We start from the raw sequence: 119467 nt of genomic DNA, 5'->3' as shown, positions 1-119467 counted from the left end.
CAAATTTCATTTTGCTAGCATCCTCTGAAAAATCCTGATGCTATATCTGTAGCAAAACTCAGTTGTATTTTATGAAACTGATGCATGAAATTCATAATAATAAATGCTGCTCTTCTTGGTCCCCATCTCCTGAAACTTGGGAGCTGATGTAGCTGTCCTCAGCACCACCGCCCCTATCTATCCTACATGTCTTCAGTGTTCATATTGCTCAACATGGCTTTATGTGATACTTTACTCTTTTCTACCATCAAACTGCAAATTTCTTGGCTTGACATTTCAGAATCTCTCTTCAGGATGGCTCCTAGTCTTCTTTCTGATTATCATCTCATAACTTTGCTCTTCAGGGTAAAGTAACTTCCCTCAACTACACTGAGCTTTTACTGTTTCCCAGTAAGCCATAAACATTCCCCAGGCTCACTCTTGCTTTATGCCTGCTCTTCTAGCTCCTCTCCTTCCTCCCTCCCTCCCTTCCTTCCTTCCTCTTCCTCCTCCTCCTCCTCCTCTTCTTCTTCCTCCTCCTCTTTCTCCTCCGCCTTTTTTTCTTTCTTTCTCTTTTCTCTTCCTTTTTCCTTCTTTCTTTTTCCTTTCTCTTTTTCTCTTTCTTTTCCTTCTTTTTCTTTCTTCTTTTTTCTTCCTTTTCTTTCTTTCTTCTTTTTAATCTTCTTCCTCTTCCTCTTCTTCTTCCCCTTCCTCTTCTTCCTCTTCCTTTATTTGCTGGTCCTGGGGCTTGAACTCTGGAGCTTCTTTTTCTCAAAGTGAGTGCTCTACCACTTGAGCCACAGTGCTACTTTGGCTTTTTTGAGTAGTTTATTGGAGATAAGAGTCGCATAGAGTTTCCTGTCCAGGCTAGCTTTGAACCATGATCCTCAGATCTCGGCCTCCCAAGTAGCTAGGACTATAGGTATGAACCACAAGTGCCTGGCCTCTCTCCTTTTTGTGATCTCTTTTGATATGATTAGTTTATCTTTCGATGCTTATCTTCCCGATAACCAAGTCTTCTCAAGAGCCAGCACTATGCCATCTTTTAAAAATTCTCTTACATTTCTAGAAGAGTATATTGGTATGTGCTCAATAAGTGTTTGACACCAACCTTAATGATGGTTCTGTAATAGGTACAGGGATCCAGAAAATAATTTTTACTCTTAGTTTGAAAAAGTGTTTCAGGCTTATCACTTTATCGTCAGCATTTTACGGAAAAATATCACAAAGGAAATAAAAGAGTTGCTTTCAGAAAACAGTTCACTGTGATCCCATTGCTACCTCCACAGTACTGAGCACTAGCAAACTCTAGTTAAGCAGAACCCAGTTGCTAGGTTGCTGTCCTGCCTTGGTTTACTATCTTTCTAGGTAGTACCATAATTCAATGGAGGATACAGGATCCTCAGTGACAGCAGCGATATTTAATGTAATGTTGCACTAGGGATGTATTCAGAGTGGGAATTTGACAACCTGTGTATCTGAGATCTCTGGCCATCTTGAGAGTTGCACTTTACACAAGAGACCAAGGATATCTTCAGAAAGTGTTTGGTTTGATAAGCAGAAAGAAAAACTCTACCAAAAGATGGTGGTTTTTGCATAGGCAGGAGGTTATAACACGTATGTTTTGAAGGATCTACATGAAAACTTAAACAAGAACGCTCTGATTTTCCCAACCAGAATTGGAAGCTTTGAGTACTAGGGGTTTTGGAACAAAACTCTAGGGTTCTCCTAGTGGACTGTTTCATCATATAGATAGTTTAATCTAATCTGAGACTTGAAACTGGATTGCCTGTGAAATCCTTTGAATGATGTTTTCTAAAATATTTCACATCTCACCCTTCACTTCCTCCAAGAGTTTACTCATGGTATCTTCTCCATGAGGACTTGTAAAAATGTAGAATACTGGACATTATTTCAATCCCACTGAATTGATGATTTATATATAGTTGAGGAATCTACATTTTAAACATGTAGATCACTTTCTTTGGTCTACTGAAATTTTACAGCCATTATTTCCTTAGATCAATAATGGATGATCTAGTCTATAAATTTCAGAAGATTCTTTTAATAAATTGAATTTAGGCAGAATAGAGAATTGATTAGCTTTACCTCGAGATACAGAAAATTAATAGTTAACTGAAACCTAGGCTAATATTTTTATATTCTTTGTGACTTTTATCATAGTTAAGATTTTGATTAAAAGTATACATATGGGGCTGGGAAGGTGGCTCAGTGGTAGAGTGCTTGTCTCACATGCATGAGGCCCTGGGTTTGATTCCTCAGCACCTCATAAACAGAAAAAAGCCGGAAGAGGCACTGTGTCTCAAGTGATAGGGCCCTAGCCTTGAGTTGAAGAGCTGAGGGACAGTGCCCAGTTCAGCCTCCATGACTGAGAATATATAAATGCATACATACATACATATGCACATGCCGGGTGCCCGTGGCTCATGCCTGTAATCCTACCTACTAAGGAGGCTGAGATCTGAGGATCACAGTTCAAAGCCAGCCCACGCAGGAAAGTCTGTAAGACTTTTATCTCGAATTAACCACCAGAAAACTGGAAGTGGTGCTGTGGCTCAAGTGGTAGAGCTCTCGCCTTGAGCTGAAGAACTGAGGGACAGTGCCCAGGTCCAGGCCCAGAGTTCAAAAAAGATATACATAGATGGGCACTGGTGGCTCACACTTATGATCCTTGCTACTCAGGAGGTTGAGATCTGAGGGTCATGCCTTGAAGCCACTCCAGGCAGGAGAGTACATGAGACTTGTATCTCCATTAGTCACCACAAAAGCAGAAGTGGAACTGGCTCAAGTGGTATAGCCTTGAGCAAACAAAAGATCAGGGACAGCACCCAGGCCCTGAGTTCAAGCCCCAGTACTGGCGTGCACGTGCGCACACACACACACACACACACACACACACACACACAAGTATATATATATATATATATATATATATATATATATATATATATATATACACACACACACACATGACAAATATATTTCATAAAGTGGTCAAATTAATGGCATATTCCAGAAAATCAATTATTTGCACTTAATGAGACTATATAAATGTTTTACATTAAGCTACAAAATAAAATTAGTTTTCAGACTAAGATATTTTTCTTGAAATGTGTCATGAATAAGTTTCCTACCAAGCCCAAAACAACAATGTTGGGATTTTCATCTCCTAAAGATTGACTTAAAGATATACATATAGCCAAATGCCAGTGGCTTACAACTGTAATCCTAGCTACTCAGGAGGCTGAGATCTGAGGATCATGGTTCAAAGCAGCTCAGGCAGGAAAGTCTGTGTGAGACTCTTAGCTCCAGTAAACCACCAGAAAACTGGAAGTGGTGCTGTGGCTCAAGTGGTAGAGTGCTTGCTGTGAGCTGAATAGCTGAGGGACAGTGACCAGGCCCAGAGTTCAAGCCTCATGACTGACCCCCCCCCCCAAATATATACATACAATACTCTTGGCCACTAAGCATCTTAATCTTTATGGTATAAGGACAGCAAGTCTCATATGGTGGGGAGGGAGTTATCTTTCAAGATGACTTAAACATGTGGTTGTACAATAAATAGATCACGTATCTTGAGAAAAATAAAGCAACAAATGCTTTGTGGCATGGCTCAAATGGTAAAGAGCTTGTCTGAGTCTTAATCCCCCAGTACCACCAATGCCCTTCCCCAAAAAAACCCCAAATCCAATTATTTGGATTTGGCGATGTTAAAATGCCTTTTTGAGAAGTTGTTGAATGTTCAAATTAGTCAACATTTTTATCCTCAAATAACTTGTGTTCCAAAGTCTTTTATTTCCCAAGAGCTTTGTACATAATATTAAATCATCTAAATTTTTCCCTTATCTATACAATAGTTATTTTTCATCATCTTGCCTCATTCCTTTCAGACATAATTAATACTCTTTATTTCTTAGCAGGGGAATGGAATGTATTGTTTCTTTCTCAAGCATATAAATGCCTAGTTAATCTGAAGGATCTACTGTAAAGGTCTGTTGCTAGATACATCTGTGCTTCTAAGTGGGTTGTTTCAACTTACACTAATTCTCATTTCCTCTCCTTATCACATTTTCCTTCCTACTTGGGACAAACAATTCAGCATACAAACATCCTTTTTTTTTTTTTTTTTGGTTGGTGGTGGGGCCTGAACTCTGGGCCTGAACGCTATCCCTCAGCTCTTCAGCTCAAGGCTAGTGCCCTACCACTTGAGCCACAAACACCACTTCTGGCTTTTTTTTTTCTGCTTATGTGGTGCTGAGGAATTGAACCCAGAGCCTCATGCACGCAAGGCAAGCGCTCTACCACTGAGCCACCTTCCCAGCCCAAACATGCTCTTATTTCCTCCCATCATTAAGGCAAAGTAAATCCTCTCTTGACACTTGTAAGAGGAAACCAATTCCTCCCTCTTTCTGCTTTATAGGGTCTCATGTCTTATACTCCCTCTACTCTTACAGCCTTGGACTACAGTCCTACTTATGCCTCCCTTGTAGCTGGGACTATAGGAATGAACCAACAGTTCTTAAATCCACTAGGCTATTTATTGTCCCTATCACTTCCCTCACTAACTCCCCCTCCCCTAACCCTGACTCCTTGGGTCTAGATCACTAAGGCAATGCACATTGCTAAACACATGGTCCACTCTCAGTTATCTTACTCTATCAAGAAGTATTGGGTCCCTTTTTCCTTCTGAAATAGTTTACTGTATCCTAAGGATACAGCATGTTTTTGGTTGTCATCTTTCTTCTCTGACAGTTCCTTCTTAGTCTGTTACTTCTGCTCCCTTATTCCTTTGATGTTAGAGTGCCCAGAGTCTCTTAGGCGATCTCATTCAGTCTGCTGGCTTTATGGGCTAAGAATGTAGCTCAGTGGTAGAGTGTGTGCCAGACATGCCCTGAGTTTGATCTGCATTATCATACAAAAAGTGGCTATGAAAATGACTACTAATTTTATTATCTTTGGTCTAGACTCCTTCCCAAACTAGATGAACATCTCCAACTGCCTCTTTGATCTCTTTTAAGATATCTGATCTACTTGTGTTCAAGTCATAACTTTCCCTTTTCAGTTAATCATAACCATAGCCTTCAATTTGTTCAAACCTAGTCTTGAAACCACCCTTGACAATTCTTACCCCATATCCAGTCCATCAGTAAACTGTTTTGACTTGAACTCTTCTAACCACCTCCACTACCTGTTGCATTGGCCTTTCTGTTCCTTCTATTAACCTCTTATTATTCTCAAGAGTAGTCAGAAAGTAAATTAGGTCACATCACTTCTCTGCTCAAATCTCTAAAGGATCTCTTCTTTTCAAACAGAAGCCAGAATCATTATCACAGCATTTGGTGCTTTGAGCTAGATGTTATACCTGATCATGCCCACTTTTAGTCTACTTACATGCATTCTTCTACCCAAACAAGCAGCCTCATTATTACTGATACACTAGTTATGCTCCTGCCTTGCTTCTGAACTAGTTTTTCTCTGACTTGGCATATTCTTACCTCAGATACTTGCATGTCTCATGCCTTTACTTCCTACAGCCTTTATTTATATGTTGCCTTTTTAAGGCAGACTCTGCCCATTCCATTTAAACTTCACTTTCCCATATCCCCATGCTGTCACTTGTAGTTTTTCTGTTCATAGCAGTTACAACATTCTAATGTATAATATCCTATTTATTGTGCTTATTACTTGTCTACATCTCACTAGATTATAAATCCCATGATGAGATGGGTATTTGTTCATTGTTGTATTTCTTAAACCAGAACTGTACTTGGAGTAATAAATATTTGTTGATAGATGAGTCCTTATCAAATGCTTACAATGCAAGGTCATGCAAAATCAATTTAAGTGATGATAAATGGCAAAGAATACCCTAAAAACAAAACAAAAACAAAAACAAGTCAACACCAGGCACTGATTGCTCATGCCTATAATCTTAGCTAGTCAGAAGGCTGAGGATCATGATTCAGAGCCAGTCCAGGCAGGGAAGTCTGTGAGACTCTTATCTCCAATTAACCCCCAGAAAACCAGAAGTGGAGCCATGGCTCAAGGTGGTAGAGTGCCAGCCTTGAGCAAAAGAGCTCAGGAATAGTATCCAGGCCCTGAGTTCAAGCCCTACAACCAAATATACAAATAAAGTCAGGATAACCTACCTCTTAAAAGCTTTAAAAATCAGGCAAACCTTGAAAACATATCCCTCATAACTTTATCATCTGTTAAAAGCATCTATGCTGTGAAAGGAATTATGTTTTCCAGATATTTACCTTTAAATGTCATAGAAGTCCTAGGTAGGTATGTCATCCTTCTTGTATAGATGAAAACCAGACCACTCATGTGAACAGCTCCAATTCCAAAGCACCTTATTCTGCCATACGATTCTTCCCTTTCTTGATGAGTTATTGATGTAGAGAAATTAGCTTCTAAATAGACTGTAAATTTTTCCTTGTCTCCAATAAGTTCAGGAGTCTTAAAGTGTTAGAATGGATATAACTGTCTTTGGGGAATTATATTCTATCAAATCTGCAAAAAGTCTGTCTCAACTGTGGGACTGGCTCCCATATTCTTGCTCTCGAAACTTAACTGCCCACAATCTATGATGACCTAACATAGTTAAAACAAGTAGAAAAAAAGGTCATCTGGTTAAAGATGTTTTAAGAGCAAATTCAGAATTAAATCAGATTAATATTAATTAACACTGTTAAATTGATTACCTACAGTAATGTATCAGTAACACATGCCTGGATTTCACAGTGGCAAGCTAAAAGCATCTTACAAAACAAAAATTTTTATTAAACTAGAAAAAAAAACACAACAGGAAGCAGCATTGTCAGGGAATCACCAATTCATTTTAGGCATCCTTGAAAGCAGTCCTGCAAATAGCAGAGATGAACACTGTCAGTGGCCTCAATCCAGACAAGTCCACGGGCTACATGATGCCAGTCAGGTTACTTCTCCAGGCTCACCAGCATCTATTTTTAAGAAGGTAGCTTGGATCTGTAAGGATTCTTCGATTTCTATGTTATATAGTCCATTCTGAATGACTTCATATTTACCTAATTGGTTAGCTGACACCAGTTCTTATCTGTGCAAGCCTAGCCTAGGAACAGTTTTGAAGTCAAACTGTCTCGTTCTTTCCAGCAAGTCTCAGCAAACTGCCTGCCAAAAAACCTAATTGGGTATTCTAAAACTTCTTTTGAAAATGTAAATTGCTCTCTGAAACTTCATTCAGGTACACACAAGCCACCTTACTAGTTTGTTTCTTTTCTTTTTTGCTAGTCCTGAGGCTTGACATCCGGACCTGGGTGCTATCCCTGAGCTCCCTTTGCTCAAGGCTAGCACTTTTGGCTTTTTCTGTGATTTAATTGGAGATAAATCTCACAGACTTTCCTGTCCCAGATGGCTTCAACCTCAATCCTCAGATCTCAGCCTCCTAAATAGCTAGGCTTACAGGTATGAGCCAATGACATCCAACTCACTTTACTAATTTTTTTTGGGGGGGGTGGGGGTTGGTTGTGGGGCTTGAACTCTGGGCCTGAGCACTGTCCCTCAGCTCTTCAGCTCAAGGTAAGCACTCTACCACTTGAGCCACAGCACAACTTCCAGTTTTCTGGTGGTTAACTGGAGATGAGAGTCTCACAGACTTTCCTGCCCTGGCTGGCTTTGACCCATGATCCTCAGATCTCAGCCTCCTTATTAGCTAGGATTACAGGCGTGAGCCACCGGTACCCAGCTCACTTTACTAATTTCTAACCCAAGGACTTGTCACTCAAGACAGTAATAGCATGTGACACATTAGAAAATACTGAACTTCTTTTATCCTTTTACACTGACTTTAGAGAAAAAAAGTATCCTCAAAGTAAGACCATAAAGAAATGCAAAATATTTCTCCATGGCAAGTTTAAGCTAAATAACAATCACTAATGACTTAAAAAATACTGCACTTTCAAATAAACACATGCAAAAATAATACACTTGTGGGCTATGTAAGGCATTTTTCTTTATTATTTTTCAGTTTATCTTAGTAATGCCAGAAAAATAACAGCCATTATTTTCACTTTAAACGCAAACCAAATACTGCTGCACACAGAGTACAAAGATTACCTACAAACATGGTTAGGTACAAAGGCCATAGTAGATGTATAGACCACACTTTGTTCTTACATCAAAGTAAGACAGAGCATTTTTTGACAATTATCTTAGCAAATAACCGTGCTACTAAACAAAGGCAAGTACACATATAAACAGACACATCTCAACTAAAATTATACATGTCACTTTGACAAACAAATTGTCTGGTGGTCTCACCAGGTATTTGCACCCCAAAGTCCCCTGCCCTAATCCCGCCCCCAAATGCTGACTTGATCTGAAGAAAAAAATTAAGAGATGTTCTTAATTAAAGGCACATTTGGCAGCTACTGAAAGTGGCATGCATCTGGCACAGGTGCGCGCGCTCTAAGCCACACCACACGTAACTTCCATCTTTATGAATCTTGATTCTTTGAGTGGCAGTCCAATGTGACCCACCTTTAGCTAGCTTGCTTTATAATTGCAGCAATTGGCTATTTAATGCACTATTTTCATTAAAGGCAAAAGGGAAATTTGCTCACAGTTGACAGAAAATGCACTTTACGGTGTCATAAATGGAAAATAAGGCATGAAATTTATAAGAGAAGATACAAGTACTTTTGTTGTTTACATTTATCATAGACTTCATGCTTTTTTTTCTTAATTCAAACTCAGAATATTTCATGGGCTCATGTATAGGGGATTTTGAAATGATTTTAAAAGTAGTGAATGTTTCTAAAGAGAAAATACTGAACAAAGTCATCATTTTCCCTTACAACTTTACTCCATAATTCTTTCAGCCAAACCAACATTAACCTTGTATTGTGTAATTAATGGTAAAGATTAATGTTCAATACACTTATAATCCTCAATAGTCACACAATATAGGTCAAAAGAATAGGTAAACCTATCCACAGCAGCAGAATACCAAGAAATAACTGTTTCTGAATCTGAAAAAGAAAAAAAGCTTCCTCAGTATGTACAATACTAGAAAATTGAGACAACTCTCCTCCATTTATATTGCTGAGCCACTAAATAATCTGAATTTAAGTCATCATATTGAGACAGTGAAATTAAAGATTGAAGTGAGCTAAACTTGAGAATTACAAAGGATTATGATCAATAAATACCCATGAATTTTTGTTTTGTATAAACTGATTTTTGATGACATTAAGAAAGAATTCAGAACCATAATATAGCCTCCCATTGAAATAGTACTTGCTGCTAGACTGTTTTGCTGATTGTGTGTGTGTATACTCTCAACGCACTCATTAAAATACATCCATGAGTTATAGAAACCTACTTACATATACTTTGATGCCCAACAATCTTTAGTTAAGCAAACTTTCAATTGTTTAAGACTCATTTATAGTCTTACATTTGGAGGACTGAGAAATATATGACCTCAGGTTTTGAATGTTTGAAAACATTAGCTGTTCTTGTTTTAGAAAGTGCTTACGATGTGAAAAGCTTCCCTTCGTATTATATTGGTTATAAGCCCACTAAGTTAAGTTCAGCCTTGAAATATCCCTTTCATTTTGTGATCCAAAGATAATGCAATATTCCACATTTTGGAATGTGGGTAATAAAAGATCATGCTGCACTGATTACCTTATGTCTTGGATTCAAAAAGCCAAATTTTGTAATGATGCATTTATTTTTTTTCTGCCACTGCTTGTCCCTGATTAAGTTCATTTTAGTTACTACTAAGGAGAAACTTATTAGCTACATAATGTTTCACATAAGAAAAAGAATACAGTTTTTCACCTCCACATAAGGGCATTCAACTGGCATTTTTCTACTCAGTTACCACTACAACAGAAAATATTTTTATCCAAATGCCACACTTCAGAATAAAAATATCCTCTATTCACAATGCATATAAAACTGTTGCACAGTGAAGTGGTCTCCTAGAACCACGGGGTAAAAGAATGATTCCCTTTGGGAGAAATAGAATTAGAATTCCAATCCAGTTTTTCTTTATAGGATGAGGTGGTCATCACCTTACTGAAGGTTAACACACTCGCCAGTGATACTGAATGTGACTCCAATGTGACTTTTCTCAGGTTCTCGTTTGGAGTAAGGATGGGATAGCCAAAAAACAGTAAGTCATAAAAAGGATAATCCTATAGACAGTTAGGCTGGCCCAATAAAAAGCCATGGGAGATTCTGAAATGTGTATCACAATTAACTGTAGCAGCAATACTAAGTAGGCATAGATAATATTCATTAAATGAATGCTCATATGAACACTTTGCATCCAAGAGGGGATTTGAAATCAACATCTTAGGACACTTTTTAAAGAGGAGACATTATTACAAAGAAAAAATGGCTACTATTTTAGGAATGGCAGGGATACTAAACAAAAAAGACTCAACTCTAACAAATAAATAAGAAAGGATATGATAGGATGGACTGCTTAATGATGCAATTAACATACTTTCTGGTCTTATAGGACTATACATTGTACTATCATGATGTACATTTAATGCTCTAATAAATATGACAAAAAATTATTAAAGTACTAAGTGTCCACCATGATGTGGCACTTCTAACCACATGGTTAACAGAAATGCTGAAATGTTGCTTCATTATTCAGCGGACACATGCAGATACTGATGATGCTCTAAGGATGGAATACTTCACATTTCACAGACATTATAGTTGAGAATAATAAAACATTTTTCTCTTCAACAAGTTGCATGCATTTCAGTCACAGTATTTGTTAGACTTAGAAGAGCAGTACATAGGCTTAATGAATAATCCACATTAAGATTTCAATGATGTAGGTAGATGTTCTAGAATGAAGAGTTTTGATAGAGCAGAAGACCTGAAGCAAGGTAGAATGTTCAATATAAACCTGAAAACTGTATACATGTTGCTTAGGAAAAAAACAAAACAAAAACTGTAAAGTTCTGCTTTAAAGAGATCCATCCTATTCTAATCAAGTATTTTCCTACACGTCAAACTGCAACTTTAGGTCATTCTTTAAAGATTAATACATATATCCAAAAATAGTAACCAGGGCGTACCACAATACGTGCTTCTATGCTTAGTGCTCGTGTGTGTGTTTCAACTGAATGAAAAAAGAATCAACCATTTTCTCCATATAATAATTTAATATATGCCAGCCAAACAAGGTATTTGTATTTTTATTCAATTAAATTAAAACAGACCTGCCAGGTATATTATATAACATTCATTATATACACATGATCTAGGCAATGCAAGAAGGTAAGTCTAGGTATGCTGACTACTCGACTACAAGTAAAATATGAATGGTGTCAGTGATGCCCAGCAAGTGCTCCATTTCACATTGGGTGCCTACATTTCCATAGTATGGTTAGAGGGACAGCTACGAGCCAGGACATGTCTTACCAGTAAACCTTTGTGGGAAAAGGGGGAGGGGGGACAATCTAGTGTAGGTTAACAGTCTCCTAAATGTTAAGTAGTATACTTGACGGTAACAATTCTTCAAAAGTTCTTCCATTGTGTCAATGACACAAAACTTCTCCTTTGAAGGCAACACCACCACGTTTTGTTTGTGTGGGGGGACAGATGGGGAATGTTCTTAAAATCGGTATAATTATTTTTAAAACAACAACAACAACAAAAAGTACCTCTTTGGTGAAGCCTCGGTACCCATTCAATTCACTGTAATAATCTGTAAACAGGACTGCTGTACAGTGCTGGGCCTTGATATCAACAAGGTCAGGTACCACAGCCTTTCCTCACAGTCCTTTGTATGATTTTTTATGAAAATATTCTAAAGTAGAAGAGTAAAGCAAAGGAAAACAAAGGATGATAGTAAAATCCCTGTTTAAGAATTTTTTAAAAGTGCATAATATTTTGAATTATAAAAACTGTCATCATGTGGGCCTGCTGGACACTAGACTATGTTCCCGTCCCTTTAACGGTAAAGATCACTTCACAAAGTAAGGACTTGCTTATTGGCAATGAGAAGTCCCTTCAATTGGCTTTCAGGTGCAATCAGTTGTCCAATTCCTCTGCATCAGTCTTTCCATAAACTAAAATTGGAATACCATTTCATTTCATAATTAAAACTACTTTAAAATTCACTGTCTTATACTGCATCTTGAAGTAGAGTCATTAGTGTTTGGAGTTCTCATTTAACTCCTCAGTGCTGGCACATTCAGTGCATCCATTGCCAGCAATGGATTTGGGGCCAGGAAACTGGACCTCCCAGTTCAGAGGAATTCAGGAAGAATGGGCATTCTCCAACAGTGGCGGTCCATCTCTGTGCATGGATGGGTGTGTATGCTCCCTTTTGTAAGTTTTTGGAGGGAGTTTAGGGATATGTTGAGAAGTGCTTTGACGTGGAGGAACGGGCGGCCCAGCAATGGAATGGAGGTCCACTTCTTGTGTCAATGGTGGTGATGGCAGATGCCTTCTCGTGCCATGAGGAGAAGGGGTCTGGGGAGGTGGTGGTGTAAAGGGAGAAGGACTGTTTGGAAAGAAGGCATTGCCATGGTCACTCTTTTTGCCCAAAGGGGGAGGTTGGAGATGTAGTGGTGAGCTTGAAAAGACATCGGGTGTCCTCACAGGTTCTCGTGGTGGTAATAAGGGAGGGCTTTCGGGAGGGTCTGAGAGAGAGGTCCGGTCTGATACTGAATATCGTGGTGAATAGACTTTGGATGTGGGTTGCCTAGGAGGAATGGCTGGGGGGCTGTCCAAGTGCTTAGACATAATCTAACAAAAAAGAATAAAACACATTTATTAATAATTTGTGTAGTACATAAATATATTAATAAAATTGGGTTTTCAAACACACTAGTTATTGGCAGAACACTAGGTGTGGAACAGGGAGTTTGTCAGCTATTCTAAATGAGAAGTTCTACCAATTCACATAAAAATAATTTCCCACTGTTCATTTTCTATTAGTTCTTTCTTAAAACTTTGTTGGTTTTTTATACTGCTTGCCTACCATGATATAATTTCTGATTTCGAATAAATTGCCCATTAATTTTCAATTTTAAAGTTACTATACTAATATGCATGAAATCCTATGAAGTGTTTTGACTCTTGAGGTTCTCTGATTTCTGGACAGCTTAAGAACAAATGAGTTAACAGATGACAAAATAGTAATACTTGGGAGGCTAAGATCAGGAGGATCACAGTTCAAAGCCAACCTGGACAAACCATTGTCTCCATCTTAACCAATAACAAAGCTGGCTATGGTGGTACATGCATATCATTCTAGCTACATGAGAAGTATAAATAGGATTGTGGTGCAGGCCAACCTTGGCAGAAAACAAGACCCTATTCAAAAAGTAATGAAAGTAAAACAGCTGAAGTCATGGCTCAAGTGGTAGAGCACCATCTAAGCAAGTGCAAGACCTTGAATTCAAACCCATGTATTTAAAAAGCATACACCTGGCAAAATAAATGAAAGAAAAAAATTAAAATGGGTAGACTAAAGTATGAATTTTCATGAAAGCCCCATTTAGAAGCACACCAGATCCCCTAAAGGTTCAACAAAGACCCTTTCTATGCCAAGGTTCAACAAGTTTCATTCACTTATTATGTATCTTCACACAAAGCTTCAGACTTTCCTCTGAAATGTTACCTTGTCTCAGTGAGAAATAGAATAGATGTACACAACTGACTATAATGTAAGTAATGATTCCAATTTCCAGATAACAAGCTTTTCTACTTTACCTTAGATGGCGAAGATTCCGCTGGGGCAGATTCTGGTCGTCTTCGGGGAGGAACAGGCGGGGGGACAGGCACTTCCTCAGTGCCCTTGGTTAAACTGATAGAGGATACTGAAGCAGATCCTGTGGGAGGTTAAATTTTTTTAACTTGATAAGAATTTTATTTTACTCATTAATCTTGAGAAGGCTTAGCTGGAAATATACTTATTAAAAGAAATGTCTAGAGGTACCAAAAGCATTTTAGTAAACTAATACCCAGTAGTATTTCATTAAAGCAAATTGCTATAAAACATGCAGAAATCCCTTTAAAAAGTACTGCCTAAGGCACTGTTATTTTGCTTCTGGAACAAAATAACATGCCCACTGTTAGCCTATTACTGGAATTTTTAATTGGGTATAATTCTTAGATATCCATTGGAATTGGAATTTGAAAAATCTTCGGAATGATAATTTTTGTCAACCTTAATGATGAGCTCATTTTTTTTTCTCTGCCTTTATCAGTATACACTTCCTTTGCTCTTACTAGAGAATCCTTGGAGCAACTTCTATCTTAAAGGGTAGTCTTGCTGTCTAGCAATTCTGCTGAAGGATGGAGGGGAGAGAATCTGGTGCTGGGGAGGGAGGGCCTTGGGTACAGGCACGTAAGCTTCAATTGGTGATGGAGCCAATTTAAGATGAGTGGGGAGTCCTGACAATAAAAACAGAAATTACTCTTAAAATCTAGTGAACCTGATTTAGGAATAAGTTGGTAAACTGGCACAAAAAGATAAGTAAAACTTCTAAGCAGATTCTTTCTTTATGGTGACATGGCATAAAATAGGCATATAAATAATTACATTTTGAAAGACAACACTTTTATAAGTGTTAGCTAGTTTATAAACATTAAAAAGTTATAAAAACAAGCTGGGCACCGTTGGCTCATGCCTGTAATCCTAGCTACTCAGGAGGCTGAGATCTGAGGATCATGGTTCAAAGCCAGGCCAGCCGGAAAGTCCATGAAACTCTATCTCCAATAAACCACCAGAAAACCGGAGGTGGCACTGTAGCTCAAGAGGTAGAGAGCTAGCCTTGAGCTGAAGAGCTGAGGGACAGTGCTCAGGCCCCAAGTTTAAGTCCCACGACCAAAAAAAAAAAAAAAAAAAAAAAGAGTTAGAAAACATACTTAAGCATTCAAAATTGTGATAGGTTCATTTTATGTCTTTAAACATTAGGCTTTAAGAGTACTTTATATACTGATATTATTCAAATGATCAACATTTTGGTCATCTATTTCATTGAATGGCTGATTACACCATGAGGGATTGAACTCAGGGATTCTGGCAAGCTAGGTGTCAGACACTTTACCTCTTGAGCTCTGCCCCCAGCTCTGATCACTTACTTTTAATAAAAGCTTAATTAGCTTTAATTTAGATTATAAGTAACATTTTTATTGTACACATTTTGAAATTATTTATCTGAAAGGACAGCAATACTACTAATCTATAAGCTTAAAATAATGGATTCAGTAAATTGTTAGTTGACTTTAAAAAGAGTAAAATAGCTACAATGCCATTTTCTTTATCTATGATGATTGTTTAGGTCTTGTAAGTTAAATAGTTACAACTGTAAGACAACCCTTCTAAAGCCTAAAGCAGTTACTGCCCAGAAGCTGTGCATCGTGGCGCTGTGGCTGGGCTCTGTGCATCCTGTGATCTGAGCACGCATGCAGCCGCCAGCATTCCCATATGCGCATGCATGCTCTTGCTTTTTCAAGTTGAACATAAAAATGTATTTCGATTCTATGCTTAGAAAAGAGACAAGGTTAAGTGTGGAAGCCACTCATTTCATATGTTCTTTTAAAAGAGAAAAAGGTTTTATAAAAAGCATGAAAAGAATAACTTTAAGCAAATCATTTCTGATCAAAGGATAGCACAAGTGAAGACCTCACTTTTAACATGGTGCAAGCAGGTGCTAAATGCTGCCAGACCCAAGGAGAATTTTAGCAGGAAAGTTGACAATTGGTTTGATTTTTAAAGCTGAAGCAAGAATTAGGAGTCTGAAACCAAATATACTAACTTGGGCCATGGGGCAGTGTAACCGGGATAAAGACGGTATCGCTGCCTGTGAAAGGAAACAAGAAAAAATAGATTTTTTTTTCTTCCATCAACACATTCAACTCATCTGTAAAACTTATCTCAAAAATGTTATTCTTGTCATTCTAATTTTAAAGAGTGCTGTAATGATTTCTAGAAAAGTTCATTACTATCTACTTTTGAGAAAAAACAATAAAGTCAAGTTAACAAACTGAGAAATTTGAAGATTCCTTTTAGAGTTACTACTTGATGTCTTGATAATTAAGTGAAAATAGAAAATTGAACTATGCTATGCTATTGGAAGACTTTAAAAGGTATTCACTCAATTCAAGTGAAAAATTTAGCTGAATTCATGTCATTTCCTAATGACTAAAAAGAGCATGAAACAGTATTATATATCTTTGAAAATGTCTTTGGGCAGCATACATTTCACTAAAACACCAGGAACTTTGGATATTAAAAAAGCTACAAAGTAAGTTTTCTCTGAATCAACACTTGATGCTTACACACTTTATAAATGTCTGATAAATTTAAATTGCCTAATTCCAACAGTATATTTTTCAAGGGAAAAAAAACCTGAAAATAAACCAAAGCCCCAAGAATATCAAGTAGGAAAACCAAGACAGAGGCCAGATGACCTATACTGATGTGTAACATATTTGGATTCCAATGCCTCATGTCACTAACACATGGAACTAAGACCAAAAAGCTAAAGTATGTTTCTATAACACTATAGATTAAGCTGAATTTTTAATTCAAACAATTTGGAACATTTTTTATTCAAGCGTATACAGTCAGAATGACGATAACTTTACACTGCAGGTTTAGTTAACTTGATTAATTCTTGTTAACTTGATTGCTTTCAAAGACATAGTGGTCATACTTCCTTGGCAATTCCAAATCCAAATAATCTATGACATTATTTTCTTTCCATATGTACAGATATTTATTTGGAACCTGACTACTGTTGCAGTCCAGCTCATTCTAATATGTTATCTCTCAGATGATTAAAATTCATTTTTATACCCTAAAATTACTTGAAACTGTTGCTGTATCAACAATTTTCTTCACAACTGGGCACTAATAATATTACAGGTAATAATGATATTATAGTATTTACCTTATACATTTCTCAGTTTTCTTCAAAAGGAAATAAATACACCTTTTGAAGCTAGGCTTCCAGAATGTGGTAATATATTTAATATAGGAATAAAGCAAACAGAAAGCTCCTAACTACTACGAACTGCAAGTTTTGGCAGGATTATGACTATGCATACACACTTGTGGACACACACATAAAAGTCAACTTTCATAGTTATATATAGCACAGGCTTACAGTCATGCTTTGGTAAATCTAAGAACTTCTCTAATTTCTTACTTTAATTGCTTGGCCAGGAAAATACTATCAAAATTCTTTCACAGTTTTACATTTTCTAATCAATAAATATCTGGTTATCTGCTATAATATGAACAAATTTATGATAAATAACTTACAAGTTAAATCCAATTTCAAAACAGATTAAATTTTTAAGGACCAATCCTGGGTAACAGACGACGGTTCTTAATTTTGGCAGCACAATAGGCAACCCTGAAGAGGTTTTTTGTTTGTTTGTCTGAAGTCCTGGAGCTTGAATTCAGGGTCTGGGAGCTTCTTTTGCTCAAGGCTACCACTTGAGCCACAGCTCCCCTTCAGGCTATTTTTGTAGTTTATTGGATAGAAGAAGCTCAGAGACTCTTCTGCCCAGGCTGGCTTTGAACTGTGATCCTAAGATCTCAAGCCTCTTGACAAGCTAGGAATACAGGAGTGAGCAACCAGTGCCTGGCGGGGGCACTTTTGAAATAGGAAGGTAATAAGGTCCGTGTATCGTTCTCTCTTTTCTGCTGTAGAAGCAGAAAGAAAGCTAGAAACACCTGTTCTTTCCTTTCTCATCCATCCACTATCAAAATCTCTTCTAAGGAAAAACTGGTGATGCCAAACTGTAGAGTAGGGCTATAATTGTATATCGGGTGGCACTAAGTAGGTAAAAGTTTTCTTCCTGTCTTTTCCACAAAGCTTTCAATGACCATTCCTGCCCACTATAAGGTCACCTTTCTGTAGATATCCATAGTATTTATGTTTGCATCACTCACTGGGTATTTAACTGTCATTTTCTTGATGTTTACATTGTCTTTCTTGTTTATTATTTTATTTTCAAATTAGCAGGCATTTTTAATGAGGTTTCAATGGTATTTCTCTAGATGAACACAACACACCTTCTCCACAATATTTTCATTTCTCTTCCTCGTCCTTGTTTGGAGGGTTTCTGTGTGTGTGTGTGTGTGTGTGTTCCTTGGATTCTTATCAACCCTCATGTCCTTGGATTTTTGGAGGGTTTCAGAGTGTGTGTGTGTGTGTGTGTGTATGTGTGTGTGTGTGTGTGTTCCTTGGATTCTTATCAACCCTCATGTCCTTGGATTTTTATCAACCCTCATTTTTTCAGTGTGTGTGTGTGTGTGTGTGTGTGTGTGTGTGTGTGTGTGTGTGTGTGTTCCTTGGATTCTTACAACCCTCATGTCCTTGGATTTTTGGAGGGTTTCAGTGTGTGTGTGTGTGTGTGTGTGTGTGTGTGTGTGTGTGTGTGTGTGTGTGTGTGTGTTCCTTGGATTCTTATCAACCCTCATGTCCTTGGATTTTTGGAGGGTTTCAGAGTGTGTGTGTGTGTGTGTGTGTGTGTGTGTTTGTGTGTGTGTTCCTTGGATTCTTATCAACCCTCATGTCCTTGGATTTTTGGAGGGTTTCAGTGTGTGTGTGTGTGTGTGTGTGTTCCTTGGATTCTTATCAACCCTCATGTCCTTGGATTTTTGGAGGGTTTCAGTGTGTGTGTGTGTGTGTGTGTGTGTGTGTGTGTGTGTGTGTGTGTGTGTGTGTGTGTGTGTGTGTGTGTGTGTGTGTGTGTGTGTGTGTGTGTGTGTGTGTGTGTGTGTTCCTTGGATTCTTATCAACCCTCATGTCCTTGGATTTTTATCAACCCTCATTTTTTTCAGTGTGTGTGTGTGTGTTCCTTGGATTCTTATCAACCCTCATGTCCTTGGATTTCTGGAGGGTTTCAGTGTGTGTGTATGTGTGTGTGTGTGTGTTCCTTGGATTCTTATCAACCCTCATGTCCTTGGATTTTTATCAATCCTCATTTTCCCTTCCATCATCATTTTGTATCTCTTAGTAGAACTAAGCTTTCCCAAAGATGTGTAAGTAAAACTTAGCAACGAATAAGACATTCAAGACACTGGCTGGAAGAAAAGCAGAATGAAAAAAAGGTACATTAACCAGGTACTGGTGGCCTGTGATCTTACTCAGGAGGCTGAGATCTGAGGATTATGGTTCAAAGCCAGCCTGTGCATGAAAGTCTGTTACAGTCTTATCTCTAACTACCAAAAAAGGTCAGAAGTGGAGCTGTGGCTCAAGTAGTAGTAGAGTGCTAGCCTTGAGCAAAGAAGCTCAGTGAGGGGCTGGGAAGGTGGCTCAGTGGTAGAGTGTTTGCCTTGAATGCATGCATGAGGCCCTGGGTTCAATTCCTCAGCACCACATAAGAAAAAAACCAAGTGGTAGAGCACTAGCCTTGAGCTAAAGAGCTGAAGGACAGCGCCCAGGCCCAGAGTTCAGGCCCCATGACTGGACCGCCCCCCCACCCCCAAAAAAAAAGAAGCTCAGTGACAATGTCCAGGCCCTGAGTTCAAGCTTCAAAGCTCAGGACCAGCAAGTGTACACACATGTATACAAACACACACACACAAGGTAGCATTTTAACTTATTTTAAAAAACCATTTGTTTTAGAAGTGGAATTTCCTGCTGGTTTGTTTGTTTGTTTGTTACCGGTTGTGGGGCCTGAACTCTGGGCCTGGGCACTGTTCCTCAGCTCTTCAGCTCAAGGCTAGCGCTCTACCACTTGGAGCCACAGCGCCACTTCCAGCTTTTTCTGCTTATGTGGTGCTGAGGAATCGAACCCAGGGCCTCATGCATGCAAGGCAAGCACTCTACCACTTAGCCACTTTCCCAGCCCTTTTCCTGCTAGTTTGTACTGAGTACAGTGTGTTCAAGTGACAGAAGAGTATAGTGTAAGGCAGCTCTTTTCTGCCAGAGAAACAGAAAGAAGGTACTTAGTCTGGTGGCAGCACAGTGCAGTGAAAGTAGGAAGCTCTGGCCATCTCATAGCAGTAAGAGATCTGTTAAGTAGAGTGGAATCAAAGGGAGGTGAATACTTTTAACACACATACAGACTATTGGCAAATTAAAAGTAAGATTAACCAAACATGTGGATGGTTTTCTAATATGCTAGATTATTTAATTTCAAAATTAGTTCTTTTCAGAATAGTAGCAACAGAAGTTTGTTATTAAAAAGAGAGAGAGAAACTGAAAAAATAATTAAGCCTAAGGTTACAAAGCTTAACTCCTAGAACATTTTTCTACTTGTCCATGTGTTTGAGTTAGTGCTGTTCCACTGCTACATTTAACAAAGCACCGGTCCAGAGCCCTCATTACAAAACCAGTTCTTCCATTTGACTCATACTTGAAGATTTAACACTAGCAGAGAAACATCATGTGCTTATGCCCTATTTTTCCATCTCTTCCATTTTTAGTGGCTTAAAGTAGGACTGATAGATAACTTAGGGAAGCCACATAAAAGCCTATTTTGGAACCATGTAATATGTTCTTTAGCTGTAGGAAACAGTATGTAACAGTATATAACACTATAACTAAATAGGTCCAACAGATAGTTATTTTTAGACCAGGAATATTAAAAAAATCCAATTGTGTTTTATTATTTAATTGAGGTGGAGAAAATGGGATTTTTTTTTACCTTTCTATTTGAACTTATTAAAATATGTATCTAACAGCATATGTGTATAACATGACTATGATCTTCAGTCATCAAACAAAGCAAAATAATTCTCAAATAAATGCACTTTAGATAGTGCAAAGATTAGATAGATTGTTGGGTAACTGTAACTTTATGTAAACTACAGGATAAATAGGATTTTGGACCAAATCTCAAAATAATACACTTCCAAAGAATTATTTATAGTAGATTTTTACTTAGATTCTTAGTTGAAAGAAATCTTAAGAGTCTAGAAGGCACAAAAAAGAACTATATGGAATCAGAATCCTTAATTACTATAACAGACTGGGATGACAAACCAAAATCCTAATTCAAAGCTTAGTGCTTCTCACCCTCTGCCATGATTATGTCATACTGCCTCTGGTACTGGTATTACATCATTCCTAGGGTGGAGTTTGGTCAGTACATTGAGGTATGTGGAGAGTATGTGGAAGAGTTACAAGAATATTACCGGTAACTAGATTTATATTTTGAACAAATAAAACAATTTACATAATGAACAACTGAAAAAGATGTGCTCTTGGAAGAGCTTTAAAACACATGACAGATGAGAAAATTAATGGCAATGTAGATTTAAGAGGTGGCTCTTTAAAAGGCTACCCCTGAGCTGTATACTTCAGAAGTCACATGTCATTACTGAAATCTGACTGTGCTTGTAAGAAATGAGATGTACTATTAAATATGAAATTCACACTGGACATTAAAGATTTAGAATGACAGCAAAAGATTGTAAAATATTTAGATAAGCTGAATATGGTGATACATGCCTGTAATCATAGCACTCTGAAAGCTCAATTAGAATATTTTGAATTCTAACCAAACCTGGGCATTGTCTTATGCTTATAATCCTAGCTACTCAGGAGGTTGAGGTCTGGAGGATTGCAGTTCAAAACCAGCCTGAACTGAGAGATGTATGGCTGTGCTGAAAAGCATAATAGCAGTAGGCACTACCATATCATCAGAGCCCAGGAGTAGGCTGAGGAAGGGTTAACTAAGATTTTGAATTTCAGATATTTATTTATTTTTTTTTGGGTCCGGTCGTGGGGCCTGAACTCTGGGGCTGGGTGCTGTCCCTCAGCTCTTCAGCTCAAGGTTAGCGCTCTACCACTTGAGCCACAGCGCCACTTCCAGCTTTTTTCTTTTTGCTTATGTGGTGCTGAGAAATGGAACCCAGGGCCTCAAGCATGCAAGGCAAGCGCTCTACCACTGAGCCACCTTCCCAGCCCCATTTTGAATTTCATAAACTGAAAATTAGAAGCTATTTAAGAATTTGTTAAGTAGGGGATAGTGTATCCTGAATAGGTTTAAGTACATTCATTAAAGAGAAAGTACTGTGTATTGAAGGTTTTTAAGAATGGTATTTGTTATGAGAGATGCATACAGATGTTCAAATGAAATTCAATTGCCAATTTTTACCACTAGGCCTTTATAGTCACCGATAATGAACTTAATGAGAGTTATTCCAACCAATTTTTAAAAATTACAAGTTGCTGGAATTTTGAGTTTATTTTTATCATGATGTTTCCTGGAATGGGATCTGACTTATATATAAGCACGCATGCACATGCACACACACACACAATTAGAGAGATTATTTTTCTCCTCTTGTACATGTAATACTAACAATTGATCTAAAGCACTTAAAATTTTAGCACTTACTTGAGTGAAAAGGGCTTGAATGATCAGAATCAAACACGCTGCAAACATCTGTGGTACTGGAAGCACCAGAAGCAGGAGGAGGTGTGAGCGGTGTTCTTGGAGAATTTGGTGCAGATGCTGTACTTTCTGTTTCACTTTCAGGAATCCTACTGTAACTAATCTTCCTTGGTTCTTGTTGCAGAGGTGTGGGATGCCTCATTGTACCTGGTCTTGGGTTTGATGGACGAACACCAGGAGATTTTAGTGGATAGCTATACTTTTTTGGCTGTAAACATAATTAAAAGAAACACAATATTTAAAACACCATGTTAGAAAGGAAGGTAAATATGACTCATAAAATTCAACTAATAATAAACTATGTATCATCAATAAGGCAGTCACATAATGGTTCAGATTAAACTGCTCAGGTAAAAGCATTACATTCTACTTTGCTGAAGATTTGGCTATCTAAATTGTTAGAAAATCTTTTTAAGTAAAGTAGGTTTTAGTCCTAGAAATACCAGAAATTTATTTTACTATTTGGAAGGGTAGACATTTTTAAAATTCAGAATAATTTTAGAAATAATTATACAAATAATTGTACACAGAAATAAAAAGAAATGCTTAATATACACATTGTATTAGACCCTGACTTCTAAACAGGGTGTTTTGAACAAATTTAATGCTGTTGGGAAAGCTTAGATCATCATCATGAATGACCATACCTTACCATGCCATAAATATAGTGTTCCTGTTAGGACCATGTGAACTATTTACAAGTGCATTAAATCATCTCGGTTTTCATCTGTATGTTAATTTTGTGGCATTCTCCTTTAAGAGAGATCACTTGTCAATTAGTGTGCTGAGCTCTCTAGAGCAGACTAGATTTGTATCTCCAATTTGTTGTTTTTAATTCATGTATTAAAAATTGTTATAAGGCTTGAAAAATTTGTCTGAGACAACTGCATACAATCTAATTCATAGACAAGTTATTTTGATGACTTAAAGAGTTATTCATGTTTATCTCATAATTCTTTATTTTCTTCTGAATAAGAGAACATTCTCAAATTAGTGAGGTGAAGATACTAAACATAAATCTGGCCAGGCACTAACAAATATAACAAAACTACAAAACTATTGATAGTATATTAGCTAAACCTGGTATTTCTAGGGCTCATGATTCATGGTTCCAAGCTACAATAAATCAGTAATTTTAAAAAGTCCCAAGTAAATATATTTATGTGATTTAATATAAATTCATTATATTTTCTCCCTTCTGAATAATTCAAAATAACTTATTCTTTTTTTTAAATGCCAGTCCTAGAGCTTGAATTCAGGGCTTGGGTGCTGTCCCTGAGCTATTGTGCTCAAGGCTAGCACTCTACCACTTGAACCACAGCTCCACTTCTAGCTTTTAACTGTATTATCATTTTTTTGGCTTTTCTTTTTTGGTATTGGGGATCGAACCCAGGACATTGCACTTGCTAGGCAAGCACTTTGCCACTGAGCTACATCTCAGCCCCCAGCTTTTAATAGCTAATTGGAGAAAAAGTCTCATGGAATTTCCTTCCCCAGGCTGATTTTTAACCATAATCTTCAGATCTCTGCCTTCTGAGGAGCTAGGATTACAGGCGTGAACTACCAGTGCCCGGCTTAAGTAACATTTTTGATAAAGTCAAAAATTATTTTTAAAAAATCAAAAACTTACATATTGGTTCAACTTCATCATATCATGTCAGAATTAATTCAAATTAATATTAATGCTCATTTATTTGAACCAAGCAGGATATTCCTGGGTATATTGTTAAACACTTTTTATTACTATGCCTTCATAGAAAAATAATCTACATTAATCTACATTACAGATAAGGTAAAGATGGCATCACCAGACATGGATGACAACTGCAGGAAGCATATAAATATAAATGTAAATATATGAGTGCTTACGAATCTTGGGAGAGGTTTAGGATTCCGTGGTTCTATTTCTAGGGATTTGTTAAAAAGATAATCTGTAAATTCTTTCTCCATGCTACTTCCCATTGGATTCAAGTTTTCAAAGAACCTCTAGAATAAATACAAAGAATTATTAATGTAAAATATTTTTAATATTTGGAACTCATAAAAATAATTTAGGAAAACATTTAACATAAAAATAGGATTTATTTCTTTATTGTGCTGGTCCTGTGGCTTGAACTTTGGGCCTGGGCACTGTCCCTGAGCTTTTTGCTCAAAGCTAGCACTCTACCACTTGAGCCACAGCACCAGACACTTCTGTCTTTTTTGGTAGTTATTTGGAACTTTCTTGCCTAGGCTGGCTTTGAAACACAGTCCTAAGATCTCAGCCCCCTGAGTAGGTAGGATTACAGGTATGAGCCTTAGCACCCAGCAGGAATTATTTATTTTTAATTTTATTTTTCTCCTCTATAAAATCAACTTGCCTTTATAAGGCATTTCACTAACTTAATCAAAAATATGAACCCTCACAAAATTCCACTTACTTTGATATCTGATTCTACTCGTAAACAGTAAGGCTGGTTTTGGTACTGCTGGATTTCTCCTGTTATTTCTGCTACTTTCCTCCTTTTGCTAAAGTTTATGAGCTCTTTTCCATGTCTTTTTAGGACCTCAGGGTTGCCTTCTTCTGTTTTCAAGATATTAGTGAGATAAATTCCTAAAAGACATATAATGAAATTATTCAAAGGGTAAGGAGGGAAAAGCAAGTTTTCTTTCTTTCTCACTGAATGTGAGTCTATAAACTAGCCAGTCATCATAACCAAAGAATGAAATCTCAGCTCTCATGCTATGAAAAATAAGCTCAGGAAATATTAAGATAAAGACTTTTAAGTATCAAATTCTTCTATGAAAGACTTAAATCTTACAAATAATTAGGAAAAGGGAACCTAAGTTTAAGAAAGTAGTAGATTTTTCAGGTAGAGAGATCAATTTTCTACACTCTCCAAATCACTGTTACTTGATTTAAATCACAGGTTTGCACTGATGATGCATATTTTTGGCAAAAAAAAAATCAGTTAAATTCATTTTTTTCTTATTCAATTCTTAATCTCAAGAGGTTATTAAGATTTGCAATTCAGAAGTAGTTCCATTTGTATATGCTTACTCGTGGAAGTGAGAGAAGATTTGCAAACCTATCTAACACAGGACTATAAATATTTTATGTATATTCTGGTCTCAATACTTCTAGATTTAGTGGCAACCTGATAATTGAATTCCTGTTCCTCCATTACTATAAGTAGGGCACTAGAAGAGGAGAAGAATGAACAAAATATCAGGCATTTTAGCTCTTTATCCAGCACTCTGGTACCGGAGCACTTTAGTTCCTTTCCTTCCTAGCACAAATATTCTGGAGCCAAACTATACACTCTACTTGTGTGATGTGTGCAAATTGCTTTGTTTCTCTGTGCCTCAGTTATTTATATGCAAAACAAAAGGAGAGTTGCCATGAGAAATGAATTAATACAGGTTTAGAATAGGGACTAACAAATACAAGCATTAATTAGCTATTGTTGCAACTGTTAACACTTTTATTTTATCTTTTCCCATTCTCTGCTTTTTCCTCCTAAAGTACTGACTACTTCTTTGGAGAAAACCAAGGTGTGGAAACCTAAGTTCATTCACTAATACAAATGTACTGAGTTTTTGTTGTATGTCAAGTACTGCATTAGGTACTGCAGATACAAAGATGAACAACAACAACAAAAATCCACAATACAGTCCCTGACCTCAAGGAGTCCAGAGCTTTGAACATGGGCCACTATGGTACAATTTGGTAAGTGCTGTATTAGGAGATACCATATTAGCAGCAATGCATAAGATGCTATGAGAGTACAAAGGAGGTGGGCCATATCCTGTCTTCAGCTGAGAGGATTGAAAAAGCAACACAAATGAGATGATGCTTAGATCTTTTATTCACTCAAAAAGTGAATACAGACTTAATGTATAGAGTAAGATAGAATGTTCTCTATCAAGCAAAGCAGAAATGTAGCAATAATTTGTGATAAAATCTGAAAGGCATACTTAGAGATAGCATGTTGTTTGGTAGGGCTAGACTATAGAGGTTTAGTAATAGAGTGGCAGGATATGAGAACAGACATCCGCAGGAGGATCAATGGTTCTAAATACTTCTGTGGGAGAGCATACTCCTAAATAATAGAATTTTTGGCACATCCTTGAAAACATTACATAATCCAAATCAATGGTAAAATGTGATTAATACCAATGCCTATTGGACTTTAAAAGCATCCAGTTGGTTTATTAATTATTTGTCTGATTCTCAGGACTGAGATCATTTTTTATTGGTAAATTCTTAGGACAATCACTGTATATTCTAGTAAGTCACAGGCCTTTTTACTTTCCTCTAGTTATAGTTTCCTCTGCACAAATTGCTGAGTTGGGGATCAGCCTGCCAGACGTGCCCTTAAAAGTGTGCATATTTAACGGCAGCCAATGTTAACTTTCGATATAAGTTACAAACTGATGGCTCCTCCATGAAGAGTAGAAGCACCTGGACTGGGTCTTGAAATGTCTTTTGTAAAAGAAGCTTACTTTGACCCAGTAGACAAATAGAGGAGTAGAAACATCTTTGCATTCTAGCATCACCAGCTGTACTGAAAGCCAAAGAAGAGCAGTTAAGCAGGCTAGCAAGAGTCACTAGGCTAGCTATGAGATGACAAAGGCTGCCAGTGGTAATGGAGATAGAGTGGTGGGTATCTGAGGTAGAACTCAAGAACTTAATTGGTTTGGGCACAAAGTATAGACAACAGGGAGGAAGATTTTAGGATTTGTGCTTTAGTGAATGGGTCATGCACAGAGAAGAAACTTGAAGCACAAATTTTTCCTTAGAGGAAATGTTAGATTGCCCACAGAAGTCTGGTAGAACATGGGAAGAAAAAAAATTGCCCTGTTTTCCCTAAGTGGTAGCAATACCAGTAAAAGAATAATTCTAGTGAGAGGAAGAGGAATTAAGCATAAACAGTAAGACAGTATCTAGAATTAAGGACACAAATATGGAAAGTGTTTTTATAAACTACCATATATAGACAAAATGGAATTTAGAAGCAACAATAACATTTCATATTCTGCCTCCTGGGTCAGAACCATAAAAAGCCACCTGGTCAATTCTGGGAACTGAAAAGCTTTACCTTGAGAACAGCAAACATCTTCCTAGAATAGCAGGACAAACCAGGGACAGTTTCAGAAAAACTAGCTAAGAGGAACAGAGGATTAATAACGAGGAAGATGAGCAAAAAGGATTAAGGGTACTATCACACTACCTACACATGTTTGTATTTACTTACTAAATCACACAGCTCACCTTAAAATGCTTTAATGAGTCATGCTCTCAATTTAGGTCTGAAATTTCTTTTTTATGTAACATGTATAGAAATGGATTATGTTGGTTCATAAAGATCTGAGAGACAGTATTTTTAGTTCAGCTGATAAGAACTAATTATCCACCAGTCTGGGAGACCAGTAGTAGGGGCTGAACAGTGAATCCCACCAAAAGATCCTCAGGTTTCTTTTCTTTTCTTTTTTGTTGTCAGTCTTGGGGCTTGAACTCTGGGCCTGGGTACTGTTCCTCAGCCCTTCAGCTCAAGGCAAATGCTCTACCACTTGAGCCACAGCGCCACTTCCCATTTTCTGGTGATTTATTGGAGATAAGAGTCTCACAGACTTTCCTGCCTGGGCTTGCTTTGAACCCTGATCCTCAGATCTCAGCCTCCTGAGTAGCTAGGATTACAAGTGTAAGCCACCAGCGCCCAGCTCTCAGGTTTCTCTTCATCTCTGCATAACAGAGATTATTGGAAGAATATACTGAGAAGCGACTGTAAGCTTTTCACTTTTCTAAGCATGTGACATGGCTTCTGGTACTTAGTAGGTATTTAGGAAATATTTACTCGCAGATGGGAAGAAATGAACATGCAACTCCTTCCCCACTGGAACCCTTCTCAGATCTTTTGTATGAATGGGCATTAGTAACTACTCTGAAGACTAATAGGTATTTAGTCAAATTTACTAAATGTAACTTTTAGCAGAAAAAGAAATGAACTCATTGTGGTGGTAAGTGCCTATAATCCTAGCACCTAAGAGGCTGAGGTAGGAGAATCTCAACTTTGAAGCTAGCCTGGGCTGGGCACAAAGACAGAAAAAAAAGAAAGACAAAGAGAAAGAGAGGGGGAGGGGAGGAAGAGGAAAACAGTAGGAAACAACTTAAAAGTGACATTAAAAAATACATTAAAAAATCAGTCAGAAGGAAAGGCACAGGAAGTGGAAGGACAAAGGGTGAACAAATGTAGCAATGGTGCTAACTGGACACCGTGTTGAAAATGAACTATACAATTTCTGGGTGGGTAGGAGGGAAAAATGGAGCAAGGGAAAGTATGACATTATACAAAAAAAGTACTCTTTACTTATGTAGCTGTAACCCCACTGTATATCACTTTTATAATGAAAAACAAAATCACGTCAGAAGTCAAGTGCCAGTGGCTCACAGCTGTAATCCTAGCTACTCAGGAGGCTGAAATCTGAGTTCAAAGCCAACTTGGACATCAAAGTCTATGAGATGCTTATCTCCAATGACCCACCAAAAAGCTGGAAGTAGAAGTGTAGCTCACGTGGTAGAGTGTTAGCCTTGAGCAAAAGAAGCTCAGGGACAGCGCTCAAGCCCTGAGTTCAAAGGTTAGAACCAAACCAAACCGAACCAAAACAATAACATTTTTGTAGATATAACTGTTAGTATTTTTAAATAATGAAATCAATTAATTCTGTAGCAAGAAAAAAAATTTAATCAAGCAAATAACAAATTTATAGCTTTATCTGCTAAAGCTACATTTGCAAGTGTGAGTGTGTGCATGTGCGTGCATGTATGTGTTTGTGTGTTGCTGGGTATAAAACACAGGGCCTGAGGCATACCAAGCAAGCACTCTACCACTGAGCTATATCCTCCCTTCAGCCCTAAAAATCAAACTGTTTATTCTTTTTTTTTTTGGTTGGCCATGGGGCTTGAACTCAGGGACTGGGTGCTGGCTGAGCTCTTTTGCTCAAGGCTAACAATCCTTATTCTTAACAATTCTTTCTTCTTTTTCTTTAGTGGTACTGGGGTTTGAACTCAGGTCCTTGCTCTTTGCTAGGCAAACACTCTACCACTTGAGCCACACTGTAATCTCTTTTTGTTATTATTATTTTTTTAACAAAGTCTCAAATTATGCTGGGTTGGCCAGGGTGGTGATTCTCCTATTTATGCTTCCTGTGTAGATGACATGTGTGTATCAACAGGCTCAGCTTTTCACGGCTAAGATGGAGCCTCTCGAAGTTTTTGCTGAGGCTGACCTCAAACTATAATCCTTCCCATCTCTACCTCCTGAGCAGCTAGGAGTATAGGCACAAAATACTGTACTTAGTCCATTTTTTAACCTTTGGGAAGTCAGTGATCAATTCTATGAGATATAACTCAAGATAAAAGAGACACTAAATATTAAATATTTAGGAGATTTAAGGACATTAAAGAATTCTTAATAAAATTAAGATTGACTAAATGAATACCATCCCAAAAGTACCCAGAAAAATTATAAGGAGAAATACTAAATATCATAGTGCTCATACCAAATGAACTGTATGGGTGGGGAGGGGACATTTTCTTCACCTGTCTCCCCAAATTATGAGAGTACTATAAAGCAATATTTCTCTGCCTTGGCACTACTGACCTTTTGGACTAGACATTTTTTTTAAATAGGGGAGGAATTAGGAGGACCTATACATTGTAGGATGTCATCAACATTACTGTCTTCTACTCACTATATACCTGTAGCATCATACCAGTTAGGATAATAAAAGCTATTACCTGTTAAATGTTCCCTGGTAGACAATTCTGTTTGAAAATCAGAATTATAAAGTGGCATTAAAATTGTGGCACTAGTATAAGAAATCAGTGAGGGGAGACAATAGAATCAATGTACTGAAGAAGTGATATATATAAATGGGGAAAATAAGAACTTGTCAATGTACCTGCTCAACGAATAACAAAATAGATGGAAAAACAAATTTGAGTATCTCATATGACACCTAAAAGAAATGTCATTTTGGTAAGAGTTGAATATAATATGAAAGTTAAATCAAAAACACTAGAAGATAATGATTCAGTATTAAATTATTAGAGTAATCAAAATATAGAAACAATGGAGAAGACAGGCAGATTATAGAATTCATAACTAATATGTGTCGACTAATAAAAACTAAAAGACATGGTAAGAATATCTACAGCAGATGTGAAAAAGAGCACAGATAGGATGGAATATAATTATCAAAGCCAAATGGATGAAAAAATACCCACAGACTATAAATGACAACAAATAGGAAATAGGCTAGGTGTTTTTTTTTAGTCTAAGAAAAAATGTAAAACTACCTAAAATTGGAAATAATGGGATGCTATACATTTGGCATATACTTTTGATGGCCCTGTAAGTGAACATAAACCTTTCAGAAAGCAACTTGAAAATAAGTAATAGGAGTTTAAGCCAGGTGCCAGTGGATCATGCCTATAATCTTAGCTACTGATCTGAGGATCAAAGTTCAAAGCCTGCCCAGGCAGGAAAAATCTATGAGACTTACCTCCAATTATCCACCAAAAAAGCTAGAAGCAGAGCTATGGTTCAAGTGGAAGATTGCCAGCTTTGAGTGAGCAAAAGAGCTTAGGAAGAGTGCCCAGGCCCTGAGTTCAAGTCCCAGGACTAACACACACAAGAAAAAATTTAAGATAAGTAAAAATAAATTAAAAAAATAAGAAATACAGAAGTGGTTGTAGTTAGTTATGTCTTAGACAATAAAATACAGAAAGATACAATATGTTAATTGAAGAAAATATCAGGACTTAAAACCATGTAGAAAAAACAGACAAGTTAAAGACTAGAAGAAAATCTGCCAAATACTAAAAAGATTAAGTACAAGATTGTGATCAGTTTCTGTTAAGTATTCAGAGAAAAGCTCATTGAGCATACACACAGGCAGAGAAAGAAGCCAGAGTGAGACAGTGAAGAAATGAAATACAAGTAAATACAAGGAAGATAAAGGAATCTACTGAAAGGGAATAAAAGTGCATTCTTTCTCTGATGCAAAAAGGAGAGGAAAAGTGGGTGAAGAGAATGAAATTCTGATATGCTGAAGGTGTGAACCCAAAGGCATATACACCATAATTGTTTTTTTGGCTGGTTGTGGGGCTTGAATCAGGGCCTGGGTACTGTCTCTGGGCTCTTTTTTCTTTTTCTTTTTTTTTTGGGTCCGGTCATGGAGCCTGAACTCTGGGCCTGGGCACTGTCCCTCAGCTCTTCAGCTCAAGCTAGCGCTCTACCACTTGAGCCATAGCGCCACTTCCGGCTTTTTTCTTTTTGCTTATGTGGTGCTGAGGAATCGAACCCAGGGCCTCATGCATGCAAGGCAAGCGCTCTACCACTGAGCCACCTTCCCAGCCCTGAGCTCTTTTTTCTTAAGGCCAGTGCGCTACCACTTTGAACCACAGCTCCACTTCCACTCTTATGGTGGTTAATTGGAGATGAGAGTCTCATTGACTCACCCTGCTGAATAGCTAGGATTAGGATTACAGGCATAAGCCACCAGAGCCCAGCTATACTATGATTTTGTGTGTGTGTGTGTGTGTATGTGTGTGTGTTGGGGGGGAGGTAGGTTGTGAGGCTTGAACTCTGGGTCTGGGAACTGTCCCTGAACTCTTCAACTCAAGGCTAGCACTCTACCACTTGATTCATAGTGCCACTTCCAGTTTTCTGGTAGTTAATTGGCAATAAGAATCTCACATATGTTCTTGCCCAAGCTTGCTTTGAACCTTGACCCTCAGATCTCACCTCCTGAGTAGCTAGGGTTAAGGTGTGAGCCACTGGTACCCTACTTATACTATGATTAACTATAAATATTGAGCTGTCTTCTATTGTTTATCAAAACTAAAAATATCTCTAGAAATATAAAAATATAATTAAGTATTCTATAATATCTAATCATTACCAAAAATGTAAAAAGAAAGTACTATGTATATACAGGCTGAATACCCCTTATGTGAAATAATTAGGGTTAGAAGGGTTATAGGCTGGAGGTATGGCTCAATTAGTAGAGACCCTCCCTGGCAAACACAAGGCCATGAGTTTTTTGGCCCAATACCACCAAAAAGAAAAAGCAGGGAAGGAAAATGTGCTTTTAATTTATTGGATTTGGAATATTTGTATATAATGAGCTATCTTGAGCATGGACCTATGTCTAAAAATGAAACTTATCTATTATATAAATCATAAACACGTAGCCTAAAGATTGTTTGTTTTAAAACAGTCAAACATAGAGATATGTAGCCCAGACTGGCATTGACCTCCCAATCCTCCATTTGGAGGGCTTGCTCTCTGACTATAATCCTTAATCTAAGAGAGGTGGAATTTTCCACTCAGAATAGCATTTTAAAAAGCTTCAGATTTTGTAAAATACTGATTTTCAAGTTGGGATGCTCAACTTGGGCTTGTACTAGGCTTGATCTTGTAAGTCCTAGTAGAGAAAATCTCTGAGGGGATTCGGACACTAAATATTTATTAAATAACTATTGTCTGCTAGTATATTACATATGTCTGTCTATAAGCTCAGTTAATAAAATAAAGTGCCATCTTTTATCCAGAAGCAGAATAAAATTCCAGGAAGAAATACTTACCAAAGAAAGGCACACATGGTGGGTTAATAGACCTGAGTTTTGCTAAATATTTCTTATAATGATCTTCACTCAATTCATGAGCTTCTTCTAAAATTTTCTTTTGCCGACTTGGTATTTGCTATAAGAAGAAAAAAAATAACTTTCGGAGGCCTAAGTTCACAAAGGAATTACAGATCTTGCTAAAATAAGCTTGATTAATCATTAAAGTCCAAACATAAAACATTAGTTTGACTTGAAGAATGTAAAAATATTAAAAAAAAAACCCACCACCAACATGTATGTGAGACACGTAATTATGTGATCGTTTTACTGAACATTTTTATAACATTATTAATTAAGTGCTGGGCATTTTTCTTCTAAAAAGCCAGGACCTATGAATACATTTTAACGAGAATATCTAATTTTAAAAGAGTAACCAATTCATAACAAAATACAGATAATTCCATCTTCTAAAATGCACCAAAAAGGCAGATAAGTCATTTTAAAATTAAAGGTCACAACGATTAAGATGCTAATTTGTAATATACAATGGGAACTCATTTTTAAAACCCATGTATACACCTACCTCAAATGTGTGGTCTAGTCTGTAAACAGGTGAGGAATTCATAGCACTCACAACTTCAAGGACACCGTTGAAGTTATTCAGCTCTTGAAAGACTTGGAGAATCTCAATTATTCGACTCACTACTGCTACTCTTTCTTCTAAATTTTCAGTTTCTACAATACATCTAGGAATTAAAACAGAAAGAATTAAAAATTTGAGGCTCTCAATAAAGTAATGGTTAAAAAATTTTAGTAAGTATAACAATCTAGGGTAGGAGGAGTAGCTATCATATACCTACTGGGAACATACAGTTAGAGTGATGGATGGACAGAAGTTAGTTAACTGACTTCTTTTTTTTTTGGGGGGGGGGGTCCGGTCGTGGGGCCTGAACTCTGGGTCTGGGTGCTGTCCCTCAGCTCTTCAGCTCAAGGCTAGAGCTCTACCACTTGAGCCACAGCACCACTTCTGGCTTTTTTCTGTTTGCTTATGTGGTGCTGAGGAATTGAACCCAGGGCCTCATGCATGCGAGGCAAGTGCTCTACCACTGAGCCACCTTCCCAGCCCAACTGACTTCTGTTTTCACCACAGTTAGAAATAGAGAAAAAATAAAAAATTAAAAAAAAAAAAAAAAGAAATAGAATAGCTGGCTTGCATGCATGAGAGGCCTTGGTTTTAATTCCCAGTATTAAAAACACAAAATAAATAAAAATGAGAAAAATATAAATATTACCTAAAAAGAAAAAAATGAATGAACAATAATGAAAACAAAGCATTTTATATTTACATACTGATAATCCTTGGAAACTATATGAAATATATTATTACATATTATATTTTATGCTATTAATAAAATATCTTATAGTATATGTTCTATATAGTAGCTATTTTACTATATATTATTTATCTCCCAGAAAAATTTAAAAATATGCTATGTTCAAAAATAAAATTATGGGCTAAGAATGTGGCTTATTGGTAGAGTGCTTGCCTAGCATGCATGAAGCCCTGGGTTTGATTTCTGAGTAACATCTAAATAGTAAAAACCAAAAGTGGCACTGTGGCTCAAGTGGTAGAATGAGCAAAAGAAGCTCAGGGACAGCACCCAGGACCTGAGTTCAAGGCCTAGATCTGTCACAAAAAGAGAGACAGACAGAGAGAAACAGAGAAAGAATATCATTAAAGCAACAGAAGTTATTTTAAGACATCAAATTTGATGTCTTGACTGAAACTAAGAACTAGAGAGGGCTCAAGAATAGATCTGTGCTAACAGAAGAAAAATTATAAAGCTATTGTCCACAAATGAAGGTGAAAGATTTTTCTCAGATAAACAAAAATAAAGAATTGGTTGCTAGTTAACTCTCTGGATAAAAGAGACTAAAGGAAGTTCTCTTCTGGGTGAAAACAAGTAACTCTAGGTAGTAATTAGAATCCACAAAAAAAGTATCCAGTGTGTAATTATAAAACAAATATTGTGTAATTATAAAATTGTGTAATTATAAAAGATACTATAACTGCATTTCCTTTTCATTTCTTATCTTATTTACAAAGCAACTGTATAAAACAATGAATAGGTTTATTGCAGTACCACGAAGAGAAAAAAGAGCTGGGTGCCAACTCATGTATATAATCAAAGCTACTGTAAAGGCTGAGATCTGAGATGGAAAGGATTGCCTTGTAAGGTCCAGGCAGGACCCCTTTTCAACCAATAGCTGGTGGTACATGCTGCCACCGCAGCTTTGTGGGAGACTGAGATAGGAGGATGGAGGTTCTAGGCCAACCCCAAGCAGAAATGGTTGCACGACTCCATCCTAATAGAAGCTGAGGTGGTACACTTACCATCCCACTTTTGGCAGGAAGCAGGGACCCTCCCCCATCTCAAAAATCATCACTCAAAAAAGGGATGGAGGGGCTGGGAAGGTAGCTCAGCCGTGGAGCACTTGCCTCACATACATGAGGCCCTGGGTTTGATTCCTCAGCACCACATAAACAGAAAAGGCCAGAAGTGGCACTGTGGCTCAAGTAGTAGAGCACTAGCCTTGAGCTGAAGGGACAGCACCCAGGCCCAGAGTTCAAGCCCCATGACTAACAAAAAAAAAAGAAAAGAAAAGAAAGAAAGAAAAGGATAGAGCTAGGTGTCAATGGCTCACGTAATCCTAGCTACTTAGGAGGCTAAGATCTCTGGACTGCAGTTTGAAGCCAGCCCATGCAACAATGTCTGTGAGACTCTTATCTGCAATTAACCACCAAAAAAAATCAAAGCTGGAGCTGTAGCTCAGGTGGTAGAGCACTAGCTTTGAGTGAAAACAGCTCAGGGACATCACCCAAGCCTTGAATTCAAGCTCCAGAACTGGCACACAAAAAAAGGAGGGAGGCGTATGATGGAAGGTAGAGCTCAAAAATAGAATGCCTGCCTAACAAGCATTTAGTCCTTAGTTCAAACTTCAGAAGCAAACAGAAGGGAGGTAGTGAGACAATATACACATATATGAACGATATTTCTATATATCACTGGAATTAAACTACTATAAATATGAAGTTTATTCTGATAAGATGTAGATGGTAAGTCTGGGGTACAGCTCACTGGTAAAGCCTTGCATGCCCCCAAGACCCTAGCACCAGAAAGAAAAGAAAAGTGGGGGAGTCTTAAATATAATTTAAAAAAACTTTAATTAGAAAAAATAGCCATTCAATGTACAAGGAAGGACAAAGAGACACATAGTACCTAGAAAGAAAGTTGTGCCACAATTCTTAACATAAATGATTGATATAAATATACATATGTCAAGAATACTTACTTTTCAAACCAGAGAGTGAGATTAGTGGTGTGTCGGATCATTTTCAGAAGGTTAGGAGAATTAATTTCTTTGTCTTCTTTTGTCCATACACTTCCAACTAATTCTGATGGCTGCACAGCTCTAAAATCAACAGAAAATGTTACAACATACTTTCCCCTCTAATATAATGCTTTATTATATAAGTGAGACAAATAAAAACTAAACTCATCACAAATTTTCCTCTTTCACCAACTGAAAGGCTTATGAAAATATAGTACACAAAATTATAATTATGTATCTTTTTCTATAGCTTTTATAAAAAGTTCAGATTTCTACATTTTTCCTAACACATTATATATATATTCAATATCTAATAGTTACTCCAAAGAGGGTACAATGATCACTAAAATCATCATTCTCTTTTCTTTTTGTCTAATGGAGAAAAAAAAAAAGTCCACTACAAGCTGACACAGAGGCTTAAAACTGTAATGTTAGCTACTCAGAAAACTGAGACCAAGGATTGCAGTTAAAGGCCAGTTCAAGCAAAAAGTGCCAAAAACCCCGTATCACCAAAAAAAGCTGGGACTGGTAGTATACCAGCTACATTGGAGGCATAAATAGGAGGATCACAATCCAGGGTGGCACGGGCAGAAAGTAAGATCCTATTTGGAAAACAACAAAATCAAAAATGGCTAGAGGCATGGCTTAAGTGGTAAATGCCTAGCAAACATAAGGTCCTAGTTCAAACCTCAATACCTCAGAACAAAACCCCAAAACACACACACAAAAAACCCCCGCAAGAACACAGAGTCCTGGTAATAAAATAATAAAATTTTGGGGGAATATAATGGTATTTTGTGGAAGGAGGGCTATACATTTTGCTTTTTTCCTCATTTAGTTATTAAAAATAATTTAGTTTGAGATACTAAGTAGAATTTAGAACTAGAAGCATACTCTTGAGTCAGTAGCTACACTGATGTACAATAGTACATAGTCATGGCTTAAATTTGTTATGGCAGTAACGAACAATTATTGAACTTGTACTATGTGCTAATAAGCCATACACATATCAACTATTTTAAATCTCAAAAGAGCCTCAGAAGTCAGTATGATCTTTAGCCTCACTTAGTCTTCAGGAAGCTTCTAAGAAACAGGAAAAGTTACAAAGGAGGTTAAGGTTGCCAGTAACTGGTAAAGCCAGGATTTGAGCCTAGCTTCACTAAGGACGCTTGCAAAAAAGGACAGCATAAATTCAAGGAGAACAAAAGAGACTAAAGGAGTAAAAGCAGAACTGCTTCACAAACCTTATTGCTACTAAATAGTTCATATGCCATCTCCTTAACATCTTATGAGAACTCTATAGGACGCAGAAACTTTCAACTTGACTGTCAAATTACATACCTATATAGATCTGATTCAAGTAAAGTGAGTTGACGGGCGATTTCTATTGGGTGTAAAGTGAGTAAGTCAAAAGTCTCTGTGTGCCCAGGTCTGCTTATGTGCCACTCAACAGTGGGAGGTGAACTCTGAAATGTAATATTATGACCCGGTCCGTTGTCTCTTGCAATTTTTTTCCTTTGGATTATCTTAGTGATGGATTCAACCCATTTTTTCATTGCTTTACCTGAAATACATTTTTAAAACACTTAAAAATTCTCTAGTTAATATTTTATTTTAAAAATAATTAAAATCACATGTGATATCTGACTCTATAGCTGCTATAAAGTTCAAATGACCCAAATAAAAACTGAAAGTTCCCCTTTCCCATTTCATGTCTCCTCTCATCTTCCTGCAACCACTGCTAATAATTTAGTATGTTACTATCTTCTAGATCCTTTCTAAATAAAACTAGAAACATAAATTGTTTTGAACTTTAGTTCTAAACATTATCTTAATCCTCCCCTAAAGGTTTTATTTTCAGCTGGGCGCTGGTGGCTCACACCTGTAATCCTAGCTACTCACAAGGCTGAGATCTGAGGATCATGGTTCAAAGCCAGCCCAGGCAGCAAAGTCCGTGAGACTCTTTTTTGCTTGCCTGGGCGCTGTCCTCCAGCTCTTCAGCTCAAGGCTAGCACTCTACCACTTGAGCCACAGCGCCACTTCCGGTTTTCTGGTGGTTTATTGGAGATAAGAGTCTCACGGACTTTCCTGTCCAAGCTGGCTTTGAACCTCAAAAAAGATCCTCAAATCTCAGCCTCCTGAGTAGGTAGGATTACAAGCATGAGCCACAGCGCCCACCCGGCCTCCGACGTCTGGGAGAGTCTTATCTCCAATAACCCACTAGAAAACTGGAAGTGGCACTGTGGCTCAAGCAGTAGAAAGCTGGCCTTGAGCTGAAGAGCTGAGGGATAGCACCCAAGCCCAGAGTTCAAGCCCCACAACCGACAAAAAAACAACACAAAAAAGTTTTATTTTCCACAAATTCAAAGATTAAGAACTATATAATTCAACATTAATCTAATTAACATGAATTTTATAAACCAAACAGTATCAGAAGACTGATTCCCTCATATCAGCCTGAGTTTTGATGTGGATGTATTTTTACTATATAAATAAGAATATTTTAAACTTTTCTGATTTTCACTTAGAGTATACAACAGAAGTAAAAAGATTGACTAGAATGTCTTGGGAATCAGACACTTGTAGAATGTTTTAAATTAGAAGGGAAACCTTGGACATTATCAAACCTAGCTCTTCATCTTTTGGATAGAAAAGTACAGTCGAAAGAATCCAAGTGACTTTGCCTAAAGGCATATACCATCATAAATATTCCTTAGCACTCAAATCTATGATGCTATAAACTGATAAGCACCATATTGGTGCTTTTATCATATATAAAACTAGGCATTTATGAGAAACATACCTTTTACTGTTCCAATAAAGTCCTCCATACGTTGCAAAAGATCTGCATCTCTTTCAAAATCATAAAAGTGGTGCTCTACCCAGTGCCGGCAAACATTTAACACCCTATGGCATTAACAAAGAATTGAATCACAAGGGAACCCAAACTTGGTATAAATAGTTATTTTTGTCAAAATAATCTTTCAAAACTCTAATTAATATGAATACGATAATTTAAGACATCTCTTCTTTAACTCAGTCCTTTTACTTGTTATCTTTTTGCTTGGGAAAGGTCCTTATATATTTCAACTTTGAAGCTGAAATTTGATAAACATTTGTTTACTTCAGTTATTATTTAAGACTTACCGCAGTTGCACAGGCTGTATATATTCTTTTCTAAACCTTTTTAGTTCTGCACTCAGGGGTTGATCTCCATTCTCTATAGCCATCCGATCGGCTTCTGTTGGCTCAGGCTCTGGAATTTCAAACCTAAGGGAAAAAAATTAATGAAAATATTAATTGTAAATAAAAATCCACATACTTTTTCACTTGTTAGCATAGTCAAGAGAATATAGCAAAATAATTACTGAGGCTACATACACCAGAGAAACCACTGAGGCTTCTGTAATACAAAAGCTATTGACAATATTTGAAAAAAGAAGTTAACGCTTGCCAAGATAGATAAAACTTAACTAGAAACATAAAAATACATGTAAAAATCTAAAAATAAATACAACTTGTAAAAGTATGGGACTGATGTTCATTTCTGGTTTGTAGAATAACTCTAAATCAGCGGACATAATTTTCAAGGGTAACCAATGTTCTATGACTAATCTCTTTTTAAAAATAAAAACCTTAAAACATTAAAAAATTGACATACCTAGGGCTGGGAATGTGGCTTAGTGGTAGGTAGAATGCTTGCCTAGCGTGCACAAAGCCCTGGGTTCGATTCCTAAGCACCACTTAAACAGAAAAAGCTGGGAAGTGGTGCTGCTGCTCAAGTGTAGAGTGCTAGCCTTGAGCAAAAAGAAGCTCAGGGACAGTGCCTAGGCCCTGAGTTCAAGCCTTAGGACTGTCCAAGAAAAAAAAAGACATACCTTTCTATTACAAGACTCAATAATTCTTGAGGTTTACAAAAGGATCGGTATGTTGTAAGAAATGTCCGAACAAAATTGGGATCTAAGGAGAAAAAGGAAAGATATATTAGTCTTTAAATCTGATTGGTTAAAACTTTATCAACATTTCAATCAATTTCAAAAGTCTTTATTACTTTAACATGTAGGAAACTTTGTACTTTGTAATGTACTACTGTTGGTTTTAGTGTTTCCTAAATCAGTGGTAAAAATATTGATATTAAAATTTTACATCACCTATTTTTTGCATTCTGCATTCTCTAAGACCCAATCTTAAATTCATCATTGGCTACAGGAATGCACAAACAAAAGCAAAGGTTGAGTACTGAACCCGGTTCACATCTGGGACCTGGATCTCAGAGCATCACCAGCTAGTTAATATCCCTAGTCAAAAAAAAGGCAACAGCATAGCCAATGCATATCCTGACATCTGCATGGGAGGATTAACCATCTTCATTTCTTTAGTCATGTTATAGAGCATACCACTTGAAACTGGATCTGAAACTAGTTGATCAAGTTACAAACTGTTTCTAAACTTTTAATTGCCAGAGGCCTTATTTATAACTGCTAAAACATGCTTACAAAGATTCTGTAAGCTATTAGAATTACCAACTGGATCAGAATTATACAAAATTGTTGTTTTGGTCCTGCTCCCAAATATTAATTCCTGTTTTTGTTTTTCAAGTAGTAACAATGAGAATTCAACCATAAAAGCAGGAGTCTCCAACTCTTTCCATGAAAGGACCTACTTTTCATTCATACCTCCATGAAGTAAAACAGGAGGCTCATTGAGTGAGATCACTTCTACAGGCCTGGCCTACTCCCATCTCTCCTTGACAGTATTCTCCAAAGTTGTGGAGAAAGGCTGCTGTCGTGAGCATAGGAGATGGCCTTCTGCATAACCAGGGGAAAAACATCTTCCCCTACTGGAAAAAAATAGTCATTCCCTTTTATAATTCAGTTTCACCAAGGTCTAAAAATAGCACTAAGAGGCTTTTACAAAAGGAGGCAAGCCGGACGCTGGTGGCTCACGCCTGTAATCCTAGCTACTCAGGAGGCTGAGATCTGAGGATCATGGTGCAAAGCCAGCCCAGGCAGGAAAGTCCATGAGATCTTATCTCCAATTAACCACTAGAAAACCGGAAGTGGCGCTATGGCTCATGTGGCAGAGTGCTAACCTTGAGCTGAAGAGCTGAAGGACAGCACTCAGGCCAAGTTCAAGCCCCATGACTGACCAAAAAAAAAAAGGAGGCAAAAGTTCGTTAACTTGAATTGTTTGTGGGAACACTCTCCTACTTACAGTAGGGACTGTTGACTCAAATGGTACTTTCCTTAAGGGGAGAAAATGCCTTTATTTTTGTCAAGCTATACAGACACTGTGGATTAAAAGTTTGCTAAGAAGTACATATCTTTCCTTGGCACATGATTTAGTAAAATCAGAATGTATTTTGAAATTTTCTGTTTGACTCTACCTGATTAAGAAGCACTCTAATTTTTCCCTTAAAATATTGTAACATACTTTTACCCCCAAGAGTAAAAAGGCAAATTCATGGATTTATTATGAAGCAGAAATCTATATCTAATCAACATGTGGTGGTCAAGACAATGAATCAATTTAAGAGACAAGTTAAGTGTAAAACTACAGTGATTTTTCAAGTTAAAGAAAAATTTGCCTAATAAATATATATTATTGTAGCCTAGGCTGGCCTCAACTTGAAATCCTCCTGCATCAGCCTCCCATATGGTAGAATTACAGATGTGTACCACCACACTTGGCTTAAAAGAATATAGTAGCTTTTAAATGTTCCATTTTCCTCTAGTTTTATACCTCTGAGCCTTGAGTGGGTTACTGAATAAAAGCAATTTAAATACATATAATTCCTTAATAATTTCCTTTCTGTTGGTATTTTATTGTTTGTCTTCAGTTCCAGAGTTCCTCAATTAAAGACTAATGTCTCAACCAGAAGAACAGATTTTAAAACAGAAGGCTGTACAAGATTTTAAAACAGAGATTTTTATCGTTCATCACAATCTTCCCTTTCAAGAATCTTCTTCCTGTTCTGCAGATCTATTTGTAAGGTGAGGCCACTCAAAACAGCATGTGTTTAGGAAGCAACAGCAGTGGCAACATAGGGACCCTCAGCTGTCACTGTAGAGAGAGCCCCTGCACTCAGTACAGAGGTCTCCGAGCATCCCCGATCTACACTCCACATTTAGGGTACGCTCATCCCCTCCTATGAAGGAGAGTGTATTTCAGTTGGAAGATTAAAAAACAACATCTAGAACTATCTCTTCTCAAATGCTATCTAAAGTCAGGCTAAAATGTTGTGGGCTATCAAAGGTACCTTGAAGTTGAAAATGAATAAAAGCAAAACGTATGTCTTAAGAAAACTGGACTTTTCATCTTCGTAAGCCACTTCAGCACTTTAGTAACTGCTGATGACGCTGGGAAAGACAGGAATGCCTCAGTGCCACGTCAGCCCCTGGTGGCTGCTATCTAATGTCCCCAAGAGCTTTCACCTGACTTATTCACAGGATCTGTGAGATGAGAGAAGCAGGTGAAAAAGAACTAACATATCTAATGCCACACAGGGCAGTGGCAGAGCTGAAAGGATTCTTGACTTAGTGCTTGGTGCTCTTTTCTACTGTGACATGTCACCTCCCTGGGTTAAAGAGTTCCTTAGGAGCTGGGCCCGTAGCAAATAGAATATTTCCTACATGTAAGGCTCTGGGGTTGGACCTGGGCCCAGCACCATAAAAGCGGGAGGGCTAAAGATTTCCCCAGCTGTGAGATCTAAATATGCACAATTTATGCATGAGCTATATAATCACTATAGATTAGTTCAAATGCAGCTCTAATTGCTAATCTTCGTTAAAGGCACCAGAAGCTACTAAGAAATGAGCAATCACATTGTGATTTTGTAGTCTTGGTAAGTTTTCTTCCAGATTTTGGGAAGCAGCAGCTGTACCTTCCTGTATACTGTATTCTAAAGAGAGCTTCTGGCCATGAAACAACACTCCCACAAGCATCACTGGTGTAGCAGGGTCTAAAAATGACTCAAGTTTAAGCTATTTTTAGCTTTGCTGGAAGAGCAGACTTGCCAAAAGGGGGAAAATAAGGCAAGAAACTAGGCTACATATATCTCGGGCTATATTCTTTTTGAACCTAAAGAAAAAAAAAACCAAGGAATTAAATAATTTAACATTGAGAGAACATAGTTATATCTGAAATTTTGTACAGAAAAGCCCATTTACCCCAGAAGCTATTTTTGCTTCTACTACATTGATTTTTTCACTTCAGTGACTGCAACATATACCATGCCATATTAACCACTGGAAATCTTTACCTCACTGATGATGTAAAAAGCTTAGTAATTTGATACTAAAAAATACCCATCAATAAGGACAGGGTATGTGATCTTGTAAGAAAATTTGTGGTTCATGTCTAATTCTAGCTACTCTGGAGGCTGAGATCTGGAGGATCATGGTTTGAGGACAGCTTAGGCAGGAAAGTTGCTTGTCCTGCAAAAGAGTAGGCATGGCTCAAGTCGTAGAGCACCAGCCTAGCAAGCCTGAATGCCTGTGTTCAAACTCCAGTAATCCCCTCCCTCCCCCCCCCACCAAAAAAACCTGAGTACCTACTTTAACAGGGAGTGATAAAAGCTTAGAAATACTTGTTTGGCTGTGGACAACCATCATCTACCTTTATTCTAACATGACGTTTCAGAAATTGAAGGCAGATACATAAAAAAAAAGTCCAAGTTTGTCTTCAAAACACAAACATAAATAGTCATAAAGAAAATAAAAAAAATCTTAGATGTTCCCTGTTTATCAACTGTTCACAAAGGTTACTTGCAAACTTCTTCCTTAAATATGATCCTCTAATGGACTTCTATATTATCGACAACAAAAACTTTCCCTGCAGTCTTTTTCTGCTTCAACATAGGCAACATGACTCTTCTTTTTGAATTCTCTCCCCCCGAACTAAGATTTCAACATGGCCACTAGCTTCTCTGCTTCTCTCCCCACTCTCTATACAAATACCTGCTAGCCCTAAGCCTGGATAGAGCCAGGCTGTTTCAAACAGAAGATGTAGTTATTGTTTTTCTGCTGGCTTTCTATAGTTGCCTCTGTCTCCTTCATTATAAAACCTTTGTTATTTTACTGCAGAATTATTCCAAAATTCTAGGAATTCAGATATATCTACATTCATGTTTAGAATGTTTAATGGTGAGGTGATAAAGTTAATCCTTGTGTCCCCATTTTGATTAGTACTTGACATTTTATATGGCAAGATTGATGAGACTGATAATGAATAATTCCCCCCTCCCCAGTAGTTAATCAGGATGTCTGCTTATGTGATAATACTCCCTTTAATATAGCTGTTTAAAAGCTGCAAGAAACAATACACTCCCCAGCAAGGACTTACAAACAATCACTCTTGAATTCCTTAAAAAAGGAAACAGACGCTATGCTGACGCACAAACACTTAAAAAAAAAATCAGAGTTTAAAAATAGAGCAGCACTGCCCTATGGATCAAAAACTGTTCAAAAGATTTTTAAAAGTTAAGTGCCTAAACAGAACTAAGACACACATTCAAAATAAATTATTGTGGATTTAATATTTTATATGTGAGTGCATGAAACAGAAGTCTTAAAATACTGTAAAGGATTTTTTGAATACTTTAAAAATATATTCTAGTTTAAGTTTTCTTCAATTCCATCTTTGATAAAGGAGAAGTTTGCTATGCAAAGGAAGCTCTCTTTCCTCAAATTTCATATAAAAGTTTCCATTTCCAAATAATGTCAGTTCTGGAATCTATTATCTTTACCAAAGAGACATCTCATTTCTCTAAAATAGAACTGGATACACCAGCAAGCATTTTTCTACTTACATTGTCAGGTTTCAATAATGAACTTGTATATTACTGCCTACAATAACTTTATGAAATAAACTTCCTATTCCCAATACCTTTCCTTGGGCACACTGCTTTGTGATTGCTCATTCAAAGTAAGGAAATAGTCTCTTCATATTACTGCCAGATTTAGAATAACCCAACTGGGTAATTCTCCACCCCACCCTACCCCTAGCATTTGGGAATAAATCCCAAAGCTCTGATATACTCAGTGAATATAGTTCAGAAACACTGGAGCAAAAAGTCCAGTGTAATTAAATTCCACAAAAGATCTATTGTACCCTTTACACAAGTAAATAATTTTTTAGTTCACCTAAATTTAACTTTTTTAGAATAAAATTAAGTTTTCTTTTTTAGAATAAATGACAGCAATAGACTAATGACTGTGTTATACCAAAACATAGAATGGGCCAGGTGTGTGGCACATACCTAAAACTTGGGAAGCGGAAGCAGGAGAATCATTGAGTTTGAGACCAGCCTTTGCTACATAAGCAAGATCCTGTCTTAATAAGTAGAAATAAAATAAAACAATAATGAAATGACACGTCTGGGAGCGTAAGTCAGTAATAGAATGCTTATCTAGCATACACAAGGCATTATACTCCACTGCCAGCATTTTGAGTAAGCTAGAGAGAGAGATCTAACACATTAAAATCTATGCATTACAATGGCAGTTTATCTAGTCAGCTGTTTCAAGAATATCTGAATTTTATTAACTATTTAAAGATGAAATGAACACATTTATATTAGGCATTCGTAATTCCTTTTACTTTTATCATTCACTACATAACTTTTTTAAATTATATTCTAAAATGAAAAAAATTCACTTTGAGTCAGCATAATAGGGTGTGAAGTACTCTACAGAGTAAGAGATCTGGTTTCTTCAACAAATTTCTGGAACTAAAAATTTCTAGCAAATCATATAATCTTCAGGGATCTTGGTTTTTTCTATAAAGTGAGGGCTTGGACGTCTATCCTAGCAGTAGAGATTTACAGCCTCCTCCTTTTGTAAATTATTGTTTAATGCCTTGAGGAATCAATTTGGCTGAAGCCATAATTAATCTCTCCTTTAAGCAAGGTTAAACCAGTTTCTCTCCCGTTTGATTTTTTTTTGCAATGTCTTACCAACCTATAATAATCTAAATAACACCTCTACGTCTTGTCCTACACCACTAGCTATTAAATTTTCCCATGTATTGTATACAACAATTTCTATTATAATTCTATAGTAAAAATGCGCAAGTTAAATGTTAGCTTTTGTTTCAAGTGTAAGCCATAGCCTGTACTGCATATTCTTCAATAAAAATACTTATTAAACAAATACTCATGCCAAAATTCCTAGTTTATTAAAGCTGAAGAAAGGTAAAAGTAGACCAGTTCTTAAAACAATGGAAACTGGATTTGTTATTATCAGAATCAGACACAAAACAATTTCAGCTGGAGAGGACCTTAAAAATAATTGGTGACCAGGCACCAGTGGCTCACATCTGCAATCCTAGTTCCTCAGGAAGCCACCAAAAAGCTGGAAGTGGAGATATGACTCAAGTGGTAGAGTGCTAGCTAAAACAGCACCCAGACTCCAAGTTCAAGCCCCAGTACTGACACAAAATAACAACAACAATAACAATAGATTTCATGTTTTCATAAGTTTATAGCTGGTCTATTAAAAACACATTCTATATTGCCAGTAATAAGTTCAGTGAGCAAGCCTTATAGAATGTCTCAACTAATAATAACACTTTCACATTCTACAAATGACAGTTTGTGGCAAATTCCAGTTATAGTAGTAATATATTTGACATAAAATATTCCAATAAATTTCAAAGGAACACTGACAAAATGAGCCATGGGCTAGGGGCTCATTTGGTAAAGCGCCTGCCTAACAAGCAAGAGGCTGAGTTCAAACCCCAGCTCTAGAGGCAGGGAAAAAACAAAAACTGAGTCACAACACTTTTAAAACCAACACTGACATTTTATTTTTCAGGACATTACTAGAAGGAACTTCTCTTAAAACAAAGTTTGTCTTTCGTTTTATTTAATTTTTAGATCAGCAAAATGAACACACTGAATACAGAAATTTCTAAAAACTAAATAAAAAGTGAATTCTGGAATAGTTATCTTTTGCTACAGTCAAGATGCCTTAGTGATGGCCTACTACTACCAAATATGTGCTTCAAGAACCCAAACTACCTGTAAAGCTAGTATTGTTACTCTAGAAAAACTAGAAAAAAATCTATACCAGTAGGAGATCAAATAAACTAAAACCAAAACCAAACTAAACATTAGCTTATTTATCCCAGTGACATGTACATATGAAACATTTTCTTTTATAAAGTAGTATAACAGATAAAAATACTACTTTAATTTTCCTTCTTTCAAGCCATGGAAGTAGTTCTGGTGTTTTTTTTCTAAGTCGAATGGAGAAATATTAAGTTCTATTCATCTTTACTTAAATAGATAAATGAATGAATATATTTAAAACTAAGGAATATAGTGATAGAATCTAATCTTCACATTCAACTATTTAAGAATATAACTTTTAGTCACATTTGATTTGAAATCATGTAAATGTCTTTTTAATAAAAGCATTCTCTGAAAACAGGTTTACATCTATATTTATAAAGAGCTTTCACATCTAACATTTCATTAGTTCTAAGATACAGATGTAGCTGTTTGATGTTTAATACTTATAGATGAAAAATTAGTTGTGAGACATTAGAACACAGCCAAGTGAAGGTGCAAAATCAAAGTTCAGTGCTCTTTCCACTCCACAACTCTGAAACTGGACAATTATCAGACTTCCTACTGCACAGAGAAGTTGAAGATTGAAAAACAGATGATCATGTTACCTTATCACAAAAAATAAAATTACTTAAAATTATTTTATGCTCCTTATCTCTCAACCACTATATTTGATCTGTAGGTGTTTAAACAGGTTTGTCTCTTAAAAACTGCTAAGGTGATAACTATTTTATTAAGTAACAGTAATACATTAAGAAAAAATAACCAGAAAATGGCTTGAAGGATTGTTTATAGACTCAAAACTTAAATAGCCAGCAAGCACACTTTTAGTGGTGGATGCATACTAAAATTTTTGTACTTATTTTTATCATTATCAATAATGAAAAGAGAATAAGTGGAGAAATAGAAATACTTTTTAGATGTTAATGATCACTTATTACTAATTTTTGTTTGTTTCTGCTTTATAGTGGCACATTTAAGCCAAGAACCTCATTTTCTCATCTGTAACTCTGATGATAAGGCGAAGTAGAAAAAAAAGTTTAAAATTTTAAGACATATAAAGTAGTGGAGCCAGTCTTTGTTGTTACTTTTCTATTTTAGACACAATAAGCCAGACAGCAAAGACAATTAGCTTAAAGCAGGAAAACAACATTAACAGGCACTTCTTATTTCTTACCTGCATACATATGGTATGTAAGTCTTTCTATAAGTTTAATAACAGTTCCTGCTTTGATAATTGGAATTCCAGCCTTGGGCTGCATGTTCTCTTCAAATATAATATTCTCTTCAGAGTCAGGCTCTGCAAATCTATACACATCAGCACTAGGCAGCCTCATTTGCTCCTCCTTTTCTTCCTGTAGCATTGTTACATCAAGCATCCTTTCCAGTGTACTCCGATACTGTAAAGATATCAATGCTGCCATCCAATTGTTTTTCTCTTCAGCTGACTTGGCAGAAAATATAACACTATTTTCATCTTTTAGAATTATTTCAAAAGCATGCTTGTATTCATTGGTGTCATCTTTATCATTAATTTGTACCTTTCGCATAAAAAACTTTTCTTTAAGACGATATTCTGCATTGCTAGCACCAGGAAGTCTTGGCTGCCCGTGATTTGATTTACAGCAAATCATTAAGCCATCAAAGAGAAATATGTGTCTCTCATGTTTTGCTCCTACACGTGTAAGAGTTCCTTCCATTATAAATTCATTGCAACACTGTCCAATGTCTTTTCCCTCCCAACCATCAATATTCTTCTGAATCTCGTTCATTTTCTTGATTGCTAGTTGTTTCCCCTTCATTTGTTGACTATAAAAACGACACGCAGATTCACTGGGATAAAGGAAAAGACATATTAGTATACGGAGGAGAGTCTCTAGAGTTCATGTAAATAAAAGACAGGTAAAACTACACTGTAAAAAAATCACATTGATAAAGTGTTCATGAATTCGCCAAATACATTAGTGTTAACACCACTATAAAAAATTTTAAATTAAAGTCACAGATTTTTTTTCAGTGCTCTAAAAAGAACAAAAATTACTAACAAAATTCAATCCTATAATTTCAGCTACAAAATGATTATTTCTACCTTGGCTACTAAATATTTAAAATGACAATATTAAAAAGTAGCCCAATATAGTTAAAGAAATTTAAGAGATTAAAATTAATTTAGAAGTGTTTAAATAGACATGACCCAAAGCTAAAAACATAGAGCACATACTATAATTAGGAAAGTGGAAGCAATGTTATTAGAATTAATGCCTCAAGTTACATAGTCCCTAAAATAAAGGACACTACTAATTTTACTTTGACAAAACAATGATGCTGACATAAATCTACTGAATACATTTTGCTCTAGCTCTCCTTTAGCTTACCAGTTGATTCTCAGGAGGTCTTGTCTGCGAGTATGCAAGGAAAATGCACAAATATGAAAGGTTTTTCAAACAATAACAAATTCTCTTGGCTTTGATGTCACTTCCTCTGAAAGACCAAGCTTGTCACTAAAACTATTTTCTTCATTGTTTACTTGGGTACGGAACTGGGATCCCTGATATTATACCACAATATTCAGAGTGAAAAGGAAGACATGTAAAAAGTGAGCATATTCACCTCAGTCTTCGTTTAGCAAGACTTTTAGAACATATTTTTTCCATACCACTTTGAACATTAAGCAAAGCTGTTATTGCTTGTTTCAAACATTCCTTGTCTTCTTGATCTTCACTCTTTTCTTCTAACTGCTACAAGGCAAAAGGGACAATTCTGAACCAGAAGAACAGTTTTTGGATAAGATAATAAACCTATTTTATATATAAGGATAAATATGACATTCATTCAATACTTTCTACCACAATAATGTTAAATGTGTCATAAAATGTATTCTTTTAAAAATGTTTTTGTGTATTTTCTTCATCTGTAGTAAGAGGTAACTAAATTTTCCACATTAAAAACCAAGAGGAACATGTTAAAAAGACATCCTACACCTTTGTGACAATCAGTAATATGCAGTTTCTCAACTTATGTATGAAAAGAAACAAGAGAGCTGGGAATGGGGCTTAGTAGTAGAGTGCTTGCCTAGCATGCATGAAGCCCTGGTTCGATTCCTTAGTACCACATAAACAGAAAACGCCAGAAATGGCACTGTGGCTCAGGTTGTAAGGGTGCTAGCCTTGAGCAAAAGAACCTCAGGGATAGTGTCCAGGCCCTGAGTTCAAGCTCCAGAATTAGCACAAAAAGAAAGGAGAGAGAGGGCTGGGAAGGTGGCTCAGTGGTAAAATGCTTGATTGCATGCATGAGGCCCTGGATTCAATTCCTCAGCACCACATAAGCAAAAAGAAAAAAGCCGGAAGTGGAGCTGTGGCTCAAGTGGTAGAGCGCTAGCCTTGAGCTGAAGAGCTGAGGGGCAGGCCCAGAGTTCAGGCCCCACGACCGGCCCCCCCCCCCCCAAAAAAAAAAAAAAAGAAAAAAGAAAACGGCTGGGAAGGTGACTCAGTGGTAGAGTGCTTGCCTTGCATGCATGAGGCCCTGGGTTCGATTCGTCAGCACCACATAAGCAAAAAGAAAAAAGCCAAAAGTGGCGCTGTGGCTCAAGTGGTAAAGCACTAGCCTTGAGCTGAAGAGCTGAGGGACAGCGCCCAGGCCCAGAGTTCAGGCCCCACAACCGGACCCAAAAAAAGAAAAAAAAAGAAAGGAGAGAGAGAGAGAGAAAGGAAGGAAAGAAGGAAGGAAGGGAAAGAAAGAAAGAAAGAGAAAAAGTCAGACAGACAGCAAGAGCAAGCCAGCTGGGCACCAGTGGCTCACGCCTGTAATCCTAGCTACTCAGAAGGCTGAGATCTGAAGATCACGGTTCAAAGCCAGCCCGGGCAGGAAAGTCTGTGAGACTCTGATCTCCAATAAACCACTAGAAAACCAAAAGTGGCACTGTGGCTCAAGCGGTAGAGTGCTCCTTTTGAGCTGAATCGTTGAGGGACAGTGCCCAGGCACAGAGTTCAAGACCCACGACCATCAAAAGAGAGAGAGAGAGAGAGAGAGAGAGAGAGAGGGAGGAAGGGAGAGGGAGAGAGAGAGAGGGAGAGGGAGAGAGAGGGAGAGGGAGGGAGAGGGAGAGAGAACAAGAGAGAGGGAGAGAGAGGGGGAGAAACAAGAGGCATAAACTGCCTTTTAACTATTACAGGACTTAGCATAGCACTAGACACATAAATAAGATTTTTTTTAAGTATAGAATTTGGTCTTAGGTCTCTGATCACTATATTATTACTGTATCACTATATTAATACTGATCAGGATTATTATTATATGGTAAGATAAATATACAATGTAGGATACACTATCATGAAAAGGAAAAAAATTTCTGAGCCAGGCACTGGTGGCTCTCACCTGTAATCCTAGCTACTCAGGAAGCTGAGATCTGAGGATCACAGTTCAAAGCCAGCCCTGGCAGGAAAAGTCTATGAGACTCTGATCTCCAGTAAACCACCAGAAAACCGAAAGTGGTTTGTAGCTCAAGTGGTAGAGCACTTGCCTTGAGCTGAAGAGTTGAGTGACAGCGCCCAGGCCCAGAGTTCAAGCCCCACGACCGACCAAAAAAAAAAAAAAAAAATTGAGATGGGGTCTCATTGTTGCCCCCGCTAGCCTAGAACTTTTAGACTCAAGTGATCCTCCTGCTTCAGCAGGATTGGGACTAAAGACATATGCCATCAGAACTGACTCTACTCGTGTGTAAGCTTAGGCAAGCTTCTTGAGCTGTCTTATTTTTCTCTTTCTGAACAGAGATTTTTAAAAGCTTGCAAGGTCTCCTTTATAAGGCTGATGTTAAAAATCAAAGTGCTTTGTAAATGGTAACACACAATCTGAGTGTACATGTTTTCTTTGTAGTTCTATAGAATTAACATTAGTTTCATAAAGAACTCTTGATGGTATCTACATATTAAGATGTTAAGTAAAGCCAGGAATATCTATATTTATGAACCTCAAGTGCATTTTTAATTAGTAACAAATATCTATGTATGCCAGATTTAACAAGACCTAAGTGATCATTACTAATGACAAATATAATAAGGTAGCTTTTTTTTTTGAGTCAGAACCAAAGCTTTAAACTTGGGGTCTTGCACTCTTACTTTGCTTTTTTGTTCACGGTTGGTGCTCTACCACTGAGCCACATCTCCAGTTTGGTATTTTGCTGGTTTACTGGAGATAAGTCTCTCAATCCTCAGATTTCATCCTTCCCAGTAGATAAGGATTATAGATAGGTGTGAACCAGCACAAGCACAATAAGGCAGCTTTAAATTGAGTAGCATTTAATAGAAAGTATGAGTAATAATAACTAACAGTAGTTCAGTAACTTCCTAAACTTGCTTCTGGTGAACATAAAAAAGTCAGAAAATAGTATTTTATCAATAGAATTTTCACCAACTATTTCAGAAAATCTACTTTATCACAAAGAAAAAGACCTGAAAAACAAAATGACAAAATATTCAAAGTAATTATGTTTCTTATATTTATTAAAAATGTACAATTATCAGGTGCCCAGGATTAAATGCCTAAAATCCCATCTCCTTAGGAGACTAAGAGATCTGAGAACTGTGGTTTGAAGCCAGTCCTGGCAGACTCTTATCTCATATAAACCAGGAAAAAGCTGTAGGTAGAGCTGAGGCTCAAATGGTAGATCACAGACTTGAATGAATAAGCTGAAGGACAGCACACTGGGCTTAAGTTCAAGCCTCAAACCAGCTCTCTCTTAAACACACACACACACACACACACACACACACACACACACCACCAACAACAAAACCTACAGTTTCTATTATAGGTATTTACATAAGAAAAAAGTTCAGTCTCAATTATGTAAAATAAAGAAATTCTACATATTATTACAAAAATAAAAGGCTAATGTGATGTTTTCCAAAGCATAAAAAACTTAATAATATACATATTATACCAGGGCATGGGAGGTAACACCTATAATCCTAAAATACATAAGAGATGAAGATCAGGAGGATTGTGATTCAAGGCCAGCCTGTACAAAAATTCTAAGAGACCCCCATCTCAATCAAAAGCCAGACATGATAGTATATAACTGTCATCTTAGCTCTGCAGGAAGCTGAGATTGGGATCCAAGTTCCAGGCAATCCCAAGAAAAATACTGTTTATAAGAACCAACTGCAACAGAAAAAGCTGGGTGTGGTGGCAAGTCTAAATAGAAGGACCATGGTCCAGGCTAATCAGTGCAAAAAATTGAGACAATTTCAAAAATAATGAGAGAAAAAGAACTGGATTCATGGGTCAAGTAGTAGAGTCTTCATCTAGCAAGCATGAAACCCCAGTACCATCTACCTGCACGCACGTGCGCGCGCGCACGCGCACACACACACACACACAAAATTCAAGGAGACTGATAGAAGGTGGGTCACTTTGATCAGTAGGCATTGTATACATAAATGTTGACATGTTGACATTAATTGGTAAGCAAGCTGAAGACTATGTTCCAAATAAATGCACTTTCCACCTGTACTATTCTGAACAATTTGCCTCTTGGGATAATTTTGTGAGACAAATAAAATGTTACCACTAACATTTTCAAGTTTAGGCTTTAGGCAGCTATATACATTAAAAGAAAAGCAACTTGGGCTGGGATGTAGCTCAGTGACAAAGCACTTGCCTAGCAAGTGCAAGGTCCTAGGTTCAATACCTAGTACCAAAAAAGAAAAGACAAAACAAAACAAAAGCTGGCTGAAATCAGGAGGCTGAAATCTGAGAACTGCAGTTCAAAGCCAGCCCTGGCAGGAAAGCCCGTGAGACTCTGATCTCCAATTAACCACCAGAAACAGAGAGGGGAGCTATGGCTCAAAGTGGTAGAGCACTAGCCTTGAGCTGAAGAGCTCAGGGACAGTACCTAGGCCCAGAGCTCAAGCCCCACGACTGACAAAAAAAGAAAAAAAAGCAGCTTAATGAAAGTACCACTGAAGAATATACTATTTCTCTGAGTTGAGACTACAATTACTCAAAAATCCAGAGATACTTATATCAGTAAGATTTGACATTAACAGGTGGACTATTAAGCCTCTGATACATTATTCTTAATTTTTTATATTGCTAATTCTAACATATCAAATATCAACGTATCAAATTCTAAAATATCAAATTCTAACACAAAGAATATAAAGATAAATCTGTTTAGATATACATTTGATTTTCTATTCTAAAAACTGATTCAAGTTTGCCATTTATCTACCATTTAAACTGTAGCATTCTGTGTACAGAATACTCTGGCATCTTAAAAATATTTTTAGTATTTTAAAAACCATACATCCAAGATGGGCACTGGTGGCTCACGCCTGTAATCTTAGCTACTCAGTAGGCTGAGATCTGAGGATCATAGTTTGATGCTAGCCCAAGCAGAAAAGTTCATGAGACTCTTATCTCCAGTAAACTACTTAGAAAAGGCCAGATATAGTGCTGTTGCTCATAGTAAAGCACTAGCCTTGAGCACAAAAAAGGCTCAGGGACAGTGCCCAGGACCTGAGTTCAAGCCCCAAGACTGGAAAAAAACAAAAACAAATAATCCACACACACCCAAAGTTATTTCAGACTCAAAACTTTTCTGATGAAATAATTTTAGATGTCCATCATATCATTAGGTAAATATCTAAAATAAATTTCAGTATAAGGTGACCTTTCTGATAAGCATTCTTTTCTTCTTTTAGTTAACAACTGATTTAAACTGGGCACTAGTATATAATAATAATTCAAGCTAACTGACATCAAAGGGGTGGTTTATTATTGCTACAAAAACAAAGCAGTAGCTAGTATGTAAATGAGACTAACAAAAAAGCATCCTGTGGTTATCAAAGCAATTATTTAATACCAAGTTTTCATGGGTGCCTACTTAATAACATAGTACAATAACAGTAATTTAACTTTACAAATAGTTTTTTTAATTAGTTAAAAAATTACCACATCCTGGGGGTGGAGGGGAGGCTGGGAAGGGATGTGAAGGATAAACAAAGGAGGAAGCTGCAATGCTTGATAAGAAATGTACTCATTATCTTGCCCATGTAATTGTAACCCCTCTGTACAGTATGTTCACAAAAAATTAAAATAAAAAAAAAACTACCACATCCTAAGATTACATTACCAAATGTGATCATAGTTAACCTCATCTAAAGTATCCTATTCTAGTCACAATAAAAACTCATATTCTCTACAATAAAACATTTCTATTTTCTTAGAAAAAGAACCACTTAAGGCAGCTGCCAGTGGCTCACGCCTATAATCATAGCTACTCAAGAGGCTAAGATCTGAGGATCATGGTTTGAAGACAGCCTGGGCAGGAAAGTCCATGAGACATATCTCCAAATAACCATCAGAAAACTGGAAGTGGCGCTGTGGCTCAAGTGGTACAGTGCTAGCCTTGAGCTGAATAGCTCAGGGACAGCGCCCAGGCCCAGACTACAAGCCTTATAACTGATAAAAAAGAAAAGAAAAAAGAAAAAGAGCCACTTTCATCAGTGACTTTTTGTAAGGAATTACATAATATACCAAACGCTTCTCTTTTGATTATCCTAGCCAGGCACCAGTGGCTCACACCTGTAATCCTAGTTACTCAGGAGGCTAAGACTTGAGGATTGAGGTTCAAAGCTATCTGGGGCAGGAAAATTCTTGAGATTCTTATCTAAAACAACAACAACACAACAAAAGCCAGAAGTGTAGCTATGGCTCAGTAGTAGAGCACTAGCCTTGAGCACAAAAAGCTCAGTGATAGTGTACAGGCCCTGAATTCAAGCCATGGGACCAACAAGCACGCGTGCACACACACACACACACACACACACACACACACAATCATCATCATCCTATAACTTCTTTGTACAATTAATACATGCTAATGAAAGAGAAAGGAAAAAATAAAAGATAATTGGTTGTTTTTTTGTTTTGGGGGATTTTTTTTGGTCAGTCCTGGAGCTTGAACTCCATGCCTGGGCACTGTCCCTAAGCTTTTGCTCAAGGATAGCACGCTACCACTTGAGCCATAGTGCCACTTCTGGCCTTTTCTGTTTATGTGGTACTAAGGAATTGAACCCAGGGCTTCATGAATGCTAGGCCAGCACTCTACCACAAAGCCACATTCCCAGCCAATAAAATACAATTGGAACAAAAAATTCTGTATTATCAAAAATTTTAAATGGTATGCCATTTGCAGTCTGGAACAGATCACTAAGAGCTTTTTGCCAGGACTGGCCAAAAAAAAAAGGTTCTCAATTGGCAAGGGACAAGGCAACTCTGATTCATGAAAGGTTTTTTATTGTCGATCAAACATATTCTCCCTCCTTCACCATAGTCAAAATGAACCAGGAATAGTAACTTCATAACTGCGGATATACCTGCTTCAATCGTTGTATAAAGCATTACACAAGCAAATAAAAATCAATCAACTGAACTTTTATTTCTTCTCTACTAGTGTAGTCAAAAGAAGTTATAGGCACTTCTGTTAAGTTTCAACTCAACTTAAATTTTTAAAGATGGGTATTTTAAAATATGCATTCTTTGTGATTATAAAACTAAGATCTCTTTGAGTTTAGAAAGGGGTGATGGCCAAAATACAGAGTTAATAATTGATTTGGCTATTAATCCTTAGTCCTAAATGTGAATCACAGCTATCTACAGAGGGTAGTGTCAAGATATGCTGAAAGCAACTGCTAACTCATCAATACATAAAGCAAGTTCCTATATTCCAAAATTATTAGAAAAATAACATTATTAACATGTCTTCTTTTGACTACTTTATTAAAAGAAAACAGAACATTACTTTGTACTACACTAACTAATTACAGTTCATACAGACTAAAGGTTTCCCTTTTCCGTAATTTCAATGTATAACAAAAGAAAAGAAAAGAAAAAGGTTCCCTTCAGTCCTTCTCAATATTCTGAATTGGTTTCAAATGAGGGATTTTTACTGGGTTTATGTAAACTCAGTTTCTAAAGCAAAGATCAGCAGTTTAACAGAGATACTTGCAAACCTGAGTCATGAAAATCAAGTGAATTGAATTTCTGTATTATTTTATCCTTATTCTCACATTGGATCCTTTACCTGAGTCCCTAAATCTACTGAGGTCCCCAAATGGAAATTTGGATACAAACATCCAATATTGTCATAAAACAATGACCCCTGCATACAAAACTCCATAAAATGAAAATATTCAGTTTTAAAGATGAATAAAATGTACTACTCTTTTGCATATTTACTTACAATTGCTTCTTAACTGGAATAAGAAAATGGGTGGGCTGGGAATGTGGCTTAGTAGTAGAGTGCTTGTCTAGCATGCATGAAGCCCTGGGTTCAATTCCTCAGTATCACATAAACAGAAAAAGCCAGAAGTCGCACTATGGCTCAAGTGGTAGAGTGTTAGCCTTAAGCAAAAGAAGCTCAGGGACAGTGCCCAGACCCTGAGTTCAAGCCCCAGGACTGGCAAAAGAAAAAAGAAAAAGAAAAAAAGAAAATGGGTATATGTACATCAATGCTTTGCCTAATAATTTACAAATGGAGTAGCAAAAAAAATTACAAGACCAGGAGTGATAATTCATGTCTTTAATGCCAGCTACTGAGGAGGCAGAGGTAGAAGGCCTGGGTAAAAACACAAAGTCCTATCAAAACTAAAGTAGGACAGACTCAAGTGGGAAAATATTTCCTAGCAAGCACAAGGCCCTGTATCAATCCTCAGAACAACAACAACAACAACAAAACCAAAACCCAAAAAACAACACATTTGTATATTTCATAAATACCACTAAAAGAGTTCTTACCTTCAGAAGTTCAAAGTAATGCAGACAGTGGTAAACAGGGGCTAGCAGTAGCCTGGGTAAAACATATTGAACAGCTTCTTTGAAACCTTCGCCTATTGACTGGAAAAGAAAGGGATTTAATTTTTTGTTGTTGTTGTTGTTGGTCATGGGGCTTAAACTCTGGGCTTGGACACTATCCCTGTGCTCTTCAGCTCAAGGCGAGCACTCTACCACTTGAGCCACAGCACTACTTCGGTTTTATAGTGGTTAATTGGAGATAAGAGTCTCACGGACTTTTCTGCCTGGGCTGGCTTTGAACCGTGATCCTGAGATCTCAGCCTCCTTAGTAGTTAGGATTATAGGCATGAGCCACCGGTGCCCGCCTAATTTAAGTTAAAATTTTAAAACAGTTTCAGACATGTACAACTTGATTTGAAATTTACTATTCCTGCATTGGCATGGTAGCTCATGCCTGGAATCCTTGCAATTTTGGAGGTAGAGATTGGGAAGATTATGATTCTAGGCCACCCAGAGCAAAATAGTTAATGAGACTCCTATTTTAACAAAAAAGACTGGGTGTAGTATCACTCACCTATCATTCCAGCTACAATTGAAAGTATAAACAGGAGGTCAGCCCCAGCAAAGAGTGAGAAACTAGCTCAAAATAACCAGAGCAGCCATGCACTGGTGACACACGTCTATAATCTTAGCTACTAAGGAGGCTGAGATGTAAGGATTACAGTTCGAAGCCAGCCTGGGCAGAAAAGACTTTAAGACTCTTCAATTGACTATCAAAAAGCCACAATTGGAGTGGGATGCGAGTAGCTTACACCTGTAATCCTAACTACTCAGGAGGCTAAGATCTAAGGATCATAGTTCAAAGCCAGCCCAGGCAGAAAAGTCTGTGGGACTCTTATCTCCAATAAACTAGCCCCCAAAAACCAGAAATGGAACTCCACTTCAAGTGGTAGAGCAAAATAAGTAGCTTGGAGTGAAATAGCTCAGGGATAGTGCCTAGGCCCTGAGTTCAAGCTCCTGGTACACACACACACACAGAGCTTGGAGTGGAACACACACACACACACACACACACACACACACACACACACACACACACACACACACACACACACACACACACACACACACACACACACACACACACACACACACACACACACACACACACACACACACACACACAGCTTGGAGTGAAATAGCTCAGGGATAGTGCCTAGGCCCTGAGTTCAAGCTCCCGGTACCGACACACACACACACACACCAGAGCGCACACATACATACATACACACACACACACACACCAGAGTGTGCACACACACACACACACACTAACCAGAGCAAAAATCCTGCGTAGCAAGCATAAAGCTTGTGTTCAACCCCCAATATTGCCAGAAGAAGAAAATAAGACTATACCTGCAAATAAAGTGCTGCCCCGGGCTTTGATAACTGACTGAGGAAACGATCATGAAAACCTGGTCGTAAAATATCTCGAGCGTATGATTCATATGGATCAAATGCCAGTTCCTTAGAAAATAAAGGTAAAACATAAAAAGAACAAAAAATATGAGCATGACCAGGCCAGCACAATTATATATTTCTTATAGTGCTCCTAAATGAATACGGTATACCTATATTAATTATAATTTTAACAGAATAAATCTAATATTCTCAAGTATGTCAATTCTTTCTTCGAGTCATAGGACCATCATATGAGCCATCTCATTAATGGATTCCAGTAGAGTTGCCATAAGAGTTTTGCCAGAAGAGTTGCCATAAAGAGTTGCTATGACAGACTTACATCTGGAAAATAGTAACAAAGCTTAACTTGAACAATCAAATACAGATATCAGCAATTAGATAAAGGATAAGTCTTTAGAATATGGATGCTTAACATTTGTTTTCTCATAGTTTTTAATATTTCATATTCTGTAAACCAGAAGTAACAATTTCTATATCTAAAATTCATTATTGACTGGGAGTGTGGTTCAAGTGGTATAGTACCTGCTAACCAAACATAAGGAAGCACTGCTTCCCCAAATATATACATGTGTATATAGTTCATTGACGCAGTTCTCATAAAACTGCCAAAAAATTGAGAGACAGAAGAGAGGGAAAAGAAGAAATAGGAGAAAAGAGACAAGATAGATAGACTCATATCTCTAACTAACTAGCAAAACCCCAGAAGTGGAAGTCTGGTAGAGTGCCAGTTATTGAGGGAAAAAGCTGAGCACGAGCAAGAGCCCTGAGTCCAAGCCCCACTATGAGAACAAGAATAAGAAAAAAAAGGTGATTTGTTAGTTTGCATGTTTTCAAATTTCACATATTATTATTTATATATTAATATTCATTTTTCTGCAAATTGTCCTGTCAGTTACATTTAGGGCTTAAGATTTATCTATTCTGATGAATGTTGCTCTTCCATTTATTTAAAAATCCTGGGCTGGGAAGGTGGCTCAGTGGTAGAGCACTTGCCTTGCATGCCTGAGACCCTGGGTTTGATTCCCCAGCACCACATAAGCAAAAAGAAAAAAGCCAGAAGTGGCGCTGTGGCTCAAGTGGTAGAGCGCTAGCCTTGAGCTGAAGAGTTGAGGGACAGCGCCCAGGCCCAGAGTTCAGGCCCCACAACTGGACCCCCCCCAAAAAAAATCCTTAGTAATATTCTACATTATGAATACATTACTGTTTTTTACTCTCTATTGAGTCACTGATAATCTCCCATATTATACAATTATACAATTTTATAGTTAACATGTATATCTTATTATATCCTATCTTATTATTCATATGTGCAAGTAAATATCTTTAAAAGCACATTAACTGCTTCATTTTGTAGTGCATATTGTTTCTTTGAGATACTGATTTCATTTCTTTTGAACATATACCTAGTAGTGAATTGTTGGGTCATATACCTCTATTGTGAGTGCCTACCAATAGTATATACAGGTTTGGTTTTATTCCTTCTTCGAGTCTTTTTTGGGTATGTGCTGATCCTGTGGCTTGAACTCAAGGCCTGGGGACTGTCCCTGAGCTTATTTTGCTTAAGGCTAGTGCTCTATCATTGGTCATTCTAGCTTTTTTGAGGTTAATTGGAGAGTCTCACAGACTTTCCTTCTCAGACTGGCTTTGAACTGTGATCCTCAGATCTAAGCTTCCTGAGTAGCTAGGTCTATAGGTGTGAGCTACAAGCTTTGAGAGTCCTTTGGATAATAGACATTTTAATAAAATAGGTGATGCTCAGAGTAGTTTTGATCTGCATTTCCTTGATGATTACTGATACTCAACAATCTATGTAAAGTCAATTTTTAAAATAGAGGTTTGGCTTTTTCTATTTTTGCTAGTAACTTATTGGGAACTTCTCACGTATTCTGGGTATTAACTCTTTATCAGATGTATAGATAATGAACATTTTCTATTTCGGTGCACTTTTGCTTGTTTTCTGTTCTTAATTCTTTTCTGAACATCTTTGCCTGTTCCAATGTCCTGCAGCATTTCCCTTGTAGTTTCAAGTCTTACATTTAAAATTAACCTAGTTTTAGTTGATTTTGTACACTGTAAGAGATAAGGGTTGAGTTTCATTCCACTAATTGCGGATATCCAGTTTTCTCCACACCATTTATTGAAAAGACTGTCATTTCTCTACACCACTGTGTTCTTAGTCCCTTTGAAGAGTAATGAGCTTTAATTGTAAGGGTTCATGTCTAGACTATTCTGCTCCCATCGGTCTATGTGTCTGTTTTTATGCCAAAGACCAAATTGTTTTCATTGCTAACAGCTTCACAAATTTGGGGGTTTGTGTGTGTCTGCGCTCAAGACAGAATGTGGAGCTCCACACAGCAAGGCACACACTCCCACTCAACCTCCCATTTATAATATTTTGAAGTTAGGTAGTGTATCACCTCTTACTTTGTTCTCTCTTGCTTGCTTTGAGTAAGGCTAATGGAGGAATGAATATATCAACATGTATTATATGCATGTAGGAAAAATGTCATAATAAATCACATTATTTCAGACAATATACATTAATAAAAAAAGAAAACAATTTTAAGACTGCTTTGACTATTTGGGGGTTTTGTAATTTCATACAAGCCTTAGGATTTTTTTCCTAGGTCTGTGAAGAACATATTTGACATTTTGATTCAAATTGCATTGAAGATTACTTCATATATTATAGATATTTTTTAACAATACTGATTTTTCCAAATTCATGAACATAGATTTTTCCTATTTCTAATCTAGTGATAACTTTTGTGAAAGATGTAAGATATAAAATGTTTTTTTATACAGATAACTAGTTTTTTACCTAGCATTATTTATTAAATTTTTCTTTCTTTACTGATTAATGTTATCTTTGTCACATATCAGGAATATATGTATTTTTTCAGGACTCTTTTCTGTTCCACTGACTTATCTATATTTGATCCAATACTACACTCTACTACATAATAAATCGTTGTTTTTTTTGTTTTTTTGGCCCGTACTGGGGCTTGAACAGAGCCTTAAGGGCTTACTTGCTTTTTTGTTTAAGTCTGGCACCCTACCATTTGAACCATAGTCTTTGCTTGTCTTCTGCTTCTTGGTAGTTAACAGGATATAAGAATCTCATGGAGCTAGATGCCAGTGACTCACCCTGTAATCCTAGCTACTCAGGAGGCTGAGATCTGAGGATCATGGTTCAAAGCCAGCCCAGGCAGGAAAGTCGGTGAGACCCTCATCTCCAATAAACCACCAGAAAACCAGAAGTGGCACTGTGGCTCAAGTGGTAGCTGAAGAGCTGAGGGGCAGCGCCCAGTCCCAGAGTTCAAGCCCATGACCAACAACAAAAAAAAAATCTCATGGGACTTTTCTGCCAGGGCTGGACAAAAATGTGATCCTCAGATCTCAGCCTCCTGAGCAGCAAAGATTACAGGCTTGAGCTACCAGCAAGCAGTCCAAGTTTTACTTTGATCCTTCATGCTAACAGCATCCAGCCACATTAAATATTAATGTGTAACACAGGACAAATTATCTCAATTTACTCTTCCTCTAAATTGTCACTTTTGTCTTATTTGTTTTTGTATGCCAGGCTACTCTCAAACTTGCTATTTAAGTAAGGTTGTCCTCAAACTAATGATCTTCCTGCTTCAGCCTCACAAGTGCTAGATTATCAGTCATACCTGGTTCCCTTCCTTTTTTTCCCCTTCTTTATTATTATTTTGTGTGTGTGTGTGCACCAATATGAGAGCTTGAATTTGGGGCCTTGTAGCTATCTTGCTCACAGCTGGTGCTCCACCACCTGAATCATACCTCCAGTCTGGATTTTTGCTGGTTAGTTGGAGATAAGAGTCTCACAGACTTTTCTGCCTGGTCTGGCTTCAAACCAAGATCCTTCTTAGCCTCCTGGTAGTAGAATTACAGGCCTGAGCCACCACAGCCTGGCTATCCTTTCTTACACAGGAATTTTAGGATTAGATCAATACATACTGGACTAATAAGATTATTTTGGGGACAGCAGCATATTGAATCTGTCCTTTCAAAAACATGGTATGGGATGTAGCTCCATTTATTCAGATATTGCTTATGAATTGTTATTTTGTGAACTTTCTTAAAGATCTGACACGTCTTAAGATTCTTAAATATCTTCTAGTAAATGGAGCCTTTTGTCTTTAATACTTAAATATTCTATGGGTTGTAACTTACCACAGTCACACTGATCTGTCCTTTAGCTACTACACTGAACTGCTGGTTTTAATAATATATTTTTTTTTCTTGGATTTTCTATTTAGACAGTTATATTGACTACAAATAGGGAAAATCATCTTGACAATTCCTTTTTTTCTCTTTTTGCTAAAGAGAACAGAATACTGAGTAGGGGTAGTAATAGTATTTTTTCTAGTTTCTGAATTCTATTATAGCTCTCTTAAAATAGAGAGGAGAAAAATAAAATTTAATATAGAGTAGATTTCATAGTAAGACTACAACAGAGAATAACTGGAGATTACAGAATGACTGTCAATGCTAACATATTAAGACTCTCATGTTAGCCCTTGAAGATTACCAGATTTTGTACCCTCTGGCCCCTGAACCATCTAGGTCCTAGACCTCATTTTCTTGTGTACCTCATTCCTCCTATTTTTAATTGTAATGAGTACTGAGTAGTTTACTATGTAAGAATGGTTGGCTGAGTACTACAAATAGGTTACTTAATTTTCACACACAAGAAAATCATGAGTCCTGTTATGATCATGCTTTCATTAGATGATAAACATATATGGATGTTTAGAGAAATAAATAACTCACCCATAATCACAAAATTAAATAGCAATGCTGTCTATAGCTATACCACCCTGACTGTGCCCAAGCTCATCTAGACAACAGTGCTCAGAGTACAATACAAGTAATTGGATTCCAGATTCGGGTTCTTCATTGAGGCCCAACTTCTGTTGGCATTGCTGTGAAAGATTTTACAACAGGATATTGCATGCTAGCTGTAAGGTCTCTCTTTTGTGGAATCTACTTTTCTATAATGAGATTACCGTTTCTGTTTCATAAAATAACAGAAATGAATGATGACAAGAATCTTACTAAGAAGGCAGTAACAGATAAGCAGCCAACACTTTCTATTACTTTAGCTGAAAGCAAGAATGAAGATTCAAAATTTTAATACAAATAGAAGTTTATATACAGACTTAGCTTGTTATTTAATTAAAGCACTTACTTCTGCAAGATCTTCAAAGCAGCTTCCAACTAATGGGTGGGGACTGCCTTCATCTGTCATTTCAACAGTATCTTCTATGTGGCCCAGCAATTTTATACTAAGTTCATGAATATCTACTATTCGACTAAATATATTTTCTACATCCTGTTGAGAAGGTAAAAAAATAAACTCAGCTCATTCAATAGCAGACACATTTTGAGCTAATAAGTTATTTCATAACATAGCATATACACTGAAATTTTTAATGACTTACATATATAAATAAAAGACTTTGAAATTTTCTTTTGCAATGATTCATGTTTACAAATACATTTTTAGATCAGCAATTCTCAAACTATTTAGTTTTAGGACTCCATATTCTTAAAAAGCTTTTTGCTTATATCCATACTATTTAGTTTTAGGACTCCATATTCTTAAAAAGCTTTTTGCTTATATCCATCAATGCTTAGCATATCAGAAGTTTAAAGTCAATAATTTTTTAATATTCAATTCATTTAAAAACAACAATAAACCTACTATATGTTAACAAAAGTAACATAAAATAACTCTAAAACAGCAAAAAACTGGTTAGTAGAAAAATGACAGGTTTGGGATCTTTTAGTTTGGGGTCTTTTTTACATTTTTGCAAATCTCTAAAATGAAGTTTAATAGAAGACAACAGGATTTTTCCATTTCTGTGTCCAATCTGGTGCAATATATCATTCTGGCTGAAGTACATGAAAAGTGTATCATTACATACATAGATAAGTAATAGGGAACAGCAGGAGTATCTTTAGTCTATTTATATCATTGTGGTATTGTTTTCTTTTGTAATTTTCCTTGAGACATAATTTATGACTGTAAAATGTACTTACTATTCAACAGTTTTTCAGTATATCTAAGAGTTGTACACTCATCACTGTTAAATTCTAGAACATTTCACTATCCCACAAAGACAGGCGAGGCATGCTGCATTCTCCTGTCTTCACAACCCCTGGCAACCACCGTTCTACCTACAGATTTGCCTATTGTGGACATCTCATCTAGAGTTATTATCTTAATATTAGACTAAAATGTTTTAAAGTGGTTTCTTAAAGGTTGTATCGTAGAATCTGAAATCTTATCAATGTCATGCTGTTACTTAAAAAAAAAAAACTGGTTATTATTATTTGACTTAATTTGTTTTATCATTGACTTTATTTTTGCCAATGTTGAGATATAGTTTATATACAGTAAGCTATACCTACTTTAAGTGTACTTTTTGATGAGTATTAGTCTTTTTTAATATATATATATATATTTTTTTTCTTTTTGCTTATATAGCACTGAGGAATCGAACCCAGGGCCTCATGCATGCAAGGCAAGCACTCTACCACTGAGCCACCTTCCCAGCCCCTTCCTTGCCTTTGATAGAGGTTATTTGTGATGATTTATTTAAGGGCTAAGAAAGTCTAAATTTGCCTTGGCTTTAATGGGATATTTGCTTCAATGTAAACCTAATTTATACTGTTCAATTCCTTTTTTCTGCTTATGTGGTGCTGAGGAATCGAACCCAGGGCCTCATGCATGCAAGGCAAGCACTCTACCACTAAGCTACCTTCCCAGCCCCTTAATATATATTTTTATTACAAAGATGCTGTACAGAGGGGTTACAGTTACATGAGCAAGGTAATGAGTCCATTTCCTATCCAGCATTGTTACCCCTCCTTTGTTTTTTCCCTACCATCCCTTTCCTCTCCACCTCCCCAACTCCTGATTTTTTTTTTTTGTTTTGCCAGTGCTAGGGCTTGAATTCAGGGCCTGGGCACTGTCCCTGAGCTTCATTTGCTCAAGGTTAGCACTCTAAAACTTGAGCCACAGCTCAAGATAATCCTTGTAAAACCCCACCAAAATCTAGATATAGGAAGTTCCCTGATGCCCCAATCATGCTCACTCCCATAAAACCAGTTATCTACTTTCTATATCTATAAAGCATCTTTCCTAGAATATTAGTAGATAGAGCATATCTCTGCTTTTACTCTTATTTTAAGCCATTTCTTTGAAATATAATTTATATACCATGCAATTTATCAATTTAAAGTAATTCAACAGTTTTCGTATATTTACAGACTTGAATAATTACCAATGTAATATACTCTTCTTCATTTATTATTATTATTATTATTATTACAGTGCTGGGGTTTAAATCCATGACCTCATGCCTGCCAAGCAAGAACTTTACTACTGAGCTATATCCCTGGCTCCTACCTATTTTTTCTTTTCTTTTCCTAATTTTTTTTTTTTTTGGCTGGTCCTGAGGCTTGAACTCTGGACCTGGGCTCAGGCCCTGAACTCCTTTGAACTCTACCACTTGAGCCACACCACTATTTTTGGCTTTTCCTGTCATTTAATTGGAGATAAGAGTTGTACAGATTTTCCTGTCCAGACTGGCTTCAATCCAGGATCCTAAAATCTCAGCCTCCTGACATGAGCCACCAGCGCCTGGTCCTACTCCTTAATTTTTAAATACTTTCTTATTGCTGGTGGCTCACACTTGTCATCCTAGCTACTCATAAGGCTGAGATCTGAGGAACACGGGTTCAAGACAGCCTGGGCAGGAAAATCTGTGAGACTGTTATTTCCAATTATCCACCAAAACGCCAGAATTGGAGCTATCTCAAATGTTAAGAACATTAGTCCTGGGGGCTGGGAAGGTGGCTCAGTGGTAGAGTGCTTGCCTTGCATGCCTGAGGCCCTGGGTTCGATTCCTCAGCACCACATAAGCAAAAAGAAAAAAGCCAGCAGTGGCACTGTGGCTCAAGTGGTAAAGCGCTAGCCTTGAGCTGAAGAGCTGAGGGACAGCACCCAGGCCCAGAGTTCAGGCTCCACAACCGGACCCAAAAAAAAAAACAAAACACTAGCCCTGAGCAAAAAAGCTCAAGAACTGGAAATGGGGATTTAGTTCAGTGAAAGAAGAGCACTTGCCTGGCAAGTAAAAGGCCCTAAGTTTAATCCTCAGCTCTGAAAAAAAAAAACAACAACTCAGGGACAACAACCTGCATTCAAACCCCAGGACTGGCACCAAAAAAAAAAAAAGGTTTACTTATTACCATAACTTGAGCCCCAATCCAGCTATCCAGCTTCTGCACAGAGCACTGTTTCTCCATCAGTTGCCTATGGATGTGTGGTTATGGCTTTAGGAATTACTAATACGATATATCACTACACAACCTATCATCCTTCAATTATAGCTACTATCATGCTATCACATTGTACTGCAGCTTAATATCTATTTTGACTAAAGTTAATGACGGAATGAATTAGGGAAGAAACATTTTCTTATTTATTTTTGAATCCCATTGCTAGGAACAGTGCCTGACAGTATGGTGGGGCTGCTGAGATATTGGTTAAATGACAAGTGAAACATACATATCTTCTAAGTAAACAAGAAGTTTTGTTCTCTGGAATACATGGAAGATTCTGTGAGTTCACTTTCACTTACAGATAATCAGCTCTTTAAACTTTATTTTTTTAATTTGAGGTTTAATCTCTTGAACTGCTCAAGCATTTTATTAGTGACCATGAATTACATTCTACAACTTAAAATTTTGACAAGTTAGTAATTGTAAGTATACAAATTCGAACCTAAGTAAAATTGAACAACATGTGAAATGATAGACAAATATACAATATACTTACATTAGCAGAAAACAATTTGGAATTGGAGATGAAGGGCTCTCTAAACACTTTTATTATAAGATTTAGTTCTCTTATATATTGTCGAATTTCTGCCATAAATGCTTTAACTAAATCATAGTAAGTTTGTTCTCCTGAGGTGGAAGGTTCTTCATCAGTTAAAGATAATATATTTATATCTTCTACATCTTGATGAAACATATCCATCAATACCTATATGGTCAGAAATATTTTTAAAAAGTATAAAATAGGAATCTATAGTCAAATTCAAAGGTAAATGCCTTCAATTGCTTTGAATAATGTTTTTAAACGATTAAGAAAAAAAAGATATAGACTGTCTTTTTTTATTTCAACTACTATTCCACAGCTTCTCTGGTTTCTCTGATATGACAGATGCCTCCTCCAAGTCTTGTGACAATACCAGTACCTGTCTTAAATTCATCTCTGACTTTGTGTCCTCTATTCATATACTTGCTTTCCTCACCTTTTACTACATGGTCTCACTCTCTCATATGCAAATAATGCTTACAGCCATTCTGTTGGTCTATTTTCCTACATCTGTTGAGTATAACTCAACTACCTGCTGAAACTCATCTTCCCATTTCTTGTGAACTTCTGCAGTACCACTACACCTAATATTTAACCTGCTCCTTTGTGCTTGCTCACAAATGTAAGTGGCTTTCCTTCAACAAATAAGAGCCTGTCTCTTACTTCTCTTGCTTTCCCTTTTCCCTCCCTGTGTGAGCATATAGTAGGTATTCAAAAATATTTTATTGATCTGATTCATTAGAAAACATTTTTTAAATCAAACATTTGACATTCATCTTAAATATTCTTTAAAAAGCAAATATTCATTTTAAAATATCAAAGCATTTAATATTCTTCAGATCAGGTAAAATTTTTACTCTATTATTCTTTTTTTTTTTTGGTCGGTCATGGGGCTTGAACTCTGGGCCTGGGCGCTGTCCCTCAGCTCTTCAGCTCAAGGCAAGCGCTCTACCACTTGAGCTACAGCGCCACTTCCGGTTTTCTGGTGGTTTATTGGAGATAGGAGTCTCACAGTCTCTCCTGCCCGGGCTGGCTTTGAACCGCGATCCTCAGATCTCAGCCTCCTGAGTAGCTAGGATTACAGGCGTGAGCCACCAGCGCCCGGCTCTATTATTCTTAAAGAGTAGATACTAAAAGAATTAAATGGAGCTTGATAAGAAATGTACTCATTATCTTGCCCATGTAATTGTAACCCCTTTGTACAGTATTTTCACAATAAAAAAATTGTTTTAAAAAGAAAAAAAGAATTAAATGCATTCATTAATGAGAAAGAGTGTTCAAAATTGTAAGAATATAGCAAGAAAAATAGCATTAAATGCTTTATCACAAAGTATTTTCTGCAAAGTCATTTAGTCATTTTCATGAAATGAAAATACTGCCAGGTGCCATTGGCTCATGCCTGTAATCCTAGCTCAGGAGGCTGAGATGTGAGGATCAAGGTTCAAAGCCAGCCTGGGCAAGAAAGTCCATGAGACTCTTATCTCCAATTAAACACCAGAAAACTGGAAGTGGCACTGTGGCTTCAAGTGGTAGTACTACCAAAAAAGCTGAGGGACAGTATCCAGGCCCTGAGTTCAAGCCCTACAACCTCCACAACCTCCACAACTTACACACACACACACACACACACACACTAAGGCAATGACTTAGTATCTAGATTCAGATCTGGGGTTCAAGTCTAAGCTTTGAATCTTTTCAGAAAATTCTGGATCTATTATTTTTCTCCCTGAACTTCAACTTCCCTTTTATAAAATGTAGGTAAGATCATCTATCTTAAAGGAGTATCATAAACCATGTACATGCTTCATGTTACTCTTAGTATTATTATTGAAGTACTGTACAACTAGTAACAAAAGAAATCTAGTTATTGCAATAAAAACTATCAGTAACTTAACATTTCAAAAATTGTCAAGTGAATCCATAAGCACCTAAACCTTTCAATTTAAATAATATTTTTAAAAATTCAGTTTGGAGGGCTGAGAATGTTGCTTAACAGTAGAGCACTTGCCTAGCATGCATGAAGACCTGGGTTCAATGCCTCAGGACCACATAGACAGAAAAAGCCAGAAGTGGTACAGTGGCTCAAGTGATAAGAGTGCTAGCTTTGAGCAAAAGAGGCTCAGTAACAGTGCCCCGCCCCCGAGTGCAAGCCCTAGGACTGGCAAGCAAGCAAGCAAACAAATAAATAAATAATCAGTTTGAATATAATTATTGTAACTAACCTTAGTTATAGTAATATTTAAGGAGAAAAACAGTATGTTTAGACACATTTTTATACTACACATTTAATACCTATTCAGAATCTAAATAGTACTAGATTACTGGAAATGCCCTCATTACATAATACAATATAACATAAAGAAGCTATGTTTCCTACCTTGTCAGCACACATTGCCACTTTAATATCTTGTTTTGTAATTTCATAATGCCGTATATTTCTTACATAATTTCCAACCAGCTTTAAAATGTCTGCAGAAATGTATTCTAACACTGCTACTATGTAAACAGAAACCTGGTGGTCAATTTTATAACCTAGGACCTCCTGCAAAATTAAAGAAAAGCACATTTAAACATCATACAGTATCAATTTAACACACTAATTAAAATGTTTTACTGAGGCCTGTGACTGTCAACATTGAATTTCATAATTTCCAGTGGTTCTATTATGAACATGTGTACCATTATTTTAAAATGTAAGCTAAGAAAAAACAAGGCAATATTACCATTGGATGTGCACACTACTGAAGAAGTATAACTATTAAATAATTCCACAAGTGCCAGGCGATGGTGGCTCACACCTGTAATCCTAGCTACTCAGGAGGCTAAGATCTGAGGAACGCAGTTCAAAGCCAGCCTGGGCCGGAAAGTCTGTGAGACTCTTATTTCCAATTAACCATCAAAAAATTGGAAGAGGTACTGTGGCTCAAGTGGTAGAGTGCTTGCCTTGAGCTGAAGAGCTCAGGGACAGTGCCCAGGATGAGTTCAAGCCCTATGACCAACAAAAAAATGAAATAATAATAATAATAATTCCACAAGTGGAGGTATAGCTTAAAAGACAATCCCAAACTTAGAAAGGTAAGTCTAAGTTTGATGTAGGGAAGCAAATGCTCTCTAGCATCTAAGTAAGAATACTTGGAAGTAACTATGAGATATGAGTTTTCTCTTTTAGATAATGTAACAATAAGCATCTCACTGTTATCTAGGAATATCTTAGTCTTTTTTTTTTTTTTGGGGGGGGGGGTCCGGTCGTGGGGCCTGAACTCTGGGCCTGGGCGCTGTCCCTCAGCTCTTCAGCTCAAGGCTAGTGCTCTACCACTTGAGAGACAGTGCCACTTCCGGCTTTTTTCTTTTTGCTTATGTGGTGCTGAGGAATCGAACCCAGGTCTTAGGCATGCAAGGCAAGCGCTCTACCACTGAGCCACCTTCCCAGCCCGAATATCTTAGTCTTATATCTCTATCCTTTCCATAGGAATATGGACTCCCCAAAATGCTAGTTGCATATTCCTAATATCTTTGGCTGCTTCTATGAAAAAAAAATCATGCTATGTCCTACCAAACAACAGTAGTTGTGAAGAAAATATAAAAACTAATCAGTGCTATTATTAGACTAATTTTAAATTTTTTTTTTTGGTCGGTCATGGGGCTTGAACTCTGGGCCTGGGCGCTGCCCCTCAGCTCTTCAGCTCAAGGCTAGCACTCTAGCACTTGAGCCACAGCGCCACTTGTGGTTTTCTGAGTGGTTTATTGGAGATAAGAGTCTCATGGAGTTTCCTGCCCAGTCTGGCTTTGAACCATGACCCTCAGATCTCAGCTTCCTGAGTAGCTAGGATTATAGGCATGAGTCACCAGCACCTGGCTAAATTATTCTTTTGTTGAGCTGACCAACTCCGAAAAGAGAACAAATTCTAAACAATTCAGTTAATGAGAGAAAAAAATGAAACAAGAGGTTTATTGCCAAAAAACGCCTTGCTATTTTTTAATAGGTGCATATACTTTTATCACATCCACCCTTATTTCTGTCTCTGTCTGTCCCACCTGTGATTGGTCCCCTTGGGAGAAGAAAGGCGAATGGAGAAAGGAATGGTGAACAAATCTGATCATAATAATTTAATTAATGCATTTGTCCAAAAACAACTGGGAAGTGATTTGATTTGTGGGGCAGAGGTCATGGAAGTGGGGGAGAATGATGGAAGGGGTGGCTGATCACAATGGATCATATACCGATATGGACCTGGTAAATTGAAAACTCCTGTACAACCAAATGAAGATAAAAAAATTAATAATTAAAAAGAATCTAGATTCTGTAAAATAAAAAATATACAGATGGCAAGGAAAAAAGAGGTTTATTATAAGTTGGGTTAGGTTTCTTTTACCATGCAAAAATATAAAATTATTAGCTATATCATGGTAAACTGTATTCATAAATTGAAATGATATTCACAATGATAAAACTCAAAAATTTAGGACCATTAAGAACATGTGAATCTCAAATTGTTCATTCTCTTAGCTTATAATTCAATATTTGGCCAATTAAAATCTTAAAGATTAAAGAATATATTCTTTAATGGATATTAATAATTATCCATTATTAATAGCTTAATAATTTCTCATAGATTTCATATTTTCTCAAACAAGATAAAGGAAGGCATCTCTATTCGCCCACCAAATGCAAAAACATAACTTTCCAACCATCTTAAACATCATTCCAAGTGGTAAACTTTTCAATTTTGACAAGTTTATGGCAACCTAGATTTCTTAACACTATCATTTAGAGTCTTATGAACCTAGCATAGGGAGACACTTAATTGCTTTCGCCTTTGTACATCATTTACAAATTGAAGATGATAATGTTGAGAATAAAATGCAGAGACAATACATGTAACTATTAACATTTTGCATATATATGGAAATATATACTATATTATACTATATGAAAATTTATTGCTGAAGTATCACTAAGATTTTAGTTGCTACAATAACTACATCTTTTGCTGTGAATTAATCAGTAGTTTCTTCTTTGTTTTAAATACAACAGAACATTATTAAGGTTTCCTGCACTTATTTGATTGATTGACTTGTGATAGGGCTGGCTAGTTTAGGAGATCTTCACAGAATTTGTTCAAAGACAACACACAGACGTATGACAATCTCATAAAAGTTCCCACACACATTAACAATTAAAGGATTTATAGGAACCCTTAAGTCCAACCAGCAAAATAATAATAATAATAATTTTACATGCTCTTTGTATTTCTAGGAACACCTGGGATAAACAAAATCTAAAATAATAACTTTTCTTAGTCCCTTACATTTGCTATTACCATCGGTATGGAACTGCCTTAGGTCTTGTTGCCCAACTTACACTTTATTTTCACAACATCCTTCCCTACTACATCAGTCCCTGGAAGACTTAAAACAAGATAATTTTACATTTGGTTCAAATATTCTTAGTGTTTGAAAAAGGGTGGGCTTTGTTTTGTTTTTCAAAAGAAGGCAAAAGAAATATACTCACTACCTGACTTATGCAACTGTTAACCCCTCTGTATATCACCTTTATAATAACAATTTTTAAAAAAGAAAAAAGTTAAGAAGGCAATATTTCAACTTTACCCTTAATAAAGGATGAATTTTTTCTACTGGGAGAGTTGGATTTCTTCGCTTCCTCTTTTCAATAGCTGATTGTGCATCAGCTATTGCCCATTTATCAATAGGATGAGGGAAACTTTTTTGAACACGTTCCTTGGGAAATAGAAAGATAACTAAGTAACAAATCAAATAGTGACCTTTGCTTGAAATTTAGTTTTAAAATTAAAGAATACCAAAAATAAAGCTCTTTACATGTGACATAATGTACAATGCAAACATACTTAAAATTGTATTTATCAATATATTCATTTCTTAACTAGGAAATTAAGAGACTAATTGTTCCTTCTATGATATAGGGGGAATATCTATATACTGAACTCTAAACTTACTAAATAAAGTTAATCACAAGAATGAGCATAAGTCGCTTTAACATACTTTCATAAACTTTCAAGGAACAAGACCTTAAGCTCAAGAAGCAAGCATCTAAATCTAATACTCATTTACTTTCAATACCAATTACTAGATCACAAGGCATTTTGCAATTTAAACCTGTAAGTTTTTCTTTATCATGTTAAAGAATTTAACTTCCAAACTATCTACAAATCATGGAAATCAATAGTTTACATTGGTAACCTTTTTTTAGAGGGGGGGGGGGGGCGGGGAATCAGTCCTGGAGATTGTACTCAGGGCCTGGGGTTTCTTCCTGAGCATTTTTGCTCAAGGTGAGAACTCTACATTTGAGCTACAGCTTCACTTTCAGCTTTTTGGGTGGTTAACTGGAGATAAGAATCTCATAGACTTTCCTGCCGAGGTCAGCCTGGAACAGCAATTCTCAGATAGCAACCTCCTGAATAGCTAGGATTACAGGCATGAGCCACCAGTGCCCAGCTTACATTGGTAACAATTGTATATATATATATAGTTTAACAATTGTATAATATAGTATAACTTATCTATAAAATCCTCTATAAATCACTGGGTTTTTTTGTTTGTTTGTTTGTTTGTTTTGGGGGGAGTCTGGTCGTGGGGCCTGAACTCTGGGCCTGGGCGCTGTCCCTCAGCTCTTCAGCTCAAGGCTAGCACTCTACCACTTGAGCCAAGCGCCACTTCCGGCTTTTTTCTTTTTTCTTATGTGGTGCTGAGGAACTGAACCCAGGGCCTCATGCATGTAAGGCAAGCGCTCTACCACTGAGCCACCTGTCCCAGTCCCTAAATCACTGGTTTTTGTCTCAACTTAATTTCGAGCAACTAATCAGTTTGAAAGAATGCAAGTTATTATAATAGTTGAATTTCCTTACATCACCTCAAATTTTTAACTCACTAGCAGTATTTAAATTAAAACCAGTAGAGGTCGCTATTACACAACTCAACATTTAAATTGCTGATTATTTAACTATTATGTAGGACTGAAATTAAACACCATCCCTGATTATAAATCTGACTAGTTTTGTAAGTGACTGTTAAAATGGAAAAAGGAGACATCTCCATGTCCCAACTGGAGATGGGGTGTCAGGAGTTGGGGAGGGGAAATACAATGACTCTAAAGACATCATATGAGCTCATTTATCAATTAAGAGGTTTAATTCATTCTTCATCTATGTTCTTGGCTACACTGGTTGCCTATTTATTTACTTATTAATTATTTATTTATTTTTGTCAGTCATGGGGCTTGAACTCTGGGCCTGGGCACAATCCCTCAACTTTTCAGCTCAAGGCTAGTGCTCTAGCACTTGAGCCACAGAGCCACTTCCGGTTTTCTGAGTGGTTTATTGGAGATAAAGAGTCTCATGGAGTTTCCTGCCCAGGCTGGCTTTGAACCCCGATCCTCAGATCTCAGCCTCTTGAGTAGCTAGGATTACAGGCATGAACCACTGACACACAGAGCCCATTTTTTTAAATGATCATTTAAATTCACTTAAAATATGTGGAAAGGAATTATTGTTGTGAAAAAAGATGAGTGAACCGATCTCAACTGCCTATTTGCTAAAATATTACTCCCATGTAGTAAAAGCAAACGTCAAAAACATTGGAATAAGAGCTGAGAAGGTGGCTCAGTGGTAGAGCACTTGCCTTGCATGCACGAGGCCCTGGGTTCAATTCCTCAGCACCACATAAGCAGAAAAAGCCGGAAATGGTACTGTGGTTCAAGTGGTAGAGTGCTAGCCTTGAGATGAAGAATTAAAGGACAGGAGCCCAAGGGGAAAGGGGGAAAGGAAAGGAAGGAAAATATTGGAATAGTAACAGTGGGTGAAAAAGGTAAGAGAAGGGAGGAAAAGTGGAAAAGACCATCTAAAAAATTATTTTCTTTTGTCCAAGTCAATTGTGCACACTGGTTAATCCATAAATGAAAAGAGAGAGAGTCGGGTGCTGGCTGCTCACATATGAAATCCTAACTACTCAGGATCCTAGCTACATGAGGGGTCTCAGTTCAAAGCCAGCCTGAGTAGAAAAGAAGTCAGAGATTTCATCTCCAATTAACTATCAAACTGCCAAACTAGAGGCATCACTCAAATAGTAGAGCACTAGCCATGAACAAGCAAAAGCACAAGGATTTGTGTTTAAACCATGGTACTGGCACAAAAGAAAAAAAATATTCTCATAGTCTCTTACTTCTTTAAACGTTTCATTTTAAGGACCTTTTCCTCTAGTTCAACTTTTATCAACAATGGCTACATCCTGCTTTCTTTTACCTGTGAAATCTTATATTTAAACAACTCTTTCTCTTGTTCTGATCTATTAGACTACTATCACTCACATATTTTCTGTTTCTGAGCTTCTAAAATTAAAGGTAACATTTATAGAATGCAGCTGACTTTACCAAACAGAAACAAGAGAGACATCTACTCTTAAAGGTATGACCAGATCCTTCTAGCATAAAAAAGTTGTTCGCTTTAGCCTAAAAGCAAATATTTAATAGTTTACACAAAGACTAGATATGCTTAAAAAGAAGAAAAAAATTCTCATACCTCTACATCTGAAGCACTTCGTGGCTGAGCTTGACATAACATATTTAATAATTGCAAAATTAATTCTTCAACATACTGAAGAGCATCATCATTAGACTCAAGAGTAGGATGAACTTGCCCCTGGACCTGTAAACAAAAAGTGAAATAAATGTGGGTTTGTTTTATATAATAAAAGCAAATTTTAATCCGAACTGAAACCCCTTGTACAACTAAAGATAATTTTAATATTTTTGGTCCATCATGGGGGCCTAGGCTGCTGTCTTTGAGCTTTTCTACTCAAGGCAAGTGCTCTCCCACTTTGAGCTAACAGTTTCACTTGAGTTTTCTAGTGGTTAATTAGAAATAAGGGTGTCATAGGCTTTTCTGCCTGGGCTCAGCTCTCAGCTCTCAGCCTCCTGAGTAGTTAGGATTAGAGGCATGAGCCACCAGTGCTCGGTATACATTTGTTTTTAATTTTAAGTAATTTTTTTAAGTGTGGGTTTTTTTTTAAGTGGACTGGTCTACAAATACAGATTGAACGTTATACCAAAATCAGTTCTTACCCATTAGCTACATGTCCATACATGCTAATATTCTTCAAAGATCCAGTTACCTGTCTAATTTCAACATTTTTTTCTCATATCACAGGAAGAAGCAAATGTAGTGATAAATGATACATTTAGCTGGGCACTGTTGGTTCACACCTGTAATTTGAGCTACTCAGAAGGCTGAGATCTGAGATCTGAGGACCATAGTTTAAAGCTAGACTGCCATGAGATGCATAACTACAATTAACCACCAAAAATCCTGAAGTGAGTGTTGGCTCAAGTGGTAGAAGGCTAACCTTGAACAAAGTAAGACTCAGGAACTGCACCCAGTCCCTAAGTTCAAGCCCAGGAATGACACGCACCTGCATGGCCATGGGCGCACGCATGCGCACACACGCACGCACGCGCGCGCACACACACGCGCACACACACACGCACACACACACACACACACACACACACACACACACACACACGCAGTTTATTCAGGGCTTTTGTTCATTTCCAGGAACCAGTAAGAACAACAGTCATATAACATCCTGCTTGAACAAAATTGGTCACATAGAAGCTCTGTCCCTTGTTTAATTCTCTATTTCATACTAATATATGATAAACAAAAAATCCAAGATGATTCAATCTCATCATGATCACTAACGTATCTCCTGCATTTAGCACTATGCAGGACACACACAGTACAAGCTTAATATTTGTGAACGCAAAGTCACCCTATATCAAAGGAATAGACACAAATGAGCCCTCTGACAATTTATGACTGTCTAGTATATCGAAGGAAGAATAGTGATGTAATCTTTATGTTCTTTTTCCACAACCTTTTTTTTCACAGGCATATAAAGCCACTGGCCTCTATTTATGTATTTGTTTTTGTACCAGTCCTGGAGCTTGAACTCAGGGCCTGAGCACTATTTCTGAGCTTTTTTTGCACAACACTGGTGCTCCACTACATAAGCTACAGCTCTACTTCTGGCTTTGTGCTGGTTAACTTGGTTGAATAAGAATCTTACAGAGTTTCTTGCTTGGCCTGGCTTTGAATCATGATCCTCAGATCTCAGCCTCCTCTCCTGAGTAGCTAGGATTATACATGTGAGCCACTGACACCTGGCTAAAGCTTGCATTTTAATAATGAGCACAATAGTCTTTATCCATTTCCCTTTATCACTCATTATGGGTCAAAACTATTCCTTACTAAATAAATATCAAGAGGGGCTGGGAAGGTGGCTCAGTGGTAGAGCGCTTGCCTTGCATGCTCAAGGCCCTGGGTTCGATTCCTCAGCACCACATAAGAAAAAAGAAAAAAGCCGGAAGTGGTGCTGTGGCTCAAGTGGTAGAGCGCTAGCCTTGAGCTGAAGAGCTGAGGGACAGCACCCAGGCCCTGAGTTCAGGCCCCATGACCGGACCCCCCCCCCCAAAAAAAAAAACAACCAAAAAAACTAAATAAATATCAAGAAAAAGCAAGTCCTGAACATATAAAACATGTATTTGAAGACAGAGTAGCATGGATATAATATAACAGACCAGGGCATTCATTCAATATGGTTGTCCTACTACACTTCATTAGCTGAGAAGACAACTTCAGAGTAGGGGAAATTGTTCTAAAAAGTGTATAGTGAATTCCCAAAAGTATACATTAAATGTAAATACACACAAATGCATTTCATAATTCTCATAGGTAAATAACAGTCTAACAACTCAGAATCTTACTCTATGTAGTAAGAGTAAGAAGTTTAAAATTATTTTTAAACAATTTTACAAGTGAATAAACTAAGCCCAAGAATGATTTACATCATTTGCTCAAGCACTTTACCATATTCACTATGGCAACTACCAACCTGATTGTAATTTATCAGTCTGCAAATTCTACATGTTATTAGTTGAATGAACGAATGGTTCATTCAAGATTCTGACTTCAATCCTTCCCATTCAGCATGCTATCACATTTTGGTTAATGTATATAGGTACCAACTCTTGTAATTTATTCCCTTCAATATCATGATTCAACCACCCTTTTTGAAAAAAAGTCTGAAACGACATAAATCTTACTTGTGTACATTGAATTGCATGGCTTAAACTGTCTTCTCAAGCTACCCTTTATCTTCATGCCTGGTGTATCTTCATCTAGCAATGAATTCTATTCCTACGTGGATCTTAGTCAAGTTCTTTTCTAAAGAATATTAGTGACAAAATTCTGATTCTCTGACTCTTTGCTCCTTTCCTATTTACTTGTACTTTCTTTCCTTACCCCTCAAATGTGGACTCTTGGTCTGTCTGCTCCTCTATTCTTACCCAAGTAATCTCATTTAATTCCACATCTTGAACTATCACTGCTAGATAATTCTACCTATTCTCCCAACATCTTACTGAAAACTTATAAAAGTTAGCCAAGAAAGATCTCATACATAGAAAGTATTTTTTTCAAATGAACATACATAGTGCATATATATGTATGTGTGTGTGGAGAAAGAGAGAGAGAGAGAGAGAGGGAGAGAGAGAAGGAGAGAGGTAGGGAGGGAGAGGGAGAAAAAGGAGAGAGAGGGAGAGGGAGGGGGAAAGTAGAAGCTCCGGCTTCACTAACATGTCCTGAAAAATGTAGCTAAAATTGTGGGTTACATTCCTATCCAAGACCCCAGAATTATATAAAGTTATCTCCAGATTTTTGTAAACCACAGACTTTTAGAATTAAAAGGCACTTTAAAAGGCATCTAATTCAGTCCATCTACTTAGCAGAGGGGACAAAAAAGAGATACTAATAATCCTATTGCTAACTAGTAATACTGTTAAATACTGAACCTGGGCCTCCTCCTGTCTAGACCAGATCTCTTTCCATTAAATTCTTCTGATTCAAACTTACAGGAACCTAATGAGTAGACCTGTACCTAGATCCCAATAGCCCTGTCAGTACAGAGAGTAGCCAAGAAATTATCTTATTTACTAGTGGGCTTCTAAATAAAACTTAGCTTGAAGTATGTCGTCCTACTTTAATAAACACAAGCATGCCATACATGCCAAAATAGCTCTGTCTTTTAATGTGAAAAGGTAAAAATATTGATAATACAGAGGGTCCCAATGGTTTTAAATTCTTCACTAATATTTAGCCCTATTTCTAGTATCTCTTCAATTTATACTTTTAAGAGGGCAATACAATGAATATTACATATATATTACAGAAGCATATTTTATGTTTTATATATGTTTACTATGTAGAAGCAAATATATCTGATATATCCTCAGCACTAAAAACAACAACTTGATACCATGTATATGTTGATTAAATTTGGCACTTTGTATAAGGAAATTTTAGGAGCTTCAAGTTTAAACAGTTTGGTTTACTGGTGGTTACTAAAAGGCAAATAAAATCTACTAGATAATTAAATTAGTTTGTAAACTAGGCTCATAAAATTGATTCATATAAGAGACCACATGTTGTTTTACTTCCCTAAAAAGACAAAAATGTCAACCTTTGACTGAAAAATACAACCACTGGTCTATGCATAAGTCAAGCAGAGTGCCAGTTCCTAAAAATACACTGACTGATCTTTATTCTTTCAAAGAGCAACAGTAGTAGCATTGTATTCCACACAGATGAAGAAAAAACATTTTCCCTCCATGACATAGTATTATAACTAATGTACTCCATCACATCAAAAATAGTACTAAGACATTTAATTTTCTTGAACTTAATTGTTCAATACTGTACACAATAGATACCCCGACAAATCCCATGATAGCTACCAGAAGCAATCTATAGCTGCTAGTTACTGTGTGTATTGTATTATGAGAAATTATAATAAACATTTAGATTTGGGAATTTGGGTTTCCCCTTGATAAAGTTTCCTAGAACATTACATTTTCCATTTACATTAATACAGAAAAGTGTGAATCTTTTTTAAAAAGTAATTTAATCACAATAAATGTAAATCCTTCACTGAAGAATTAATGATAGCCAAAAGAATTTTAAATGAGCATGATAGTAATTCCTCCTTTAAAGTATAATCACCATATTCAAAGATGCCACATCTTGAATTGTAAGTCTTCCTCAAGGACTTCTGGGCTTCTTTCTTGTCAGTTCATTTTATCTGTTAGTAAATCCTAGCTGATTCTAAGGTGACTTTATTGGCTATTATTTCCAGATATTGTGGGATCAAAAAGCAAAGCAATTTTGTCTAAATCAATTCCTCGTTGTTTGATACATGAATCCTCCCAGTATATTCAGGAACCCCTAGGGTAAATTGCCAGAAAACAGTGGGTTGAACACTGATGAATTTTTAATATTCTTTTCTAGCTAATGGCTTGCTAAAGAATTAGAAAAGCTTTTAGACTGTATCTGTCATGCCTTAAGTCTACATTGGCTACTTTGATTTACAAAAATAATGGGAGAATTTTAGAGAAAAAAAAACTTATTCTCAAAGCCTTTACCATAGTAAAAAATAAAGATGTGGTGATTCAAATTTCATTCACTGTAACAGATATTTGGTCACTGTTCAACTCTTATTTCTCCTCACTCTAAGGTTAGTCCAAAATCAAGGCACAAAACTTTCAAAAAAGTAAGAAGACAAAAAAAAAAAAATTCTGAGAGTTTTTAACTTTCTCATTCTGATATCTGTTAGTTAACTTAGGCTTGTGTATATCACAATTTATCGGGGCACCCCAGCTTCTACTACTTACGGAGGACACAGAAAATGAATGAAAAACATGGCATCTGTTCTCAGGTAATTTAGTTCTCTGAGGAGCTAGATATGCAAACGAACTATAACAATGTGACGACTGCTAATATGGAGTTATACTACTTAAGGTACAGGCTGACCACTGAATATAGGGATAAGGGCACTATCAGAATCCTTACCAGAAAGACATGCTTGACCTGGAGCAAAAAGTTTGAGAAGGCCTGGTAACAGGAGCAAAGGAAGACAGAGTTAGCATATAAAAAGGCACAGACGCCAAGAACAAAATGATGTGTTGGATCAAACAGTACATATAGGGAAATGCTGACATTGTATAAATCAGGCTTGCACATTACTCTAAGAAGTTAGGGAAGTGAAACATCAATATGAAGGATGAATTGAAACAGTGATGAGGCTAAGGGAGGCAAAACTAGTTGAGTAATACCCAAGACTCTGTAAGAAGAAAAAGAAAGGACTTGGACCAAGGCAGAAACAGTATATATTGGAAGAGACTGTTAAGATAGGAGATATGTCTACATATCCCTTTTTTTGGGGGGGGGGGGGGGGGGGGGGGGGGGGAGGGGGAGGGTTTATGGTCAGAAATGAAAGAGAATCATCCTCTTAGGGACGAAAATACTACAAAATTGGTAGAATTCAATGTAGAACACTTGCATAGCCAACAGGAAGCCCTGAATTCAAACCTCATAACCACCACACACACACTCTCAGAGACAGAGAGAGAAGAAGAGAGAAGAAAGAGAAAAAAAGAAAGAGGAAAGAGGATGGAAGAGGTTAGGAGAGAAGCAGAGAAGAGATCTTTTTATCAATAAAACATAAATAAAAAATTTCTTTCTATCAAGATTCCTTTTTGTTTTTGGTTTTTGTTTTTTGTCGGTCATGGGTCTTGAACTCTGGGCCTGGGTGCTGTCTTTGAGTTCTTCAGCTTCAAGGCTAGCACTCTACCACTTGAGCCACAGCACTACTTCTGGTCTTCTGGTGGTTAATTGGAGGTAAGAGTCTCAGATTTTCTTGCCTGGGCTGGCTTTGAAACACGATCCTCAGATCTCAGCCTCCTGAGTAGCTAGGATTACAGGCATGAGCCACCAGCGCCCAGCAAGATTCCATTTTTTAAAAATTATTTTGGCTGTGAAGTTTTTGCCCAACATTGTTTCAAATGTTCAAGTAGAGGAAAAAAAAACCTCAATATTTGACAGGTGTTTATAGTACAAATAAATTTAATATTAGTCTCTAAGCTGTTGTAACTACAGAAAAGGAAGTTTACTTAATGGAATATCTATTTCCAAATAACTCAGCAACTTTAAAGATCAATGATTACAATAAATAGACTGAAAAAGTAAAAGTTGTCTTAGGGGGTAATTATTAGGATGTGGGATGTGGCTCAAGGGGTAGAGTGCTTGCTTAAGGCCCTGAGTTCAATCTCCAGTAGGGACTACCTCAGAGAGTGAGAGCAAGAGGGAGAAAAAGAATATATACACCACATAGTTGGTTGTGAGCAAACTATAAAGTTTGAGAACCTATAAACACTTTACAGTATAAGAAGCTTTGGTGTAGAAAAATGTAAATGCAAATTAGAAGTTATCTTCACAAAATTCTTAATAACATTTTACTTAAAGCAAAAAAAAAAAAAAAAAACCTTTCCATTTACAGGAGATATTGATTGAATTGGTAGAAAAGCAGGCAGTCAGAAATTGCAGCCTATACAACTTTCAGAGAGTAGGACAAGAATGATAAAACTACCTGACAACAAAATGGGAGCCAGGGGCTACAAAAGCATGAGGACTAAGGGCAGAAAAATGAAGAAGTAAGGATGGGCACAACATCATTGGCACCACAACTTTATAGAAAACAGAAAGGTGATAAACCAATCAATCAGAAAGCAGTCAAGAAGCCAGGTGCAAGCACTCTACCCCTTGTGCCACATCCCATATCCTAATAATTACCCCTAAGACAACTTTTACTTTTTCAGTCTATTTATTGTAATCATCGATCTTTAAAGTTGCTGGGTTATTTGGAAATAGATATTCCATTAAGTAAACTTCCTTTTCTGTAGTTACAACAGCTTGGAGACTAATATTAAATTTATTTCTATACTATAAACACCTGTCAGATATTGAGGGGTTTTTTTTTTTTCTCTCTACTTGAACATTTGAAACAATGTTGGGCAAAAACTTCACAGACAAAATAATTTTTAAAAAATGGAATCTTGCTGGGCACTAGTGGCTCACACCTATAATCCTAGCTACTCGGGAGGCTGAGATCTGAGGATTGGGGTTCAAAGCCAGCCTGGGCAGGAGAGTCCATAAATTACCTTTAGTTTACCAGCAGAAAACAGAAAATGGAACTGTGACTCAAAGAGGTAGAGCGCTAGCCTTGAGCAGGAGCTCAAGGACAGCACACTGGACTTGAGTTGAAGCCACAAGATAAAAAACAAAACAAACAAAAAACATCCAAGTAATTGCTCTCCCAATTTAACTCAAGGCCAATCTCTAAAATGAGGAAGATAGCAAGATGGCTAAGTTGACCTAAAGTGCTGTCTTTCTACAGCATATCTATGCCACCTGCTCTTTCTCTGCCATATTTACTCCCCCCACTGCCACCCCCTCCACCCCCGCTTTCTCCTCTTCCCTCCCCTTTCCCCCTTTTCTTTTCTTTTCTCTTTCTGTGCCAGTTCTGGGGATTGCATGAAGGGCCTGAGCACTGTCTCTGAACTTTTTAGCTCAAAGCTAATGCTCTACCACTTGAGCCATAGCTACACTTCTAGTTTTTGGTAGTTTATAGTAACCAAGAGTCTCACAGGCTTTCTTGTCAGGGAGGGCTTAGAACCACAATCCTCAGATCTCAGCCACCTGAGTAGCTAGGATTATAAGCATGAGTCACTGATATCTGGCACATTTCTTTTCCTATCATCTTTACTTCTGTATATGTCTTGCCTAAATTCCTATCTTGACAGACATAATGACCAAGATCAATTTAGCTGCTTTATTTGGTGCCTTGGGCAGGTAGTTAGGGGTTAGGAGTTAAGTATGTCTTTTTCTGATTTGGATTCACCGAAAGGTCAGAAAATAATTACCAAAAATTCTCATACTATCTTAAGAACAGAATTCATGCATAGCAATTTTTAAAACATATATATATATATGCTCTTTATTCAAAACTATAAATGACATCACACATGAAGACATCAAATTGTACCAGAAACCATGGAAGACTCATAGAAAAACAGGACAGAACAAAAGAACACATAAGTATCATGAAATGGCTTCTCACTGGCCAAAAATGGGCTAATTTAAAAACAAACCAACTGCAATGATTGAAATGTAATGACTTTATAGAAAGCTGGGTGGGTCAAGTGGTTTTATGTGTGGTGTGTATGTTTGTGCTGGTCCTGGGGCTTAAACTCAGGACCTGGGTGCTGTTCCCTAAGCATTTTTGCTCAAGGCTAGTGCTCTATCACTTGAACCACAGCTCTACTCTGACTTTTTTTAAGTTCGTTGGAGCCTAGAGTCTCATAGACTTTCCTGCCATGGCTGTCTTTGAACTATGATCTCAGATCTCAGCCTCCAAAGTAGCTAGAATTACAAGCATGAGCCACTGGTGCCCACCTTCAACTTGCTTTTTTTTTTCGTTTCTGTTTCCTGGAGTTCATTTTGATAAATATTATTTTATATGATCAGAGGCATTGCATCTTAGTGTTCCTCCCCAAGAGTACCCTTTGATACCTAGGTCCTGTATACTTTATGTCCTGGTGTATTTTAGATTTAGCTTCTACATATGAGAGAAAAACTTGATCTTAGACTTTTCAGCTTCCAGAACTATGAGAAATAAATGTTGTTTAGTTAAAAAACAAAAATTATTGAGCATCACTAGAAATAACTACCCTGAAAGAATTCTGTATCTTATTTTCCTGTCTGAAAGACAGCTGAAAATAAACCTAGTCAAGCCACTAAAACTACTTCCATTTGCAGAAACAGTGAAAGATATAAAAACAAGTTAAAAATTTATAACAAGATTACTATGTGATTTTTTTTTGTTTCTTTGTATGTTCTTCCCTCATGGTACAACCCCTGTTGTCACTGTATTTGATTCCAGTGTCCTGCATCTTGTATATACATTTTTCTAATTTGGGGAGGGGAAGGGAAATAACAAAATGCTGAAATAAGGATACAGGATAACCTATTGTAACAATGAGATGTACAAGACACTATGTTGAAAAGGAACTTTACAACTTTGGGTGGGGGGGGGGCAGGAGGAAAGAGATGGTAGGGAAAAACAAAGGAGGGGTTACAATGCTCGACAGAAAATGGACTCATTACCTTTAATCATGTAACTGTAACCCCTCTGTACAGTATCTTTACAATAAAAAAATTTTAAATTATCACAAGAAAGTCAATAGAAAAACTCATAATGTTTGATATTTTGCAAGACAATTGATTCAGTTCTTACAGGTCATTCTTACACTGGACAAAAGTCTACAGCTGAAAGAAATTTATGAGATATAGGACCATAGGTAATATGCAGACTTTGTTTGGCTTTTGAAATCAATAAACCAATCAATAAATCAATAAAAATGACACAGACAACTAAGAAACTTGAATTTTAACTGGCATAAGTAGATGACATCAAGAAATTACTAGTTTTGATAGCAATTACTCAAGAAAAAGATACATGTTTAAATAACAAGAGAATCTTATCTCCATTTAACCATCAAAATGCCAGAAGTGGAGCTGTGGCTCAAGAGGTAGAAGTGCAAAAAAAACTTGAGCAAAAAACCTCAGATATAGTGCCTAGACTCAGGTCATGAAGAAAAAGACAGGGAGGGGGGAGGAGGGAGAGAGAGAGAGAGATTATGTATTTTTTAAAATAAAGGGCTGGGAATGTGGCTTAGAGGTAGAGTGCTCGCCTAGCATGCATAAAGCCCTGGGTTCGATTTCTCAGTACCAAATAAACAGAAAAATCCAGAAGTGGTGCTATGGCTCAAGTGGTAGAGTGCTAGCCTTGAGAAAAAGAAACTCAGGGACATTACCCAGGCCCTGAGTTCAAGACCCAGGACTGACAAATAAATAAAAATAAAAATAAGGGACTAGGAAGGTGGTTCAGTAGTAGAGTGCTTGCCTTGCAATGCATGAGGCCCTGGGTTTGATTCCTCTGCACCACATAAGCAGAAAAAACTGAAAGTGGTGCCACACTGTGGCTCAAGTGGTGGAGTGCTAGCCTTGAGCTGAAGAGCTGAGGGACAGCGCTCAGGCCCAGAGTTCAGGCCCCACGACCAACAAAATAATGATAATAATAATAATAGTAACAAATACTGAACTTCGAGGTCGCACACTGGTGGCTGAAACCTCTAATCCTAGCTACTCAGGAGCTGACATCTGGGACAAGAAAGTCCATGACTTCACTAAAAAGCTGTAAGTGGAGTCGTGGCTCAAGTGGTAGAGTGCTAGCCTTAACCAAAAAAAGCTCAGGGAAAGCGCTCAGGCCCTGAGTTCAACCCCACAACCAATACAACTCTTATGACAGAAAAACAAATATATAAACAGGGACATCTCTATGATCGCACATGTATGGGCTCAATCCTCAGCATCAAAAGAAAAGTGGTGGGAGACTGTAGCTCAGCAATAGTGAGTACTGGCCTAGAACGTACAAGATTCTGGAGTCAATCATCAGCACCTCCAACCCTCTGAAAAGTTAAAGGTACAACAAATACAAGCCAGAGATAAGATTACCTAGAGGAAAACAGCAAGGTGGGCCACAATGTAGCTACAGCAGAGGTAGAGGAGAGGTCAGGGGGATAAGAGAAGGCCAGATCCTCAAGGGCTTTGGCTTTTCAGTACAAAAAAGTGGCAATTTTTGAAAAGTAATAAAACAGCTTTTCTAGCCTCTTCATAAGGACACACTGCTACTTTTACTGAGGGAACAAAAAGTTCACTGCTGGTTAAGATTTCACATTGCAACTAACTTTTAAGAAACTACCATTTGTGGAGTGTAATATCAAATAAAAATATTTATAATATCTGAAAGGGGATGTTAAATACATTTTCCTTTTCCATTTATTTGCATGAGGCTGGACTTCCTTCACATATGTACTTCAACTAAAACAGCATATCACAATCTATGTTCCTTACTGGCGGTTCACAATGGCAAAGATGTGGAAGCAATGTCTTGTCCAAGACAAATAAATGTGTACGTGTATATATGACATATATGTGTGTGTATTATATAATAAGATTATTCAGCTTTTAAAAAAAAAAAAAAGGAAAAGCCAGGAGCCAGCGGCTCAAACCTGTTATCCCAGCTACTCAAGGGACTAAGATCTGAGGATCCCAATTAACTATCAGAAAGCTGGAAGTAAGCTGTGGTTCAAACAGAGTGCTAGCCTTGAGCAAAAGAACTCAGGAACAGTGACCAGGCCAAGTTCAAACACACACTATATGCATGCATGCATAAAAAAAATTTTTTTTGGGTCCGGTCGTGGGGCCTGAACTCTGGGCCTGGGCACTGTCCCTCAGCTCTTCAGCTCAAGGCTAGCACTCTACCACTGGAGCCACAGCACCACTTCCGGCTTTTTTTTTCTGCTTATGTGGTGCTGAGGAATCGAACCCAGGGCCTCTGGCATGCAAGGCATGCGCTCTACCACTGAGCCACCTTCCCAGCCCCTGCATAAAATTTTTTTAAAGAGACTGCCATTTGCACCAATATGAACAGACCTGGATAATATACTACATGAAATAAAACAGAGAAAGAATAGTACTATTGAACAATTAAATTAACATATAAATTAGACTTTATACAAAGTATTATATGCATCCTGACAGCATTCTGGGCATCCGTCCTAAGCCTGGTTTGAATTATATTTATTTCGAAATAAACTACCAAAATCTGTTCCAAATGCTGAAACATCTGACAAAGCAACATTTATATTACAAATATAAAGATACTTTAAAAATACATTTTTTAAAAATAGAAAATTAACTGTCAATAAATTTTTAAGACTTTCATAAAATGCTCAACTAATTTCTTGCTTTAATTACTAGCAGTGTAAAGAGAACAAGGGTTTTCAAATTTTAAGTGCAGAGCTAGGACTTCCTGGCACACCAGGTAAGGATGAGGAGGAAACCTGATTCTACTCATGGTCTGTGTTTAAAATGTGTACACACACACACACACACACACACATTCATTTATTTTATATATTTATAGACATAAGACCATACATATACAAATAAGACCATATATGTGTGTATATAAATATATATACATATGTATACATATATGTATATTCATACTTACATGTGTATATACACATACATATGGTCTTATTTTTAGAAAGAGATGGAGGGGGCTGGGAAGGTGGCTCAGCCTTAGCTGTAGAGTGCTTGCCTTGCATACATGAGGCCCTGGGTTTGATTCCTCAGCACCACATAAGCAGAAAAAGCTGAAAGTGGCGCTGTGGCTCAAGTGGTAGAGTGCTAGCCTTGAGCTGAAGAACTGAGGGGCAGTGCCCAGGCCCAGAGTTCAGGCCCCACGACCAATTTAAAAAAAAAGAAAGAAAGAAAGAGATGGAGGGTCTTATAACTTAGGGGAAATTAGGTAAAGAAGAAAAATTGTACGGAAACTCTGGGGAGTTAGACTGATATAATACAGGAATCACAGGAAAATGTTCCACTTTAATTTACATTCATCTATATTAAATACTAAGTATTAAATGCTCATCACAACTTCAATGAAACAAATCCCTCCAAAATAAGTCACAAAGAGAGTCATAATTTTTTAAGCTCTTGTTTGCTTGATCCACAGAAAAATTAATAAGCAAGCAAAAAAGAGAAAAGGGAGAGTAGAGGAGGAAGGGGGAGGAAGAGAGACAAAGACAGAGAGAGAAAAAATATCATGCAAGCATTAAACGAAAGGAAGGAGTGGTTATATTATGATGATTTTTTTTTTTACCAGATAAAAGTACCTTACAAAGGAAATAATTTATTGGAAACAAAAATTATATAATGATAAAAATTTACATATTTAGTAATCCCAAATGTGTATGCACCAACTGGAAAACTGGTGACACAGAAAGAATACACAAATTAATCCACAGTTAAACCTCCTCTCAATAATTAACAGAGCTAGAGAGAAAATAGCCAAAAATTTAGAACTCAGTAATATTGTTAACCAGAAAATACAAATCAAAATTTATAAACACTCTATATTCAAAAACAAAGAACACGCATTCTTTTCAAGCAATATAAAACAATATCTTATATTGTATCTTGGGCTACAATATAAACCTTAATAAATTTAAAGGAAGTAGGACCATATAGAATATGTTATCTAAGCATAATCGATCAAATTAAAATCAGTAATAGAAAGTGTTGAACATGGACAAACCAAGCCCTGACCTGCGGGACAGTAATTTGGCAGGCACACAGGAGTAGGGCCAACTATGTAAGCACAAGGCAATGTGCCACCCACAGCCCAGGCCATGTGCCTGCCCACTGTAGGAGCTGAGGCCAGAAGTGGAGCTGTGGCTCAAGTGGTAGAAAGCTAACCTTGAGCACAAAAGATCAGGGACAGCGCTCAGGCCCTGACTTCAAGCCCAGGACTGGCTTGAGCATATACAAATGCACACACACCCACACACACCAGAAAAATGCAAGTTGTCACACATTTCTATTTTTCTGAGTTAAAAGTTCTCAAATGGATGTTGAATTTTGTTAGTTTTCTGCATTGGTTAGTGTGACCATGTGATATTTGCAGCTGTTTAATATGATGTGATAAATTGCTTGATTCTAGAATATTGAACCTGACTTGTAATCCTGGAATAAACTGTTTTGATGAGTAAGTTCTTTCTCTTGTTCTTTCTCCCTCCCTCTATCCCCTCTTCCCCCCCTCCATTCTTCTTCCTCCTCCTCTTCCTCCTCCTCTGCTTCCTCCCCCTCCCTCCCTCCCTCCCTCCCTCCCTCTCTCTCTGTCTCTGTCTCTCTCTCTCTCTCTCTTTCTTTCTCTTTCTTTTACTGGAGATACTGGAGATTAGAGTCTCACAGACTTTCCTGCCTGGGCTGGATTTGAACCATGATCTTCAGCCTACTGAGTAGCTAGATTCCAGGCAGGAGCCACTGGTATCCAGCAACAACTTATATTTAAAAAAAAAAAAAAAGGTAACATACACTTAACAGTACAAAATTAAATAATTGCCCCTAAAATTGAAGAAAAGTAAAATTATGTCTACTCTCATCATGTATACACAACAGTGCTGGAACTTTCTGCCACTAGAATAAGGCAAAAAAGGATGAGGGATAGGGGAAAAGATATTTAGAAGCCAGAAGTGGAGATACATCTGTAATCCCAGCATTCAAGAAACTAAGATAGGAGGATCATGAGTTCAAGGTCAGACTAAGCTACATAACAAGTCCATCTAAGAAAGGGGAAAGCAGAAGGGAAAGGGAAAGGAAAAGAAGAGGGAGGGGGGAGGGGGGAGGGAGGGAGGGAAGGAAGGAAGGAAGGAAGGAAGGAAGGAAGGAAGGAAGGAAGGAAGGAAGGAAGGAAGGAAGCAGCAAGCAAGCTAGGAAGGAGAGAAGGCGAGAGAAAACAAGGATTTGAAAGGAAGAATTAAATGTTCCTCAACTAAAAATATAATTCTTAGTAAAGTTCTTAGAAAAAAATTAACCACAAAAACATCAACTTGGGGCTGGGAAAGTGGCTCAGTGGAGAGTGCTTGCCTTGCACGCATGAGGCCCTGGGTTCGATTCCTCAGCACCACATAAACAGAAAAAGCCGGAAGTGGCGCTGTGGCTCCAGTGGTAGAGCGCTAGCCTTGAGCTGAAGAGCTGAGGGACAGCGCCCAGGCCCAGAGTTCAGACCCCACGACTGGCAAAAAAACAAAAAACAAAAACAAAAACCCATCAACTTTTCATGTTTTGTATGAACACATACTGAAAATAAAATTACAAAAAAAAATTTTGTGCCAATCCATTAAACCATAAATATTTTAGAGACAGAAAAAGTTGTCAAGTTGAAGAGTCAACATAAAAAGATGTGTATGTGTTCCCCAAATTAATAGTTTCCAGGCCATATACTGGTCCAAAAAATAATAATACCATAAAGCCACTGAAAAGTTAGTAGGGTGGTCTTAACAATTAGCTTCTCCAGAATATACTGAAAGGGAAGTAGGGAAACAAGGTGTGAATAAGGGTTGTACCCACTAAATCACAAAAGCATTCAGAAAAGTTATAATGATCCTATTCAAACCAACAAAATTTAGCTAACAGAAACTTCCTCTGTTCAAAAAAGCTAAAATCAAAACTAGAAAATATGGACAAAGGATAACAAGAAACCAAAAAATTTAACACTGGAAAGTACAAAAGAAAAGAAAAAAAAAAAGCAACAAAAGGGGTAAACCCCAGACTTAAACAGGAGGAAAAGGAAGAACAATCACTGAACTTTAGTACAGAACAACTAAAACATGGATTCTAAAGGATCAAAGGAAGTGAGTATAGTCTTAGGGACCTATGAGATAATATCAAGTGAACCACAACTTACTAAGAGTGTCAGGAAGAGAAGAGATAAAAAAAATTTGAAGAAATAATACCTGAGCCGGGCGCTGGTGGCTCACGCCTGTAATCCTAGCTACTCAGGAGGCTGTGATCTGAGGATCGCGGTTCAAAGCCAGCCCGGGAAGGAGAGACCGTGAGACTCCTATCTCCAATAAACCACCAGAAAAACCGGAAGTGGTGCTGTAGCTCAAGTGGTAGAGCGCTCGCCTTGAGCTGAAGAGCTGAGGAACAGCACCCAGAGTTCAAGCCCCACGACCGACAAAAAAAAAAAAACAAATAATACCTGAAAAGATCCCAAACTTGATGAAAGATAGGGATCTACAAATCTAAAAAATTCACTGACATCTAAATTTGTTTGTTTTATTTTTTTTAATTTTTGGTGTGGTACTGGAGGGCCTTATGCATGTTAAGCAAGAGTTCTACTTACTGAGTTACATCCCCCTATCCCTCAAGATAAATAATTTCTAAGAAAATTACACCATAACACAGGTAGTCAAATGCTTGCACACTAAAAACAGAGAATCTCAAAAGAAACAAGAGAGAAGCACTTCAACAAATTAATAGTTGACTTCCTATGAGAAAGCATTGGTGCCAAGCATATACCAAGGGAGGGGGAAAGTTGGCCACCTCAGGTAGTCCATAAAATTTGAAAAATGAAGTCTAAAGAGAAGAGGTTCACAAATAAACTGGAGGCAGCTCATTACCATCAGACCCAGCCAATAAGAAATACTAAAGAAAGCTCTTCAAGTTGAAATGAAAATTCACTAAAGAATAGCTCAGTAATAGGAAGAAATGAAAGTCTCTAGTAAAGGTAAAAACACTCTCAATATAAAAGCTAGTATGTTTTTATATTTGGCTTACAACTCTTTCTATTATGTATGGGATTTAAAAGGAAAATGCATAAATTAAAATTTCTATTACTGAGCATAAATGTATAATCCCCACTTACCCACAATTTATTTTCTGAAGTTTGTTTCCTGCAGTAGACTATGAACCATAAATATTAAACAGAAATTTTTAGAAATAAACAGCGTATTTTAAACTGTGGACTGTTCAGAGTAACATGGTGAAACCTCAGGAAAGCCTTCCTGAGACTTAAATGATCCCTCTATCTTACATCTACAGCTGCTCATTTGTTCACGGGTTACCAATCAACTCCATGTCACCACTTCAGCAGCATTCACCACACTCCATCTCATTACAGAGGCATTATACTATCTGATATCACAAGATGGGTGAGTACAATACATTAAGATACTTTAGGAAATGTAAATAAAAACAACGCTGAAATACCACCTTACCCCAGTCAGAATGGCCAATATTCTGAATTCAGACAACAACGAATACTGATGGGAATGTGGAAAAAGAGGAACGCTGCTGCACTGCTCATGGGAATGTAAACTAGTACAACCACTCTGGAAAGCAGTCTGAAGTTCCTCAGAAAACTAAACACAGACCTTTCCCCTATGACCCTGCCATACCGCTCCTAAGCATCTACCCTGAACACCAGGAACCGGGATGCCTGCACTTCTATGTTCATTGGGGCATTGTTCATAACAGCCAAGATATGGAAACAACCCAGATGCCCCACGACAGATGAAAACCCCAAAATATACAATGCAATTTTATACTGTCATTAGGAAGGATAAAATCATGGCATTCTTAGGGACATGGATGGAACTAAAACAAATCATGTTGAGCGAGACAAGCCAAGATCAGAGAGACAAACGGCTCATGGTCTCTCTGATGGGTCGATGTTAGATTTAAAACACAACAAGATATGACAAAGTAAACAGGCCTCAAGACAACCATACAGAGTGAGACCAAAAGAGCACAGTCTCAGGAGAAAGGCACCAAATTGTAATAGCCAAGCACCTCTTCACATGTACATAAAACAATGTACAGACTGAAAAGAACCCCAAAGATAAGGAAACAATGGACCTCTTCTTAATCTGTCTTATCGTTTTTAGATGATGCTGTATTCTGTACCTCATATAAGGTGTATACCGTATACATCTGAGGGAAGGTGAAAGGAGAGCACAGAATCAGTGAAAAGTGGGTGAAAAAGTACAGTAGAGGGGCCCATCAACTGCACGGGACATTGATGAATGTGAGCTCAAGGATGGTGATGGGAGAGAGGGGATGCAAGAGAAAGAGGGAACAGCTCACTCTAAGCAAAAGGAAAGAAATGCACGTATCACCCCGTCTAGAAGGAATAGTTTTATTGCTAATGTTCATAGAGTTATATTTTTTCTTATGTAAAACTTGAGGTTTTTGTATTTTTCTTTATTCATAAGCTTTGTAGATTAAAATAATGATGTTTATCATTGTGAATGTTAAAATGTGTTTGTGATTTCAACTAAGTATAACTATGCCACAGTACTGTGAAATTTATGTAATTACTTAATCTCAATAAAGAAACCTTTGGGGAGGGGGAATATTTTAAGAGACCACATTCACCTAAGCTTTTATCACAGAAAACTGTTGTTCTATTTTATTATCAATTATTGTTAATCTAAGGTGCCTAAATCGAAGGTTTTTTTCTGTATCAAAACAAAAAACAAAAACAGCCCAGAACATAGTACATACAGAGTTTAGCATTATCATGGTTTCAGACATCCATTAAAGGTCTTAGAACATACCCTGTAGAGAAAGCAGATTATTGAATAATAATGTAATTGTGGACAATTACATAAAGGGGAAAGGGCTGAGCTGTATAAGAATGATGTTTTTGTATGTTAAATTTTGAAGTTAAATTGGTATCAACTCAAACTAGATTGTTATAAGTTTAGGATAATAAATGTAATCCTCAGAGCATAAAGAAATTTCATTTAAAAATATACATAAGCTGGGCACCGATGGCTTATACCTATAATCCTACCTATTTAGGAGGTTGATATCTGAGGATCACAGTTTAAAGCCAGCCAGGGCAGGAAACTCCATGAGATTCTTATCTCTAATAAACTATCAAAGCCAGAGTGGAGCTGAGGATCAAGGGATAAAGCATTGGGCTGGGAAGGTGGACTCAAGTCAGTGGTAGAGCGCTTGCTTGCATGCATGAGGCCCTGGGTTCGATTCCTCAGCACCAAATAAGCAAAAAGAAAAAAGCTGGAAGTGGCGCTGTGGCTCAAGTGATAGAACGCTAGCCTTGAGCTGAAGAGCTGAGGGACAGCGCCCAGGCCCAGAGCTCAAGCCTCACTACTGACAAAAAAAAAATACATTGACAAAAAGGAAGGGAATTTTACAATAATAGGATTGTAATGCCAGGCGCCAGTGGCTCACACCTGTAATCCTAGCTACTCAGGAGGCTGAGGATCGCGGTTCAAAGACAGCCCGACCAGGAAAAGTCCATGAGACTCTTATCTCCAATAAACCACTAGAAAACCGGAAGTGGCGGTGTGGCTCAAGCGGTTAAGTGCTTGCCTTGAGCTGAAGAGTGCAGAGACAGCGCCCAGGCCCAGAGTTCAAGCCCCATGACCGACCAAAAAAAAAAAAAAAATTAAGATTGTAATATGCCTATTTCAATAATAGAATAATCTAAAGAGAAAACTAATAATACAATAGGTTTGAGCACTATAAATGGATTAAATCTGGGAGGCAAATGTAGAACCCTCTATCCAGTAACATAGAAATAAATGTACTTTTCACATGTACATGGGATATTTTCCATGACAAACTATAACAATAAAATTTTAATACATTTTAAAAGGTTAACATCAAAGCCCTTTTCTAATCATGATGATATAAAACTAGAAAACAATAACAATAGAAAAACTAATATCTACATAAAAATTAAACAACCTACTTCTAAATATTCAATGAAAGGAACCATAAGGAAAATAAGCAAATACAGAGACCAAAACAGAAAAAACACAAAGACCCCAAACCTATAGAATACAGCAAAAGTAGTACACAAATGGAAATTTATAGCTATAAACATTTGGAAATATGTATTTCACAAGAAAATGAGGGAGCTAGAGGAACATCTCAAAAATGATAGAATGTTGCCTAGCAAGCACAAGTTCCTGAGTTCAAACTCTAGTAGAGGGGTGGGAAGGAGAGGGACCAATACATGAAAAGGAAATAAGGACTAACAAGTAATTCAAACCCTAGTACAACCAAAATATAAAACAATGAAAGACTAAAAACCATCCCACCAAGATGAGGAATAAGACAGGGCACTCAACACTTGTATCAATACTGTAGTACAAAGTTTACTAGACGTTCTAGCTAGAATACTAGAAGAGAAACAGGAAAGGCACTCATATTGGAAAGGAAAAGTAATACTATTTCTATCTGCCAACATATCATATGTATTTATATAAATCCCAAAAGAATAAACAAAGTTAGCAAAGCCAAATTAATTCAAAAAATTAATACACAAAAAGCAATTATGTTCTGATAGCCCTGCAATAAACAGTCTGAAAAGGAAAATTAGGAATGTAATTCTATGTATACTTAAAATAATAAAATACTAGCAATAGATTTAACTAATGAGTTCTTTATCCTAGAATTATAAAATACTGTTAAAGAAAATTAAAGATAGGGGCTGGGAAGGTGGCTTAGTGGTAGAGCGCTTGCCTTGCATGCCTGAGGCCCTGGGTTCGATTCCTCAGCACCACATAAGCAAAAAGAAAAAAGCCGGAAGTGGGGCTGTGGCTCAAGTGGTAGAGCGCTAGCCTTGAGCTGAAGAGCTGAGGGACAGCGCCCAGGCCCAGAGTTCAGGCCCCACGACTGGACTCCCACCTCCCCAATTTCATATGATCCTCATATCTTAGCTTCCTGATAGCTGGGCACTGGTGGCTCACACCTGTAATCCTAGCTATTCAGGAAGCTAAGATATGAGGATCATGGTTTGAAGCTAGCCTGGGCAGGAAAGTCCACAAGACCCTTATCTCCAATAAGTTACTCAGAAAAAGCCAGAAGTGATGTTGTGGCTCAAATAGTAGAGCACTAGCCGAGAGCACAAAGAGGCTCAGAGACAGAACCCAGGCCCCAAGTTCAAGCCTGCCCCACCCCCAAAAAATTGAAATTACATTAAAGATGAATTTAAGAGAGACCCATTCTGTGCTCCTAAGGAGGAAGACTTAGTCATGATATCACTGATATCCAAAGCAACCTATAGATTAATGGACAAAATCCAACAGCCTTTTGTGTTTTTTTCAGAAATGGATACTCCAATCCTCAAATTCATATGAAATTGGAAGATGCTCCAAAGAGCTAAAATAATCCAAAGGAGGGTACCGGGGAGAAGGTGAAGGACTCAATACTTTCTGATTTCAGCATGTACTACAATGCTACAGTATTCAAAACTATACAGTTGCAGGGCATGATGACATGGGTCTGTAATCCAAGCACTAGGAGAAAAAGCCAGGCGTATTATGAGTCCAAGTCCAGTATAGGCTATACAGTAGGACTCTGACTAAAAACAAAACAAAATAAAATAAAACTGTGGGTATTGCCCTAAGGATACAAAGAAAGACCAATGAAATAAAAGAGAAAGTCCAGAATAAACTCAGACCTCTATGGCCAATTGATCGTTGACAAAAGTACCAAGTCCATTCAGGGGTGCTACAACAAATGATGCTGGGACAACTTGTTCCCTACTTGTACCAAACACAAAGAATTATCTCATCTAACTACTCTGGAGGCTGCTATATGAGCACTACAAAGTTAAAGCCAGTCTGGGCAACCTAGTGAGACCCTGTCTCACAATAAAGTAAAAGAAACTGGAAATATTAGCTCACTGGTAGTGTACTTGCCTAGCACGCACAAAACCCTGGTTTCAATCCCAAGTTCCACCCATCAGAAAAGAAAGCCTCAATGAACTAAATGTAAGAGCTAAAATTATAAACCTCTTAGAAGAAACATTATCTGTAAGTCTTCACAGTCTTGGATTTAGCAATGCATTTTGGTGTCTTAGCTATGACACCAAAAGATGAGCAATGAATCAGAAAATTGATGGACTGAACTTAAAAAAAAACTAAAAAATTCATTTTAATAGAACACATTATCAAGAAACAGCTGGGCACTGGTGGCTCATGTCTGTAATCATCTGCGGATCATGATTTGAAGCTAGCGTGGCAGGAAAGTCTATAAGACTCTAATCTCCAATTAACCACTAAAAAGCCAGAAGTGGAGCTGTGGCTCAAGTGGTAGAGAATTAGCCTTGAGCATAAACGCTAAGGGACAGTGCCCAATTGAGTTCAAACCCCAGTACTAGCATAAGAGGACAGGAGGGGAAGGAAGGAGAGAAAGGGGGTAAAAGGAAAGAGGGAGGGAGAGTGTGAGAGAATAAGAGAAGCCAATCTTTTGATTGAGTCTGAATTAGAAAAAATACATTTGTAAATAGTATCTCATAAGAATCTAATATCAAAAATATGTAAGAACCTTAGGCTGGAGATACTGCTCAGCGATAGAGCACCTGCCTAGCATGCACAAAACACTAGGTTCAAAGTCCAGCACTTCAGAGATAAAACTTTCGTGTGTGTGTGTGTGTGTGTGTGTGTGTGTGTGTGTGTGTGTGTGTGTGTGTGTGTAAAATCTCTCATGACTGTGGTAATCTCTGCTGAGAAGTGTGAAGCTCTGAGTTCAAACCACAGTATCAATGACAAAAAAAAATCTTCTGAAATTAACAAGAACTATAAATATTCAAACAAAATTGGGCAATGGATCTCAATTTCTCTAAAGAAGATCTACAGAAAGACAGTAAGTATGCTAAATAGGAAAATACAAACCTGAAACACAATGAGATAGCATTTCACACCAAGGTAAATAAGAAAAAGTGCAGGCAATGCTTGGTAAGAAATGTACGCATTATCCTGCCCATGTAACTGTAACTCCTCTGTACAGTATGTTCACAAATAAAATTAAATTAAAATAAAAAAGAGAAAAAAAAAAGAAAAAGTGCAGGCAAGGAAAAGGGGTATCAACATTTTTGCATTGTTGATGGGAATGTAAAATGCAGCAGGCTCTACAAAAAATATGCCATTCCTCAAAAAGCTAACCAAAGCAACTGCACTACAATTACACAGCAATTTCACTCACTCTAAATACATATCAGAAAGAACTGAAAACAAAGACTCAAATCAATATTTGTATGCCAATACTCCTTATGGCATTATTCACAGTAGTCAAAAAGTGGAGTTCCAAATGTCAATAAACTAATTAGCAAAATGTGCTACCTACATACAACAGGACATTATTCAGCCTTAAAAAGGAATGAGCTGGGCACTAGTGGCTCACACCTGTAATCCTAACTACTCAGAAGGCTGAGATGTGAAGATTGTGGTGTGAAACCAGCCTGGGCAGGAAAGTCCATGAGACTCTTATCTCTAATAAACTATTCAGAAAAAGTCAGATGTGGCACTGTGAACTCAAATGGTAGAGCACTATCCTGGAGCACAAAGAGGCTTAGGGACAGTGCCTAGGCCCTGAGTTCAAGCCCGAGGACTGACCAAAAACAAAAAAAAAGGAATGAAATGGCAAGTGCTACATGAACAAATCTTGAAAACAATATACTAAGTGAAAGACACAATGGAGGGGCTGGGAAGGTGGCTCAGTGGTAGAGCGCTTGCCTTGCATGCCTGAGGCCCTGGGTTCGATTCCTCACCACCATATAAGAAAAAAGAAAAAAGCCGGAAGTGGCACTGTGGCTCAAGTGGTAGAGCACTAGCCTTGAGCTGAAGAGCTGAGGGACAGTGCCCAGGCCCAGAGTTCAGGCCCCCACGACCGGACCCAAAAAAAAAAAAAAAAATCCAAAGAAGTTATTAAATCTGTATGTAGAAATGAGAACACTACTGATGTGTTTAAACAAAACTGTTATAAATACAATTAATAATAATTATATTCCACTACAGATTACTGAGTCATAAAGAGAAAACTGTTTTGATAACTATAAAATTAAGAAAACATTCATGACACAATGAGGGAAACTTGGAATACAAAGTAAATATGTTTTTCAGGTACTATTTTTCAAATGTGGAAAAATCGTTGCAGAAATTATAAACGATCTAAAAGTTGTTATATTACAAAGCACGTATCTAACTCAACTTGTTTCCTATCTCAAGTGGTTTTCTTTTAGCCCTAAAGAAAGCTATTTTCTTTTTTTTTTTTTTTATTTTTATTTTTTTAATTTAATTTAATTTTATTTGTGAACATACTGTACAGAGGAGTTACAGTTACATGGGCAGGATAATGTGTACATTTCTTACCAAGCATTGCAGCCTCCTCCTTTGTTTATCCTTCACATCCCTTCCCAGCCTCCCCCCTCCCCCCCTAATCCCAATCCTTCTCCTTCCTCCCTCCCCCCAGCCCCCCCCCCCCACCAACATTGTAAAGTTCGTTTTGGACATGACAACTTGTACTTCTCATTGTTGCAACAGGTCCACCTGTATCCTTAAACAACTGGTTTTTCCCCATCTCCTCCACAAGTTATACTGACATCAAATATAGTGAAAGCAAGGGTTATACTGTGGGGGAGGGACATACAAAGCAACAAAGAGATAATCTTATAAATGTGTTAGAAACACATGCATGAAAGAAAAAAACATTAAAATACACATCTAAGGGTTCATTTTCCTGACATCACATTATCTGACCTTTTCCGCTTGACTCATACATATACTAGATATTACAAATAAGGGAAACCATGGGACCTACGTTTCTTTGGGCCTGGCTTACTTCACTTAATATAATTTTTTCCAAGTTTTTCCATTTCCTAACAAATGGGGCAATGTCATTCTTTCTGATGGAGGCATAGAATTCCATTGTGTATATATACCACATTTTCTTGATCCATTCATCTACTGAGGGGCATCTGGGTTGGTTCCATATCTTAGCTATGGTAAATAATGCTGCAATAAACATAGTTGTGCTGGTAGCTTTAGTGTGGTCTTGTTTGTAAACATTAGGGTAAATGCCCAAAAGTGGGATTGCTGGGTCATAGGGGAGCTCTATGTGGAGTCTTTTGAGGAACCTCCATACTGCTTTCCAAAGTGGTTGAACAAGTTTACATTCCCACCAACAATGAATTAAGGTTCCTTTCTGTCCACATCCCCTCCAGCATCTGTTGTTGTTAGAGTTCTTGATTTTTGCCGTTCTCACTGGAGTGAGGTGATATCTCAATGTTGTTTTGATTTGCATTTCTTTTATGGCTAGGGATGTTGAACATTTCTTCATGTGTCTATTGGCCATCCTTCTTTCTTCTTCAGAGAAGTTTCTCTTTAAGTCTTTCGCCCACTTATTTATTGGGCAGTTGAAGAAAGCTATTTTCTATGTTAACATTGATCCCATTTGAAATTAAGCTGCTTTAGTATGTGAGCAGATTATAGGTTTTTTTTAGACTTCAGATCTTTTTAATCAAAACTGCATTCTATTTTAATTTTACTCTGTGTGTATGTATGTTGGTACTAGGGCTTGAATGGAGGGACTGGACACTTTCCCTTAGATTTTTTTACTCAAGGCTAGCACTGTAATACTTGAGCCCTTTTTGGTGGTTAACTGAAGAGGGAAAGGAAGAAAGAAGGAGGGAGGGAGGGAGGGAAGGAGGGAGGGAGGAAGGGAGGGAGGGAGGGAGGGAGGGAGAGGGAGAGGTGTGTGCGTGAGTACGTGTGTGTGTGTGTGTGAGAGAGAGAGGGGGGGGAGAGGTGCGTGCGTGCGTGCGTGCGTGCGTGCGTGCGTGTGTGTGTGTGTGTGTGTGTGTCTTCTCCCATAAATATCCCCAAATATATGGGAGATTGTTACCAGAATTTGGCTTTACAAGGAAGTTACTTAATTGTGTTTGTCTGCCTCTGAGATAGAGCTGACTAGAAAAGAAATCCAACAAAATAGGTAGCATCTTCATGGCTGTATATCTTGACTACTCAGAGTACTTACTATATAATGTTGCCTGGAGTACCAGTTCAGTAATTAATATAGTAATAATGTGAGTACCCCTTGAATTGTTTTCTTTTGTCTTACTGTTCTGTATATGATTTGTGAATTACAGAACTATGTGAACATTAAACATGAAACAATGCTCATTTGATCAGCAAATGAAGCAAACTGTATACCATTAATTTTAATGGAAAAAAGTGTTTGATTTTAAGAATTCACCCCCAAGAAATCTTTTGATTTAATGTAAGAGTTTGAAGAACCAAATAACCCACTTTAAGTGTATTGGGGGGAGGTGAATTCAATTATCCAAAATCAGAAGGAAATTAAGAAACCATCAGTACTCTTGGGTTGAGAGCTGAGAAGCCCCAGAGATGACCCTGGCTGGCAATCAGAATAAGCCTATAAGGCAACATAATTGACTGAGGGCCCCAGCTGCTGCACTCTGAAATCCATCACTGGGTTTTCTTCTAACTAGCCCCTCCCAGTAAATGACAGGGCAAGGCAGGCATCCTAAGACAGCTAAAACAGGCTGGCCTATTCCTGAGAGATACAGAATTCCTGTGACAGACAACTTTCACTCAAAGATTTCCTGAGGCCTTGGTAAACTTTCTTTAGTATAGCATTGCAATTTAAGGCATTTTTACCTTAAGTTTCTCCTTCCTTTTTCCTCCTTCACTTGGAGTGCAACTCACACCACAGTCTGACAACTCCCCCCTGATCTTCTGCCCCTTTCCTCTTACAAACATTTTTTACTTAATAAAGTAAGCCCGACTACTTTACTCATTAGTACTGAATCTCCTTTTTCTTTCTTGGGGCCAATATTAGGACTTGAACTCAGGGCCTCATGCTCTCATTTGGCTCTTTCCCCTAAGGATGCTGTTCTACTACTTGAGCCACATATCCACTTCTGGCTTTTTGCTGGTTAGCTGGAGATGAAAAGTCTCTCGGATTTGTCTGCCTGGACTGCCTTCGAACCTTGATCCTCAAATCTCCGCCTCCTGATCAGCTAGGATTGCAGGCGTGAGCCACCAATGCCTGGCTAGTAGTATATTGTTGGAAGGCACGGTCAAAACCCCAGCAATTCAAAACTATGTACTGAACACTATGGGGAGAGCTATGAGAAGAAGCATTATGGTGAACATGAGAGTGAACGGGACTCTGTTATTGTCCTCAGAGGACTCCATAATCTACAAGAAAGAGGTCACTTTAAATACTGCTTTAAAGATTTAAAACAATTTAAAAATCAGAAAGTGCTATTAAAACTGAGGTTCGAGGTTACTAAAATATGAGGGCTTCAGTCTAGCTTTCAGGGATGTAGTTGCAATAGAAAGGCTTTGTGGAAGAGGTGGCAATTGACATGTACTTTGAAGAACATCGTAAGCCTTCAGGCTTTACCCGCCTGTCATTGCAGACAGGACAGTCCACCAAAGTCCTATGTATTTTGCCATACATGGCTACCCTCACAGTGTAAAACCCTCCTACCACAGTTTCTAGCCCCAGAATACTGTCCATTTCTTAATTTTTCTCCGGGAGGTACTCATCTTCTAGCATTCCGTCTTGTATCTCCATCACACTTACACTACTAATCAGATACCTGAGAATCTTTTTTGACTCCTCACTGTCCTGCCCATGAATCACTAGCCTACCTCTAAACAACTCTAAAATATGTCTGGTGTTTTCTATTTCTACCATTTCCCTTTCACAAATGGCTGCAAAAAAATCTTTCAACTCAATTTCCTCCCTACAAAGTCTAGCTCTTATTTAATCCACGATCCACTACCCTTCAAATTTCTCATCTACTAGTACCCTACTTAAAAACTGTTCAGTAGCTCCCAAATGCACATAAACTAAAATGCAATAATTTGGTTCACAAGATCTGGCTCCATATCCCCACCTCCAGCTAGTGAGAATTAAGATGGACAAGTAACTCAGCCTTCCAGCTACCACAAATCCTGGAATTCATTTCTCTTCATCGTTTGCTGCTTAACTCTCACTTCCTTAAAATATCCCTTCTCACCAGGTACAGGATGAGGCTGAGATCTGAGAACTACAGTTCAAAACCAGCCGAGGCAAGAAAGTCCATTACATTCTTATATCTAATTAACCACCAAAATGCCAGAAAGGAAGCTGTGGCTCACGTGGTAGAGAGATAGCATTACACAAAAGCTCAGGGATAATAGCCAGGCCCTGAGTTCAAGCCCCAGGACTAGCACCCCGCCCCCAAAAGAAAATCCCTTTGAGCTAGAGGCATGGCTCGGTGATGCCTAGCATGCATGAGTATGCATCAGTATCATCCTTACCACCACCATCCCAACATAAATCACTTCTATCACACCCAATAAGCATGCAAGGATAGTCTTCTAGTAACCTTCAGCCCCTTCCTTTATGGTGCAGATTATATTCTCAGTAGCTACTGCCTTTAACTCTTTCTTTTGGTGGGTGGATAGCTACACAGCTTAGTGGAGCATGTTCTTAGGATGCCTGGGATTTTTTAATGTAGAACACATTTTCCCCAAATGAAATACTATGTAGAAAGCCAATATACAAAAGAGTGCCTCAATTTAAAGTGGAAAGGGAGGGCTGGGAATGTAGCTTAGTGGTAGAGTGCTTGCCTAGCATGAAGCCCTGGGTTTGATCCCTCAGTACCACAAATGGAAAAAGCCGTAGAGTGCTAACCTTGAGTAAAAGCAGCTCAGGGACAGTGCCCAGGCCCTGAGCTCAAGCCTGATGTCTGGCAGGAAAAAATAAGTGGCCGCCGGAAAGCGGGGTATGCAAAGTCATCTGCATTCAACCCCTCTCTCCTAAGGCAGCACTTTGCTAAAGCCTAAGATTCCAAACAATTAGAAAATCATTGTGCTGTACTATACTGCTACTCAAAGGAGGCAAAGGCTGTCTTAGAGCTAAACAGGCCATCGTTCAAATCCCAATTTCCTCTTTATTAGTCACTATATCTTGGGCAATTTACCCTTTGAAGATCTTTTCCTCATCTGTAAAAGTGGGATATTACCCCTTGGAAAATGGTGGAACAAAGTATGTACGTATGTGTATGCGTGAACTATACAAATGTATACTACAGTGCCTAAAAACTGGCAAATAGCTAGAATGCAATAAAATACTATCTGCCACATGCCAAGCAGAAAAAAGTGTCAACAATATGAAGTTTTAAGTTCAAGCCTTTACCAGCACAAAAAATAAATACAATAAAATAAGGCAAGCCACAAGCCAGAAGTAAATATTAACAGAATATACATATGACAAAGAATATTTAACCAGCATATACCAAAGACAATTCTCTGCTAACATACTGAGGTGTGGCTAAAATAGTAGCATGCCTACCCAGCAAGTCCAAAACCCTGATTCAAATGACAGTACCACCAAAAAATTTAAAAAAATTAATGCTAAAAAGATTTTTTTAATTCAACTTTTAAATAGACAAATGGTTTAAGCAAGGAATATATACAAAAAGCCAGTAACAAATACACATAAGGTCACATTTACATACTATTACAAACATACCACAATGGCTAAAATTAAAAACTAACACCAAATACTGCTAAGGATGTGGAGCAATTAAGATTTCTCATACATTGTTGGCAGGAATGTAAAACGGTACAACCTCTTTGGGAAAAGATCTGGCAGTTCTGTATAAACTAAACAGGCACCAACTCCATGAGCCATTTCTCTTGGTATCTGTGCAAGCATAATAAACATGTTTCCAAAAGACTTGTTTGTATAAGCAAAGTAGTGGCAACTTTAGAGGTATGGCTCAAGTGGTAGAGTGCCTGCTCATAAGTACAAAGCAGAGTCCAATCACCAACACCACAAAAGAAAAAACAGCCCGAAACTTAAACATCCCAGTCTCTACTCACTGCATAAACTACAGCAAGCATATTCACACAGTAGGGAAAAGGACTGGATTCATTAAAAAACAAAACAACAACAACAAAAAACCCACAACTTCAGCAGAGCACTAGTGCTTCATGCCTGTAAAAACCTAGCCATTTAGGAGGCTGAGAGCTGAGAATCATGGTTCAAAGACTCTTATCTCCAATTAACCAGAAAAAAGCTAGAACTGGAGGCATGCTTCAAGTGGCAGAGCGCCAACTGTGAGCCAAAAAAGCCAAGCAAGGGTATGAAGCCCTGAGTTTAAGCACCAGTTCACGTGCTCTCGTGTGTGTGTGTGTGTGTGTGTGTGCGCACGCGCGCGCGCACACACACACACACACACACACACACACGCACAGAGTTTTACTTACTTTTTGGTTATTTTTCAAACAGAATCTAGTTTGCCCAGGACCAGTCTTGAATCATGATCCTGCTACCTGTGCCTCTTACTGTGGCTTAGTACAGATTACACCATCTAACTTATTTTTTTGGCAGTACTAGGGTTTGAACCTAATCAGGGCCTAGTACACTCTTCCACTTTGCTTAATTTTGAGATAGCCTCAAATTTATACCTGGGAATGACAGACTGTAATCTTCCTATTTATATTTTGTGCCATCACACTCATCTTAAATTTTTTTCATAGTAAAATGTGGTGGTTGGCTGGGAAGGTGGCTCAGCAGTAGAGCGCTTGCCTTGCATGCCTGAGGCCCTGGGTTCAATTCCTCAGCACCACATAAGCAAAAAGAAAAAAGCTGGAAGTGGTGCTGTGGCTCAAGTGGTAGAGCGCTAGCCTTGAGCTGAAGAGCTGAGGGACAGTGCCCAGACCCAGAGTTCAGACCCCACAACCGGACCCAAAAAAAAAAAAAATGTGGTGGTAAACATCTAGCCACAGGGCTGCTTGTATAACTCAGTGGTACAATGTGCATTCAGCATCCCTGAAGCCTAGAGTTCAAATCCCCTGTACCAACAGCACCAAATTAATCACCAGACAAAAATATACTAACATGAAAGGCAATTTTTTTTTTCTATTCCATCCACAGTTGGAGTAGAGAATACATTCCAGGGGTTTGGGAAGTACTCACCACTTGTAACAAGTATATTTGGTTAAAATATTCTTACTACTGTTAGTTCTAAAACTTCTCTTCCAATTCAGGATTACAGTCTTCCCTCTACTATAATACATACCATAATCCTTGTGAAGTTCACCATCATCCATATATATAACCTGCTTTTCTATACACCAACTTCAGGTCTCCTGTATCTTTCAGCTCTGATATCTTAAAACTCTAAAATACAATCAATGTCATCTCTACTCACAAATTCCAAACTGCATCACTGTTTAAACTCCTTACTCTAGCAGGAGTAGGGAAATTTTTTTCTGACAAAGGCCGTTTGGGTATAACATCATTCACAGGCCATACAAAATTATCAATACAGGGCTGGGAAGGTGGCTCAGAGGTAGAGCGCTTGCCTTGCATGCCTGAGGCCCTGGGTTCAATTCCTCAGCACCACATAAACAAAAAGGAAAAAGCCAGAAGTGGCGCTATGGCTCAAGTAGTAGAGTGCTAGCCTTGAGCTGAAGAGCTGAGGGACAGCGCCCAGGCCCAGAGTTCAGGCCCCACGACCGGACCCCCCCCCCCCAAAAAAAAAAAATTATCAATACAGGCAGACAGCCACTGGCTGCCCACAAAAAGCATCAGAAGAATACATGTGTCCCTTATGTATGGAATGATTTGGCAGGAGGGGGGGGGGGGGGGGCGGCTTCATAGGGCCACCAGGCCAATGACTTCCACTCCTAAGTCTTGCCTTTAATTTTACCATAAAAAAGAGGCTACCAAGTTACATTTTCGTTTTCTGTCTTTTTGTTTTTGTGGGGGGTTTTGTTTGTTTGTTTTGTTTTGTTATTGCCAGTCCTGGGGCTTGAATTCAGAAACTGGGCTCTGTTCCTGAGACTCTCTGTGCTCAAGACTAGCATTCTACCACTTGAGCCACAGCACCACTTCTGGCCTTTTCTGTTTATGTGGTACTGAGGAACTGAACCCAGGGCTTCATGAATGCAAGGCAAGCACTCTACCACTAAGCCACATTCCCAGCCCAAACACAAATTTTCTATCTCTGAAACACCAAGCCCATTTGTATCTCTTTAACTCCTGTCTCAGAAGAAAGTCTGTCACCATCCCTACCAGAGGTAGCACACTATGGTGTTTAAAAATGCAGACTCAGCCGGGCGCTGGTGGCTCACGCCTGTAATCCTAGCTACTCAGGAGGCTGAGATCTGAGGATCGCGGTTCAAAGCCAGCCCAGGCAGGAAAGACCGTGAGACTCCTATCTCCAATAAACCACCAGAAAACCGGAAGTGGTGCTGTAGCTCAAGTGGTAGAGCGCTTGCCTTGAGCTGAAGAGCTGAGGGACAGCGCCCAGGCCCAGAGTTCAAGCCCCACGACCGAACAAAAATAAATAAATAAATAAATAAAAATGCAGACTCAGCTGGGGTGTAAAAAAATAAAATAAAATAAAAAATAAAAATGCAGACTCTCTAACAAAATTACTTGGGAAAATTAGCCTTTCCAAATCTCAGTTTTCTCCTTCCATTCAATGGAAGCAAAAATAGTATCCTGGCTCAGAATTTCGAACGTAAGCTCATCTGGATCCACTGACATTAAAAAAAAAAAAAAAAAAGCATCCTATGAGAATCAAGTGGGATCACACGTGAAACATTTAATAGCATCTAACAAACAGTGCAATTGATAGATTCCATTGATAGACTCAACTCCTTCAGCACCTTCCCAGAATCTCTACCTGCCCCAAAGGATCTTAAAAAATTTCTGCTACCTTGAGATCAACAAAACTGTCTTTACCAACCTTAAATAACCCTTTATTTGCCTATACAGCATATCTTTCCCCTTCATTTTCAAGTTTCTAGGGGAAAAATAACCTAGAAAATAAAATGGGCCTTAGTGTTCATATTGTTTTCATGTTTGCCCATCTTCTAACTTGCCCCATTATGTATGGAATGATTTGGGGGTCTCTGACATAAGTAAACAATGGCCCCTTAGCTGTCAAATCCAACACTTTTCAGGTTCTTTGATTTTTCTGTAGGCAATATGGTAGACTCATTTTGAAGTTCACTCCTCTCTCAGCTTCTCAAACACAGGGTCTCTCTTTCCTATCCCCCTCTCCCAGCTCTGACACCAGCCCCATTTCAATTTTAATCATTTCAGTGAGTTCTTTAACATCTTGATTGAGATATAACTAATATAACAGATATAAATAACTGCATATATCTAGCCTTTTTGGGTTTGGGGTTTTTTTTGCTCGTTTGTTTGACAGTCCTGGGGTTTGAACTCAGGGCCTAGGCACTGTCCCTGAGTCTCTCTGGGCTCAAGGCTCTACCACTTGGGCCACAGCGCCACTTCTGGCTTTTTCTGCTCATGTGGTAATGAGGAATTGAACCCAGGGCTGCATGCATGCTAGGCAAGCACTCTACCACTAAGCCACATTCTCAGGCCCTAAAATGCATATATCTAAGCAACATAATCCAAAAACTTTTAGTGTATGTAGGCAACCCTAAAACCCTCATACAATCAAGGAAGTGAACAGAAAATAAAAGCATCTCTAGCCAAGTGCCAGTGGCTCACAGTTCAGTTTTAAGCCAGACCATGCAGGCCAGTCCTGACACTCTAATCTCCAATTAAACCAAAACAGCTGAAATTACAGCTATAGGTCAAATGTTAAGAGCAATAGCCTTTGGGTTTTTTTTGCTGTTGTTGGTGGTGGGGCTTGAACTCTGGGCCTGGGCGCTGTCCCTCAGCTCTTCAGCTCAAGGCGAGCACTCTACTGCTTGAACCACAGCGCCACTTTCAGTTTTCTAGTAGTTTATTGGAGATAAAGAGTCTCACAGACTTTCCTGCCCGGGCTGGCTTTGAGCCATGATCCTCAGAGCTCAGCCTCCTGAGTAGCTAGGATTACAGGCATGCGCCACCAGCGCCCGGCCAAGAGCAATAGCCTTAAGAACAAAAACTCAGGGACAGCACGCAAGCCCAGAGTTTAAGACCCAGGACTGGCAAATACACATAAAAAGGAAATCTTTAAAAAAGTAAAGCACCAGTTGGTCACACCTGTAATCCTAACCATTTAGGAGGTTGAGAATGGGAAAATGGAGGTTTGAGGTTAGCCTAAGATAGAAAAAGTTTGTGAGACCCCTTTTCAACCCATAGCTAGGCATGGTGGTATGTGCTTGTCATCCAAAACTACACGTGAGACTAAGACTGGGAGGATTGTAGTTCCATGCCAGCAAGGGGAGAAAGGTCTGGGAACCTCCATCTCAACAGAAAAGTTGGGTATAGTAACATGTGCCTATCATCCCAGCAACAATAAATAGGCAGATCAAAGTCCAGAGATACTCTAGGCAAGAAGCAAGACTAAGCCGGGCATGGGTGTCTCCTGCCTGTAATCCTAGCTACTCAGGAGGCTGAGATCTGAGGTTCACGATTCAAAGCCAGCCCAGGTAGGAAAGTCCGTGAGACCCTATCTCCAATAAACCACCAGAAAACTGGAAGTGGTGCTATGGCTCAAATGGTAGAGCGCTTGCCTTGAGCTGAAGAGCTGAGGGACAGAGCCCAGGCCCAGAGTTCAAGCCCAATGACTGACAAAAAAGAAGAAGAAGAAGAAGAAGCAGCAGCAGCAGCAAGACTATCTCAAAAATAACCATCACATTGGACCTAAAATAAATCATGCTAAGCAAGGTAAACAAAGCTCAGAGGGAAAAACAGTACATGTTTTCTCTCATATGTGAACACTAGATCTAAAATATAACTGCATATGATAACCTATAAAGGATTTAAGGCATCCACAGACAGAGCAGGAGCCCAAAGGTGTAACTTCTCTGAACATTTAAAATACTATTTATTGAGACAAACTTCAAAAAATGGAAACATGGGTTTGTTGTTATTACTGGTGGTGGTGGTGGTGGTGGTGTTTTTGTTTTGAGGTTTTTTCCTAGGGGAAATATGGGGGAGGAGGAAACTCAGAAAGGGAGGGAGGGAAAGCAAATGCCATCATACTATTTGGTATATACTATATGGAAATGACCTATGTAACTTGTGGGCAGAGATGGGAAGGGGAACTGGGGAAAGTAAAGAAAGGGGTAACATTGTCCAAAAAAAAAAAAAAAAAACAGGAATGTACTCATTATTTGACATGAAATGGTAGCCCCTCTGTACAATACCTTAATAAATTTTTAAATATTTGAAAAAAAATTTTTTCACACACACACACACAAAAAAAATCCCAAATAAAAGAGCTGGAGGTGTGGCTCAGTGGTAGCAAGCAGGAGGCTAAGTTTAAGCCCCAGAAATATCACAAATAGAATTATACAATATATGCTCTTGCTTTAATTTTTCAGCTGAATTTTAGGTTCAACCATACTGCCATGTTTATAAGTAGTTCATTCCTCTTCATTCTGCTGAATAACAACATCACAATTTATTGACTAATATTCAAGGAAACAAATTTGATGGACGTTTGGATTGTTTCTAGATTTCTGTTGAGTAAGAGCTCATTCACACTGCATGCTCATTGGCATACAAGTCTCACTACAGATAAAGACTTCGTCTATACTTATAGCTCTACTTACACACTTCTAAATCTGTTCCATCAGATATCAAAAACAACTGCCAGTTGGAGGAGACTGGGCAACCCCAAAGCACTTTTAAAGGGATATCCAAAAATTATCTCATTAAGACATCCTACCTCAAAGGCCTCTCCTAATGCAGGCAAGAGTCACAGAGCTAAGGAAAAATTAGGGAAGAAGGGTCCAAGGGAGGATGAAGATGTTGAAGGGATGACAAAGATCAAGTTTATGTAAACCGCTTTGTTACATAGCAAGAAAAAAAAAATTCAGTACCTGACCTAAAATTCAAAGTGAAGGAAGAAGTGGCTTGGGAAGTATGGGTGAGAATGCTGACCGGGGCAACGTGGATCAAGATGCAGTTTCCATAAACTGCTTGTTGCATGACAACTCCTTTGTACAACTAAAGAAAATTAAAACATTCCCAAAAGGGGTGGCGGCCCTTTTTCTACAACTCTCTATCCTGATTAAAATCAATTCTGGGTCTCCCTTCATCTGCTCTTTACGTTTTTTTATTTATTTTTTGGGGGGTCTGTTCATGGGGCCTGAACTCTGGGCCTGGGCATTGTCCCTCAGCTCTTCAGCTCAAGGCTAGCACTCTACCACATGAGCCACAGCACCACTTCTGGCTTTTTTGTTGTTGTTGTTTATATAGTGCTAAGGAATCGAACCCAGGGCCTCATGCATGCAAGGCAAGCACTCTACAACTGAGCCACCTTCTGAGCCCCTCTTTACATTTTTCATTGGCACAAACCTCAGAGTAACTGAGTAAGTCCAGAATACAATGAAAATGTCCTTTTCTCTACCTGCCTAATTTTCCCAATTTGAATGTTTCCAGTACATGAGAAAGCATGTACAAAAAGAACCTGAAAGACTCTCCCTAGTAACCCAGAGAGGTAGTAAATCCTGCCAATTATCCTTTTTAAACATTTATCAAACAAGCCAGCCCCACATTCCCATCCTAATTCAAATACATGTCCCCTCTTAGCTGCACAAGTAAACTAGCTTTCCAACGTTTCTCCCTACTTCATGTCTCAATCCATTTCCATTCTCAGGTCAAAGTGAATTTTCTAAAATTCAAATCTGATATTATTTTCCTATTTCAAAATCCATGGCTTTATTTCTTCAAAATAAAATTCAAGTCCTTATGCTGGGCACCTAGTAGCTTACACCTGTAAATCCTGGCTGCTCAGCAGGCTGAGATAGGAGGATAGCAGTTCAAAGCCAGCCCAGGGAAGGAAAGTCTGTACAATGCTCATTTCCAATTAACCACCAAAAAGCTGGAAGTAAATCTGTGTCTCAAGTGGTAGAGTGCTAGCCTTGAGCAAAAATGTTTAAAAGGACAGCACTGAGGCCCTTAGGTTCAAGCCTCAGGACTGGCATGAGAACACATGTGAATACATACACACGCAGCACTCAAACACACACAAGAAAACCCTCAAACCCCTTAGCTCAATGTACAAAATTTGTCTGTAAACCAGTTATCTCTCCAAGCCAGCGCACCACCGCACATCACATTCTAGTCTCTTATTATGTTATTTGCTCTTTTATTCTTAGTGCCAAGGGCAATACTTGTTGAGGTAGGCATGATATATCTGTGTGATAAGATAGATCTTCAACTGATAAATGAAGTCAGAGATAGTGGAACATTCTGAATACATACAGGAGATCAACAATCTCCATAAACTGCATGCTAAAAACTGTACACTTGGAAGTGGCGCTGTAGCTCAAGTGGTAGAGCGCTCGCCTTGAACTGAAGAGCTGAGGGACAGCGCCCAGGCCCAGAGTTCAAGCCCCACGACCGACAAAAATAAATAAATAAATAAATAAATAAAAACTGTACACTTTATCTTACACTAAGTTAAAAAAAAAAATCAGTCATTCTGAACAAAAGTGTGATGTGTTCATCAGTGTACCACTATTCCTGAAATGTGGTAGTGGCTAGTGATGAGCAGTGGATTCAGTTAAGAGACAATTGCATTAACTGTTAGAAGGGATTCAGAACAGCTGGTAGGACTTGAGGACAGATTAGAAAAATATGTCAAAGGTGAATGAATGATCCTGAATGTGGACAGTAATGCAGAAGTCAGAGGGGACTCCAAAATTTTGAACCTAAAAAAATACTAAAGCTGACCAGGCACCAGTGGCTCACGCCTGTAATCCTAGCTACTCAGGAGCCTGAGCTCTGAGGACCATTGTTCAAAGCCAGCCCAGGCAGGAAAGTTCATGAGACTCTTATCTCCAATTTACCACCAGAAAATCCAAAGAGGTGCTGTGGCTCAAGTGGTAGAGCACTCACCTTCAACTAAAGAGCTCAGGGACAGTGTGCAGACCCCAAGAGTTCAAGCTCTACGACCAACAAAATGAAAAAAAGAAAGGGAGGGAGGGAGGGAGAGAGAGAGAAAGAAAGAAAACACTAACGCTATAAATGAAGAAACTTTAAAACTGGTTGGTAGAAGGACAGATGTGAAAGTTTTAGTTTAGGTATTCCCTTACCCATTTATTCAATAGATGTCAGGCACTGCATACAAGAGAAATAAAATGAAGGCTCTCAAGAAGCAACCAATCTAAGTGGGGAAAGGGAGGAACAGACGAGAAAACTGAAACTTAAAAATTCACAGCTACAAGTTAGGATAGGGTGCTAGAAGAAATCAAAGGAGTACTATCTGACTCAGCCCTAAGAGCTGAGAAAAGTTCTGAGTTGGGTTAATCCCAAAGGATAAACAGGCCAGGCAAAGAAGGGCATTCCAGGTGAAAGGAACAGCATGTCAAAAGAGCCTCAGGTACAAGAACACAAGTCAGCCATTCTACAGTCTAATAATAAGTCTGAAGAATGAGTTCAAGATACAGCAATCTCCACATGAAACATCCAGCAGGCAAGTGAAAGCACAAGTTCTGAGACATGAAATGTCGATGGTGTCTTAGTTGTCTTACAATCCCAGTTGGTGGATAGTTAAATAAGTAAAGGACCTTACATATCAGACTGACTGCACCTTAGACTCCTCCCATTACTTTTGCAAAAGAATAGAAACAATGAGATTGTATAAATAAACAAACACTAAGGTGACCGTGGTAAGCTGGAGATAAATGTCCTGTCTATTGAGGGGCAGCCATTTACACAACTCCAGAAGTTCACTATCTTGCCTGATATAAGCCCTAAGTGGAGAGATTTCCCTAATCTGAAGATCCAGATTTTATGTCTGTCCCATTTTTTAATATTGGTAATTAATTGCACTTTTAAAAAAAGGCCCAAAATGTCAAACAAAATGCATGTGTGGACAGATTTCAGTAAATCTGCCAATCCCTAATATGCTTTTGCCAATACTTTTAAAGGATTCTCTACTGGTATCTTGGTGGTTCTCTTGGGATAGGAACTGCCTGCTTCTAAGCAAAATAGCCCCAAACTGGTAATGAGGTTTTAGGAGTTTTGGTTTTTGTTTTTTTTTTTAACTTTTTCCCTTGTCCTAGCAAGGTACCATCTTCAAGCATCAGATACACTACCCTGCTTCTACGACAAGCTAGTAAGCAAGCTCGCAGGTAACGCAAACATGAACTGATGCCGTGAAGCCTGGTGGTATAGAAAGAATACAAACTATATGGCATCTCTTCCATTTTCTTAGAAAACATCGCAGATGTTTGTGATTAGTGAGCCCCTTTCAGAGAGCAAAAAGTAACTCGCATCTGAAATATTCACGGCAAATTCTGCAAACAAATCCGTTTCTACTGTAAGACCAAGAGGCTTTTCTCCCCCCCCCCCCCCCCGCCCCCTCCTAGTTAATGAAGAGAATGGAGAGTCATTACAGAGGGCGGGCAGAGCAGAGCAAAGCAGGCCAGCCAGGTCCTGCTGGCAGGCAGGCAAGCTCGCAATTACTTAGTGCAAGCATCATGGCCAGAGCATTCAAGAGCCAGTAAAACGAGCGCACTGGACACCTAAAACGGGAGGGTGACAGCAGCTCCGCGAGACCGACGAGGCGGAAAAGTGACCTGCTTTGACCTCCATTGAAAACTGAGGCTCCTCCAACTGCCGCCCGCGAATCCAGGGGCAGGGCTTGAACCTCCCCGTGGCTGGATTCCACCGACCAACTCCGCCAGGCTTTCGGCGGCCTGCGCCCCCGTCCCCCGTCCCCGCCCCGGGGTACATGTCAGCCCCGGGGAGCCCGGCAGGGTCGGCGTGCGCGGTCCTCGCGGTGGGGAGCAGGCCGGCCCTGCGCGCCCCGCCTCCCCGGCCCCGGCCCCGGCGCCCGCGCCCGCGCACAGGGGCGGCCTCGGGGAAGCGGGGCTCCGCGCGCGCCTCACCTTTTTCAGCGCCGGCACCAGGAGGCCCCGCCACTTGGGCGCGTTCTCCTCGCTGAAGAACTCGTAGGGCAGCGGCGGCGCCTGCATGGTGCCCCCGGGGCGCCTCCGGGCGGGGAGAGGGACGGCGGCGGCGGCGGCGGCCGGGCCCGGGAACCGCGAGAGGGCGAGCTCGCAGCGCGGAACAGGGCCGCGGCCCCACCGGAGGGGCCGGCCCCCTCGGGGCGCCGCGCGGCCGGACTAGCCCCGGCGAGGCGACCGCGGGGCGAGACCCGCACCCGGCTCTCCTCCCGACACGGGCACCGACCTCGGACAGCCGACGCAGCCCGGCGGCGGCGGTGGCGGCATCCCGCACCACCGCCCCGGGGCAGGCCCCTTCCCCGCCCCTCCCCGGCCCGCCGGCGCCGCCCCGGGCCGCCCTGCGCTGCCGCCCGCTCGCCCTCCGCTCCGCCGGGGCTGCGCTCCCAGGCCGGGCCTGGCCCGCCGAGGAGCGGTCGGCTGAGGGAGGGCGTGCGGGGAGGGCGCTCCGGCCGCTCGGCCCGCGGGGACTCCGGAGCGCGGGAGCCTCCGGGCGGGACGGGGCCGGGCCGGGGTCTCAGAGGGAGGGAAGGGCTCGAGGTCGCGATCGGGGAGGGTGGGGGGGGCGGGAATCGGGCTGCCCGGAGCTGCCGCCGCGGCCGCCGCCGACGCCGGTGTAGCGCCGGAGCTTCCTACTAGCGAACTGAACCTGCGCGCTACTGAGCATGCGCGGCCGGGCCGGGCTGGTTCGCTCCGGGTTTTCCGGCTCCCCGGGAAGGAGGAGGGACGCGGCCCGGAGGGAGGGTGCGCGCGCGCGGTCGGGTCGGGGCCGTGCGCTCCGGGGCTGCGCTCCCGGGGGCTGCGGACGGGAGGAGGGCTGGAGACCCCCGCGGGCGAGCCCCGGCACCGTGGGGCGTGTGAGTGTGGGAGGAGGAGGGGCGAGCCACCGTCAAGGAGTCGCCATTGTGTGCTTGGGCGGACCGGGATCCTCTGGTCTTGAGGGGCCTGGGCCTGGCGTTTCGGAGTGTGTGCGTGCGTGCGCGTGTGCGCGCGTGAGGATGCGCGCGCGTGTGTACTTTGTCCCCCAACACGACGCTAAGGGAGCTCGGAGCGGGCTGCGTATACTAACCACACTGCCCCGCAGACAAAGTTCCGTCTCCGAAACCCAAGTGCTCGGTGCTGGTCCGGGCGCGGGGGGACGGCTGCGCCCCCGCCGGCCTCGGGCCCGGGCGCGTCCTGCGGGGCTCAGACCGGCCAAGCCCACTTCAGAAAGGAATTCCACGGAACATTTTCCGCCCGTGGAGGTTGAACGCCGCTGCTGCAGTTCCCGGATCCCAGAGCATTTTACGCCCCGCACTTAGTGGCTTTCGAGGATAGATAATAAGCTTCTGGAAAGCAGATCTGTTTCACCAGTGGCTCTAGACGGAATAAGCACTGCTAAAGAAGCAGTTTCTAGAACCATCCCTGCAGCCCCAGGGATGCTGATGGTTCGAGTGGCACAGTGTGGTACAACGCGGTACCACGCACACGGCACGGTGTATCCTGAAAAGCTTTCACTGCCACACGCCGACAGCTCACTCGCGTAACCCTAGCTACTCTTAGGGCTGAGGCTTGGATGGTGGTGGGGGTTCGGAACCAGAATCCCACTTCCAATTAACTAGCAAAATGCCAGGCTCTTGATGTGACTCAAATGGTAGAGTAACAGGTACGAGCAAGAAAACGGAGCAACAGCTAGAGGCCCTAAATACAAGCCCTAAAACTTGAAGGGGGGGGGGGGGGACTTTCATATTATCATCTCATTTAGTCCTCTAATGGCGTTCCTCTCACAGACTACAAAATCGTTTACTGAGATCTAGTCCTAGTAGTTCACATGTGTGCCATGCTAAAGACATGCCTCTTCACCTTTACAAGGCCTCTTTCAGAATATGGCTAAAATCTTAAGATTCCTTTATTTTAAAATGTACACACATCATTTACATTCTTACATTTTCCCATACTTTCAACATTTTCAAATGGCCTTTTGAAATGTTCATAAATCCTCTGGATAAGAAGCAACAAACACATTTTGGAGATGAGTGAAGGAATGAAAACCAGTTTCAGAGAACATGACAGTTGTCTTCAGGACTGTAGTATAGAAAAACAACTGATTTCTGTGGTTCTACCAGACTGAACCAAGATCAGCCCTCTGCAGAAAACTATTTTTAGCTTCTCCTTGCTCTTAGCATACATTTCATACTTCTTACCATAGCCAGCAAAACTGCATCTGGCTCTTATTTACATTCTCACCAGTTTCAAACCATGGCTCACCACACCCCAACCACACTAGCCTCTGTCTGTTCCTAGAAGGCACCAATTTCTCCTGTTTCAATGGCATCTCCTCCCTCCCTCCCGCCCCCCCCCCCCCCCAGCTCTTGTTCACTTGGCTGGTTATAAACATCCCTACTTCCAAGAAGCCACCTCTGATTGGTCTAAACAGTTCCCATCTGTATGTGTCTACCATAAACCCGATGTATTTTTATTTATTTATTTTTTGTTGGTTGTGGGGCTGGAACTCTGGGCCTGGGCGCCGTCCCTCAGCTCTTCAGCTCAAGACTAGCACTCAGCTAGCCACAGCTTCACTTCTGGTTTTCTGGTGATTAATTGGAGATAAGAGTCTTGCTACTTTCCTGCCCAGACTGGCTTTGAACTACGATCCTCACATCTCAGCCTTCTGAGTAGCTAGGATTACGAACGTGAGTCATGGGTGCCCGGCAAAATCCTGTGCATATTTGTTGG

At 38.4% G+C, this 119467-nt stretch overlaps 1 protein-coding gene across 2 annotated transcripts; it reads right to left on the bottom strand.

The window, feature by feature from the left end:
* Positions 1 to 7975: 7975 nt before the first annotated feature.
* Positions 7976 to 116791, bottom strand: Sos1 (SOS Ras/Rac guanine nucleotide exchange factor 1). 2 transcript variants are annotated; one of them, XM_042675413.1, is made up of 23 exons: positions 116678 to 116791; positions 77226 to 77351; positions 74284 to 74412; positions 71051 to 71215; positions 68629 to 68838; positions 64972 to 65115; positions 59691 to 59801; positions 58278 to 58376; positions 50088 to 50215; positions 48655 to 49310; positions 40285 to 40366; positions 39554 to 39676; positions 39210 to 39313; positions 37748 to 37970; positions 36368 to 36487; positions 33597 to 33759; positions 33032 to 33149; positions 24819 to 24991; positions 24268 to 24384; positions 22342 to 22606; positions 15792 to 15836; positions 13741 to 13859; positions 7976 to 12771 (listed from the first exon to the last, which is right to left on the bottom strand). In XM_042675413.1, exons 1-23 carry the CDS (start codon positions 116762 to 116764, stop codon positions 12280 to 12282), a joined length of 3999 nt encoding a protein of 1332 aa, XP_042531347.1. In that variant the 5' UTR covers positions 116765 to 116791; the 3' UTR covers positions 7976 to 12279. The 2 variants fall into 2 exon arrangements, with proteins under 2 accessions (XP_042531347.1, XP_042531348.1); XM_042675414.1 differs by lacking the exon at positions 15792 to 15836.
* Positions 116792 to 119467: the final 2676 nt, after the last annotated feature.

This window comes from Dipodomys spectabilis, unplaced genomic scaffold (genome assembly GCF_019054845.1).
Source record: "Dipodomys spectabilis isolate Male_0828 unplaced genomic scaffold, ASM1905484v1 ptg000026l, whole genome shotgun sequence".
NCBI classification, from domain to species: Eukaryota; Metazoa; Chordata; class Mammalia; order Rodentia; family Heteromyidae; genus Dipodomys; species Dipodomys spectabilis.
Note: the sequence above shows the minus strand (reverse complement) of the source record. Positions and strands in the feature narration are given on the sequence as shown.

What these genes read in the sequence shown, in the direction of transcription:
- Sos1 (XM_042675413.1), bottom strand. Translation starts at nt 116,764, where the DNA reads ATGCAGGCGCCGCCGCTGCCCTACGAGTTCTTCAGCGAGGAGAACGCG. An exon ending in CTCACTCTCTGGTTTGAAAA is followed by an intron (nt 33,760 to 36,367) that starts GTAAGTATTCTT and finishes TTTAATTCCTAG; the next exon opens with ATGTATTGTAGAAACTGAAA. An exon ending in GAGTAGAATCAGATATCAAA is followed by an intron (nt 24,385 to 24,818) that starts GTAAGTGGAATT and finishes TATTTATTCTAG; the next exon opens with AGGTTCTTTGAAAACTTGAA.